This window comes from Trachypithecus francoisi, unplaced genomic scaffold, assembly GCF_009764315.1.
Source record: "Trachypithecus francoisi isolate TF-2019V2 unplaced genomic scaffold, Tfra_2.0 Lachesis_group11, whole genome shotgun sequence".
Classification (NCBI taxonomy): Eukaryota; Metazoa; Chordata; class Mammalia; order Primates; family Cercopithecidae; genus Trachypithecus; species Trachypithecus francoisi.
Window position 1 is genome coordinate 103,927,574 of NW_022681456.1, and position 144,179 is coordinate 104,071,752.

General features: G+C 39.2%; 1 protein-coding gene across 2 annotated transcripts; it reads right to left on the reverse strand.

Annotated features, from left to right (window-relative positions):
• Positions 1-6,492: 6,492 nt before the first annotated feature.
• On the reverse strand, positions 6,493-85,185 carry STK38L (serine/threonine kinase 38 like). Of its 2 annotated transcripts, XM_033222597.1 has the most exons (15): positions 85,003-85,098; positions 48,296-48,413; positions 34,011-34,155; positions 29,670-29,721; positions 23,243-23,365; positions 22,667-22,750; positions 19,270-19,393; positions 17,614-17,768; positions 17,148-17,250; positions 16,907-16,968; positions 14,806-14,923; positions 14,241-14,364; positions 12,848-12,943; positions 10,204-10,295; positions 6,493-10,115 (listed from the first exon to the last, which is right to left on the reverse strand). In XM_033222597.1, the coding sequence occupies exons 2-15, from the start codon at positions 48,300-48,302 to the stop codon at positions 9,988-9,990; spliced, it is 1,413 nt and encodes a 470-aa protein (XP_033078488.1). In that variant the 5' UTR covers positions 48,303-48,413; positions 85,003-85,098; the 3' UTR covers positions 6,493-9,987. The 2 variants fall into 2 exon arrangements, with proteins under 2 accessions (XP_033078488.1, XP_033078489.1); XM_033222598.1 differs by lacking the exon at positions 48,296-48,413 and having other exon boundaries at positions 85,003-85,185.
• Between the last annotated feature and the right edge of the window lie 58,994 nt (positions 85,186-144,179).

Consider the following 144,179-nt stretch of genomic DNA (forward strand, 5'->3'; position numbering starts at 1 on the left):
TGGGCAAGGGGTTTGGAAGTGTGTTCGCAAGGAAGTGGGCATGACAGGAGAAAACTGTTGCAGGCTTAAGCAAGGGACTAGGACTTTATGCAGCTAGAGGTAAGGGAGACGTGCTGAAAACTGTGCTGTCCTCAACACACACCAAGACACGTCCCTAATCAAAACCATTCTTGAAACGTCTCATTCCTAGCTTTGACTTGGAACTCCACCCCAAATTCTACCAACACCAACTTCTCCTGGCAGCTCAGAAACAGTAATTCCATACAGGGCTCCTCGAATGTGATCAAACCTTGGCTTTCCAGACAAGTGTACGCTATTTTGAGGTGGTTTACCAAGGGGTAAGAGGTAGAATCAATTAGACCGGGTCTTTAAGATCTTGGTTAAAATGTAAATACCGTTCTGTACATGGCCTTGCTCACAATGCATTTTACCCCTTATTGGCTTAGTGAGCCTCACAACCTCTTTCTTAATTCCTGTCTTAGTAGGGAAACAGAAGTTCAGAGATGATGAGTATTTTGGCCAGGATCACTCAGCTAGTAGACAGTAGAAGCAAGACCATGAAAGTTAGGTCTCCTTCTTAGGAGTTCGTATTGTGGTGTCCAGTAAGCTTGCCTGTGAATCATTGCAGTCCCCGTTTCTTAGAAACGATGATTCACTTCCACCAAAGCCTGAAAGCAAGAGAAGGGGAATCCAGAATCTAAAATACAAAAGCAGGAAGGGTAATGCACAAGCAAAGCCGACCCACAGGATTCCATGGGGCACAACCCCTTTCATTGTTTAATCGGTATTCCCCTTACTGCTCAGGTGTAAAGTCTGCTTGCTCTCTTTTATGCTCTGGAGCTTTACTTTCTAAGACATGATTTTTTGTTTTTTAAAGAGTAGCTATATAACCCATGGGATAAAGCAGAGAGACACACAGTGTCTTGCCAGATGGATAGGAAGATAATCTCTCATTTCCAATGAGTGGTTTTCTCATATTTTCAACTTGGAAAAAAAAATGTGAGAAAGGTGATTGGATGATTGGTATAATAGAATGCAAGAGAATTTGTATAGTAGAATGCACACAGTTCCTTCTGGTCAGCGTGGTTCACCTGCCAAAAGCCCTGGAGCTGCCTTGCTCTCCAGAAATCATTGCTTCCCTTTCACTTAATTTGTTCATTAATTTTCTTTCAGTGCTAAGTACTTAGGCAAGAACAAATATTTTAAAGGTGGAACAAATATTCCTTTGTCCATCTGGAATTAGGAACAACTGCCTCACAAGCTGTAAACTCCTTTTAACCTCCTGCTGGGATTGTAACAATATAACTTAGTCTAGAGAGGGGTCCCTAAAGCCACTTAGATATTTTATTTGGTCCAACCACAACAACAAAAACCAAAACAAAGCAAAACAGCAACAAGAAACCACACCTGCTTCAGAGTGTAGTTAAATTGAAGATACTATATCCAATGATGCGTAACGATAAATAACACAGAAGCCAGGAAGGGGAGAGAAGAGGGGGTGGAAAACAATACAGGGGAAAAAAGGCTATACATATATTTATTACCATTGAACTGTACACTTAAAATGGTAAAGATGGTAAATTAAAAAAAAAAAATTACATAGGCCAGGCGTGGTGGCTCACACCTGTAATTCCAGCACTTTGGAAGGCCACGGTGGGTGGATCATGAGGTCAGGATATGGAGACCATCCTGGCTAACACGGTGAAACCCCATCTCTACTAAATATGCAAAAAATTAGCCGAGTGTGGTGGCACACGCCTGTAGTCCCAGCTACTTGGGAGGCTGAAGCAGGAGAATCTCTTGAACCCAGGAGGCAGAGGTTGCAGTGAGCCGAGATCGCGCCACTGCACTCCAGCCTGGGTGACAGAGCAAGACTCCATCTCAATAACTAACTAAATAAATAAATAAAATTAAATAAATAGCAACTACCCATTATTGATTTCCTAAGTGACCGGGGAAAATAAATTATTAGTGTTTAAAACTACCTTTTCTTCCTACCCTGCCCCCAGCATCATGTGGAGGGCGAATTCAGGGGAAGGTGCTTGGATTTGCTGGGCAGACTGATGAGTGCAGTTTGGAGAAACGAGGAGGCCAACACTCTCCCATGTTTAGAGAGAGAAGGGGGTCTATGGTGGGCTTCTGGTATAAGCAAGATCAGCTTGAGTGTGGCCTAAAGAAAAGAAAAGTAGAGAGGTAATTGGAGGACAGTGCACTCCTGAGAGGTAGGGCGGTAAAGGAGGTGGTGGCAGCTGCCATGAGGAGAGGAAATTTGCATCTTTTTTAATTTTTTTTTTTTTTTTTTTTGTTACACTGAGTCTCATTCTATGACTTAGGCTGGAGTGCAGTGGTGTGATCTTGGCTCACTGCAACCTCTGCCTTCCTGGGTTCAAGCGATTCTCATGCCTCGAACTCCCGAGTAACTGGGATCACAGGCATGTGCCACTACACACAGCTAATTTTTTGTATTTTTAGTGGAGACGGGGTTTCACCATGTTGGTCAGGCTGGTCTCGAACTCCTGACCTCATGTGATCCGCCTGTCTTAGCCTCCCTAAGTGCTGGGATTACAGGCATCAGTCACTGTATCCGGCCAGGAAATTTGAGATATCTTAAACGGGTATTTAGGGAACTTCATTGTGTAATGCAAACCCTCTTACATTATTTCCTTGGAAAATAACAACTTCAGCCAAAGATGCATTCCTTTTCTCATTGCTTTTGGAGTCATATTTAGGTTTTTATTAAAAGTGAAAACATTTTGAGATTGGCCTTAGGTGGAATGCAGGGCCACCCACAAAAAGTCATTTAATTCACTTGTTCACAAGTATTTATTGAGCACCTACTGTGTGCCAGGCACTGTTGTAAGCACTGACTTCTGTATTTTACCTACTGTGCATCAGTTACTTTATATATATTTTCTCACAAAAACCAATGAGCAGGTATTAGTTTCTTTTTCTGTTAGCTCAATGTTTCCCAAAATTCACCGTGCATGAGAATGTGCACAATTTTAGACCTACCCCCAGAGACTGATTTAGTAGGTTTGGGGTGAATCACACTAAGTCCTTATTTCAAATGTGCCCCGTAGCTGATTTTGAAAGTTGCTGTGAGTACTCTAGGAAATACTGCTTTAACTTGTCAAAAATGAATTTTCTTAAGCCTGGGTTGTTGTAGTATGGTATGTACAGTGGGGAAGTGGCAGGGAGAGAAGCAGTATTTCTTAGAGGACAGGAATAGCAATATACTAAAATTCTGAGCAAACTTCAAGGAAGGACAAAACTTAGGACAAGAATGAGGGAATAGTTGTGCACATATCTCTTTTTATGTGGAGTTACTTACACTTCTTTTTCCCTTAGGTATTATGTGTTTGTGTGTGTGTATAAGCATCAATGACTCAACTAATGTTTACTTTTATAGGTTTTAAACACTCTTAAAGCAGGTATGGTATCCCAAGTCTTCCTCAGCCCTCTTGGTATTGTATAGAATTGTACAATAGGGTTCTCCAAGTTCTGTTCCTGATTTTTTTACCCAAGAAGACAAAAAGACTGGGCGCAGTGGCTCACGCCTGTAATCCCAGCACTTTGGGAGGCTGAGCGAGCACATCACTGAGGTCAGGAGTTGGAGACCAGCCTGGCCAACATGGTGGAATCCTGTCTCTACTAAAGATACAAAAGTGACCTGGGCACGGTGGCAGGCACCTGTAATCCCAGCTACTTGGGACGCTGAGGCAGGAGAATTGCTTGAACCTGGGAAGTGGAGGTAGCAGTGAGCCGAGACCATGCCACTGTACTCCAGCCTAGGTGACAGAGTGAGACCCCCATCTCAAAAAAAAAAAAAAAAAAAAGTAAAAAAGATGTTAGGCTGAGTATTGACAGTTTACCTTTCCTTTTTTTTTTTTTTTTTTGAGACAGAGTCTCGCTCTGTCGCCCAGGCTGGAGTGCAGTGGCGCGATCTCGGCTCACTGCAAGCTCCGCCTCCCGGGTTTACACCATTCTCCTGCCTCAGGCTTCCGAGTAGCTGGGACTACAGGCGCCCGCCATCTCGCCCGGCTAGTTTTTTGTATTTTTTAGTAGAGACGGGGTTTCACCGTGTAGACCAGGATGGTCTCGATCTCCTGACCTCGTGATCCACCCGTCTCGGCCTCCCAAAGTGCTGGGATTACAGGCTTGAGCCACCGCACCCGGCCGACAGTTTACCTTTCCTACCGTGATTTTCTCCCTTTAGAAGACACTTAAAAGTCTTCCTGTGTTTAGGAGTTTGATCATGAATGTTTTAATGAGGAGGTAAAGTAATTCAGGTAACTTGATGGTAGTTAGCAATCTCACCTGAGAAATGTTTAATTTTCATTAGCCAGAGATCATCTTCCCAATTTTGACAAAGCTAATTGAGCTAACTAATTAGACCACGCCACCCTTGGCTGGATCTTGGGAGGAAATAGGTTGATGAGGGTGCCTATTTCTGATACGAGCTCTAGAGGAGATGGACCCATAGATTATCTACTCTGATGAATAGTATCTGGGAGGAATGGAAAAAGCACTAAAATGACCAAGGCCTGTTTGTATGATGTCCATCCTGCTGTGTGATGTCCAGAGACCCAGTCCTGTTCTCTGAAAAATGTTAATGGACCAACCTTCAGTTCCGATGTAGGCAATAGCAGAGCCAACACCACAATCCAGGTGCAATGGCTTCAGGTAAGAATCATTGCAATAAACCTGTGTGGCATCGTCTTGATTACCTTGTAGTTTGTCTAAAGCACCATAATTTGGTTCTGGTATCATGTGGCCATGTTCTTTAGGTTAGCCTCATCCCAGTAGAAGGGACGTGATGCTTGACTAGTTTTAAATCAATTGGCCATCAGGTACTGGTTTAGGACTATATGGATGGCACAGTCATGGACAATAAAAGGTAAGGGTTACTTTGCTTAGAATGCTTCTGGAAAAGATTTTCCTTGCTCTTAAAAAGTGGAGATGCAAGGCTGGACATGGTGGCTCACACCTATAATCCCAGCACTTTGGGAGGCCGAGGGAGGTGGATCACCTGAAGTCAGGAGTTTGAGACCAGCCTGGCCAACATGGTGAAACCCTGTCTCTACTAAAAAATAAAAATACATAAAAAATAAATAAAAACACTAAAATTAGCTGGGCGTGATGGCACACACCTGTAGTCCCAGCTACTTGGGAGGCTGAGGCAGGAGAATCACTTGAACCCAGGAGGCGAAGGTTGCAGTGAGCCGAGATCACGCCATTGCACTCCAGCCTGGGCAACAGAGTGAGACTCTGTTTAAAAAAAAAAAAGTGGAAATGCGGAAGTATTTCTCTTTTTAAGGCCTTACATGTTTTATGAGGATTTGATGCTTAGAGTCTCTGTAGTCATCTAGCTTCTCTGAGAAAACAAGAGCAAGGACAAAGCCAACACCCTTGTCATGACAAAGTAGAGAAATGGAAAACAGGGTCTTGCTATGGTTGCCCAGGCCGGCCTCAAGGGATCCTCCTGCCTGAACCTCCTGAGTAGCTGGGACTACAGGTGCATGCCACTGCTCTTGGATTCCTTGATGTTTCTGAGATGCTAAAATTGACTAGAAGCTATCTTGTGTCTTAGTGTTACATAAGATACTCACTTTCTTTATCACTGAAGCCATTTTTACTTGTGTTTTCTGTCACTTGTGGTCAAAAGTATGCAAAGTAATAACTCTGGCCCTATCATTCCATGTATACTCCTGAGATCCCAGAAGCATATGAGTTAATTTGTCAACGAAGCTCACTCTATGATTTGGAGGAGTAGGGAACACTGAAGTTGGGTTCAAGGGCAATTTATTACTTGTGTTTTAGGCAAGTCACAATCACTCAGCCTCATGTTCATCATCTATAAAGTGATGGTAATTATGTAATTACAGAGTTGTAAAAACAAGTGAAGGCATTTTGTGTACAAATATAAGTTCTTTTTATCACTAGATGTTTTTGAAAGAAGAATGTAGAGTCTCCAAGTTTACTGTAATGCACAAATTTTAACATTTGGTGTTTTCACTGTTGTGTCTTACAGTGGCATTATTGAAATGATGTATGTCAGGGAACAGCTGGAGAACAATGAGGCTGAATGGGATTGCCAGTGGCTCCCTCGAGGCTCAGTGGAAAAAGTCATGATGATTGTCAGTGTCTTCCACAGAACAGGAGGTAGTGGGACCTGGGCCACATATTCCTATGCTATTTTGAGGCATTTTCAACTTAGTGCTTGCTAATTGGTTTTGAAACGAGTTGGGTAGTTGTATACAAGCTATACATCCAATAAGTACCTAAAAGTATAGCACAGTTTGTGTAGCCTATATGTTTTTAGCTACAGATTTGAATGGAGATTTTAAATATAAACTTCAAATATTTTGTTCTTGATGTGATTTTCAAGTGTAAAGGTCAGTAATTTACATTAACTAAATAGTCTTTCTTGAGTTTTGGGTAACACCTATCTCAAAACTAAAAAATAAAACCAAAAAACCTCACCAACAGAAATTTTGTAAACATAGTTTTTATTCTTATCTTACCTTCAATGAAAAAGTCCTCATGCCACCAAAACATTTTTGAAACTCAGTAACTGAACACCAAACTCAGTAGCCTGATGATTACTTTTCTAGACAACTGCTGAATTATATTGCTTTAAAAAAATAGCTAAGATATATTTTTATTACTTTATTCCTTTTTAAAGCAGCAATATCCCCACATTTTTTTCATAAAAATCTAAAATATCTCTAGTAGTCCCAAGTGTCTTATATTTATGTTTGTTCTAAGCATTTGTTTCATTCAGATTTTTCAGAAATAAGTGCACTTCTAAAGAGAAAATAAATTTAAATAAAGACAGCGGGAAAATAATCATGGTTGTAGCAAAACAGTTATTTTGAATGTTCTGAGTTTTAACAATTCAAAGGAGAATGTGTTTGGTAGCCAGGGACCTCTACGGACTAAATTCTCAATTCATTTATTTGTAGATCAGCAAAAGACAGATAGCTGCTGCTCCTGTCAGGAAGGACTGACTGATTGATTGTCTAAGGTTTTATACAATAAAACACCAAAAATAAATGTACTTAAAAATATTTTAAATTTAGAGATTTACACAAAAATATGCAGGTGTTTAAAAAAACAGAAAAAGTATAGAAATAAATGAAACCCTATCTTAGGCCTTACCAACCAAAGAACATTTTTAATACTCCACACTTATTTTCCATTCACTAACTAGCTTATTAAATCAGCTATATACTGTATTCAGAAGTGGCTGGTTTATAAGCAATTCCTTATTTTCAGACAGCACAATGCTTCAATACATTTAAAGATTTAAAGCTGTGTTAGTAATAAATGCATAAAAGAAAAATAACATAACTTGCTTTAATACAAAGGTTTTTAATTAAAAAAGTCAGTCTACATTAAATCAGGAAATCGGTAAATCTGAATTATACAAGCTTTCTATATACTTAGAAAAACCAAAAACACACAGTTTATAATAAAACTCTTTTAATTCAAAATAGAGTCTAATTTAAAGAAAATGTCATTATGCCCAGTTGATTAGATAGGGTTTTGTCATTTAAATTAAATTATTCACCTGAAGTATGGGAAATGTATAATAGAGAAAATTCAATCTCCAGGGTACTTTGCAAATTATCTAGTTAATTTGCATCATGAACTCTTAGCTTCCAAAGGGCAGACACAGTCTTTAATTGCTTTTAGATAGGCACTTAAGAAATGCTTTTGATGAGGAGAAAACCCCAAAGATTGTGAATCACTCTATTAACTCCAGGGAAGAATGAGACTCTCAACAAAGTAGCTTTCCAGAACTACCCTTCCAGTGCCAAGACAGTAAAACTATTTGCAAGCTCTTTTTCGTAATAAGAATGAGGGAACTCAAAACAAAAAATGCTCTATTAATATGCAATTAAAAGTAAACTTAGGTAAATCAGTTTCTTTTTATCACTGTCAATTTGAATTAATGGTATTTTTCAGTACCATTTCAAGAATAGTTACCATACTAGAACTAGACAATGTTGCAATTATTTCATATCTTACCTATTCATTATCACACTAGCAAAACAGTCCTTTTTTTAAAAAGGGGAGTGATGTGGGGTGAGAAAACCTCATAAACCTCAGCAAAAGTTAATATTATTTAATTAAAGGCAGTTATAATTAGGAAAATTAGAGTTAGTCAAATTGAGAAATCCACAGAGTTTTTAATAGCTCTCTCCCTTACATACTCAAAAAATCAAGACTAGAAAAAATGGAAGTGAACTGTTAGATAAACACATAAGTACTCAACAAATATTTAAAAAGAAACAAACCAAAAATGGGAGAGTTGGGGGAACCAGGATGGTCTTTTGAAAACACTGTGGAGCTACCTAGCAGCAACATTTATAAAAGCTTTTGGAGATTTGCATAATGCTCCTATGCAATCCTTCCCCAACAGGAAGACATTCCTACACATAATTCATCACGTTCGATTTTGATCACAGATCATGTATAATGGTTATCACGGTTGTATCTTTAAAAAATTTCATCCATTAACAGTTAAGACAAACATTAGGCCGTTCTTTGCTAGCATATTATTCCTCAGCTACTACTAATGAAACCAAAACCTCAGAGAGTTGTTTGAATTAGAATTAAAATATTAAGCTAGAAAAGATTATTTAATTCTTAGGGAGATACCCAAAGAATTTGATGCTGATATTATCTCTCCTCTCAACACAACCCCCTGGCCTGCGTTTATTTCCTTAATTCCATCTCTATTCACCACAGTGATGTAGCTCAACATGAACAATATTGCCCTTTAATAAGCTGACCTCTATCAAAAATCTGTCAGGTCTGAATACAGCATGCCCACAGGAAAGGAAAATTCTACTCAGTTGTGAACATCCATTCTGTTCAAGATCTTTGGTACATTTGGAGCATAAGAAAATAATGGCACAATAATACAAGTACTATCAAAGGAAAAATTTTCATCAAAAGAAATAAAAGTTAACCAGCCATGATATGTAACAACTTTCTAGAAAACCAAAGTAAATAGCTTTTTGTTCTCTACAAGTCCATTTACATGATAGAAGTTTGACATTTAAAAAAATAGTTTAATAAAAATACACTAATTCTACAAGCAGCTTTCATGGTCATTTCTTAATTTCAACTCACCATAATCAAATTAAAATAATGCCATGTCCTCTTGTTAAAAAAAGAAGTCCTCTTGTCACAAGAAAATCAACTTTACATGTTATATAATACAGTACATCTCCCTATGAGTATACAGACTACGTATATAAAGGTCATCAGTATTTCTGAATGCAACGTAAATATATTAGTGGAGTGCTTGAGTGAAGGTGTTAAACTTTCTCTTCCTTATTATAAACTTGTCACTCCTTACTGTGGAGTTTGTGTAATAACTTGATGATAAATTATATTTTTTAAAGAACCAGTGAATTTCTTTTTAAATCTCTTAAAACCATCACAGAAATTGTCTTCATATATATTCTACAGATGTCCAAACCAATAGGGCAATGTTCTAACACCAACTATGGAAGATGGCTTTTACTGATTATCTAGACCCATAAGATTTGCAGTAAAACATCAATACTGCAGTGTTACCTACAGGTTAGCCTATGTTGCTTTAAATGATATGTGTTTCTCCTGAATTAATTAGAGGTGTTACAGTTCAAAGCCACAGCACACACAGGCAGAATGGACCTTAAGACGCATGTAGGCAGTGCAGTTAGAAAGGGATGTCCGTTCCTTTTATTCCAGTACCTTCGTATAATAAAGTTAACAAAAATAATAAAATATTAAAAAAAAAAGAGCCAGCTGGCACTGCCAACCAATTCCTATAGTAGTCTCAGAAATCCTAATCCTGTAGAATTTCCTCTTGTAGTCAGTAAGCACCACCGTCTTCAGGAGTATTTCAGTGTATTGTTATCTACGCCAAGCAAGCCTGGTGATGCAGCTACCTGAGTTCTCTTGGTTATGGGTGAATGTTATCTTCATTCATAATTTCCCAGCTTTCATGTAGGTGGGAATAGAGCCACGTTGAGTCAACCCTTCAAACCTTTTATAGGTATAATTGAGAAAAACCCAGTCTTTGGATTTGTAGTCCGGTTCTGTGGTATTTGGCACTAGAAAGAGAAAAAGGAATTTCATTAGTGAAATGCCATCATCTTCACAGACTTTTAATAGTGGTAGTTACATTATAGATTGCCTTACCTGGTTGTAAAATATCAGATTCAGGGAAGTCATCAAAATTTGAAGTATCATCAATGCTTTTGATTTCTATAGGGATTGCTGCTGGCCTTTCCCTATAAAAAGGTATTGAGTAGGCATGAATTCTCAAATTCCAACAAATCTACTTGTAAATTCTGCATACTATTTTATAGATATTAGAAAAGCCAAGGAAATTTATTGTGGATTTGAGAATAAAGGGAGTTCAAAATAGTTGAGTATAATTTTTTATTAAAATGTTTTCATTTACTTAGAATTTTAAATTTTTTAAAATTTTTGTGGTTATGTTGTAGGTATATATATTTATAGGGTCCATGAGATGTTTTAATACTGGCATGAAATGGGTAATAAGCACATCATGCAGAATGGGGGGTCCATCCCCTCAAGCATTTATCCTTTGAGTCACAAACAATCGATTACATTCTAAGTTATTTTAAAATGTACAATTATTATTGACTATAGTCACCCTCTTGTGCTATCAAGTAGTAGGTCTTATTCATTCTGTTTTATTTTTGTACCCAGTAAGCATCCCCACCTACTTGTCATTTTTGTATCTCTGTACCAAGGCTTTCTCATACTATTTTTTTTAAGAGGAAAAATGAGCTAATGAAAAGTAAAAGAAGAGGTTTTATTTAAAAGATTGTATAATTGTATAAAGTATGTGAGATATTATGAGGACAGGATCCTTCTTAATTGATTTAGGAATAGAATTCTACTAGTAGACAATCTATAAAAAGTCATTTGGGAAAATAAGGGGCACATAGGTGAAGGAACTATATATTTGTGATGAAATCTTTATGCAAAAATTTCTGTCATATAAATTTTAAGAGAATCAAAGATACTCAGTTAAAAAGAAACCAGTCAAGAAAATGCCTTCTTATCATGCTAAAAAGTTTAACTACAGAAATGGTCAAAAGAAGCTATCAGTTTTTATTGCTTCTGTTTTTTCAACAAATATTTATTGGATTTATTAGGTGCTAAGTTTACCAAGTTATGTAAAACCATATATATTTTTTACCAGAATTATTCCAACTCATTTATACTTGGTATACTACTTTAATAAACCTAGTTTAGAGGAAAGAACCCTGGAGGCCTGAGAGCTAACCTTCCTTGCTATTAACTAGCAGTATGACCTTAGGCAGCCAAGTCCCTGCTCCATGACTGTTCCCTCCTTATAAAACCAAAAGAACTGGCAGTCTCTAAGCATCCTTCCCACTGTAAAACGGGGGGTATCATAGTTCTATTCAATTAAGTTATATGTGTATAGTATTATACAGCATAGTGGTTTCAGAAGCCTCCACACTGCGGCACTCTTAACTTCTCTGTGCCTTAGTTTCCTCACTTGTAAAACAGGGATAATAACAGTTCCTATTTTATAGAGCTTATATGAGGATAAGATGAGAAATGCAAATAAAGTACTTAAAACAGTGCTGGACACAATAAATGATTTTTTAAAATTAGCTATTATTACAATAGGCAGAGTGGGCTGGGCGCCTGTAATCCCAGCACTTTGGGAGGCCAAGGCAGGTGGATCGCTTGAGCTCAGGAGTTCAAGACCAGCCTGAGCAATTGGGCAACACAGTGAAACCCCATCTCTACAAAAAAAAAAAAAAAAAAGCAACAAACTTAGCTGGGTGTGGTGGCATGTGCCTATAGTTCCAGCTACTTGGGGGGCTGAGGTGGGGGGATCATTTGAGGCTGCGAGGTCAAGGCTGCGGTAAGCCATGATCATGCCACAGCACTCCAGCCTGGATGACAGAGTGAGAGACCCTGTCTCAAAAAAAACAAGTTAATAGTAATAGGCAGAATGCCTGGCACACAGCAGGTTCTCCAGTGAAGAGCTGTACCAAGGAAGTGACACAAAAGCTATCTTGGAAGATGCAAAGGAGCCAGCTAGGCAGGGTAGGGGTAGAGGCAGCGGGGAGAGGGCATTTCAGTCAGGATGAATAGCAAATGACAAAACTTGGAGGTGGGAAGAGGAGTAGGAAAGGCCATCCAAGATGGAACTTCTGCAGATGAGGCAAGTCTATATCCTGCAGTCCTAAGAAAGCAGTGAAGGCTTCTTAACTGTATTCCAAGTGCAAAAGGATGCAGCAAAGTGGCATGGCCAGATGTATGCTTCTAAACTGCTGCTGTGTGGAGAACAGATCAAACCTACTGACGGTAGTTTGGCCATAAACTGAAAAAAAGCCAATGCTCACAATTAACAACTATAAGCAAATTCTTAAAAGTTACTTGTATAATGCCCAACCAATGTTTAAAGAGGGTACCTTATTATAATTAATTAAGGAGACACTATGTGGTATATTACAGCAAGGACAAAAATGAGGGGTCACTGTGTGAAATGTAAATACATCTTTCATGTGTTAACAGCTTTCACTGTGAGTATGAACGTAAGAATTTAAAAAGGTGCCCAATGTTCTTCCCTGAAAGTGGATGTTAGCCTAAAATGAGTCATTTGGCTGTAGCCACAATAGTCCCACTCACTTACATAATCCAGAAAACATTGCATCAATGACATTATATGTTACTTTTGTATTTAATCTAGCAGAATCAGAGGTAAATTAATTGTCAACTCTAGGAATTTGTTTTTACTCAGACGTTTCCCATTCAAAGCCTAGGAACATACCTTATGTGCTCCCAGTCGACACCTTCAAAAAAGGGATGACCTTTTATTTCTTCTACTCCACTATTTCCAATTCTGTTTTCAGAATCAATACAAAATCTACAACATGGAAGCAGAGAAATTATCATACAAAAGTTACATCTAAAGTATTCTAGCTGCATTACTTCAAATATTTCTTTTTTAAAGCAATATGTTTTTCTTTTATTGATGTTAACTATGTTTATTGTAGGAAATGTGGAAGAAAATAAAAATCATCTGTAAGCGCATTATTTAGAGATAACTACTGTAAATATTCTAATCTTCTAATCTTTTACAATATTTAAAATACTGTGTTGTTACCATGGTTACTATGTTAGGTCAACTTTTTTTCACTTGATATACTGAGAAAATTTGCCAAAGTCATTAAATATTTTTCAAGAATTTTTTTGTGTGTGTGAGACAGAGTCTCACTCTGTCGCCCAGGCTCCAATGCAGTGGCGCGATCTTGGCTCATTCCAAGTTCCGCCTCCCAGGTTCACGCCATTCTCCCGCCTCAGACTCCCGAGTAGCTGGGACTACAGGCGCCCGCCACTACGCCCGGCTAATTTTTTGTATTTTTAGTAGAGATGGGATTTCACTGTGTTAGCCAGGATGGTCTCAATCTCTTGACCTCATGATCTGCCCACCTCCGCCTCCCAAAGTGCTGGGATTACAGGTGTGAGCCACCGTACCTGGCCAATAAATTTGTTTTCTAAAACTTACAAATAGAAATATTATAGCCAGTCTACTATTGAGCCAGTCCACTACTGTTGAACGTTTAAATAGTTTTCAATTTTCACTATTAAATATCATGATAAACATATTGTACTTAAATCTTTATATATATCTGATTATCTGCATAAGCGAAATCCCTCAAACTTCTGAGTCAAAGGTCATATATAGTTTAGGGATTTAAAAAAAACAATATGCTGCCAACTGCTATTCCCACAAGTTTTTCCAATTTATATTCCTTCCAGCCATTCACAGCAGTACCAAACACTTCATATTAGTTGAGGAACACATGGAATTTTTTGCTTAGAAGATTTCACATATATACTTTTCATGACAGGAATCTGCTATTAACATTTTCCCTCTTCTCTTTAATGGAATCAGGTCATTGCATTCTAACAGAAGTGACCTTTTGCTTTTATATATATCAGTAACTGAAGCAATACAAGACCTCCTCCCTCTTTTTAATTCCTAATTTCTTTTCCACATACTTCAAGAGTTTACATTTTTAAAAACACCTTTATTGATCTCTTTGACTGTATACATCAGTGTATACATCCCCTCTTCCCCCACAAAAGTGAAATGAGTCTTTTAGGTTCTTAGGAAATTTTAAGACACTATGAACTCCTCTAGGAATTTAACCACTAACCTGAGAATTAAGTCCTTGGCTTTCTCAGATATAGGGACCTCTGGAGGAAATACCAGAGTTTCTTTCCAGTTCATCACTTTTCTGTATGTTTCTTGAGGTGTTTCAGAGCAGAAAGGTGGATATCCTAGGTATCAAATAAATAAAAAACGTTTCATCAGCTTTGTGATCAGTGAGGTTATACCCACCAAACATGTGCTACAAGAAACCAAACAACCCTGAGTGCCCTATTTAATAGTCAAAAATGCCACCATTCCTCAATTTACAATAACATTGCTAATAAAGTCAATAAAATAAAGGATTTAAAGCACTGCCTCCCCTTTTACCTGAAAAGCTATGAAGATAACCACTTTTATACGTGGGAGTCTGGGTTAAATACCCACCTTCCTGAAACAGGATCCCTGGAGAGCTCACTGGTACTGATCAGTATGTATTTAACATTGGGGGAACGTCAGAATTAAGTTTAAAAGACCTCAAATATTTTAGTCAATGATATCTGTAATATATTCAAACAGTGGCACTCAAGGAAATATATGTATTTTGTACATAAATGAATGATAAAACATACCTATTAGCATTTCATACATAATCACTCCCAAAGACCACCAGTCACACAATTTGTTGTAACCAGTCTGCATGAATACTTCTGGAGCAATGTAATCTGGTGTCCCAACTGTGGAATATGCCTACAAAGGAGCAGCTTGTCAAACCAGCATTCTTAACATTTAAAAACTATCTATCTGAGGATGGCTTAGTACTAGAAAAAGCAATATACAGAGGAGTTAAATTTTCACTTATGTTTATTTTGCATGTTTATCATGTGCAAGGCTTAGTGGTAGGTAGTGAGTCAGATAATATGTTATAGCCTATTATTTTTCAGTCTATTGACTTTCCTGAGGGAATGCTGAATTAGTTTTCCTTTCCCCACTTGGTTGAACAAATATTTATAGAGTGTCCATATGTGCCAGGCATTTTAAAAGAATATATTATTTCTGCCCCCACAAGAAGCTCAATTAAGTTTTTTTTAATATAGCCTTCAGTCTATTTCAAAAAGAATGAAAAAGTTGAACCTAGAAGACCTGGCTTCCCTACTCACTACTAATGTGTTCTTGGGCAAATTATTTAATTTCTCTGAGGCTCAGCTTCTGCTTACATAAAACTGGAATAATAATACCTGCCTTAATAGAGTTGATATGAAGATGAAATGATAAACGGATGTGTTTTGTACACTACCAACTATAAAAATAAGCATGAGGTATTTTCATTATAAATGTAGTTCCAGGGTACTGCTTATCTATTAGGAAGCTATGCAGTTTTTAATTCTTAATTCATATAAAATCTTACAAAAATGATTTCTACAAGGCAGTAATTGTCAACTAGGGGTAGTACTCTTGGGGCCATGGCAAAATGTATGACTGCAGCAATTTTGTCATCTCAGTGACATGACTGGCATTTAGAGGGCAAGGGATCCAAGTGCTAAAGAAATTTCCTGCCCCAAACACTGAGTCCTTTCTACTTCTCCCTTGGGAAACACTTGATCTAAGGCTTGGCAGCTACTGGCCATAAGAATAATAAAACACACACCTGAGTAATCACCTATGAATATTTTGTAAATGGGGGTGGGGTACAGAATTCCCCCACCATAATTTTAAGCAGTATTCAGTTTTCCCCTTTAAAAATAGGGAATATTGCAATTATTCTCAATCGCAAAATCTAATCTAAAACTGACACATTTTAAAAGTAAAACAAAGTGTCTCTCCTTAATGTGTAAACGCAATACATTTAAAAATACTGAAATGTTTTTACAAGCATAGGAAGTTTGCAGTTACTTAGGTTAATGAGATAATAAACTCAATAATGCAAAGGTCATTTTATTTGGTTTTAGAGGGTATTATTAGCCTGTTATTTTTCAGTCTATTGACTTTCCTAAGGGAATTGTGAGTTTTCCTTTCATCACCTGGTTGAACAAATATTTATAGAGTATCTGTATGTGCCAGGCATTTTATAAGAAATGAGGAAAACAAAATCCAAAGGCACATTCTTAACCTGTAGACGGTTCATGGACCATGTTAACAGGATAAAGGGAAAGAGGAGGAAGGGGAAGCAATTCTTCTCTTTGCTCAGTTTCCTCAGAGAGGAAATAGTATAGGGTGAAAAATCATGTAATTCTATATTAAAGGGGTAATTAAATTTATCTATGGCAAAGCCAGCTTTTTCAAATTTTATGTTTCATTGTAACACTGTTTATATCCCAAACTTCCTGTTTACTTTATCTATAAAGAAGTTCTTAGAAACTCACAACCACCTTACTTGCTGATTGATATTTGTTGTATCAGGATTTATAACACAGGTATGAAAAATGGAAATCACAAGGCATTCATTACAATTGCATTCACCTCTGAGTTTTATTTAAAGTGCTAATTACTAGTAAACAGCTTACTCGTAGGTATGCTCAGTAAAGTAAAGTTATAAAGTAAAAACCAACACTTTGCTTTACAGGCAAGGAAACTTAACAGAGAAACTAAGAAAACTCTGTGATTCCAAAACAAGCGTTATCATTGTTACGAAGTGAATACTAATTATTATAAAGATACAAATAATCAAGTTAAAACCAGTTAAGATTTTAGAACCAAGGCACAAAATTCTTTCTTAAAAACTGGTTGACTCACCAGTTGTCTCCTGTTCTTCTTCCAAGTTTCTGCTTTCCTCTTTGAGTTCATGTTCTGAAATGCTAATTTCAACAATATGGAATTGTAATCATGAGAGAAAAATGCTCTCCACAAAAACAAAATCACACATATACATCTAAAACACAGTGGATTAAGGAGTGGGGAAAGGGAAAGAACCTTTAGTTCTCTACAGTATCTTAACCAGGGAAAAAACAAATCAAACAAACAAAACCAAACTTACAGAAGTCACTTGGTGGGTTGTGTGTGAGATTTCTATAAAATTCAGTCCTGTGAGCTTTCTTTAATCCCGTACACAAACCAAAATCCGATAATTTTACATGACCCTAAAAAAAATCCAGTGAAATTAGATTATATTAACTTTGAAAACAAAAAGCCTTGTTATAAACTCCTCTGTTAAATCCCAATTGTTATAAAACTCCTTAGCTTGGGATTTATACAAGCAAAATGTAAAGTTGTAAGTATCTGATGATGATATTTTTAAAAGTAGAAAATGGAGGGAGATAAAAAGAGAACCATATTCCCTGTTGTCATTTCATTTTCCAGTCCTCTCCTAGTACCTTATCATATAAAATCATGTTGTTTAGCAATATTCTAAATTGCAGTTGCTGATACCCACTCACAGAATCAGCTCTACTGCTCTAAAAAAATAATCAACAGCCTAGTAATTCACCAGTTTATTCACATGCCTTGGCATCCAATAAAAGGTTGTCTGGCTTAATATCCCGATGGATGAAACCCAACTGGTGGATCGCATCTATTGCCAGAACAGTCTCTGAAATGTAGAACTGTGTCTCCTCTTCTGTCAAGGTGTCTTTCTTCATTAGCAATGTCATCATGTCACCTAAATAAAGGAAAGTCAAATATATTATTATTGAAAATGTCTCGAAGGTGGAATACCTTGTAAAAGCTTTCCTGATTTTTTTTTTTGAGACACAGTCTTACTCTGTTGCCCAGGTTGGAGTGCAGTGGTATGATCATGGCTCACTGCAACCTCCACCTCCTGGGTTCAAACAGTTTTTGTGCCTCAGCCACCCAAGTAGCTGGGATTACAGGTGTGTGCCACCACACCCAGCTAATTTTTGTATTTTTAGTAGAGATGGGGTTTTGCCATGTTGGCCAGGTTGGTCTCAAACTCGTGGTTTCAAGCTATCTGCCTGCCTCAGCATCCCAAAATACTGGGATTACAGGCATGAGCCACCATGCCCAGCTAGCTTTCCTGAGTTTGCATTTATGATCTACCCAGTATATTTCTAACCCTGTCTTGGGCCAAATAAAAGTGCCATTGCATAAGCAGAAGTTTCATGACTTTTAATGGTTTTAAGGCAGAGACTATGTGAAATCAAATCACAAAAGAGCTGATAATGAAATCATATATACCACTCAATTTCTAGAATTAACTGCTGAGGAAAATGTCAAACTGCAAAAAAATCAGAATAAGTGCGCCTGGAAACCAAATATATTCTTTTGGAGTTTAGTGGGACATTATCCCACTAAAAAAAGGCACCTGCAGACATTCTTTTATTTTCAAAGAATTTTAAAACTTTTAACAGTTTTAACTGTTGCAAACACTGGTGCACCGACAACACAGAATTGATAACTGATTACATTTTTTTCATATATTTTTTGAGGCTTAAAAAAAAAGTAGGGGCGTGGGGGCAGTGGCTCACACCTGTATTCCCAACACTTTGGGAGGCTGAGGTGGATCACTTGAGGTCAGGAGTTCGAGACCAGCCTGCTCAATATGGTGAAACCTCGTCTCGACTAAATACAAAAAAATTAGCTGGGCATGGTGGCAGGTGCCTGTAATCCCAGCTACTCAGGAGGCTGACGCAGGAGAATCGCTTGAACCAGGGAGGCAGAGGTTGCAGAGAGCCAAAATCATACCAATGCACTCCAGCCTAGGCAACAGAGCGAGACTTCATCTCAAAAAATAAAAATTAAAAACAAACAAAACAAACAAAAAAAACAAGTATTCTTTGCCCTCCATTGCCATTCTTTTCCCCTTGCCCTCTTCCCTGAGCAATGATTAAAACTCTTTTCTTTATAAATTACACAGTCTCAGGTATTTTTTTTTTGTAACAACACAAAATAAACTAACATAACTTCACTAACAATCAGTGAACCCAGAACGGTAATATTTAAAATGTGCTAACTTTATCATTCCTTTAAAACAATCTGTTTGTGGTAAAAATGAGCATCAATATGGTAGTAAATATTTTTAAACTATGACACTGTAAAGCCTCAGAGCAAGGAATATAAAAGTAAACCTCACCAATAAAATTATTATTGCATATAAAGATGTGCTTGTATCAGTCTGTCATTGATACAATGTTTGCTTTTACCTCCAGGGAGAAATTCCATGATTAGATAAAGATTCCTCTTATCCTGAAAACTGTAAAACATCTTCACCACCCAGGCACCATCTGCTTCTACCAAAATATCTCTTTCTGCTCGGATATGGGCCACCTAGATGAATATATTTTTGAAAAAAAAATCATAAACACATCACACATTTGTCAAACTCATCTCTTACACTTACCCATCCATAATAGTTAATGAAGAAACGATGGAATTTCAGAAGATTTGATTCATATATGAAAGATCATATTCTCATCAAATATGGAGAACCTCAAGAAATAGTTTATTTTAGCTTATATCTTTAGGTCTAAAAAGGTGAGGTCAACAGGTATATTATGTGAGGCTAAGGCCTCTGAGGTAGAGCAAGAATCAGTCTAACAACTTTTTAACCAGAATCTCTACCCAGCCTAGGATCCTGGCTTTGTCATATAAAAGTCATAGTGTGACTTTTAAAGTTAAAAGTAGTAAGCCGGGCTGGGCGCAGCGGCTCACACCTGTAATCCCAGCACTTTGGGAGGCCAAGGCGGGCGGATCACGAGGTCAGGAGATCGAGACCATCCTGGCTAAAACAGTGAAACCTCGTCTCTACTAAAAATACAAAAAATCAGCCGGGCGTGGTGGACATGCACCTGTAGTCCCAGCTACTCGGGAGGCTGAGGCAGGAGAATCACTTGAACCTGGAAGGCGGAGGATGCAGTGAGCTGAGATCGCGTCACTGCACTCCAGCCTGGTGATAGAATGAGACTCCATCTCAAAAAAAAAAAAAAAAGGAGTAAGCAATGCCCTGTAAATTGGTATAGCAAAGCCAAGGTTGGCTAAAAATAGCAAACTATTTTTAATTGTTAAACAAAGGTCCCAGCTTGATCATTATTTGGTGTTTTTTAAGAAATAGTGACAATTATAGTGACTTTATATTATATTTAGTATTATAATATAAAACCTCTATCATATCTATAAATGTTAGCCACAGCAAATTCGTGTAACTTTTGGGGATTTTGCCACTGATTTCTCGGACACATAATTACTAGAGATACTATTATGTGAAAATGTTATAGACTGGAAAATTTTATAAACTGGGTAATTTATGGGGTTGGTAGAACTGGTCAGTTTGCAGAAGCTTTTGCATTAATATATTTACACACTTTTTCCAAAAGTTAATAAGAAGATCTGATTTATGCTTTTGCTATTTTCACTGTGAAACATTATAATCTCTGGTCCAAAGCACACGAGAACATACATTTGTAAACCGTTTTATGATAATAAAATATGATCTGCTTAAAGTGTCATATTTGGAATTACTCCTAGTGCAGTAAATATTCTGAGATCAAAGCATAAGAGTTGAGGAGTAAGAACTTGTTTTCTGGCATGAAAATACTTTATAATTTCTAAGGATCTGTTTCATTAAGTGAAAAGTGGTAGCAAGAGTGCCTAACTATTACCTTTCATGAAGCAATTTAGGAAAAGCCCTAAACTTTGGTGTTGCATCTGGTATGTAAGGAAAACAGCTACAACATAAACATGACTTGATTATTTTTAAATGGTTTAAAGCCAAATTACAGGATCTCTTTCCGAAACAGGATCCAAAGGTTGGAAAGTATGACCTGTGGTAATCTGGTACAACAATAGTGGGGAGATCAGTTGCTACTTAATTTTGCGGGGGTGGTTTGCATTAAAATAAATGTGATCAAAGTTAAAATACTGCTGTATTAGAATTGAGTAGAAAAAAGCTTTCTAAGACAAAATACAGTGGTAACATGCAAATTAATTTATACAGGGGTAAAAACCCCAAAATGCAAAAGCAACTAAATGTTGGGCTACAGTGAGATTTCCGCCCCCCACCTCCCCGCAGGAAAGAGCAGTGGTCCAGAGGCTCCTTAACTTCCCACAAAATATTCTAGACCAAGGGCTGTCCAGTACAGATGTAATGCAAGTCATATATGTAATTTTTAAATTTTCTAGAAGCCACATACAGAGTGAAATTATTTTTAATAATATAGTTTATGTAACCTAATATATCCAAATATTATCACTTCAGTATGTAATCAATATAAAAATCATTGAAATATTTTATGGGTTTTTTTTTTTTTGTACCAAGTCTTATTTGCTGGATATCTGAATTTGTGCCCAGCAGCCACATGTAGCTGGTATCTACACTACAGCTGGAACTAACTGCTTCCTTCTGTCCTTCCTATTATATCCTAGTAAGACTAATCCCATTATGGCTAAGTTAGATTCTTGTTGACCTCCTTGTCTCTGAGCCTATGCATCTTTACCTGCATCCTTATTCCCATCATTATCTACAGTTCTCTAATCCAACTCAACATCTCAACCTTCCTTGCCTTCCAAACCTCTTCCCTCTGGAGAATCATAGCCTGTCATCAACAAAATCCCCTATAACCCTGTCTCCAGATAGTTCCTATTACCTTCTTACCCTAACTGAAACTAGGGTGAAAAATCACCCAACTATGCCAATGGGTTTCACTTTAAATTCAGGACTGCAAATCTCAATGAGCCTTCAATTGCATTTCTTTAGCAGGTCTGCTCTCCCACACCTGAAAATGACCATTTCACAATTTTCCTCCTTAAATCTTCAAAAAGCTATCCCTCCTTTACTCAAAGACACCCCCTGTAACTGCATTAAGGCACAGGAAACATGGAGAGAGCCAAGAATATTTATAAAGTTACAGATTTTAGAGATATGTAAAATCAGCAAATTTCCAGGAGACTAGTTTTGATTATCTGATATATGATAGGGATTCTGGGAGCCAAGAACTGTCCTTGATTTTCACTGTAGTCAGAAAAGAAGGTATTTCAGGAGGTACGGACTGAATGTTCGTGCATCTACAAAATTCATAGAGTAAAGCTTTAATCTCCATCGAGCCTGTATTTGGAGATGGACCCTTAGGGAATTAATTAAGGTTAAATGAGGTCATAAGGGTAGAATTAGTGTCCTTAAAAGAAGAGACACCAGAGAGTTCTCACAGGAGTGTGTGTCCCCGCACACACCATGGAAAGGCCATGTGAAAACTTAGTGAAAGGTGGCCATCTGCAAGCCAGGAAGAGAGGCCTCACCAGAAACCAAAACCTGCCCGAACTTTCATTTTTGACTTGTAGCCTCCAAAACTGTGAGAAAATAAGTTTCTGTTGTTTAAGCTAATCAGCCTGTTGTGTTCTGTTATGGAAGTCTAAGCAGACTAATACATAGATTATAAACTTGGAAGAAACCTTAAAAGAATTGAGAAACACTAAAACAGGCTACCAAAAAGTTAATAGCTTTTGTAGTAAGATGTGTAAATTGCTTCTTAAAAATTCTAATATAAACACTCTTAACACCTCGTCAGTGGATGCTCCTTTATATTACATGTGTTAAAGAACTCATACCTGCTCTTTTTCAAGCATATCAGCCTTTCTCAATATCTTCATTGCATAGATATGGCCTGTATCTTTCTTCTGGACCAACCGCACCTAAAATATAAAAACATGTATTATAAATGTTAAATAGTCACTACTATTTGTTCAGGAATGAAAAGCAGCTTCCCTTAAAGAAAGCAGGAATTTGCCAGTGTTGGCATTTCAAGATATATATATATTTTTTGAGACGGAGTTTCACTCATGTCGCCCAGGATGGAGTGCAATGGTGGGATCTCAGCTCACTGCAACTTCCGCCTCCTGGGTTCAAGTGATTCTCCTGCCTCAGCCTCCCAAGTAGCTGGGATGATGACAGGCACCCACCACCACACCTAGGTAATTTTTGTATTTTCAGTAGAGACGGGGTTTCACTGACCAGGCTGGTCTCGAACTCCTGACCTCAGGTGATCCACCCACCTCAGCCTCCCAAAGTGTTGGGATTACAAGCGTGAGCCACTGCACCCAGCCAGGAATTATATTTTAACACACATTTTAAATTATCTTAAGATACATATTTGCAGCAGTAGTGACTTTTAAAAACAAGCACACCTCTCCAAAAGCTCCTCTTCCTATAACTTTCAGAGACTCAAAGTCATCCAAGCCAAGTCTGGTCCTTTTGAGCCGTAAGAACTCTGTTTCTTTTCGAGCGTGTTGTGATCGACGTAACTTTTTCTATTAAAAAAAAGACAATTTAAAAGGATGATTTTATAATCAGGTTGTTTTGAAGGAGCTTCTAGTATTAAAAGATGATGCACATAAAAATAAATGATAGCACTAACATGTAATATACTATTAAGCTAAAACATTTTAAGGAAACTTAAAAAAATTTTTAACAATCGATAAATCTTTACTCTTGAAGTGGATGCCATTAAATATGTAATCTAGTCCATCATATTTGTCTATATATATGTATAACTTATTCTTTCATCTATATGGTAACTTAATTCCATAAATAAAAATTAAATGTTAGGAAATGTTAATAGTATTCGGATACTGATTTTTATTCTGTCAGGAAATCTGCTTTGCTTCAATCCCTTAACTTCCAAGGTTGCTCTTTCACAACTACTGAGACTTGTGACAATAAAGTAACAACATAATGGTAGTGTTTCCAAAAAGATTTACTTGTGATAGAATTTACTCTTGGGCAAATTTTAATAAACTGCTTGAGAATTGGCATACAACTTCCTGAAAATATAAAACTGCAAAAACAATTACAAGAAGAAGTCATTAAAATATCCAAGTCAGTAATTTTATAACTGATTCTACAAAGACCACAAAAAATAACTTCCATTAATAAGCAACACTGTGAAATACCTGAAGGTTACATTTCGAACAGGCATTTATTTTATTATTCTAAACTTCATGTTTCCCCCCTCACCAATCAAAATTCTGTTTTTTGACACAGTTAGCTCCTAGTAGAGGAAACACTAAGTGGAAAAGAGACAGTATCCGTGAAAAAATTTAACTCCTGTTCATCTTCAACTGAATCCTGTCAAGCTGTTAGTGGTTCAGTTCGGAGGCACAGACAAGTCAAAATGACAATAACAGCTTAGAAACACTGCTTCTAAATGCAGCTCATGGTATAGCCTCTCCCTACTCCTGTGTATATCTGTTTTTAAAAGGGTTAGGTGAACTATTAATTAGAAATATGTATGTAAACATGTATTATCAATGCAATGGAATTCTGATACTTCTAACAAAGTTCATCTAAGAAGATAAAATCAAGAAATGTCTTCAAACAGCTAAATGAAGTTATACACTAAGGCACACCAATGGGTAAATTATGACAGTAATGAAGATAAAAATCAAGCACATAAATTAACAGGCTTTGCCTAATGTCTTTTTTTAATGTCTTTAATGTCTTTTTCCACATCTGATATTGAGTATAAAATACAATGGTACTATGGAAAAAGTAAGCAAGCAACAATGAAATATAATTTTTTTCATTAAGAAGTGAGGCAATAAGCCTGGCACGGTGGCTCACGCCTGTAATCCCAAGACTTTGGGAGGCCAAGGTGGGTGGATCACCAGGTCAGGAGATCGAGACCATCCTGGCCAACATGGTGAAACCTCGTCTCTACTAAAAATACAAAAATCAGCTGGGCGTGGTGGCGTGCAACTGTATTCAGGAGGCTGAGACAGGAGAATCGCTTGAACCCGGAAGGCGGAAGTTGCGGTGAGCCAAGATCCCGCTGTTGCACTCCAGCCTGGGTGACAAGAGCGAAACTCCATGTCAAAAATATATGTGTGTGGGTGTGTGTGTGTGTGGGTGTGTATGTGTGTATATATATATCCTGAAATAACAACAGTGGCAAATCCCTGCTTTCTTTAAGGGAAGCTACTTAAATATCATTTTCACGGAGCTAAAATTACATTGATAAAATTAAGAAAACAAATGTGGCCTAAAACAATAGTGAAGACCATTTTTTGCTGCTTTTTACATAAATGCAATAACAAATACCTTTCTTTGCACATAGGTATTCAAAAATACCTTTTGAATAATAAAATAAATTACTAGTAAAAGATAGCTCCAAAAAGTATCTGATTTAAAATTTTAAGACTAATTTTTAAAAGGCCACTTGGCGGCGCTATAGTGTCATGTCCTTTAAAGAAGTGCTGAGGAGGGTTTTTTAATTACATAAATGAATAAGTATAAGAATTTTAGTATCATGTCCTTTAAAGAAGTGCTGAGGAGGGTTTTTAAATTACATAAATGAATAAGCATAAGAATTTTGAAAGATATTTTGAATCTCTCCCTTTATAGATTATAAAACAGTACAGTTGGATATATATAGTTGCAGAAATCCTGCCTAATCTGAATGGAAAAGATGACCTCACTATACAGTTTCATAAATTGTCTACTAGTTTGTATAATGCAGCACTCAAACAATTTATGTGGTTTTGGCCACAGCCATTTAATAGCAAAAAGAGAGAGTCACAAGTGTATGGAACACATAATTCTATAAAAATGAGCATCACCTATAACATTGTTAAACATTATTTTTAAAAAATCGATTCCATGATTTTTGTCTTAGAATCAGTGTTGCAGTCCAGAGGTAGCTGAAGCAAATTCATGTTAAAAAAAAAAAAATCGGTGAAAAAGCCTGTTGATATATTTACTCACAATCTGTATAGATTAAGTAGCCTTGAAAGACAAAAAGAATCCTTGTGGTAATCACTCCTTTCCTCTTCAAAGAAGACAACAAAAATCTGTGCACAGCTTAACATTTCATGACTCTCTTTTATAGCTTGAATTTGCCTATTTAGTTTTTTGTTAAATAACAATCCATGTTGGATGGGATTTTCTTAAATGAGATGAAACTAGAAAGTAATTTTCTTCCTTTCTCCCTTCCTTTTTATATAGGTGCTCCTCAAACTCAATCTGTAGGGTGGCCAGTATTTGTATAAGACAGACATGCATACAAAGTTTTCAGATGTAAAAGCGTTCAGCTAGCAACTTCATCTATTTTATTTTTATGAAACAATTTTATTTTTTTATCAAGCCCACCCCATATAAAGATGCTGTAACATACTTTATATTAAGGTTGAGAGAGCTTGTCTATTTTATAGAATTTGATATAATCCAGGCTCTAGCATGGGGCCTAATAATAAGCACTTGTGGAATTAAAAACATTTTTACAGAAAAATATTAGAAGTTTTATAAAAGGGAATTATGGGCCACTGACTTTTTATGGAAAAATCATCTCCTATTTGCTACAAGTTATCCAGAAAAATTAGAGAAAATAGCTGTATAAATGTAGTTACCACTTGCTGATGCAGACCAGAAGTTGCAAACAGGAAGCGACAAACTATATTCAGCCTACAGATATATTTGATTTGGACTGCAAGTTGTTTTTCAAAAACAGGTGATTGGTTATTCCGCAAAAAAATCCAGATTAACAGCTTCTCTGGAAAAACAGGGCCTTGGCCACAGGGGCCAATGGTAGCAATCCCCTTTAGATGAGCCTTGGTTCCCTAATTTGTCAGTCCCCACCACTGATGCCAATCCACAGGAGACATGTCCAAGTGGGCTGGGACTCTTATTACAGCAATGTGAAAAGTGGCATGTCTTTGCCAACAGATAAACTGTGAGAATCAATATTTAAGAAAATAATAAATATTTTTTAAAAAGGAAAAATATTAATATATTTCTTTGTGGAAGCAAAAAAATCATATAAGTTGAATATGGAAACAAAGTATATCTGGATCAAAAGAATATATAACCCTAGATGCCACTATGAAACTAACCTGGCCAGCTTGTCTCACTTCTGTCGCCTGCTTAATGCTTGGGCATCTGTTTTAGCGGTCTCTTCCCTACACTTCAAATTAAGATCTGATATTTAAGATTTCTGTATCAATATAATGATGTATAATATATAAATGCAATTATATGGTTATTAATTATAAGAAATTTATAATTCTAATTTTAAAATGAGGAAAGATATGCTCAGTCTTATTTTTTCTCTATAGATTGGAATACAGATTTAAGTCACTACCTTTCTCACTAAAATTTAAAGGACATAAATGAGCTTTTAAAATATTAATGTTATGTAAATAATAATAGATAATTTTAAATGTAAAAACATTTGAGTTTTCTAGATTGAGTCAACTGATTAGCAAAGTTACCACCTTTAGTATAAATCATAAAACACTGTATTTGATTTAAACATTGCAACTATAAGGAACAGGTACAGTCCTAGGAAAGGTACAGGGAAGATTAGATACTGATTTGATTTCAATTAATCATTTGATGATGGTCTACTCTTTAAATACAGAAACTTTTTTTTCTGTTTTTTTTTTTGAGACAGTCTCTCACTCTGTCAACCAGGCTGGAGTGCAATGGCATGATCTCAGCTCACCGCAGCCTCCACCTTCTAAGCTCAAGTGATCCTCCCATCTGAGCCTCCTGAGTAGCTGGGACTACATACATAGGACACCATGCTTAATTTAAAAAAAAATTTTTTTTTTTTTTGAGACGAAGTCTTCCTCTGTCGCCCAGGCTGGAGTGCAGTGGCGCGATCTCGGCTCACTGCAAGCTCCGCCTCCCGGGTTCACGCCATTCTCCTGCCTCAGCCTCCCGAGTAGCCGGGACTACAGGCGCCCGCCACCTCGCCCGGCTAGTTTTTTTTGTATTTTTTTAGTAGAGATGGGGTTTCACCGTGTCAGCCAGGATGGTCTCGATCACCTGACCTCATGATCCACCTGTCTCGGCCTCCCAAAGTGCTGGGATTACAGGCTTGAGCCAACGCGCCCGGCCAATTTTTAAAATTTTTTGTAGAGAACAGGTCTTACTATATTTCCCAGGCTGATCTTGAACTCCTGGGCTCAAGTGATCCTCCTATCGTGGCCTCCCAAAGTGCTGGGATTACAGGTGTATGCCACTGCACTCAGCATGTTAAACTAATCAATCTAGGTTGTGACTCCCTATTGCCTAGTACTAAAGCATACCTTTCTTAGTAAACTATTCTAAACCTAGCTTTCCATGGTGTGCTATCAACTTCGGAAAAGGAAAAGGAATAAAAGGAAATTAAAATAAATAAATTAATTAATTAATTAATTAAATAAAATAAATAAATTAAAAAATAAAAGGAAATTACTTCGCTATTTCCTTTTGTTGCACCCTTTATAGCTCAAATGTAAACTCATTATTCTGTATACGTATTATTTTGTACACACCTCTTACCTCTAATGTAAATTCTACCCATTCTTTACAATTCAAATCAATTGTTACTTCTTCTATGAAACCTTTTCTGATCCTCTGAATTAGAGGAAAAATCTTCTCTGTATTTCCAAAGTTCACCACATTCTATCATGCGTACGTATTTTTACACACACACACTCACTCTCCCTCTCCTAATGTAAAACTCCTTGAGGGCAAAAGCCATTATTCGTTTATTCACCAAATATTTGTTTTAGCTCTCCCAGACAGCTGTGGAGATGTAATGCTCAACAAGACGTTACAGTGTCTACTCTTTGGGAAGACTGTATTTTAAGGCTCCCATGGGGATAGGAACAGTAGAATACAGAAGGTACCTTGAGAGGTTAAGGAAGATTTCCCAGTGGAAGTGATGCCTGAAGTGAGGCCTAAAGCTGCTGCTTTGCCCAGGCTGGAGTGAAATGATGTATCATAGCTCATGGCAACCTCAAACTCCCAGGCTCAGGTGCTCCTCCCACCTCTACCCTACCAAGTAGCTAGGACTACAGGCATGCACCACCATGCCCAGCTACTAAAGATTCTTAAGAATAATGGGAGTTGGGTAGGAGTAAGGAAGAGTTCCAAGCAGCAGAAAGAGCATGTGAAAAGGTCCATAGGCAAGACAAGGGACATCAAAGAAATTCATACTTGTCAGCATGGGGGGTGGGTGACAAGAAGTGAGGCTAGAGAGAGAGAAGCAGAGGCCAACTAGTGAAGGGTCGTGTATACCAATGTTAAAGAGCTTGCCCATATCCCGAGATAAGGGAGCCAGTGAAGGGTTATTAAGCAAAACAGTGATGTGATCAAATCTATTTTTAGACCGATTACTCTAGCTGCAGTACACAGAAAAACTGGGGGTGGGAAATGGGGAGACTAGTTGGGGACAGTTATTTTTCAGGTTAAAATATATAGTAGTTTAAACTAGGGTAATAGCACTGAACTAGAGAAATAGATAGCTTTAAAAGAATATTTAGAAAAAATTTTTAGAAGAATTGGCAATTGGTTAATTTCTCCTGTAGCTTGCCTTTCTTGTTCCACACACCTAAAATACAGTAGGCAATGTTCTCTGAATATGTGTTCTTGGAACTAAAAAGAAAAAAAAAAAGAAAACCTGCCTCTTTCTAAAGATATCAATAAAAGATATCCATGACAGCAACAAAGTAAGAAGCCCATATTCAAATGATAAAATGCACATTATTTAAGTTATAAAATAGCTGATGTCAAATGAATGAAAAGTCACTGGGGGTGCTTTTGTACAGTAACTATAGGTAATGACATTACCTCTTCATCTGCTAATCCTTCTTCTTCCATGGCCACTTCTAGTTTCTTCTGCCTTTTCAAAGGAAAAAAAATAATTTAAATTTTAAACACATTCCTAACTATTCCCACTTAAGAAATATACATTTATTTATTCAAGTTAACCACTTCAGCTTGCTAGGCTTAAAAAAAAAAAAAAAAAAAAAAAAAAAGTCTTTCAAGTTGGATCAAGATAATCACTAAGAATAGTTTTCTTTCTCAAAAAACAAACCCAGATTTTGCTTTCTCATATGGCCAAATGAATACTTTACTTCTAAAGCTTACTTCACTCTCCTGCCTAAATGAAATGTTGGCAATGACTGATATTCTAATATGGAAAACTCTGCTATTTAATGTTCAATCCACGAATATCATTAATATTTCTCAATGCTTATATTAGAAATACAAAAAGATGACTATAATGACTAAAAGTATAAATTTTTAAGGTAGATATCCCTGGTTCTAACACTTACTAGCTAAATGAGCTTGGCTAAGTCTCTCACTTAAACTCTAAGCTCAGTTTTCCTTAATTTATCAAGGAAAAATGTTCAATGCAATTCCATTTATTTTATTGTATTAAAATTATTTGAAAATTGGGAAGTCATACATGTGTATTTGTAAAAACCCACTAGCGGCCCAGGCACGGTGGCTCACACCTGTAATCCCAGCACTTTGGGAGGACAAGGTGGTGGATCACGAGGTCAGGAGATAGAGACCATCCTGGCTAACACTGTGAAACCCTGTGTCTACTAAAACTACAAAAAAAATTAGCCGGGCGTGGTGGTGGGTGCCTGTAGTCCCAGCTACTTGGGAGGCTGAGACAGAAGAATTGCTTGAACCCGGGAGGCAGAGGTTGCAGTGAGCCAAGATCGTGCCACTAAACTCCTGCACACTGCTCTGGTTGACAGAGCAAGACTCTGTCTCAGAATAAATAACTAAATAACTAACTAAATAAATAAATAAATAAATATTTTTTTTAAAAAAACCCACTAGCTACCAAAACATTTGCTTTTCTAGGTACAGCCAGGTTCAGTTACTCATTTTTTTTTTAAACAGCACCCTTGCAGTTAGTTAAGCTAAGCATTTGAGGTAGGGGCAGTATGGATGAAGTAACTAAAACTACAGAAATGGTTGTGGAACACATTTTGCAACTCATTTCCAAGTGAATATTAGTATTTTATTTCTATTGTATTGTTTTTCCCTAAATATAAACCTAGTAGAACTCCTCCTAATTAGTTTTGGAGTGTGTCAGAATAACAGTAACTTTTCAGGATTTAACTGAATGGGTGTAAGGGTTAAGGAGTGAAACCCTCTCACAACTTTTTTGATATTTGTTACTCATGGCTACATGTCCAAAGGTAAGTTTTTTCCTAAACCATCATTAAGATCACTTATTTTTCCTTCTTACAGAAGATCTGTAACATTTAAAGCCTGTTGATACATCAGCACCCCACTGGAGAGGATGAGGCCCAAGAGCATATCCTCCATCACGTTTCCTCAGTGCTTGTCATAGGCACCTACCTTGGTGCTTATTACACTGATTTGTATCTTTTGTTTATGCATTATTTCCCCTAGGCCCCGACCCTTAGATGAGAATAATCTCCTAACATCAGCGTCCGTGCTGCCATCACCTACCCCTAGGCACTTCAGTGCTGCTTGTTGAATGATTTTCAGTTTTCTCCTCTGTAGAAAGAATCCGGAGAGTAAGAGGACCATTATTCTGGGAGGAGCTATCAACATATAAGCAACTTTATTCTTCTGCTGAATTTCCACTGTCCCTTTCCTCAGTTATTGCCAAGACTAACACTTCATGAAATCATTCCTCATTCTGGAAGAGATACAGTAACTTTTATCCATTTCTACCATATCTAAACAGGAAGATCCATGATTTCTGTTGTACCTTTTTTAAAAAGTTTTCCACCTAAAATGCTCTTACGCTTTGCTCTGATTAGAAATTTACTGGGCTTATGCATTTCTCCAATTAGTTAAGCCTTAAAAATACAACACATATTTTCTCAAAGTATAAGCTTTTAGAAAATATGAGCTGATTGTTTGACTTCCACTGGCACCAAGCTGAGACAACTTTTTTTTTTAATAACGCAGATAATTTTATTGTTACTTTCCTTTATTTGGAAATAGCGAACTGAATTACTTTAACACTACAGCAAGTAAAGACAATGAACCTTTGAAATTCTGAGGAATTTTTTTAAGTGCCTGCTTTTTCTTCCTTGGTTCTCTTCTACTTTATTCACTCTCCCAGGATGATATGATCACTTCCAGAGACTTTAATTACCTTATCATTCATTTAATTATTGATATATTTACATTTATTTCTAACTTATCTTGCACTTTTTATTTTGGTATTTCATTTTTTCCATTTTTGGTATTTCAGTTTTTCTTTCTCTCTTGCATTCTTTGGAACTGACTTTTTTTTTCTCAGTCCAATTTTTTCCTTCTGCTAGTCTGGAAATTACAAACTCTATTTTTATCATTTTATGGTTACTCTAGAAATTACAACATAATTTGTCAAACTCTGAATAATCTCTATGCCCTTTCTACTAACATCATTCTAATTACTTCTTTCCTGAATTATATTTTGCTGTTGGAAAATATTATAATTCTATTTTTTAATGTGTAAGATATTATTGCTATTATTTCTGTTGCTTTATAGAGTTTTTGTTGAGATTTATCCACCTACTTACCATTTAGATCTTCTATTTGTGATCCCTTTCCTTCTGCCTAAATGGAACCTTTTAGAATTTCTGCTGATGCTCTTTTTTTTATTTGTTTGCCTCTGCTTCATCCTCGTTCCTCTCCTCCCTTTCAAAACTTTTAGAGATATGTCAGCTTTTCTCATGATTCTCTGTGTTTCTCAACTCTCTTTCGCATATTCCTATTTTAGGAATTATGTTTCCTGAATTATTTTCCAGTTCACTAATTCTCCCCGTACCTGTATCTAATCTGCAGTTAAATCCGTCCAAAATTAAATTAGACTCTTCCTCTCTATTTCATTTAAACTGTACCACTCTCAGTTTGCCCAGGCATGAAATTTCAGAGGCAACATTGACTTATTTCCCTCACATTGCATATCTGGCTAGTAGCCACATTTTGTCAATTTTTCTTGTCAATTCTCTGTTGTCACGATTCTAATTCAAGCCTTCTTTCCATTTACCTGGACTATATCACTAGCCTTTCCTGTTTCTAATTCCCACCCTGACCCCAAACTATTCTCTGTATCACAACTAAAGTTCCCTTCCAGAGAAACACTTGTTTTCATTTGATTCTTCTGCTCAAAAACATCCAAGGTTCTCCACTACCATGAAGAGAGCTACATTAACAAAGAATCCAAGGCTCCCAGGATGTTGAAATCTAGCACATCCTGTGCTTGAGCCAAATTGGTCACTGCCTGACCTGGTGATTTCTTCTGTCTCTAATATCCTTCCCTCCTGCTCTTTTGCCTCTGTCTCCTTCCTTTTATGCATGTATAAATAGTTTTCTTCCTTTAGAGCCCTGTTTAAATGCCACCACTATTTACAAAGCTTTCCCAGTTGCCTAGACAAAAGCACATTCTCCCTTCCTTGTACTTATCTTAATATTCTTCACTCTTTCATGTAATATTTATGTGTGTTATCTCCTTTACTCTAAGTTTTCTAAAGGCAAAATAACATGTCATTCTTTTTTTATTCTTCTATTCCCACCGATATGCACACAACACTGTAAAAGGTTTTGGAGTAAAGTCAGTCATTCATAAAGCATCCTTTTTGAGTCTCACTCTGTTGCCCAGGCTGGAGTGCAGTGGTACGATCTTTGCTCACTGCAACGTTGGCTCACTGCAATCTTCAAGCAATTCTCCTGCCTCAGCCTCCTGAGTAGCTGGAATTACAGGCACCTGCCACCACACCCAGCTAATTTTTTGTATTTTCAGTAGGGTTTCACCATGTTGGCCAGGCTGGTCTTGAACTCCTAACCTCAGCCTCGGCCTCCCAAAGTGCTGGGATTATAGGCATGAGCCACACCACACCCAGCCAGGCACCCCTTTAAAAGAAAATGTAAAAACATATCATAATTTCCTGTTTGGAAAAGGTTTGTTGAAAATGTAATTGACATGTGATATGGGTATATAGATACACAAGACTTGGGGCACCTCAGGAAACTACTCTGTGAAAATAAAGCACGTGTTTATGTGCACTGTCAGTACAGGAAACTTAAAAACAGCATGCAGGGATCCATAATATTCATATTATTCACGGAAAACAAGTTTCTATTCCACTCACAGCACAACAGCTTATTTAACTAAAAAAAAGTTTTGATTAGCCCTTACTATACCTGGTTTCTCTCTCTTCATGCTGTAAAATGAGGTTGCTATAAAAATTCTCCAAGGTGAGCTTGGCTACAGTCACTCTTTCCCGGGTATGGTTGCTCATAGGAAAGGTTGTTGTAGTCCCTGCCGTCATTGCCATAGTAACAGAAACTGAAACAACATAGAAAAACAAATTATTCAGTGGGAAAAAAAGCTATCTTTTATAATAAACTCTGGAACTATTTAATTTCAACTACGAAAAATTCTACCTTAACAGTTAACACAGCCAAGTATTTCACATGATAAATAATACAAAACTAGGGAAGAAAGAAAAGCACTATTTCCAAAGCAAGAGAAATTCATATTGTGGTGGCAAAACCAGGAGTTAATGACAGCAAAGAAGAACTGGTGGCATTCATATATAATATAGACACATTTATATACAAAGGTCACATTCAACAAGCATTCAAAACAAGAAAAGTTCCATCTATTTTGTCATTTCATTACTAAATAAAATCTGTAAGATAGTGCTAATAGTTATGTCCCTGATAAATGTCAGTCTCCTAAGAGTTACTGCAGTTTAGTTAAATAGTAAGCAGTAGCTTCTGCCTTATGAATTCTATGAAACATGAAGTGTTGTATCAAATATGCATATAAACACCAGCCTAAAGCAATTTTTACATATATTGTAGAGGGAAACTACTTTTAGAAACAGCCCCTTAGGATGGGGCTCATAGCTGCCCCATTTCATTCTGAATTCTGGGTCATTCCAAAAAGTGCTATAACAAGGTATAGCATACTTCTCCAGATTGTGCAGCCCATTGCATTTTCAAATGAAACTCAAATGCCTATAGGAACCAAGACGGAAACAGAAATGTATGAAGCCAGGTAACAATAGGGAAGCTCTGTGGCCTTAACTGGATGATGGATGTCTGCTTCAAGGCATTCCAGTGCCAACTTTTAGAGATCACTGGGCCAACAATCGAAGTACTGGTTCAAAGAAGATAATCTGGACTATTAGATAAGGAGTGTGGCAAAATGGCCACTTGACAGGGGGAAGACTGAACTCTGGTGACTGCGGCAGGTGGGCACTGGCCCTAAGAGACTTGCCTACCATGGCCATATCTGGATAAAAAGACTAGAGCAGTTCATACATTAAAGAAGCTTTGCTTATCTAGATGAAGATCATAACAGATCAGTCCAAAGAAGACACAGCTTGCCAAGAGTGACCATTCCAAAGCATTCTTAATTGAAAAGTATTCCCCAAACCTGCCACCTATGCCCCAACATCCATCTTGCTTTAATTACATGAAGATACAGAGCCCTGGATGTGGACCTGAAGTGGACTAGATTCCAGGGGTGATGGAATGAACCAAAAGATGTCAAGCAAGTCAAGTATAGGTTGAAAGCAAACAAGTATCTATGGCAAACCCCCCAGTTCTACTCTTGTCCTGTTAGGGGTTTATACCTCAATGTGCTGCTTGAGCCTGAGAATCATTATGTCTAAAACTGCATCGATTATTTTGGCATTATAAATTTGTTCCTCTGCTGACTACTTTAAACAAGAAGCTGATCGTCTCACTTGTTTAGAATCAGTCATGGCTCCTCATTGCCTTACTGCAAGTCAAATTAGCTAAACATAATAAATAAGAACAACTCACATTCACTGAGTGTGGTTCTATTTCAGGAACTTTATGATATTTTCTTCACTGATTTCCCCTTTTTTTTTTCTCCTGAGGATTTAAGATAGAGGCACTTGCCATGCATTTCATCCTCGTAACAGCCCTGCAAAGTAGGGAACTGAAGTTTGGAGCAGTCACACAGCTAGTGTGATGTGGAGTCAGGACTCTAACTTGCTATCCTTATCTGTTGCTTTTAATCTTTTCAATCCTTATCTGATGCTCTTCCTCACCACTCATTCTTTTCCCAAAATACCCAGCTCCTTCATGCCTCCAAGCTCTTGCATGGCCTATCCCTAAAGCACTTATATCCACTACTGATATCCACCACTGTCTCTGCAGGAATCTGCTGATCCCTTATGGCCCAGTTGAGCTGAAGTCTTACTGTGGTGACTTCTCTAACATGCTCTACCGGAAGAGACATCACATCTCTCATTTTTTTGGTGCATATTCTCTAACATTTGTAGTCAGGTACTGGTGCTTATCACTCCTAAGAAAAATTCAACCCTAAAAGTTATTCCACCAAACCAGGAACACCTCCAAGTAAGAACTCTTTCTGATTCATTTTTCAAAACACCACAACGCCACTACATCTGACTCAGAGTAGCCATGAATGAATGAATGAGACAACCTATTGACTGCGGGGAGGGAGGGGCGCAGTAGGAGTAGTTGAAAGAATTAGCTAATAGTAAAGTACTCTACAAAGATTGGCTAATAAGCAACTGTGGAAAAAGAAATTACAGAAGGTAGAAGTCAGAAATTAAAAGATCTAATCCTAGCCTTGTTGCTAAATGATCATAGGGTCTTATTCAAATCACAACACCCTTAACTCAAGTCACTTATCCCAAAACAGGGTTTAAAATATTTGCTCTGCTTGGTTCACAGGCCTAGTCTATGGCCATCTGAGATAATACACAGGAAAGCCACAATGGCTTATACAAATGTAAGATACTATTCTAGGCACCTAGTTTAATCTTTGTATTGTGCTAAATGCTTTAATAATAATGAGCATTATTTTTAAAACAATAAATAGTGAAAAATAAACTCAAGAATTATCACAGCCAAGTGATTTTTAAGGATTAAGCTGCTCTTACTGGATTGCTAAGACAATGCTGCCAAATCATTTTTGGAAATTTCAGAATCATTGGGTTCATGTTCTATGTTTCAGGATCAAATGCAGAAAGGTCAAAGAATGGCAGGCACAGTGGCTCATGCCTCTAATCCCAGCACTTTGTGAGGCCAAAATCACTTGAGGCCAAGAGTTTGAGACTAGCCTGGGATCTCCTCCTCTCTACATTTTTTTTTTTTAATTAGCTGCGTGTGGTGGTGCACACCTGTAGTCTCAGCTACTCTGGAGGATGAGGCAGGAAGACTGCTTGAACCCTTGTTCAAGGTTACAATGAGCTGTGATTGCACCACTGCACTGCAGCCTAGGTGATGGAGCAAGACCCTGTTTCTAACTGAAAAAAAAAAAGAAAAAAGAAAAAAGAAAAAGAAAGGTCAAAGAAGGAAAAGTGAAACAGGGATGGTGCACAGAAAACATCTCTGAAATCAAATCACATTTGTTAATTGGGGCTTGAGGTGGGAGAGAGATGGACTGGAAATTGAGGAATTTAAGAAAATTTAAGAAACCCAGACTACACAAAGTTAGTTTCTTACTATAAGATTTCCCAGCACCTTTTTTTTTTGACAATTTTACTCTGTCGCCCAGGCTGGAATGCAGTGGTGCGACCTCCACTCACTGCAACCTCCACCTCCCGGGTTCAAGCGATTCTCCCACCTCAGCCTCCCGAGTAGCTGAGATTACAGATGCACGCTAACGTTTGTATATTTAGTAGATATGGGGTTTCACCAAGTTGGCCAGGCTGGTCTCAAACTCCTGACCTCAAGTGATCTGCCTGTCTTGGCCTCCCAAAGTGCTGGGATTACAGGCACGAGCCACCTTGCCTGGCCTTCCCAGCTTCTTGAATATGCTAACATGCATCCTGAATCCTCAAAAGGAGGACAGGTATACAATCTATAGTAGTATTCCAGTGAACGTTCCCTAGGCATATAAAATTTAAGTTCATGGATACTTTTCTTCAACTGCCTGTTACTTTTTCAACAAATATTTGCGGCGGCGGGGGTGGGGGGGAACCTTAAAAGTTCCATTAAAGAGCAACACCCTACGATTGTAGAATGATTTCTGATTTGCCTTGTATTCGTTCTAGCAAAAAGATATTAATGAACAGAGAAAATGTCCAGAAGATCTGTAACTAATAAAAATTTATAAAGTGGTTTGCCACTTTACAAGTTTGCCTTTACGAAAGGTCAAGACCCAACTCTAGTTGTCCAAGGCCTTATATAGTCCTTTCAAAAAATGAATGGTGAAAACCATAAAAAACCTTTTATAATGCCTCTTGAAAAAAGCACAAAGAAATAACACATCACTCACAGAATTATGCTGTTCACAGTTACGCTTGCAGAAGTTGGAGAGAAAGATGTATGTTGAACTTGGGGTGTGGCCTTGGAGGGAGCTGACTGCCAAGGGGCCTTGTCGAGCAGGCTGCCCTGCTCAGTCTGCCAAGTGGCAAGGTCTGGCCCTCAGCTGCCAGTGTCTCAAGGCAATCAAATTCTGGAAGCCACTTTATCCTAACAAAGTTCACAAAAGACAAATATACAAGACAGAATGGCAGTTTATTGATTTACACAGTAAGAAATTGAGTCACAAGAAATTAGATTCAGAAGATTGCTTGGTGAGCACGGCATCAAAACAAAGAGAACTGTTATTCAATTTAAACGTTTAATAGCATCAGGATAAGGTAGAATCTAAAACACACAAGGCTGATGGCTATCTTGCCTAGGGTGCCTATGCCCACTGTAAAGTGGCTGTAGGAGATGGTCTGCTACTGACCAGACCTTCCCAGAATGAAGCCAAATTGGGGGGCCAGAGGTGGACAAAACTTTTGAGGAACATTATTGAGCAAAACTTTTGAGGAACATTATTGAGCAAAACTTTTGAGGAAATTTTTGTGAAACATAAAGAAGTGTTAGGGAATTCAAAATAATTCCAAACAACAGAAATTATCTGCATTTAACAGTATAAAAATAGGGCCAGGCATGGTGGCACATGTCTGTAGCCCCAGCTACTTGGGAGGCTGAGACCGGAGGGTCATCTGAGCCCAGGAGTTCAAGGCTGTGGTGCACTATGGTGAAGCCTATGCATAGCCACTGGACTCCAGCCTGGGTAACAGAGCGAGACCCAGGCTAAAAAACAAAACACCCAACAGTATAGAAATACATATGAAGTCATTTTAGATAAATATTTATGAACCTGAGGACTTCAAAAAAGAAGGTAAACAGAAGATGTGGTTTCTTCCATCACAAAAAGGTGTAATGAGTTTTACTCTAAAATCAGAAGTGGATGTCAAGTAATGAAATATTACTTTTAGACACTATATAATTTATCATGATTACGATGTTCTTCCCATTGTAGTTATACATATGTGTATGCCTTGTTTAAAAACCAAATAAGGGCAAAATCTCCATCTATTTATCTTTGTATTGAAAGCATCATAGTACCTGGCAAAGTGCTGAGCACACAGTAGGCAGTCTGTAAGTGATTGTAACTCAACTCTAATGTTCTAGATTTTAAATTATATGTGTGTTTCATATATAATAATTTCATTTGGGTTAAGAAATACAGAATCACTTGGTATTCTATTAGCCTTCAGAAATAAACGTTACTTAAGAAATACATTTGCAGAAAAAACAAAAATTCCACCCTTACTCATGATTATACAGTATCTTTGCAAAGATTAGTTTTAAAAACAAGAAAAATTTATTTCCTTCTTACCAGACACAGACTTCTAAAAATTTAAATTATCCAAAACTAAGACGTGATCAAATTATTACAAAGAATGGTCTAGATGACTGGCACTTATTGTATTGCAAATGTATTCCTTTAATGGATTTAACACTGTTCTTTTTGTTTTATTAAAGCCCTTTCTTTGGCCAGAAAAAGAACAGGATACAATTTGCAAGTCTAGAATTCCTGGACTGATAAAAACAACACAAGGTGCCCTTGAATTTCCTGTTCACGTGTGTTTTCTCCAGACTGTTCTATTCATTAAGGGAGACACTACCAATAGTTAAGTCCAACATTCTTTAGTTTATCAAGCCTGGGGGAAAGGAGATAACAAATCTGGCACTCAGGCCATTTATAAATAGATGTGGTATCTCCAACCATTTACCATCAAACTTCTAAAGGAAGAAAATAGAACTGCTTTACCTGGCTGTAAAACAAATTATTTAACTGGTGATTTCACCTTAGTTTTCACATACTGTATTTCAGAGGGAGTATCCTTAATGCTACTATAGTACCCTGTAGTATAAAAATTCTCCTAAATTCAATTCACTCGTTGCAATCATAATGCCCTAGGCTACAGTTAAGTCCTCAGATTGGACACTGTATAAACTGAGTCCCTAATGAAAGGGCAGCCACAGCTTCTTTCCTCTCTGAGGCACAGTCTAAAAAGCAAGAAATTCATAGTCAGGTGAAGGTTCAAATCCAAGCATTAACTTTTACTAATTGTATTATTTTCAACCAACATTTATTGCAGATATATACTATGATGCCTATATGAAGTGCTGAGAACAAGAAGACTGATAAAACACAATTCCGGCCCTTAGGGAGTTCAGGATCTTATGGAGACAAAAAGTAGGGAGAAATCAGCGCTTCAAGAGGAAGGGTAATCAAAGGTTTAATAGAGGAGGTGATGCCTGAACTGAACCTTGGAGGGGAAGGGGCTATAGCAGGAGTTCACCAGTCAGATGTACTCAGAGGAGGAAGAGCTGTAAGGCATGAAATACACGGACACACTTAAACATACAGATAGACTGAGTATATTTGGTTGAATGGCAGAAGATGAAGGTAGAAATAAAGACCTTTTCTGTCATGTGAAAAACTTATCCTGAGCATAAATGGGAATCACTCAAGGCTTTTAATTTAGTGAAAACCTTACAGCCATTATAGAACATTTATTGAGTGTTTACCCAAGTACCAATAATTCTTCTAAGACTATTACATTCTTAGAAGCATTTAATTCTCCCAACCAGCCCTCAAATCCTATCTGATTTGCACTTCAGATAGATTATGCTGGTACAGGGAGGATGGCCAAAAGGCTGGAAGTCCAGATCAGACTAGAGGAAGTAAATCTGCTCAGGAGGCCTTAATAATGAATAGTCAGGGATTACAACCTGGTAGCCTGCAGACTTACTTTGTTAGGCTTTTGCTACAATCTAGAAAGTAGAAGGTTAGAAGGTTTCACATGAAAATCCAGGTTCCTGGTTTCTCCTGAAAAGTCTGATCTGTCCACAATGAGCTCTCATTCCTGCCTGCAAAGAGACAGCTGGAGCAGAGCTGCAGCCGGCCCCTTACAATACCATATCCTACCCGTCCACCAACTCTCCATTCCCGCATGCCCAGACTCATTCACTTTTTATTACCCACATTTTATTACCCACCTGCTTCCTTGACAGCACATTTGAGATTACAGAATAGTAAGGGTCTAATTAAGGTAGTAGCAGACATGATGAAGAGAAGCCTCAGTCAGCTGGAAAGACTAAAATCTCTAATTATCTCTAAGTTTCAGATTTGGATGACTGGGTAAATGATGTAAGGACAGAAAGGACATCAGTAAGGACAGAAAGGATAAGAAAAGCTAGTTTAAGGCTAGTTTAAGAAAGTTAGTTTAAGGCTGATCCTGTCTGAGTTATTTAACCTGAGTAAGGATCCATGTTTCTAAAATGGAGATCATAAATGCCAACCTTATAGGGTTGATATGACACTTTGATGGTGGCAGAGCACAGGATGAAAGGCCAGATTGCCTGGATCTGAATTTTGGTCCAGCCATTCAGTAGCTCTGTGACTTTAGGCAAATTAAACTTTAAATTTTCTGTGTGTCAGTTTCCTGTTAAATAAATATAATAATAGCCAACTTGTGTGCATGCTTATTACGGTAATATAAGACTTAAGAGAATTCTAAAAGTACTTGTAAAAGGACTGAGATACGTCATGTGTTTGATAAACCAATAAAAAAGGGGAAAATATTTTTAAAGTATCTCCTGGCACATATTAATGCTCAAAAATTATTATTTTCTTCCCTTCCCTGCTCAATCTTCCTGCTTATCCCTCCTGCCTTGGGCTGCTGCCATTGCAAGTTAGTTTGTAAATTTAATCTCTAATTGATATTCCCTCTCTCCTCTGATCTTAGCCTACTTCTTTGACAAATTAGATTGCTTTTAATGGAGAGGGGAGAGAAATGTATCAAAAAGAAATATTTAAAGTAAAAAAAGAACTCTTGTTAGAAGCCTTACTAGAAGTTAGTAGTGACTTAGGGTAGAACTAGAGGTAGAAGTGTTCCAGGGAAGAGCTAACCCTTTCTCTCACAAAAGAGTGATTCTCATGAGGCAACACACACCAATTGATTAATAATCTCTTTACTGTGTCTGCTGTTAATAGCTTTTGTTTTTATTTAACGTGGCCCTTTCCATGTGGCGTATGCCCTGATCATTAGACTGGAGGAACGCATTTCATAAACAGACACACTTGTCTTTGCTCCTTCTGTGAATCAGAAGGTTGGTGATGATGGCACAGTGGTGCTGAACTCAACATTAGCATTTTTATTTTCAAAATTGTTTTAGAAATATACAGTTTTCCTATGCACAAAAATATGGTTCAGTGGTTGAGTACCTGAAAGCTTATTTGGCTATAGTATTGTTGTTCATGGCAGAATACCTGAGTTTATTGGTCCAAATAATTACTAAAAATTCCTCTGAACTTTTTTTTTTTTTAACTTGCAATGAGAAGGGGAAGTGTTTATAAACCAAATGTAAACAATTAAACTACGACATAAATTTACCAAAGCAGCAATTTTATTTAAAATTCTATTTACCGATCTTAATGTTTAACCGTATCACCCTTTCTCAAAAACAGTAAGAAGCAGTCTATTCTTATAATATTTACAAAATGTAATTGTTCTATTGCTATATGCCTATCTAGTACTAGTGCATTAGATTTTGTCTGCAAAAAAAATGTTCAGCTGAATCAAGTCATAGTTAACTTTAAAAAATTACCTCAGCAGAAATGCCATATAACTTCAAATATTTATAATCTAGCACGACAATGGGAAAAAAAAAATCAATGCCAACTTTTAGATAGTCGGGGCATCCCTAAAAGAATTTTAAATCAGTTTCTATTACTGGCACACACATGAACACATACAGAAAAATACTTATCTTGATTGACATAAAAGAGAAAAAAAAAGCCACAATTTGCAAGAAGGGGGAGTAAATGGCAGGGGGGAGGGAGATGACGGGTAATGAAGGTGAGGGGAGACCAGAGTGAGTATGTCAACATTATTTGTAAAGGAGGAAATATTCAGAGGTAAAACAAAATGAAAACAACTGGGAAAAAACAAAATTATAAATATATATATATATAAAATGATATATCTTTATGTTATTCATATTTCATTATAAAAAATATAGAGAGAAATTTATAGAATTTATAAAGATGAGAATTAAGTAGCCTAGGGAAACTTTTGGAGAGCATGAGAGCATGCTGGGGGGAAAGACAGATATTACAGTGATCTAGAGAATCTGGGGCCAGCAGATTTAAACTATGGCTCTGAATTGTGGGTTTGGATGAGTGAGATGATAGCTAGTACATCCAGAAGGATCTATCCTTCCCTTTGCCTTGGCAGCTGAGCCATGCTTCCATCTATCAATACATCCAGTAACCCAGTATCATGAGTTCTCTTCTATATTTTTCACTTTTGTTACAAAGAATATGGGTCAGTAAAAAGTAAGACGAATGATTTTTTAAATGGGGGAATTTAAAGTTTAAAATAAATGTATGCTTTAAAATGTTAATTTTAAAGACATAAATTTAGAAATGGAAAAATAATCCTGTTCACAAAAGTAGCAAGGAGGAGGAGATGGAGTACAACATTCATAAAATATGTAAGAATAATCTTGGCTGCGCGCAGTGGCCCATGTCTGTAATCCTACCACTTTGGGAGGCTGAGGCAGGTGGTTCACTTGAGGTCAGGAGTTCAAGACCAGCCTGGTCAACATGGCGAAACCCCATCTCTACTAAAAATACAGAAAAATTAGCTGGGCATGGTGGTGCACACCTGTAGTCCCAAGCTACTCGGGAGGCTGAGGCACAAGAATCACTTGAACCTAGGAGGCAGAGGTTGCAGTGAGCCAAGATCGCGCCACTGCGCTCCTGCCTAGATGACAGAGTGAGACTCTGTCTCAAACAAAACCAAACCAAACTTTGATTTGAAAAAGTCTTGGCTTCTAATGAGGCAACATAATTGTAGATTATGGGAAGAGGAGAAGAGGAGAAGACATTCAATTAATAGTATTGGAACAACTGTGTATCCATTTGGGGAAAAAAATCAAGTCAGGCATTCATTTCATTCCAGAATGCAAAATAAATTGCAAATGGTTCAAAAGGACAAACATAAAAATTAAAGGAAGGAAAGAATGAAGGAAGGAGGGGAAAAAATAAAAGTTTAAAAGAATTAAACTCAAAAAAATTAGAGGAAAACATAGATGAATAACTACTAGACCTTCAGAAGGAATGAGCTTTCTTAAAAGGAAATCATCACAATGACAACTTGTGCTACATTTCATTCTACAAAAATTTATAATATACATATGTATATACTGTGTATCAAACAAGATTTAAAAAATAATTTGGAGAAAAACACTGTAAAATAACAATGTCAGTTATAAGTATATCTAAAAGCACCCAGATGCAGTGGCTCATGCCCCTAATCCCAGCACTTTGAGAGGCTGAGACAAGTGGATCTCTTGAGGTCAGGAGTTCGAGACCAGCCTGGGCAACATGGCAAAACACTGTCTCTACTAAAAATACAAAAAAAATTAGCCAGGTGTGATGGCATGCGTCTGTAGTCCCAGCTACTCTGGAGGCTGAGGCAGGAGAATCGCTTGAGCCTGGGAGGCGGAGGTTGCAATGAGCATAGATATAGCACGCACCACTGCACTCCAGCCTGGGAGACAGAGTGACAGTCCATCTCAAAAACAAACAAACAAACAAACAAAAAACAAAGTCTATCTAAAAGCATATATTTAAAATACATATATATTTATCAAGTAAGTTCATATATAGCTTTTTTAATATTAAAGTTGTAAGGAGACAATAAAGACCCTAATAAATGGATAAATAACACTGTTTGACAATAAATAGGAATAGTTTAAAACACATGAAAAATGTTCAATTTTACCAGTAAAGCAAAGACAAAGAAACTTTAAAATTATGCAATATGTTCCCTCTATGAAAGCAGTTACAATATAAGGGGAAAACACCCCCTTAGTGAGCTCTAGTCTGTTATGAGGTGCCTTTCTGTCCACCCTATGCATTTGTGTTAGCTGGCAGAGATGTGACCCTTTCTAACAGGGAATATGGTAATTTATGCCAAGAACCATAGAGATATTTTTTATTTTTTGACATAATTCCAACTTTAGGAGTCTATCCTATGGAAATAACCAAAATTCCTGCAATGATTTTTTTTAAATCAAAGCATTATTTAAAATAGCAAACAACTTAAACCAAATGTTTAAAATTAAATGAAATGATTGACGGAACGAAGATAGTATAAAATACCATAGCACTGAAGAAAATTTTCCCTGTAAATTTTAACATGAAAAATAATGTTAAGTAAATAAGCAAGATACAAAGTTGTATTTTCAAGTACAATATGAACTCAACTATACAAACACGGGAGAGGAAGTTAAATTGTAACGAACAAACAGTGTGAAATTATGGATGATTTAAATTTTATCTTTTATCACATTTTGAATTTTCCAAATTTTCAATAATAGGAAAACAACCATTTTATAATCAGAAAGAAAACATTTAAGAGTGATCCTGGGAGAGTGCTGGACGTTTAGGGGCAGGGGTAAACGGGAATCAAGCTGCACTTTTCAGCACTCAGAGGTGGTTTTTCAGGTACCTCAGTATTCGATTTTTGTTTCCTATAAACCAAATTCTTAGTTCTGGTTTAGTGGAGGATTACAAAGAACGGCAAAAAAAAGCTGGATGTCATGGAACAAAACTAAAGACAAATGAGAAGAATAATAAAGAGAATTTTGAAGAAGTTTTCCAGTCATATCTTACACTTGGACTTTTAGAGCAACCATTTTTTGGTGGCTTATACCTACCTGGGCATATTTACGCGGGCTCAAACTATCACTCTCTTCTCAAATAGCTTTTCCAGTGGTGACTAGAAAGGCCCATATCAAAACCAAAAAGCAGGACTGCACAACTCCTAGCTAAATTATCTTCAAGTCTTATTTAAGGTAAAGGAAATACTCCTTCAAACTCATACAAACAAGAGAGAGACAAAATGAATGTTCTAGCTTTAAGGAAGATGCCCACTCCCTTTTACTCTTTCCTTGCCTGTTTTAAGGGAGACAATGCCTGATTCAAAACATCAGTATGCCCAAAATGCATATTTGGAGCTAAAAAGTGAAGGTTTGGTGTGACCAGAGAACAACTGATGAATGGACAAGGCAGGAAAAGGAGGAGTGGTGAGAGAAGGGGACACCCTGGCAAAGGGAAGGGAGAAGCAAGCTTGGGAAGCAGCCTGAACACATAAACCTACACAACGCTTGGGCAGCTCTGAACACTTGCTTTTCATTTTCTTAAAAGTAAACTCTGAATAGGAATGAGAGAGAGTGAGGCAGACAGACCAACCAGACACTTGCACACACAATAAACTTGAAAAATAGACTGAGTTTAAGTGAGTATGTAAAATATAAACTTCAAATATAAATTCAAATTTTAATTTTCCCATTCATTCAAAACATTCAAAGCTTCTGCATCACTGAACAGCTTCAGGAGAGAGTTGCAAGCATTTCTCAGTTGTACCAATTCCTTTTTTATTTCTTAATTTTAATTTTTAAATTGCTGTGTTATTTTGTTTGCTGTTCCTTTTCAAATGAAAACCACCCCCTGAAAGAAATCAGACCAATGTTTTAACAACGTAAGAGCCAGAAGCAGCAGTCCTTTGGGGGTACAAAAATTAGATAAGACTAAAATTAAAATATGGTATCACGAAGCTTACAATTTTAAGACCTAAGTAGCTATGAGCTATGTTTGGTTATTTTGAGTCATTTAAACTCTCCCAAGAGACTTTTTTGACCATCACAACTGACCAAAAAAAACTGTTCCCAACTAAAAGCAGACATACCATGTGACTCATCAGACTCAGATATTGTGTTAAACACACAGACCATTTGACTTCCGCAACCATGAGAAAACAGAGAAGGCATCCATCTCATTAAGATATCAGAATACAAAAAACTTTGAGGCAGGAAGGAAATTTTTATGTGGTAATGACCTTTATCATTAATACCTGAACAGCTTACTACCTAAGCAATGAACAGGACCACACCATTTTATTGACTTGTGATCTTTAGAACACAATTCTGGATTATTGGGAAAACAAATCAGGAGAGGGAAAAAATACCTAAAATGGAATAAAAAGTAAAGTGTATAGTTGGTTGTCATCCAGGATATCCTGTAATTCAAGTCAGCACACTGGCAAACACTCCCATAAATCAGTTTATAAGTTCAATTCTATTTAGCAACTTTCTAGACTTTACTACAGGTCTAAGATTGCAAATTTAGTTCATCAAGAGGCAACGCTGGTAAAATCACAAAACTTGAATTCAATTTCAATTACAGAAGGTGGTCACCATTAAGTGATGTACAGACCATCTTATCTGTCATTAAGTGAGAGAGACTATATTATCTAATCCATCTCCCTCATTTTACAGAACTGAAGCCCAAAGACATTTAGCTATTTGGTGGAAAAGCTTGGATTAGACCATGTCACTTAACCTTCAGGTAAAGCTCCCATTCTAGCTGAGAGTTCACAGTGCAGTGACCACTCCAGGACACTGTACTGCCCCTGCAGCAAAGTTGGATATCAGAATATTAATAGCCAGGGCTGAGTCCTGGATTATGTAGCATCTAATAGCCCTAACATTGATGTCCATATCTAACCCTAAGTCACTGCTTCCTATCTTACAATTACTGATCTGTGGATCAAACAACTGGCTTCTGCCTGCCTTCTTTGGATGACCAAAGAATGACAATTTTATCCCAAACTTGCTGGAAACCAAAATATTATGACTAAAGGTTTCTTGAAAGCTATTAAGATTTCAATTACAGAAGCTGATCACCATTCAGTGACGTAGATTTAGCCTGGGACTGTACCTCTAAATATGTATTTGACTCTACTTCTAAATATATATTTAGCTGTACGCCCCAAAGTTAGGGTCTCAAAATCTTATACAGTGTATGAGGTCATGGGAACTCCCTGTTCAGGACCCTTAGCATGAGGGCAACCTAAGTGTACATGTATTCAGATCTCTGGAATATGCCACAGGTAGTAAAGAACAGAGGGGAAAAAAGATTTCTAAAATATAAAAATGCACTATTTTCTTTCCAAACTGGATATCTTCTGCCCCATATATAAAAATAAAATGTTTCATGTAAAAATATCCGTAAGTATACAAATTGCAAAGTGAAAGTGACCTCACAATCCTACCTCCCATAATATCCAGTTTTAACTGTTGAGTGAGAGACTGGAGTTACACTCCCTGGATTTAAATTCTGGCTCTGCCACTTACGAACTGTGAGAACTCTCAGGGTGTCAGTGTTCTTATCTACAAAATAGAGATAATGACAGCATATGAAAATTAATAACTAATGTTTATTGAGTGTTTTATAAAGCATAGGCATTGTTCCAAGCACTTAAAATATATTAACTAATTTTAATCAAGTAACTGATTGATATGTGTTAAAGTCCTTAGAATAGTTCCTAAGACTCAGACAACTGTTGCTATGTCCTTCCAAAACTTTAATGCATAAACACACACATACAGTTTTAACATAAATGGGCTATTAATACAAATAAGTTTTAACCCAGCTTTAAAACAAATAAGCCATTGTGTAAACTGCTTTTTTGAAAGGTGTCTATGATCTTATAGACACCTTTCAATATTAATACAAATGGATCTACTTCATCCTTTTTAAGGAGCACATGGTAATAACAGTTGCTAACATATAATGAGTTATTTTGTGCTAGACACTGTGCTTTATGTGTATCATTTCACTTAATCCTCATGATATCCTTAAAAAGCATGTGCCACTCTTCCGATTTATAGAAGAGAAAAGTGAGACTTAGCTGGATTAAGTTACTTACCCAAAATCATACAGCTAGACATGGTGAAGCCAGCTTTTGAACCCTGGTTTCTCTTAAACGAAGCAATCAGGCATACTGTACCTTCTGTTAAGCGCCATAGTTTTAAACTAATGCCCACTAACAGATGTTTAGATGGTTTCCATTTTTAGGGGGTATTTTTAGTTATGCTGTAATAAACATCAAGGATCACAGACTATGCACTCTTTCTCTTATTTCCTTATTATATACTTCCAGATGTGCAATTGTTGAGTCAAAGAACATTCACATTTCAAATTCTGATATACATGGCCAGCCTGCTTTCCAGAGAGACAGTACCAATTGACCATTAATAGTTATATGAGAGCACCAACACTAGGCAATGTCCATCTTTTTAAACTTTGTCAGTTTGATAGGTTAAAAAAAAAAAAAAAAACCTTAGTTTTGCTTATACATTCCTTTGATTACAATTACTTAAGCCTATTTTTATATATTTTAAGTAACTATTGCTTTTGTAAGCTGCATGATTTAAGACTGTTGCCCACTTTTCTATTGAAAAATTCATTATTTAAGAGATTCCAATTATAATTGAACAATGTAACTATCACAGGCCATTTTAAATAGCTGACATCATACCATAATGCCAATATTTAAATAATTTCAACTTATACAACAGAAGAAAAAGAGTGTGCTTTAGCTCTTGCAGGAACTGTATTTATTACACGAGAAGTAGACATTTTCCTATAAATCAATAGGATCAAATCAAAACTACCATCACCCGACTCAAAAGTTGAGAATGTAAGTACAAACAGTTTTCCAAACTAAGATTTTCTGTTATTCAGATGTGACATTAAGACTTCATTGTTTATTTATTTGGACCAGCATATATCATTTCTTTTTAAAAATTAATGTCAGTTTACTCTGGTGTTCTGTTTTTGGTTTTGAGACAGAGTCTCCCTCTGTCACCCAGGCTGGAGTGCAATGGCGTGATCTTGGCTCACTGCAGCCTCTGCCTCCCAGGTTCAAGCAATTCTCTGGTATCAGCTTCCCAAGTAGCTGGGATCACAGGCACCCATCACCATACCCGGCTAATTTTTTGTATTTTTAGTGGAGATGGGGTTCCACCATGTTGGCCAGGCTTGTCTCAAACTCCTGACCTCAGGTGATCCACCGGTCTTAGCCTCTCAAAGTGCTGGGATTACTGGCCTGAGACACCGTGCCTCGCCTCAATTTACTCTTTGACAGAAAACTTCCCAGCTTAGATCATGATTATCTGGAAATCAACTAAGCATTATCCTTATCTCCGTCCTTATCACCACTGTCGTCGTCATGGATACCATTTATAAAACACCTTCTCTGTGCCAGGCAGTACTGTGTACATTATCTTACGTAATCTTCACAACAACTCTATGAGGTAGGTACTATTTCTCCATTTTAGAAACGGGAAACCGGGGCTCACAGAGGTTATTTACCAGAGGCCTCTCAACTCAAAAACGTCAGAGCAGGGATGTGAACCCTGCTCATGCTAGAGCTGTTCTAATGATCATGCCTACTTTTTACAACCAGAGTCAGTTAAATGAAGCTAAAGCCAAAAATAAATCTGTAGCTTCCTAAAGGCAACTCAAGAGAATTACTGGTCTTCTCTTACATGATCACCTTATTTATTCTTAGTAAATCTTAAATGGTTTTATAATTCCTTGTTTTAAAGAAACCTAAAAGGATCAACTCGTCTAACCTTCTAACAAAGACAAGGCTGTGTTTCCGTGCCAGATTCAAACTGCCCTTCTTGCCCAAACAGCTCTGTACGCTTTTTAAAGAGTTTTATAATCTGTTGGAAATCTATGCAATTATTTCAGACTATTTAAAATATGTGTTGTCTATATTATGCCATCTTCATTTACTTATCTAAATAGGAAAAAAGTATCAGAATGCTTTCTACATGAACAGCAAGACTAACCAACGTTGAATGGCAGCCAGAATCCTGGCAAAGATGCCATCACAGGAGTCAGGGTTGAAGTCTAGGTTTAAGGTGCATCTAGATGGGTTCCCAGGACGCCTGAAGTAGCCTTAAGAGGCCCGAAAGAAAAAGCTCCTCTGGCACAGTCTCCTAATGGTGACAAAGGACTCCCTCTCAGCTGCTTGGCAGCCTTACAATCAGAGCGTTCTTACATCTAACCTAATTATTTCCCACTGAAATTCAAACCTAATTCATTTATTTTTTATTCTATAAAAATGAAAAACATCACTAGCAAGTAACTTGCTCAACATCTCACAGAAAATAAAGAAAAGGTAGCTGGAATCAGTACTGATTTTGATTCTCCTTCACTGAATAGTCAAAAGTTCTTATTTTGCTAAGGGAAGAACTGCTTATCTCCCTCAAGAAAACTGTGAAATTGATTTGAAAACAACATTGCCTTTCTGAAATGTTCATGACTACTATATATCTTAGAATTTAGAAACAGAAACCCTTCATAGTACTTTTAAAGGTCTTCTTGTAAAATAATAACCATAGGTAACTTTTATCAACACTTCTGTGTTAGGTACAGTACTAAAAGTTTAACATGCATGATGTTCTTTGATCTTTACAGTTCTACAAAGTAGGTGCTTCCCACACTGACAAATAAGGAAGTAGGATTAGTTAAGTCATCATTCCAAAGACCTACAGCCAGTAAATGGAACCTGTCACCCTAAGCTCAGAACCCTCAGCTATATGGTCTCTCATCAGACTTTTATTTTTCAAATGTATAAGCTTCCCTTTTTAGAGTATGTTGTTCTAGAAAACATCAAGTTCTTTATAATGACTTGTATTTTTCTCATCTCTTTCATTATAAACCTTGCATAAAAACAACAACCTCAAGGTTTCACAAAGCTAAAGAGAGTCACACTTAAGAATGTAGCAAATTTTTTTTTTTTTTTTCTGAGACGGAGTCTCGCTCTGTCGCCCAGGCTGGAGTAGACAGGGTCTTGCCCTGTCGCCCAGGCTGGAGTGCAGTGGCACGTTCTTGGCTCGCTGCAACCTCCGCCTCCCGGGTTCAAGCGATTCTCCCTACTTCAGCCTCCCGAGCAGCTGGGATTACAGGTGCCCGTCCCCATGCCCAGTTAATTTTTGTATTTTTTCATAGAGACAGGGTTTTGCCATGTTGGCCAGAGGGGTCTTGAATGCCTGACCTCAGGTGATCTGCCTGCCTCAGCCTCCTAAAGCGCTGGGATTCCAGGCATGAGCCACCGAGCCCAGCCAGCAAACATTTTTTTAAAACTAAGGGAAAAAAATATGCGTACTAAGACTTAGAAGTAGAGAGTTTTTGTGCCAGAAATAGTCCATTTTAAGACTCTGCTCCTTTAATCTATTTAGACATTTATTATCACAGCTAAACCAACTATTTTATTTTCACAGCTGTATAATAAAAAGATGATCCTTGACTTTCAATGGGGCTACATCATTGCTAAGTCAAAAGTGCATTTAATAGCAGTAGCAGAGCAGACATTCCCCAACTTACAATTTTTCAACTTTATGATGGTCCGAAAATGGGGCACATTCAGTAGTAATCATAAGGACCTCCTTGATGGGCTTATATCCCAATAAACCCAAACAAAAGTTGAAAAATCCTAAGTCAGGGACTGTCTGTATTTTGACATCTATTTGGGCAGGCCCCTCCTCTTATGATTTAAACTATCCAGCCTCAGCTGATTTCAGTTTCAGGGCTGACTTTAGCTACTTTGCCAAGGTATTTCTGCCAGCCAGGGGACAAGTATCCAAACTGAGAGTTAAGGTTTTTAAAGTCCTTTTAAAAAATTGCATCCAAACTTACAGTGTCTATTATTGATTATAGAAAACAAAATGAGATATTCAACAAACCTAGTAGATCGTGTTTGCAAGACACTTAGGCTTTCAGGGTGACCAAATAAAGACAAACCTTGAAGAAGCCAACTAAGCTAATAGTTTCATCGGCTTTAGGTAAGGCTTTAGGTACTAGCACCTATCAATGTACCAGGCAATATGATAGTAGGAAGAGACCCAAATAGTAGGAGACATGATATGAGCATGCTAAGATCCTATAAAATTGTCGAAGAAAAAGTTAAGACTAACCCATATAAACAATTAGCCTGGGTGGGCCTTTCTGATATAAACAGGGCTTTAGAACAGGGGAAGATCAGTGTGGGCTGCAGTGCCCACTAAAAACTAATAGATCAAATAGCTCAGCTCTAGCTTAACTAAATGCCTGGTGGTAATCAAAATTTAGTGACAGCTATTCAGAAGTCCACATGAAAAGAAACAGTGATTATGTCAAGTTGGTTTATAAATCAAGGCTGGGCTACACTTACAACCTTCCAATAAAAGGGCAAAGATCCTATAAGAAAGCATCTCTTAATTGCAGCAACTACTCTAGATCATATGCCTAAACTGTGGCCAGCACTAGATTAACCCAATGGGAAAGCCCCGTGCTTTGTGGCCTATAGGTTATTCAAAACCAGAATCTGATCCTACTCTCCTTATACGTGACCTGAAAAGTCCCTCCTCCACTGGACTTGCATCCATAAAAACTCCACCCAGTTTCCTGACATCACGGAAATTTACTAGTCCACTTGGAAGACCTAGTATGTAAGCTCATCTATTTGTGGAAAGAGGCAATTCTTTCCAAAATTACTGAGTCAGAAATTTTTACCGGCTCTAGACTTTTTTTTTTAAGGGGGGAAAGTTTTCTTTTTTTTTAATTTTACTTGAATAAACAGGATGAGCACTGTATCTCCTTCCAAGGAGCAAAAAATATGGCTCAAATAGCTGGAAAAATTGGTCAGGAGGAACTGGAGTGGAAGTTTGCTTTAAATTTTTTAAGTTATATGCAAACTCCATGGTTATTTAATTTTTAAAGAATTATGAGATAAGACATCTCCATGATTTCTTTACTCATCTGTCATTCGAGAAAACATTACTTAGAGAGGGTAGACAGCTCTTCCTTCCTCAATTATGTCCTTTGAAATGAACAGAAAACTTCCCTGTGAGTTGGTTTTAAGGCGGTTTCACTAAAATCAGGGAGTTAAAGACTATTTAACCCTCTGAGGTTCCTTCCAGTCCTCCTACTACTGTGTGTGTGTGTGTGTGTGTGTGTGTGTGTGTGTGTGTTGAGATGGAGGTCTTGCTCTATTGCCCAGGCTGGTCTCAAAGCCCTGGGCTCAAGAGATGCTACCACCTCAGCTTCCCAAAGTGCTTTATACTTCTGAAAGGTAATTACTGGTACTTTAAGTTAAACACAGGAATAAAGCAGGGTGTGAAGTTTTCACACACGTGCCTCAGGACTCTATTTCTAATGAGATGATACACTGTAAATCATGAAACACTAATTCACTTCATACCTTATAGCTTTGTATTAAGTGAAATTGGGATAATTTGGTGGGTTGCACATATTTAGAAGTGACGTAAATACTTCAAGAGTTGTGAAGATCAAATGAGAGAGGTAAAATGCTTTATAAAAGGCAAGATGCTATTCAACATAAGGTTATACATGCTTTAAAACAATAAATCTAAATCCAGGATAATGGTTATTTCTGGGAGAGAGGAAAGGGAAGGATTACCAAGGCATCTTAACTCTACCTGCATTGCACTGTTACTTCAAGAAAGTCTGAGGCAACAGGGAGACTTGGTAAAGATACACAGTAGACACATGAATGTTCCTTGTATTTTTCTCCATAACTTCGTGTATGTTTGCAATAATTCATAATATAAACTTCAGTTACTAGTTTATCCTGTAATTTTTATAAAATAGAAATGACAAAGATTCCAAGGAATTTTAAAGGTTTTTTATGGATGATTTTTAAAAACTATTTAACCTTATACATAAATAGAGTATCTTGCTTTTTACTAACTAGTATCTACTCTCATTCATATAATCACCATTGCTTTTCTTCCTTGCACCTCCACCTTGCACAATTTAAACAACAAAGCACAACTCTCTCCAGGGCATGTGAACAAAAGGAATTTCTAGGAGATGGGCTCTGTGGAAGTCGTGGTCCTGGGAACAGCTTCACAGAGAAGGAGAAAGCACAGGGACAGGCTGCCAGATGTCTGCAGTTGTGTCTTCAATGGGCCTCATTCTTTTGTTTCAATCATCATGACTTCCCAGAATATCAGAGAAACTCATATTTAGAAGTTTAAAAACCTATCCTGTACATACTAAAATATTTCCAGATGAAATCACACAATATCAAGGATTTACTGCAAAATAAAACGAAGGGGAGTAGGTGTGGGAATAGATGAATCAAGACTGGTCATGGTTTGAGAACTGTTTAAGCTGGTGATGTGCACACATGGGGGTACAACTGACTCTTTCATTTACTTTTGTGTATACTTAAATTTTTCCATAATGAAGTTTTTTAAAAAAAAAATCTCAAAGCTAAAATAAATGATTTAAATATCAATCTATTAAGTCTTGCACACATTTCAATTTGTTAGGCCTATCCATGGCAAGGGGATCAGGGAGCCAGGCCAGGTTAGTCCTGAGGCACTGTTAGTCAGCTGTGTGCTCTTGTCTAAGTTACTCAGTCTCTTTGATTTTGAGTTTATGGATAAGATATCTATGTTCCCTTTTAGCCATATCATGATTATCGGATTTATAAAACTGGCTTACAGATATTATATCATATAGTAAGAACTGCAAATGTTACAAGGGTACACTGTGACCACATGGGAGTATCTTTCATCCCTCATTTATGTATTTATTTGAGAAACATTTAGGGGATGCATACTATGCACCAGGCAGTGTGACATGTGGGTATAATTCAAAGTTAAGTGACACAGAATCTCTGCCTTCAAGATGCACTCTAATCAGGCCGGGCGTGGGCTCACGCCTGTAATCCCAACAGTTTGGAAGCCCAAGGTGAGTGGATCACCTGAGGTCAGGGGTTCAAGACCAGCCTGGCCAACATGATGAAACCCCATCTCTATTAAAAATACAAAAAAATTAGCCAGGCGTGGTGGCAGGTGCCCGTAATCCCAGCTACTTGGGAGGCTGAGGCAAGAGAATCACTTGAACCTGGGAAGCAGAGGTTGCAGTGAGCTGAGACCACACATTGCACTCCAGCCTGGGCAACAAGAATGAAACTCCGTCTCAAAAAAAAAAAAAAAAAAATGCAGTCTAATCATGGAAGACAGACACAAACAAATGAATAACAACACAAACTAAGTAGGATGATGGGGTGATGGAGCTGAAAGTACCAAAAGGCCTTAGCAGTGTGAGAGAACAAGGAATTTGTAAATAATTTTGTATGAAGGGGTGAGAGAGAAAGCGGCAGAAGATGAGGGAGGACAGGAAAGCAGGAACCAGATTGAGAAGGACCATGAACGTGATGCCATAGAATTTGAATGGTACCTTGAAAAGTGGTAAGGAAGTCATTTAAAGGATTTTAAGTCTGAGAATGATGTGGTCCAATTTACATTTTAGATTAATTGTTGGGGCAGGAAGGTGGATTTGGTGGTTGCTGGCAACGTTTAAGGAATGAAGGAAGAGTGGAGGAATGGAAGGGAGGTTTACTGTAATTATGAGATAACTAAAATGGCCTACCAGGATATGACTGAACTGGGGCAGGGCTATCAGAGATTACTGAGATACTGTTAGAATGCCTTCTTGGGTTTGGAAGTAGAGAAAAGAAAACATAGTGAGTTATATAAGTAATCATTAATGTACAATAAAAGTTACAAGTTCCTTCCTCAAAGTATAAAAGAGACGAGTTTGGAAATGCAAGTTGTAGGTACTCTACTATTTCTCCCTCTGTCTTTCAAAATAACATACGAACTGCAGCATTGAACAATAGTATGTATTCATCATGAATGGCTTATGTGCTTCAAGCACAGCATCTATAGGTACTGAATAAACGTGGGTTATATGTGAACGTGATAAATTATTAAACACATGAAATAGACTGGACCTGTTTTCTCTGGTCACTGCCCCACAGTACAGATGGTAACTCCCGGCTGGCCAGATTAGTAGTGACTTGATAAAATGCACAAACAAAAAGAATTCTTTTTCAGGTGATTTTTACACCATTCTGTAACCTTTCTCCCCAGATTTGAAAACTGTATCAGCAATGATCCTCACCATCATTTCTTAAAATAATGGAAAGGACAGTTAAGCTCTGGTTACTTAAGATTTAGACACTCCCGACATGTAGACTCCAACAGGACACCTTTTTTTCTTACAAATTACATAGTGTCTTTATCTGAGCTCCAAAAAGGGCCTTTCTTTCTTTTTTTTTTTTTTCTTTTTGACAGAGTCTTGCTCTGTTGCCAGGCTGGAGTGCAGTGGCACGTTCTCGGCTCACTGCAATCTCTGCCTCCTGGGTTCAACCGATTCTCCTGCCTCAGCCTCCCGAGTAGCTGGGATTACACGTGTGCACCACCACACCCAGCTAATTTTTGTATTTTTAGTAGAGACGGGGTTTCCCCATGTTGGCCAGGATGGTCTCGATTTCTTGACCTCGTGATCCGCCCACCTCAGCCTCCCAAAGTGCTGGAATTACAGGTGTGAGTCACTGCGCCTGGCCCAAAAAGGGCATTTCGAAGAGAAGTATCAGAAGCGATCAGTCAGTCCTCAGTGCCACAAACCATACCTACTTATGTTTCAATTTTTACAAAACAACAGCAATATTGTTTCCTCAAAACACATTATCTTTATTTGAACAAAGATAAAAAGGCACAGAAAGGTAGATTATCTAGACAGTGTCCTGCTGTTAATGACTATTATTCTGAAATTAGAAAATTCTGCCTATCTTTTAACCATTACCTCCTTATACTTCCCAGATTTTCTCAGCAGTGAGGCTATAGTACCAAACATCAAAACCTAGAAATCTGATCATTCTATTCCATACCCAGAACTTTATTCAATGCTAACACTCTATGTTATTGACAATAATAAAAATAAGCAATTCATAACAATTAACTATACATTAATTATGTGGTAGGTAATACGCTTAATACTTTATATACATTATCTCATTTGGTTTTGATCCTCACATTAGCCCTAACAAGTGGTACGTAACATTACTGCCATTTTGCAATAGAAAAAAATGGGCTCAGAGATGTGTATGTCATAAATGTTATAAAACCAAAACAAGTCTGTCACACTCACTAGCCCAGGACTCTTCACACTATGCATACTACTCTCCCAAGTCATGTGTAGGTGGGCTGGTATTAAAGATTAAAAAGCTGAGGCTCAGGAAGTTGGCAAGCCTTGTCTAGGGTCACACATTTAGAAATGGAGCCACCATTTGGCTCCCAGTCCAGGACCCCTCCCACTCTGCCTCCAATACTGGACCTTCTCAATAAAAGAAATCATAGCCATTTACAGGGATCAACAAAGTAGAAAAACTCCACCCTTGTTTAAAAGAAAAAAGATAAACACACAAAATAAGGAAGAAAAAATATCAAACACAAACTGGCTTTGTCAACGTAGCATAAAAGGTCATTCCATTTTTGTTTTTCCAGTATTTCTTTGTATGTTTCTTTTACAGTCCACATTTAACTGCCAAAGTTTTCAGTACTTATCAGAGACCTCGTAAAAGGTTAAAGAGCATTTTTCTGTTCCCAACCCACATAGAAAACAATGCCCACAATCAATCATCATGGAATATATTGCCAAGTAGCAGGCAGGTGCAACTTTTCTCTGCTGTACTGTGTGTTGGGGGAGGAGAGGTTTTGAAAGAAACATTAAAAACAAACCACATTTGGGGGGATAATTTCTTCTAAGTGACTTACATCTTGTAAGACATTTGGCTGTTGACAAGATGATCCCACCCTTGAATACACGGAAGTTGCACCCAGTCTCACAAAGCAGATTCAGTCGCCCCAGGCAGAAGTCTGGACTTCCCTCCAAGACAAATATGGAATTCAATCTGTGTGATGCCTTGAATGCAGCTAATTAATTTGCAATCCTTTATTATGACCAAATAAAGGAGGGAAAAGAGCTACTTTCCCAGTCCTTCCTTGCAGGGAAGTCAAAAGGAAAAAAAGCATAATATTTAAATCCCATGGCAAAGTTCTTAAACTTTTCCACTAATATACACACCCTAGCTAATTCATCAGCATAATACCCGACAGCGAATCACCTCAGTACTATCTTTCCTATACATGCTCGTTCCAATGCTGTGCTCATTCTACTCAAAACTGAATGGATAAGAAGCTATGTCTCACTCTTTTTGCTTAGCCATTTAACCCTATAATTTTTAGAGTACATGAATTGACATTAATTCATTTTATTATTTATATTTGCTTACAGCTAAGTAAACAAACCACAGCTGAGTGAAAACTCTATCTAAAAATAGCCAAGAGCCGAAGCAGTAACAGCAACCTAATGAAAACTGCTTTATGAACCAATGAGAGCGTTTAAAATCTAAAATAAAGATTCAGAGGAGGAAAATACTTTTAGCCTCACTCCTGTAATCCCAGCACTTTGGAAGGCCAAGGCAGGTGGATTACTTGATGTCAGAAGTTCGAGACCAGTCTAGCCAACATGGTGAAACCCCGTCTCTACTAAAAATACAAAAATTAGCCAGGCGTGATGGTGTGCACCTGTAGTCCCAGGTACTCGGGAGGCTGAGGCAGGAGGATCTCTTGAACTCAGGAGGCAGAGGATGCAGTAAGCCGAGATCGTGCCACTGCACTCCAGCCTGGGTGACAGAGCAAGCCTCCATTTCAAAATAAAAAATACAAAAATAAAGCTAATGAGTAGACACACTTCAAATATGGTTAGCTATCTCCCAAATAGCTGTAGTCTTTCAGAATGGCTCTGTCTCAACTGGACAGTAACTATACAAGCTCAAAAACCAACTGGGAGTCCTCTGTGGAATATTTAAAACCATTCTCTATTAACTACCCTCCAAACATTTGCATATGGCACATGGGAAACTGAATTACAAGTTATGAATTTTCTGAAATCTTTCAGAGGCCAGCATCCACTCATGAGGAGCCAAAACTATTCATAATGAAAGCCTGATCCACTATACACTTCCATTAGGCAACTCCAGCTCCAAGTTCTGCTCCTTCCTTAAAAGTACTGGATTCCACCAACCACAATGAAAATGTATTTTCCCATTCTCTCATCATCACATTTAAAAAACAAAGTTTTAGGTGAATTCTTCTTTTAAAAACTAAAAATGAATTAGTGTTTCTTCAGATACCAAGTTGATGATATCTATGAATCTACTTCTAAAACTCTGCCACTAGACTGACTGACTTTGAATCCCTAATTCCATTCCTGCTGGCTGTGTGATCTTAGACAAGTTACTACATCTGCCTGTGCCTTGGTTTTCTCACAGATCAAAAGGACTGTTGTGAGTTAATACATGTCATGCACTTAGGGCAGTAACTGATTCACGATATAATTTGAAGAAATTATAATTATCATTATCACTGCTATCGTCACTGTTACCTTTACAATTACACTGTTAACGTGTCCCTTTTGTCATCCTCCAGTATTCGGAAAAATCTACCAAAAGATAACTAGGATCTCTCCACTAAAGGAAGTAATTCTTAGACAGTTTGGTTAGCAAGTTACATATTACAAATAACATCATAAAGATTCAACTAAAATCATAGTTTAAGATTCAAGCCAGGCATGGTGGTTCACACCTGTAATCCCAGCAATTTGGGAGGTGGAGGTGGGAGGATCCCTTGAGCCCAGGAGTTCAAGACCAGCCTGGACAACAAAGTGAGACCTTGTCTCTATAAAAAAAATTTAAAAGGGCTGGGCACGGTGGCTCATGTCTATAATCCCAGCACTTTGGGAGCCCAAGGCAGGTGGATTACTTGAGGTCTGGAGTTCAAGAACAGCTTGACCAACATGGTGATACCCCATCTCTACTAAAAATACAAACATTAGCTGGGCATGGTGGCGTACTCCTGTAATCCCTGCTACTCGGGAGGCTGAGGCAAGATAATTACTTAAACCCAGGAGGCAGAGGTTGCAGTGAGCTGAGATCATGCCACTGCACTCCAGCCTGGACAACACAGTGAGACTCAAAATAAGTAAGTAAATAAAAAAGAATCAATCAGGTGGGTGTGGCGACACACTGGTAGACCCAGCTGCTCGGCAGGCTGAGGGGGGAGGATTGCCTGGGCCTGGGAGGTAGAGGTTACAGTGGGCCACGATCACACGACTGCCCTCCAGCCTGGATGATGGAGACACTGTCTCCAAAATAAAAAATAAAAAAGAGATTCATTTGGATCCCTTATAGGCAATTGTTGCAGATTTCAGGTAGTTCCTAAAGTCTTAAGATTAAACTTTTGAAATCACAATGCCAAAAACGTTTTGATTTCGAAATAATCATGGTACATTTGGAGAGATAAATACATCTACAACTAGGCGACAACACCGAAAATAAAATTGCAGCAGTTTGAACAGGGGATTAAATGGGTTAATTTTTTTCCTGGGGTTCAAAAAAAGAAACAGCAGCAAAAAAATGGCACTTAAAAGTTGGCCTGGTGCAGCTGCTCACACCTGTAATCCCAACACTTTGGGAGGCCAAGGTGGGCGGATAACCTGAGGTCAGGAGTTCGAGACCAGCCTGGCCAACATGGCGAAACATCGTCTCTACTAAAAATACAAAAACTAGCCAGGCGTGGTGGCAGGTGCCTGTAATCCCAGCTACTTGGGAGGCTGAGGCAGGAGAATCGCTTGAACCCAGAAGGCAGAGGTTGCAGTGAGCCAAGATCACGCCATTGCACTGCAGCCTGGGTGACAAATCAAATCTCCATCTCAAAAAAAAAACAACGATTGAAAGTTATGGGTTATGACACAGAACATATACAACATGAATATGTCATGGTTATGAACATGTAGACTATTCAAGATGGCATATTTTTGAAATAATATACCAGGTTAAAAAATTAGCATCACAGAATGAAAAATAAGCCACAAACTAGCAGAAGATAATTGTAACACATAAAAACAAAGGATTAAATACAATGGTAATACAATGATAGCTATTCTTACAAAGTTGTTTCTATGTTTCAGGTACTATTCTAAACAATACACACGCATCTTGAATGCATGAAGAATTCCTATGTAAGAAAAACACAAACAACAAAATTTAAAATGAACAAAAAACCCAAATAGGAATTTCACAGAAAAGAAAACATAAATGGCTCATAAACATAATAAAAGATACTCAACTACAATTCTAATCAGGAAACGAACATTAAAACCCCAAAGAAATACCACTTCATACTCTAGCAAAAACCTAAAAGGCTGTGAATATCTAATTTCATTAAGGAAGAACAATGGGAAGACTATTCACTGCTGGTGAGGGTATAGATTGGTATAACTGCTTTGGGGGACAGTTTGATGCCACTCAATAAAGCTGAACACACACATGCCCAATGACCAAGCAATTCCACTCCAGGTACACACTGTAAAAATAAAGCTGCACATGTAGAATAGGAGACACTGCCTAACAATGTTCAGTGGAACATGAAGCTGAGTTGGGAAGACAGCTTGAGGCCAGGAGTTTGAAGCTGCACCAGTAGCTGGGACTATAATCATGTACCACCGTGCCTGGCTAATTTTTTGTTGTTGTGGTTGCTGTTAGAGATGAGGTCTTCCTTATTGAAAAAGCTGGTCTCCAACTCCTGGCTTCAAGTGATCTTCCCACTTCTGCCTCCCAAAATGCTGGGATTACAGGCGTGAGCCACCATGCCCAGTCAAGTTCTGCTTCTTAACCTGTCGTAGACACGTTAATGTTTCATTTTCCTTTATTGTATAGATATACTTCATATTCTCATCTGTGACACAAGTCAAAATTTTTTTAAAAGTTAACATTTATTCCCTTTAGATGAATGATCGGCAAATTTACATAATGAATTAATTACTGAAACAATGTATAGATTTCAGACTAGGAAAGTAACTATTTATAAAAGAAAAGCTTAAAACCTACAACAGAAACAAAATCCTGAAACTGTAAAATTGAGTCAAACTAAAATTGAAAAAACAAAGCAATGATATAAAGTATCATTTGTCCAAATGTGTTCTACAAAATGCTTTTTTCTTAAATACGTCTGAGGAAAAACAGGTTCCAGGAGTAAAGTATGCTTGAAAAACACTGGGTTAAACAACTGAACCTATGAAGGAAGTAAGAGAACTTCTCAAGCTCTTGACTCTGGAATCATTTTTACATGGCAATTAACACCATGCTTCTTCTTAGATTTGTAGTTCAGATAAACACAATCTGGGAAACATTTTGTAACACAGAGGCCACACAGATTGAATATTGCCCCCAGGAATGAAATGAAAACAGAAATGGATACTCCAGTAAGAGGTACCCAGATATCCTAATCTTCAGTAGCTGACCTAAACCCTGGATAACTAGGATCAAACCCCATAACCAAATGAAACTTTTTAGGAACTAAGTGGATATTCACTCTGTGTTGTATGAACATGTGGGCAATGTGTTTCCTACACAGCTTTTCCACAATTTCCCTTAGGGGCAAAAAAAAAAAAAAAGAAAAAAAAGTGCAACAAAAAAAGATCTAGGTGTAATATAAAGAATTTCTACCACTGTTAGGGTAATGGTGGACTGACTGGCAGAGGGTCTTAGATGTGACTTAAGTAAGTTCAATAGAAGCTTCCAGCACAGAAATTCATGTTTCAAATGGGATCGCTCAGTCAAAAAGTTTTTGCATTAGACTTCCCCTAGTCAAATTAGAAATTATCTAACTTTCTATTACAGTTTTCCCCAGGCACAAGGAATCTGTGAACTGGACCTAAAAAATTCTTCATCTTGTGCTTTTGTCACCATAGGAAAAGATGCACATTTATTTTAATAACTTATCTATACCACTATCATAAACCTTTGCACACACCTATTCCTTTTGGAAGCTAACTTCTGAGTGGCAACAAATATATTCTTAAGAAAAAAGTCTGACACAATGCCTTTGCATCTTAAAATATGTTAAAATACTATTTGAAAAGAGTCAAACATCTGTCTTTTCAGGGCATCACAGGGAGTCACACTGGAAAACATGGCACTGCCAGGATTTCTACCTGGTGAAGGGTGGCAGACTTTTCTCTTCAGAGGGCTCTCGACGGGGTAGCATTCATTATCTTGCCAATTTACCACAACCTAGGCCCAATCCTCAGTCGTATAGGTTCAGAAATTTATTTTTATCAGCATCAACAGGGTAGCTGCATTGCTTAGAAGCAAAAAAAATTAACCATGCTTCAATAGAAATCAGGATATAGACGCATTAATACAGAATGACAAATGATAGAAATAGGAATGCCTGTTTACGGTCATACATATGATAGAAATAGGAATGCCTGTTTATGGTCATACACGGCCAATACTTTCATTACATCCAAACTCATACGTGCAGCCAAATAAGAGGCCCCTGGATACACAAAGAATCAGAATAAAAAAAAGAGGATCGAACATTTAATAGTCTTCTTTCATTCAATCAATAATTTTTTTTTAATTAAGCAACTGCTATGTCCAGGTAACCTTCCAGGTTCTGAGGATACAGAGGTCTCTGCTTACAGAAGTCATATCTAAGTAGCAGGGAAGAGTATGTGTTTCGCAGAAGTTTATTATAATATATTAATAAGAGCAAAAACTTTTGGGAGCAATCTAAATGTTCAATAATAGAACTCCAATTAAATAATGATAAATCCAAATAATGAAAAATACTGCAGCCCTTTAAGAATAGCACTTGCAAGCCATAATTCATGACATGGGAAAAAAAGCAAGCTATATATAGTGCATGATCCTATACACACACATACATACACACATATTTCCTATCCCTTTATATGCATAAAAAAAACAAGTAGAAGGAAAGTCGTATCTTTAGATAAATCTTGTTTACTAAAGTACTATTAATGATTATTTTTTTTTTCTTTATACCTTTTTGCATTTTTCAGTTTCCTAAAATAGCCTTACATGCCTTTTATCACCAGGAGAAAAATTACTTCTAAAGTAATTTCAGTCAACATGCATACCAAAATCCATGGATGCTCAAGTTACTGATATAAAATAGTGTAGTATTTGCATATAACGTACACACATACTCCTATATACTTTAAATCACCTCTAGATTACTTATAATACTTAATATGATGTAAATGCTATGTAAATAGTTGGTATACCATGTTGTTTTTTATTTGTATCATTTTTTATTGTTGTATTGTTTTTTCTGACAATTTTGTTCCACAGTTGTTTGAATCAGTGGATGCAGAACCCATGAATATGGAGGGCCAATTGCATTTCATTATGCCCAAAGGCAAATGCATCATTTTTTCCCCACAGCTAATTTTCTAGCAACCCCATGGCTGTCCATGGCATGAACCTCTCTTCCAGTCAGAAAGTTTGGGAAGCAGGCTTAATTAATCTCTCCCTTTCCCATTTCAGGTTCATTAAAAAACTCTTGTCAAAATCTCTTTCATCCCACCTTATTCTTTATTCTCACTTCCATCAGCATATCAGTCCAGGCCCTAGTAACATTAATGTTACCAATGGCACTGTTAGTAACATTACTTACCAGCATTCAAGTGGGTCTTCCTGGTGCCATTCTCTCCCAACCTGAAATCACTGCTCTTTATACAGAACTTGTATGATGTCATTCATTGGCTCAAAAACTTTTAAAGTCTTCCTTTTTCTACCACCCCAATCTAAATTTCTATGCCTGGTTTTTATTAAAACCCATAATTTGACCCCACCCTAGCTATTTAACTTTATTTTCCACTATTTGCCAGTCTCCTCCCTCATCATCGAGAAGACATAACATAATCAACCTCACCACTAACCCTTGGAATATCTAAACTTAAAAATGGTCCTTCCTTTCCCCTTTATTTGTATTTAAAGAACCTGACAAATTATTCCTCCTCTGCTAAACTTTTCACAATTTCTTCAACCTCATTTATGTTTCATGTTTTCAGAACCTGTCTTGCATTTATTAGGAATCTCACAATTAGGCACTCTCATCTAGATAGATTTACAGTCATGTAAATTCTCATCTTCTATTAAATTCCATACTCCTTGAAGGCAGGAGCCACGCCTTATTCTGTCCCCCAAAGTACTCAGAATGATGCAGAGCACACAGAAAGTACTGAAATCTTGTTGACTGATCCAGTGAGAAACGACCAACTTGAGTTTCAACCTCTCTTTAACATGTACATAGCAATTTGGGCAAGTCAGGCTCCATCCTAAAGGACATAAAAGGAGACTCTTTAAGCACATTACTATGAAGGCCCTTTAGGGATAACACTGGAGTGATGAGGTGCTCCATACCAGGGATAATGGAGACAGAGTTCTTGGGATTCATCACTGGAGTTCTCAAAGCATCTTCCAAGGGGATAATAAGGAAGGACTCAAACACCCTCGAATCTCCATGAGAACAGGCATGAGGTCTTCTGAAAGAGTTCTTTAACTGGAGTGAATGTCAAAGGGAAGTATAATAAAACACCTGAGCAGAGTCCTGCTTGTTCATAAAATGACACTACCTAAATCACCAAATCTCACTGAGCCTTGGTTTAACCCAAGAGGTTCCATGCCACTATAAGAGGTGGTAACTGCCAACTGATAGGAAATATTTTCATATGCATAGTCGTAGTGCCTCATATTTATGAACTTAGGAGTCTTCAAAAAGCTTTCTATATACATGATCCTTTACTTTCTAACTTTTCTAAATACAAGGTGAGAGAGACACAAAGTGTTCTAGCAAAACAGAGTCTTGGCCAGGCACAGTGACTCACACCTGTAATCCCAGAACTCTGGGAGGCCGAGGTGGGTAGGTCACCTGAGGTCAGGAGCTCGAGACCAGCCTGGCCAACATGGCGAAACCCCATCTCTACTAAAAATACAAAAATTAGCCAGGTGTGGTGGTGCATGCCTGTAATCCCAGCTACTCGGGAGGCTGAGATGGGAGAATCGCTTGAACCTGGGAGGCAGAGGTTGCAGTGAGCTGGGATCCTACCATTGCGTTCCAGCCTGGGCAACAGAGTAAGACACTATCTTGAAAAAAAAACAAAAACAAACAAACAAAAAAAAGAAACAAACAAACAAAAAATACCTCAAAGTCTACATATAACAAATATTTTGTTTTATTCTTAATGTACTTTAAATACATTTACCCATATTATTCCTTCTTTTTTTATTTATTTATTTTGTAAATTAGAGACAGAGTCCCAGTCTATCACCCAGGCTGGAGTGCAGTGGTGCCAACATAGCTCACTGAAGCCTTAAACGCCTGGCCTCGAGTGATCCTCCCACCTCAGCCTCCTGAGTCACTAGGATTACAGGCGTGAGCCACTGCACCTGGCTGTTTACCCATATTATTCTAAAATTAAGAAACATTTCAGAAATCAACTACTCAATGGTTTTATGAGTTTTCTGCCATGGAAAATGTAATGTTTGAGGATTTTTAACCTTAATACCTAGCAAAATTTCTATAGTGCTTTCTCAAGAGGTATTTTGACTTAAACATTTTGTACTGAATCAGTGAAAATATATGGAATTTACCAAATGTAAATTATAAAAACCAATTTTCAATAACATTTCTATTTTTAAAAGTTGAAATTTTACTTTAAATTTGAAGACATAATTTGTATTCAGTTTCAGTGTGTAATGACTGGCTTCTCAATAATAGCATTATTATTGTCTGGGCTCTAATCCTTTAAGAGAAGGGACTATTGTGAGATTCCTGTGGTTTCTTCCAGCAAATGAATAGTGTCAAAAATGGTACAAATGGTACACAAATGTCTGGTTCATACTATAGTATACAATCATCTGTAACAGACTTTTTGCTGGTGAGGAAGTATACCTTGCAAAAAACTAAGAAAAGAGTGTTTACCCAGAGATGTGCTGCTGCTGCTGCTGCTAATAAAAACTTTACTGACTGCTTCTACGTACCACAGAACTGTATACTACATATACTGTATTAGTTAATAATATGTAAGGCATTTAAGACAACATCTGACAAACAGTAAACCCTACATAAAAGTTTATCATCATCATCTTCATATCACTCAATTCTGAAAGCAAAGATTAATGACGTAAGAAGCAGGCATTACTGCTCCCCACTCCCCATTTTACAGATACGAAAACAAATTTAGAGAAGAACTTAAGAAATTTGTTCAGGTCACACAGTTAAAATGGTGGATGGATCTAGAGCTGTTTCTAATCACTATGTAATTTTGATTAACTGATCAAGTAAACCTTAAGCTGATCATGGAAGAAGAGATAGAAAAAGTTCAGATATTACTGTAATGATGAAAGAAGCTGGCTGGGCATGCTCTGAAAAAGAAAACTGAAAATAATGGGAATGCTTGTGTCAATTATTTGCTGCAGAAAAACAAATGGTGTTAGCAACAATGTGGTCTCAGGTCTGTGGAAACCCAAGCCCAGAATACGGGTATTAAACGAAGAAAGAAAACTGACAATTTACAAGTAAGTTAATATGATACCATGAAGCATCACTGAGATTTGACGAAATAGGACTCTGCACTAGAATAGGGCAAAAGCAAGGAAAGTAGAAGCATAAAGAATTGCTGATGTTCTAGAGACTGAGGCTGACACAAATAGGCTGTGATGGGGACTTCAACTTTTGGGATATCCGCTAGAATTCTCCCACAGCTAAAATCAACGTCTCTGATAAATGCCTTGCTAACCCTTCCACCTCTCAAATATGAAAAGAAATATTCTGGACATGAATGTGACCACTGGGAAGAAATTCGATGATAAATGGAATACTGGGAAATGGGAGTTCAATTTACCATGGAATTTTCAAGTTTGTTACAATAGCTGGGAATGGAAACATGGGACACAATTAGGCAACAAAAATTACAAAATGTTCAGAGAAGAGAAAAGTAAATCCTGCCTGAGACTCAAAAAAGAAAGATGAGTCATCTGCTTTAGGAAGCTCTCAAGAACAGAAGTCTAGTTAAACTGGCCTTGATTAATTAATTCAACAAATATTTACTGAGCATCCACTATGTGTCAGATACTGTTCCTGGCACCTTACAAAAATACAAGTGACACAAAATACTAGCCCTTACAGATCTTATATTCCAGTGGGGTAAGGGGATGGATAGAAAGTGTAGGGGCTGGGAGAGGCATTAAAATTTTAAATGAGGTCATCAGAAGAAGTTTCATTGAGAAGGAGGTTTGAATGAGATGAAAAAGAATGATTTAGAAATCTGGAGGAAGGAGGGTACCACACAGCGTGTACAGTAAGTGCAAAGGCCCTGAAGCAGAGGTATGGTGTAAGAAATAGCAAGGAGTTCAGTATGGCACAGACAGAGTGAGGGTGAGTGGTAAGCAAGAGTTCAGAGAGGTGACAGGGGCAAGAACATGTAAAACCCTGCAAAGACAGTAAGGACTCTGGATTGCTCCTGAAGGATCCCCGTAAGAATTCGCACTTATTAGGCTCCCTTTCACTAAATGCTCTCTTATATAAATTACCTATATTTGACTAGGTGTTAAGAGAAAAATACAAAAGAAGGTACACATGATGATTGTCCTGAAGACAGTGTCATTTTAAGTTCTGTTGGAAGTAAATTATAAATTGAAAATGAATTTAAAAGAATAACAAGGGAAATGTTCTATATCTACACATGATCTGATAAAATACCAGACTGAAACTTGTGAGCTTTAGAATAACTCTTAAAGTTATATCACAAGAAGAATCTAGAAAAGAAAGATAAAAAAAAGAGACAAAAAAAGAGAATGAGTCAGAAAAACATGGTGGTGATGGTGGTGGGGGACTTGTATAACCAAACAAGTGATGCAGAGACTGACATAAAACCAGTATTGCTCCTATCCTTTCTTCTAGTCACAACCAAAAGATTAAAAATTGGTATAAGAAACAGAGTTCTGGCTATAAACTGCAAAGGATATTAATGACAGAAAATGGGAAGATTCTGAAAAGACTGGTTGCACAAAGAGCTCTTCAATGAACTCAGATTTTCAAAGACACAGAAAAAGAAAGGAGGGACACATAACATGGATGCCTAGAAAAGAAACACAGGATGGTATCAGGAAGTAAAATGTCCACAATGAGCTGAACTTAAGAAAATCATTAAGGGCTACAAAAGGGACTTTTGAATTTATATCTGGAAGAGAAAGTTTACAAAAGGCCTGGTATACACAAAAGGCTGAATATGTTGGTTACAGTAAATGGTGTAGTTAATACATGACAGGACAGAAAAAAAGGGAAAGAAACTCTTCACTTCTGTTTTGCTTTTTAAAAATTCTACCCCCTCACAGTTTACAAAGACCTTTTACATATTTCCACCTGGAGAGGTAGGTATGACACCTATTTTATAAAGAGAACTTTCAGTCCAGTGTCCATCACTCAAGCCCTACCTCTCTTCTTAGTCTAGGAGAACGACAGCAAAAACTGGCGTGTTGGGATGAAAGAACTGATGCCCATGACACGTGAAGTGGCCATAAAAGACCTGCCCCCAACACACTGCAAATCTGACTTGACCAGTTGTGTACTGTGAGCCTGCATGAGAATTTTGCTGAATGCTACAATAACTCTTTAACAAGTAAGGAAGACCAAAGAGGTTAAGACAGGAGACAAAGTACTCCATCTTTCAGAGTGAGGACAAAACACAAACATAACAAAAGAATATGAACATGGCAAAAGATTAACTCTGTGTTTATCATTCAGCCCGAAGAAAATCCTAGAACAGATTATAAAACAGTTTCTGAATAGACAAAGATGGGCGATCACCGAGAATCAGGGTAGGTTCAGGAAGAACAAGTCTTGCCAAGTAACTTTATTTCTTTTGTTGGCAAAGCTATAAGACAAATCTATGTGATTATCTGAAAGGCATTTAACAAGCTCCACTCTCCAATTCTTTCTGAGACGAAAAGAGAGATGGGCTGAGTAACGTGTATACAAAACCAACTAAACAACAAAACTCAGAATGCTCATAAATAAGTTCTGCAGTATTCACTGGGCTTGGGCAATAGTGTTACCAATGATCTGGACAAAACTTTTCCCAACATCCTTTTCAAAATGTAGGGATGACCAGAACCTGGAGAGAATAATGAAACAAAAGAGAACAGAGTCAGATCTAAAACAATTTTAACAGAATATTAACTTTAACAAATAAAATTTAAAAGAGAAAATGTAAAGAATTATATTTGGGTTAAAAAAAATCAAATGCTAAATATAAATTGTGAAAACTGTTGTATACATAAAAAAGCAACTAGGCCGGGCGCGGGGCTCACACCTGTAATCCCAACACTTTGGGAGGCTGAGGTGGGCAGATAGATCACCTGAGGTCAGGAGTTCAAGACCAGCCCAGCCAACATGGTGAAACCCCACCTCTACTAAAAATACAAAACTTAGCTGGGCATGGAAGCAGGTGCCTGTAATCCCAGCTACTTGGGAGGCTGAGACAGGAGAATCACTTGAACCTGGGAGGTGGAAGTTAGTTGCAGTGAGCCGAGATCATGCCACTGCACTCTAGCCTGGGTGACAAAGTGAGACTCCGTCTCAAAATACACACACAAAAAGGCAACTAGCCCAGCACCTTGGAAGGCAGAGGCAGGAGAACTGCTTAAGCCCAGGAGTTCAAGACCAGCCTGTGCAATATAGTGAAATCCCGTCTCTATTAAAATATTTTTAAAATTACATTAAAAAAAAAAAGAACTAAAGAATTTTGTCAAATAAAAGTATGACATAGGCTGGGCATGGTGGCTCATGCCTGTAATCCCAACACTTTGGGAGGCAGAGGTGGGTGGATCACTTGAGGTCAGGAGTTTGAGATCAGTCTGGCTAACATGGTGAAACCCCGTCTCTACCAAAAATGTAAAAATTAGCTGGGTGTGATGACGCACACCTGTAATCCCAGCAACGCAGGAGGCTGAAGCAGGAGAACCAGGTGAACCCAGGAGGCAGAGGTTGCAGTGAGCTGAAATTGTGCCACTGCACTCCAGCCTGGGCAACAGAGAAGACTCCACTTCAAAGAAAAAAAAAGCTTGACATAAATTAAAGTGTGAAATGGCTGCCTCTAAAATTTATCCAGTCTTAATCTTAGGCTGAGTTGGCACACACATATAAATAAAGTCATGCACAAGGAAGCTGAATGCCATACTCTACACTGCACTAGTTGGCTCATATCTGGAGAAGTTATTCAATCCTTAGTGATGCCCTATAGTCGTCATACGAAGGGCAAAATAAATGTCCTCATAATTTGAAAATTAAGTCATCCTCTGGGAGTAATACCAGCCTGAATCAAATAGAGAGATGGAATTTAGCCATAACCATCAGTAATTCTAAGAAAATATGTGACTGAAAAGGCTGGGGATACCCAAGTCTGGTCAAAAGAAAGTAGGGTGTAGTTTCTGGGAGGCAGGATTGGAATGTGAATTAAGAAAGCTGAAACCTTGTCAACTATGTTGACATAAGGGGGTTATATTAATCTGGGGTAGTGGGGAGAGCAGGAGTTTAACAAGGAAGACTTTCCCTATGTGCCCCCAACACTGTCTGAGGTGAAAGCACACTGACCATATCCCTAGAGCGGCGCTGGACAGCTGCATCCTCATAAAGACTCTCCATCGGGTTATCCTGGCTTAGTGACACTCCCCATTAAGATTACCCATTTCATTAGAAGGGCTGGCTTCCCCTGTAGATTCTCCTATAGTGATGAGAGTGTGCTCACCCAACTATAAGCTTCCATTCCATTCACAGTTATACTAATACATTCACTAACTGGCATTCTTGGTTTTAGGTCAGTCTCTCCATCGCTTGCTAAATATAAGTAAATTCCCATAATTCTGATGACTTCTGGAAAATGTTCAGAAAAATGTTCACAGCTAAGGACCTAAATAAGTGAGGTCTATACCTTAAATATGACAATCCATATCCAGCTTCTACCCATCCAAGAAGCCCTACGTTTCTTTATGACAACTGTATTTGATGTAAAATGGAACCACATACTTTAAGAGAGAAAACTAAATAAAACACATGGATGGGAGTGACCAGGAAGGCAAAAGGTCTGAAATCCATATTTGAACAAATTCAATGAAGATACTTAGCCTGAAAGAGAGAAGATGTAAGACAGCCATCTTCAAACATTACTCTTGCAGTGACATAAAATTATCTCTAGAGGCCGGGTGCGGTGGTGGCTCAAGCCTGTAATCCCAGCACTTTGGGAGGCCGAGATGGGCGGATCACAAGGTCAGGAGATCGAGACCATCATGGCTAACACGGTGAAACCCCGTCTCTACTAAAAAAAAAAAAAAACAAAAAACTAGCTGGGCATGGTGGCAGGCGCCTGTAGTCCCAGCTACTCAGGAGGCTGAGGCAGGAGAATGGCATAAACCCAGGAGGCGGAGCTTGCAGTAAGCTAAGATCCAGCCACTGCACTCCAGCCTGGGCGACAGAGCAAGACTCTGCCTCAAAACAAAACAAAACAAAACAAAAAAACAAAAAAAACAAAAAAAAAAACAAAAAAAACTATCTCTAATTCTGTGATGAGAACCAGTTGAAAATTACATAAGGAAACACTTTCCAGTTAGCACTGTCCTATGCCTGGCACATAGCAAATGCTCAATAAGTTTTGACACATAGTCAATGCCCAACATTATTACCTCTTACTGTAGTTTGGATATTTAAAAAACATGAAAGAAGTACATACTAGACACTGTCAGAAAACCTAGGAGAGGCACCTAACCCTGCTGGAGGTAAGAGGTCAAGGTAGGCCTCCCTGAAAGAGATGCCTAAGCAGAATACCAAAGAAAGCACAGGAATTACCCAAAATATATAGGAAAGGGCATTCCACAAAGTCGTGTGTGAGACCAAAGGTACGAGAAAGCTAGTGGTTCAGTGTGGTTCGAGAGATGAGTAGGGGAGTGATGGAAGGTAAGGCTGGAAAACTAAAAAGGAATTCATGTGTCACACTAAGGAGCCTGGAAGAAGCCATGGGGAGTCACCAGAAATTTTAAGGATGAAAGTTACATAATCAGATTCAAGTTTAGGACAGTCCTTGAGGCAGCCACATGGAAGATGGACCAAAAGAAGGCAAGATTGGTAGCAGGGAAAGATGGCTAGTTCAATCATTGGGCACCTGAATGAATATTCTGGCACTGGAGGAGGAGCAAAGGCAGAATTCAAGACGTAGTTAAGGAAGACCTAAAAAATGACTAGATACCAGTCATAAACAAGAAGAACGAGTCAAGGGTGATTTCTGGGTTTACAGCTTAAGAACCAAATAGAGAACAACGCCATGCACTGAGAAAGCTAAGGAGCACAGGAATGGTTCTGGGAAGGGAGAAGATAAAGTCAGCTCTGGGCTAGCAGAATCCAAGTTATCCATGGAACACACCAAAGGTGGCGATATCTGTAAGACAGATGGACAGTGGGGTCTCAAGCTCAGGAGGGGGACCTGAGCAAGATATACCAGTTTGGAAGTCATCATTGCAGAGCAGTTATTGAAGATATCAGAGCATATGAGATCACCCACACTCACAGTGCAGGGAGTGAGAAGAGGACTGGGGACAAAAGAGCACATTAACCATTTAAGGGAATGAAAGTTAGCTATCTCTGTTAAGTTCCCTGTCTTTAGGCAAGGAACTTAAATATTTAGGCAAAGACTAAACATCCACTTGTTGGAGATGATGTACAGGGAATTCACAACGGAGTTGGACTAGATGACCTCTAACACATCTTTCAACTCTGAAAATCAATCAAAAACTTCAATTCAATACAGTATTTCTTACAATCAGAAATAACTTTTCACCACTATTACAGAAAAGCTAAAATCATAAGTATTTTTGTTTTTGGCTTTGTCAGTCCAATATTTTGTGTAAGTTCTAAAAAACAAATTTTTTGCTGTTTGATAATGTTTTCTGAAAGGGAGAGAGTACTTGGTTTACTTGAACAGGAAAGCACAGGCTCTAATTTCTTAACCCTATTTTTCCTTCTGTGGGTCCAGTTACACTCCTGGTTAGTATGAAAATGCAGTTTTACTACAGTATAAATTCAAACACGTTCTCAGCTATTCATCCCTTTACTGTCTGCCACCTTGTGCCTGAATTGGGCTATACAATGGGGCTAATCTATGGATTTAGATCTTAAAGCTTTAACTACATTTCAGAAATGTGCCTATGATTTTCACTGATTATTTAAAGTATGCTGATTTCTGTCTCCTTTTCTGCTCAATTCTAAAAATAGAGAGACACAGGTCCATACACAATTTTAAAAATTAAATCCAGAAATGTTTGATTAAAACAAACTGCCATTTTTGGCATAAAAATACAACCAGAGTATTTTCAGACAGTACTGCTGGGAGTTCAACTTAATCCTTAAATACGGCACTGGTCCCACTAAGTGGTACCTGGAACAGGTGTGAGAGATACTTGACCTCTTTTAGCCATATGTACTTTTTCTCCTGCCCGCTCTTTATGCCTCTCCCACCACCCCGCAAGCCTGCTTTTTCTCCTCCTGTTCCTTTCACTTTCCTCCTGAGAGTGCCCATAATCTTTTAGTACTACCAGTAATGGCACTAAAGCCAACACAGCTGCCCACCCCTTGCCTAGAAATACAATGGATATAATTTGAATTAGAGACTACCATTAACTTTTTGGTTGTCCTTAGAAAACGACTTTATATTCTGTTTCAGTGGCCCAATTCACAGGACAGAAAAAAAAATAACCACTGTAGAAAGTAAATCTATGTAAAAAAGAAACCTGTAGTGCTTTTTAGCTCTAGCAAACCAATGTAGATTACATACAAAGTTTATAATCACGATTTGCAGGTACAGGTCTCTGAATGACCAAACAAGGATAGAGGAAGACCAGAGATGATGTTTGACACCATCTGAAGTTTAGGGTCATGTTAGTTATTAAACTGTGTTATTTTTTAAAAATAATAAGGCTTAGAGTAGAGAAGAGGAAAAGAATCAAGGCTAGAACTAAAATAAAAGGACTTCAGTATTAGGTATTACAGTCTTGGGAAATTTTTTAAAGTTCCATAAAACCCTACGGGAAAGGTGAATAATCATGTCCCCACCACAATCCCCTCCCTCAAGTCAAGTGCTCTCGAAGCTGTGCTTTGATGCAGCATTCTGTTTGTACAACAACCTTGGTGGTTCTAGGCCTCAACAAAGAAAAGGATTTCAGTGGATTTACTTTTCCCTTTCTCTCTCTAGCTGATGGTATCTTTACTTTTTCTGTTTAATTTCACAAAATGGAAGCAAGGGACGATTTATCAGCAGCACTGCACTCCAGGTTGCGAGGGGGAAGCACAGAAGAGGTGCTTCCAATAGGCTACCAGAGGCAACAGAAACACTTTCTTACAAAAGCTCAGAGTGCTAACGCTGGATAAACATAAATACACAGCAAATAAAAAGTTCATTGATCCTGTCCAGCATCATGGCAACAATGCCGGTTCCTGTGGCTCCCTAATATGCTTCCGTGTCTTGTATCACTATGTGATAATACCTGCCTAAGGCTTCTTGGCCTGAAAAACTCCTCCTCATCCTTCAAGTCTACGCTCAAACACTCACACATCCTTGGAAAGCTTCTCTCATTATCCCAAGTAGGTGCCCCTCTCCCTTAGGTGTGCCTCTCACTGCTCTTTCATGACAGCTGCTATGCCTGACTGCAGCTATTTCTACCCCTGTGAATGTAGCTCTCCAGTCACCTGCCCGGCTTCTGAGGGAGCACTGTGTCTTTCCCTTTCCGTATCTCCTGGCACACGGTGTGTACTTTATGTACAATTCACAGTGAAAGAACTCCCTAGGTTCTTTCACTAGAAAGGAGAGACACATCCATGTAAGTCTCTCCTTCCCAATCTCACCTAGTTTAGAACTTCATTATTATCACCTAGATTATTTAAATTTGTCTCTTCACTGGTCTTCCCATTTCTGGTCCCTCTTTCCTTGAATTCACTCCATATACACTACTGCCACTTACAACTCTAAGTAAACGTACCAAGTTGAGCAGGTGATGAAGTAGAGAATGAAAAGCTGGAAAACATCAGTTCTCTAAGTTCAATGGGTTCAAATCCAATGGGGCAGAAAGAGAAGTAGATAATTAACAGAACTTACCAGGTGCTGTACAGATACACCCAATTTACGCTAATCCCTCTGCCCGGCATGTCCTTCACTCTGAAAGGGTCAATTCATATTTCACTTCATATAGGAAGCTTTCCTAATCTCTCTAGCCGGAAGCAATCTCTCTTTCCTTTGCTCCCACAGTACCCTGTACCTCCGTTATCACTTTCTGTTTGAATTACAGTTATTTGTACCCATACGTTATACGTCTTACTGGATTGAACTTTTCTAAATGGAGGGCCAGACATCTATTTGTCTCTAGTTTGCCACGGTACCTAACACAGTGCCCTGCAAATAGCTGATAAATAATGCATTATGATGATTAACCTCACTAAAATATTATGAGTCTGTAATTCCTCTAGGATTTGCCAGTATTAAGAATATCAATGGGTCATATACATGCAATCCAGTCCTAAAATTTTCCACTCTAGCCACAAAAATAGAAAAAGTCTATTCTGTTTGGCCAGATAAGAGTTGACATATGGAGAATATCCTCAACCAGATCCGAAAACGTCCAAATGAAATGGATCGCTGTTGTAAAAAACACAATAAAGGGCAACTCCCTAGTACTACAATAAACTGAGCAACCAGCCTCAGCTGCCAAATACAGAAGAGCCGTAAGGGGCAAATGGTGTGGGGTTTCCCCAATGGGAGCAGGTCAGTGGGTAGAGGCTTAACTAAGTAAAAATGAACACTGCTAGTAAAATTTAATAAAACAAGACACTAGCACAAGATAGCATGTCAAAAATGGATCATTAAATAAGCTGTCTGAGCTTTCAAATATTATCACTTTCCAGAAGTGAACAGTACTTGCAGCTTATCCATTCTTTTAAGGATCATATTCAATTTTCTACAAAAGTGCTACTGTAAGATACCTCAGCAAGCCCTTGCTAGGATTCCCAATTCCTTAATTTCACTGTTTATGTCTGTCCTCCCTTCACCCTATTCCTTTATCATAATTGTTTTAGTTAGAATGTAAGCAGTTGAGTACACAATGAGATAGACAATAACTTAAGAATTAAGGACTTTAACATTTCTTGATTTAAAATGCAGAACTAAAATTCCAGCTTCTCAATTCTCACAAAACAAAACAAAGCTCAAGGCTTAAAACTTTAGAAAATGCCATGCTATAATGATATTTACCCACTCCTAATTGGCTTAAATGAAGTCAGAACATTTGATTATATCATTTATTTCAGCACCGTAATCACTGAGGGCAAAAACCTTGTCTCATCAACTAATTTTGTAGCCCTTGGTGAACAATTTGCCTGTAGTAGCTTTTACTCTACAAGGAAGACCAGTGTGTTAAACAAAGTGTTTATATTAGAGTTGAAAGTTTAAATTCAGGCTCTGTCTCTTATTTTGAGATCTCAGACAAGTCACTTAAACTGAGTTCCTCTCTCTACCTGAAAATAAGTGTAACAGTCATACCCTCACTGCCTATACCACGTGACTGGTATGAGGCTTAAGTAAGGAAATGTGTAAAAATGCTTCATAAAACTATAAAGTGTAATATAAATAAAAGGGCTCCTGGTATTATTCTTAAAATAAGGGCTAAGAGCAAATCCCTCTCTATAAGAAATCAGAATACAATTATTTCTGCATCTTTTCCCAAGAGAATTTATGTCTGACATACAAAACTGCAAATAACTCCTAAGGGGAAATTACCAAAAAAGTAGGGGAGAAAAGAGAAGAAAGAAAACGTGGGGTGGGACTAGAAGAGGGAGGTAAATTAAAGAGAAAAGGAGAAGTTTTTGTAGTAAAATAATGCAATATAAGAGAAAGCAAACCTGATTTGAAGAATCAACTTCTAACTCTACCACTTACAATCTACCTGTGTGACCCTGGGCAAGTCACTTCACCTCTCTGAGCTCCAGTGTCCTCATTTGTAGGTAGAGATAATAACTCACAGGATTGCTGTAAGGATTCAATGAGATAATATATACAAAGTACTTAAGCACTATGTCTGGTGCATAGTAAGTGGTAAGTGGTTACTGGCATTGACAAAATTATTAGACTTGTTCCCCAATGGGTGACATTCAGAAGAAAAAGGAATCAAGAACATTTAAGAGGGGAAGATGATATTCGGAGAGCTAAATCTATATATTACCACTGGGAGACAAAGTTTAAGAAATATAAATTACACAAAGTTTTCTTCATATTAAATGTACAGATTACTTACTGTGACTTTAGAATTGGTGAGGAATCAAGAGAAATGTAGTCAAAATCTCCAGATCATAAAAGCAGAACAGCAATAACTGTATTCATAAAAGCAGAATAGTAATGGAAGAACCAGGCCCCTGAAAAGCGCTTATTAACGTGGACAGAGGCTTCTCTGTCCCAAACTCAATTTTTTAAACTTTCATAACAGAACGAAAGCTACACTCTACAGCAAAGGCACAGCAACCCCAAATGCCAAAAATACATGGTATTAGCTATCATGCTCGCATGTTAGTTTCTGCCATCTTGTTCTTTATTCTGGGTGTCTTGTATTTGTGGTTGATTTGTGATGTTAAACATTATTAACTCCAACCTATTCAGGAACTGCAAAAGCAGTAAAAGTGTCCCAGGAATCAGGAAAAAGAGGAATAAAATCTCCTGAATCAGCTGTAGAGATAGTAAATAACTCAAAGAGGTAAGAAAACAATGGATGTTATCTGTGCATACAGGATCAGAAACATATATTATAACGTAGAAATTCTGTACCTGTGGAATCAATGAGAATCAGCAAAAGGCAAGGAAAACAGGAAGCCTTCTGTATAAATGGCCAGAGAATCAACAATTTGAGTTACCAACTGATTCGGTGTTAATTTAGGGGAAGGCAAGGAGCTTGTTAAGAATTTAAAAGGTAAGCATAGGCCAGGCGCAGTGACACACACCTGTAATCCCAGCACTCTGGGAGGCCAAGGAGGGTGGATGATCTGAGGTCTGGAGTTCGAGACCAGCCTGACCAACATGGTGAATCCTCATCTCTACTAAAAACACAAAACTTAGCTGGGCATGGTGGCGCATGCCTGTAATCCCAGCTACTTGGGAGGCTGAGGCAGAAGAATCACTTGAACCCAGGAGGTAGAGGCTGCAGTGAGCCGAAATTGTGCACTGCACTCCAGCCTTGGCAACAAGAGTGAAACTCTGTCTCAAAAATAAATAAATAAATAAATAAATGCTAAGCATAAGTGTTATCATTACAAACCACAGACAACTGCCAAGGCTCCAAGCCTGTTTGAACTTGTACAATACGACAGTGAATGATCAGGTCACCACATGACCTATAACTGTTAAGGTCTTCCCTAAGACCTGTGCAGAGCTCATCTAAGAGGCAGGCTACCTGCCTCTGTGGATTTTCAATACAGACTATTCCTGGTGGGAGAAGATGACCCCAAAATTTGTATTAGCAAGGAGGTAACAGTATGACTGGTTTCCTTTTGATAGAACAACTCACACACCTTTTTACTAAGACAACCTTCCAAAACCACCTGTACTTAGAAAAACTTGTGAACTTTTTATAACAAAGCGAAGTCGACATCTAAGTATCTCCATGAAGTGATGGGCTAAAGATCTGCCAATCAGGGCATGGTAAATGGAAATAATATACCATCACTACTAATTTAAGGCCTGTTTTAGAAAAACTTTTACAATTTGTTTTGCCATCTTTGTCTTATTTCAATTACACAAATACACATGCTTTAAATCTTGGCTTTAGTTCTGCTACTTTTCCCATTAGGTTTTAAGCTCATCAACCATCAACTGTCCTAGTACAGGTGTCTTCTAGAACCTACCCCATTGAGTCAAGTAGAGAATACTTATATTCGTTCACAGAGACTGTAACTCTGGAGCTGTACTTAAACTATGAGTACGGTCAACTGCGGGCACTGACAAAGAAGCTGAAGAGTCTGGATCCTGCTGGACAGTTAGGAAAAGGTAGGCAATACCTCTTCCACTGCTCACCTACTGTATTCCCTGCCTAGATACACTTTTTTTCTAACCTTTAAATCCAATTGAATTTATGATTCCAATTCTTAAACAACAAATATGGACTATTCCCGAAACTTCATAAATAAAATCAGGTGGACATTTACAGTACTGAGTAGGCCTACACAAGACACTGCTCACTTCTATAGCACCTTTTATTTCACAATCCCAAAGAACTGTCAAAGTTGCCCCAACAGAAAGTATCAGTGATGGAACTTCTCTCATTTTATACATGTACAATACTCTATTCATCCTGTTTCTGCCATTATAAGCATAGTTATTCATGCAAATAAACTAAAAGAGCTGAGACTAACATTCAATCATTAACTAAATTTCAACTTCATAACCCCAAAACTATCCAGTGTTGGCTCACACCTGTAATCCCAACATTTGGGAGGCCGAGGCAGCAGGATCACTTGAGCCAAGGAGTTTGAGACCAGCCTGGGCAACATAATGAAACCCTGTCTCTACAAATAATTTAAAACTCAGTTGGGAATGCTTGTGCACACCTGTAGTCTGAGCTACTCAGGAGGCTGAGGTGGGAGGATCGCTTGAGCCTGGGAGGCAGAGATTGCAATGAGCCATGATCACACTACTGCACTCCAGCCTAAAAGACCAAGACTCTGTCTAAAAAAAAAAAAAAAAAAAAATTACAGAACAAAGCCAAGCACAGTGGCTCAGGCCTATAGTGCCTGTTACTTAGGGGGCAAGAAGAGCATTTGAACCCAGAAGTTCAAGTCCAGCCTGGGCAAGATAGTGAGGCTCTGTCTTTAAAAAAATAATAATTACAGGACAAAGTATACAATGACTCAAACGTTCCATTAAGCAAAAGAGTTAATATGGAATAACTTCTCACTTCTAAGTCCTTATGAATACTTACAGGTAATAAGTCAAAATTATTAAAAAGTCCCACTCAATAGTTATATTTAATTTGCACCACGAATAACTTCCAAAAATGGATTAAAATAACATGTCAAAAATAACTCATTTACTTGGGTGTTCATTATTTTGGAACTGTTTCTAGAAAACTGACCGCAAAATTTAGATGTCAGAAGAATGTACTTCCCAAGTCAAGTCTTTGAAACTACAGACCTAAGGAAGACCATCATGAATGAGAGAGAAAATATGGATTGCAGTTAAGCACGCCATAGGGTACAAGACGGAATGCCTGGGTCAGAATCCTGGTCCTACCACTCAGTAGCTATCTAACCTTAGTACCACAGTTACTTCACCTGCAAAACGGGAAAAATAAAAATACCTACACCATACAGTTATTGTGAGGATTAAAGCCAGGAAAGTGGAAGCAGCATTATATATTTACTTATCATCATTATCATATGACTAGATCACTTAAATCATCCACAGAAACGCCTTTTCCTATTTCAGTCTTCCTTAATTGGTCTAGTAGCATTTAATCCCTCCCTCCTTGGCTTCCTCATAAAACACATTTTCTACGGTATTTATTTGGGTAGGTACATTTCTCTCCCACTGGATCGATCACATCTCCTTGAAGACAGCAACCACAGCTCGTCCGAGAGTACAGAGCAGCAAACACTGTTCACTGCTGCCTTTGATTTCTTTCCCTCTAAAGATTCTGAACAATACCCTGTCAATTAGCAAACCTTTACCTGGAGACAGAAGGCTTATGCAACCAGTGCACTTAAGTACTGGTCATACCTTGCTAAATACTTTCTTAAGACTTAAAAATTTTGGGGGGAATAAGAGGAGGATATGCTTCATGTTTTTAAACTACTAACCAAAGATATATTTTTAATTTTTAAAAAAAGTTATGTCTCAAAAGCTTGCTTTCATTATTTCATTCAAAAAGACCATGGTGCTTTTAATATAAAAATACAGTAGCATAATTTCTGCATATGTCAAGTCTAACCTAATCATAACTTGCCCATATGCTGATTTTAATGTAATCCTAAGGATGCTAGATGACAATATGCTTGTTTGATTCACCCTACACTATTTACATAAAATAAAAGCATTTTAACAATACATTGAGATGCAAGTCTTTCTGGCTCTGATTTGTGCTCTCTTTCTCTCTTAACAAAAAGTGTCACACACACCAAAAAAAGCCTCCAACTTATCCTGGATCACTGGGGAGGCACTTTCGAAAGGGCATTATTCAATTTCACTAACACAATGATGCTCTCCTTATATTTAAGAGAACAGAACTTTTCTGAATGCAAAGAGCTGAACTGAGTCCATTGCTTTGTTATCATTTTTTAGAAAGTCCAATTTTTCCTTTGTTCTTATAGTGTCCTACCTTTAGAAATCAAGTTTGCAGCATAAAAACTGACAAGGACATCTATTTGTTGGCACAAATCATCTTAGTCTCTATTCTTTGATTTATTTTAAAACAAACTCAAGAGCAAATGGCTAGAGAAGAACTGCTCCTATTTAATGTGGGTTTTCTAAGTCTAATTTTTTCATTCCCAGTGGCAGAAAAGAGTACAAAAACTACACCCAACTTTGCTTCTCATTCTAAACACATCCCAGCCAAATGGGAAACATTATCAGCCATCTTAACAGGGAGAAAATAAAGCTAAGTGAGGTCAAACCAAAGCATTTTTTAATTCATTGTACCTCTTTTGAGATCAGGATTTTTCAGATGTAAGTAGTTCGATGAACTTATGCAATAAAATTATGTAATATCATAATTTAATATAATATTTTAGACTAACTTCTCTCTCCTCAAATAGTCACAAGGGTGGCTAATTCACATACAATACCTCTCAGCCACTGGGGACAGAGTATAATAAACTTAATTGTTTTACAGATCCTGAGGCACAGAGAGAAAGGCCAAATTCAAAGAGGTTTACAGTACCTTATATACACAGATGACTGAGACAAAGAACTTTCAAGAATCTGTACTGAGGAAGCAAAAAGGGGCTTAAGTACAATAGACCCTGCCTTAAAGTAGAGAGACCGGTCAAATGCAAGCCCCAGCGCCAAAAAAGATCTCACTCATCAATCCCCATCTTACAATCAAGAGGTAGCACTTAAATCACTTAAAGCTGTTTTTTCAGATTTGAGCGGTAAAATAAGCTAACAGGCCATTTCCGATTAGGTGGCCTCTCTCAAAACTTACCACAAGTTATGTGAAACAGGCAAGAGCGTTGGTTCTGCATTTTATCAAGTGAGAAACAACAGCATCCTACTTTTGGACAAGCCACTACTTCCAGAGCTACTAGCCCTCCCCCCACCTTCCATTTCTTTTTATATCATTCCTCCAAACTTAGAACCCGAAAAGCTATTCCACAAAACAAAAGCAGCACCAGTAAAAGGAAAGGCCACTGGTTTTGAAAATAAAGTTTGTTCTTTTGCTGTCAACCTGGCAACTTTTTAAAGGTGAAACGTGCCCTATTCAATTGGTTATAATCTTTTCTATTCCCACATCAAATAACCACTCGTTTGACCTCGATACTAACGGTGAAAAAAGGAGTGGGAGAAAATGATTTTCAAAGGAAGGGCTACGGGTGCAATGGTAAAGATAGATTCTAAGACTGGTTTTGAGCACTCCGTGGCTTCTGGGAGCTGGGAGGCTTTCCTGAGTCTGTCTTGAGAAATGTTTGGCAATCTGACGCATCAGTTTTTAGGAACGGTACACAAACAGCCCCCACAATTGAAGAGCCATGCCTCGGATCCTGGCTCTGGGTGACATAGGCTGGAGGGCACGGGACGGGAGCGCTGGGGCTACCCGGAGAGGATCCGCGACATTTGTTATTGTTTATGAAGCCCAGGCGGAGACCTGGAGTGGGGTGCTCTGGGGCTGGGGTGTGGAAGGAGAAAGGAGCAGAGAGAAGGACAAAGATTCCTTCCCGGGCGCGAGGCTCCCTCTCCGGACACACGGGGCCAGTATCACCCCGGGGAATAAGAGGGCCAAGGCCGTCGCCGCAGGTTCCCCGGAGGCATTTCCAGTCCCGGAATTAGCCCCGCTTTCCCTGGACACCCAAAGACACCTAAGATCTCCTCCTGCTCGCAGAGTTGGGGATGGCGCGGCGAGCCCGGACCCCCAGCCGAGCGCCGCATCCGCGAACTCACCTGCCTCCGGTCGCGCCCGCGGCCGGCTCAGCCTCCGCACGGACCGCAGCCGGCCGGGCGCCCGTCCGCTCCCTTCTCCCCGCTCCGCCCTCGCCCCGCCCCCGGGAGGTGGGACCCGCGGCCTCGCCGGAATCTCGGGGCGGCCTCCCTGAACTCTCGCGAGCCCTCCCTCCTTGGCTTCTCGGTGGCTGGGTCCGTCCGACTCGCCCTGACGTCATACGCACCACAACCGGAAGTAGTCTTCTGTCGTCAACGCCGCTCTCCCCGGCCCCACCCATCTCTGCTTGTTGAAGTCCGGACTAGTTCTGAGGGAGTTGACTGTGGCTACTTCTTTCACCAGCCTCACCTCACTGCCGTTTTTACTCAAAACCTGTTCAGGCCTCTCTTGAGGGTGGCCTAGTGTGTTGCGACATTAGTCACATTCTAAATGTCATCCGAATTTTTCAAACAATGTAATGCAAAGAATGTTAGAAATGGAAAGAGAGAATTCCACATTTTTCAGATGGGGAAACAGTGGTCAACAAAGATGAATCAGCTAAGTTGCTCAGTCGGTAGCTGTGGGGACTCGAAGCCACCCAGATTCCTTGATGCTTCCATTTCACCATGAGGGGACTCCAGAGACTGGAGAGGAACTAGGATTTGGAAATGCCACAAAAAATACATTAAAAACCTGTTTGGGTTTTCTTGGAAAATCTAAAATAACTGACAGTACTGGCCTGCTTTATCATTAGGATTTGAGAATTGTGCAGAAGAGCACTCCCCTATAGGATGACCCAAAAGGGACAACTTTGGGAAGGTTGATGCAATTTGCGTCTAGGGACAAAACTGGCCTTTGGGAAAGCCAAATAAGAGAATGACTCCCAATTATTGTTGACAAGTTTATCCTCAATATGAGTATTGGAGGTTTTATAAAATAACCTTAGCTTTTAGCTTATTGAGACAATATATGAAGCTGGTACTGTGCTTGCAAAAATTATCACTTAGAAATGCCACCTGTCATCTTTAGGTTTCCCAAGAGCAGGTGACACGAGCAAAACACTTAGGAAAGAGGCATTACATCGTTTCTCTTTCTTACACAGTGCTTTTCCATGCATTGCTCAGTAGTGGGAAAAGCTCTAGTTTGGTAATTAGTGTATTTTGGGGGAGATTAGCTCCACTTATATGGTCATTTTGAAACTCAAATGACATCTGTCATATACAAGCATAGGAGGTTTAATTGTGATCAGACAAGCTTGACAGAGACCTATACACCCTTCTCCCTGTACTGCACGCATACATATACCATTGAAATGCTACCGTAGGATTGAGAACAGTGTATGATTTGTTCCATAGCAAATTTATGTCTTCAAATGCACCCTGCTAGAGTAATATGAACTAGTATAGAGTAGCAGTCTAGGTTAATATGAGATAGGCTAAGACTTTGACCTCTAGTTCCTAAATTTTCCTAAATTGAGACCATTGTAAACAAATTTCCCTGGGAGGTTGTTGAAAGTACCTCAACTGAAACAAATCAGAGCTATGAACCAGAAGTTTGGTGGTCTATGGACCCCTTTTCAAAACAGTGTTCTTTTTTTTTTTTTGAGACGCAGTCTCGCTCTGTCGCCCAGGCTGTAGTGCAGTGGCTTGATCTCAGCTCACTGCAAGCTCCGCCTCCCGGATTTACGCCATTCTCCTGCCTCAGCCTCCCGAGTAGCTAGGACTACAGGCGCCCGCCACCTCACTCCGCTAGTTTTTTGTATTTTTTAGTAGAGACGGGGTTTCACCGTGTTAGCCAGGATGGTCTCGATCTCCTGACCTCGTGATCCGCCCGTCTCGGCCTCCCAAAGTGCTGGGATTACAGGCTTGAGCCACCACGCCTGGCCTCAAAACAGTGTTCTTAAATGCATAAACTACCTAGGGTTACAAAGGAAATTGATAACGTTAACATACAGTTACCAAAAATACTAAAAAGTGAGTTTGTGTTATAATTATGTAGTAAGTGGTAGCATCTAAGATGGCTGTCAATGATCCTGCGCTTCTGGTATTCCTGCCTTCTATAATTCCCTTCTCTAGTAACTTAGTTCTTAAAAAGGAAATACAGCAAAAGCGATTGGGATATCATTTCCATGATTAGGTAACAAAAAGATTCTGGGCTCCATCTTGCTTGTCCTTGCTCTCTCACTTGCTCGCTTTCATGGAAGACAGCTGCTGTGTTGTGACCTGCCTTACAGAGAGGCCCACGTGGCAAGGAACTGAGAGATACCCAGTCAACAGCCACCAAGGAATTCAGGCCCCCAGTCCAACAACCTGTGATGAACCGAATACTGCCAATAATCACGTGAGTAAGCTTGGCAGTAGATTCTTTCCCAGTTGAGCCTTGAGATGACTGTAGCCCCACCTGACACCTAGACTGCAGCCTTGTAAAACCAGATACTGAGCCAGCAGGCCCAGTATCTAGCCAAGCCCAGATTTCTGGCCCACAGAAACTGTGAGACAATAAACATTAGTTGTTTTAAGCCACTAACGTTTGGGGTGCTATGTTACACTGCCATAGATAACTAAAGTGGTTATATATTTGCCTCTTTATTAATGCATTAAATAATAAGATCAAGACCTACAGTAATTTTGTAGTAATATAAACAATATGTCGAGATATCTATAACAACTTTAATGGGGCAGAAAATACGTGTGATTCCTATTGAGGAAAAGTCACAGGTATTGATAATATTCCTGTGGTTTGCTGCGTACATTTATGATGGAACAAATGCTAATTTTCAGTTTGAATTTAGTGAAAAAATTATATAACTATATAATATATAATATATATAATTATATAGTTTTATATATATAATATATATTTTTTTTTCTTTGAGGTTCACAGACCCAGGTTAAGAACCATTGACCTAAGTAATAGATCATTTGTAGGAACTTCCAAAACTCTTATCACCAACTATCTGATACAGAATCAAAGTTCAGGTAATAAACATACACTATGGCCACTGCTAACATTATTAGCCTACAGCTGAATATGACTTTGTATCCCCTTCCTCCACTTAGTCCCTCTTCTTTGAGTTTATGCTAAATGTAGGCAGACAGGCTAAAATTGTAGGCCAGAAAGGATGAGAAAAATCATGATGAAAACCTTTTCAGCACTCAATTTATCTAATATTTGTTTTTACCATTTGAAATTGTTAGCTCCTTGATCAGAAGAACTCTTTGGTATTACTTTTACTCTCTTAGGCCTACCACATAGTAAATAAAAATGAATGCCAAATGGCAGTAGTACATAATAATAGAAGGACAGCTATTGATAAAACCCTTCCACCAAATGAATAAAGCAACTTTTCCATTTATGCAATTTTGCAACTGTGGGATATACCCAAAGCAGTATTTAGAGGGCTAATTTATTGTTTTAAATGCACTTCACAGAAAACACAAAAATGAAAACAAATGAACAAAGCTTTCAACTCAGGAAACCTGAAAGAGAAAACAATAAATTCAAAGGAAGAAGGAGGATGTAAAACTTAGAGCAGAAGCCCCTCCATGACCCTTATGTCCACCAAGGAATCTAAATCAAATATATAGTCATTCCCATATATCCCTCTGTTTTTCAAATGTATGTAAATTTTGTTATGATTAATAATTTAAAATATAATTTTAAAGATAAAGGCAGAAATTAACTATTAATTTAGAAATTAATTTTTTTGAAAACAAAAAAATGACTGAAATTGACAATAACCAAAAACTGATTCTTTGGAAAAGTAAAGGAAATAGGAAAAAGCTTGACAAGATTAATCCAGGGAAGACAAACACACAAACAGTAACAATGTAATGGAGATGCGACTACAGATACGGAGACTTTAAAGAGCATAAAACTTTATGATATGCAGTGTTATGCCAATAAATTTAAAAAGGAGAGAGAATAGGTGCTTTTTAGTTCTCCTGGAAGTCTCTCCTGATGAAAACCTAGTAAAGTTTTTACCATGGAAAAAAATTGAAAGTTTCCAAGATTTTTTAAAAAGCTGAATGGATTCCCTATTTAATAAATGGTGCTGGGAAAATTGGCTAGCCATAAGTAGAAAGCTGAAACTGGATCCTTTCCTTACTCCTTTTACGAAAATTAATTCAAGATGGATTAGAGATTTAAATGTTAGACCTAATACCATAAAAACCCTAGAAGAAAACCTAGGTAATACCATTCAGGACATAGGCATGGGCAAGGACTTCATGTCTAAAACACCAAAAGCAACGGCAACAAAAGCCAAAATTGACAAATGGGATCTAATTAAACTAAAGAGCTTCTGCACAGCAAAAGAAACTACCATCAGAGTGAACAGGCAACCTACAGAATGGGAGAAAATTTTTGCAATCTACTCATCTGACAAAGGGCTAATATCCAGAACCTACAAAGAACTCAAACAATTTACAAGAAAAAAACAAACAACCCCATCAAAAAGTGGGGAAAGGATATGAACAGACATTTCTCAAAAGAAGACGTTCATACAGCCAACAGACACATGAAAAAATGCTCATCATCACTCGCCATCAGAGAAATGCAAATCAAAACCACAATGAGATACCATCTCACACCAGTTAGAATGGCAATCATTAAAAAGTCAGGAAACAACAGGTGCTGGAGAGGATGTGGAGTAATAGGAACACTTTTACACTGTTGGTGGGATTGTAAACTAGTTCAACCATTATGGAAAACAGTATAGCGATTCCTCAAGGATCTAGAACTAGAAGTACCATATGACCCAGCCATCCCATTACTGGGTATATACCCAAAGGTTTACAAATCATGCTGCTATAAAGACACATGCACATGTATGTTTATTGCGGCACTATTCACAATAGCAAAGACTTGGAATCAACCCAAATGTCCATCAGTGACAGACTGGATTAAGAAAATGTGGCACATATACACCATGGAATACTATGCAGCCATAAAAAAGGATGAGTTTGAGTCCTTTGTAGGGACATGGATGCAGCTGGAAACCATCATTCTCAGCAAACTATCGCAAGAACAGAAAACCAAATACTGCATGTTCTCACTCATAGGTGGGAACTGAACAATGAGATCACTTGGACTCGGGAACGGGAACATCACACACCAGGGCCTATCACGGGGATGGGGGAGGGGGGAGGGATTGCATTGGGAGTTATACTTGATGTAAATGACGAGTTGATGGGTGCTGATGAGTTGATGGGTGCTGACGAGTTGATGGGTGCAGCACACCAACATGGCACAAGTATACATATGTAACAAACCTGCACATTATGCACATGTACCCTAGAACTTAAAGTATTTAAAAAAAAAAAAAAAAGCTGAATGATGCCTTTCCAGTTTGAGATTAAAAGTGCTTGACTCCTGGCTCCTCTTCTCATATCCATGACTTTCAAAAGGACTCTAACCGAGACTAGACAACTAAGTGCAGTTGAGTTTGTTTGAAAATGAAGACTCGGGCCGGGCGCGGTGGCTCAAGCCTGTAATCCCAGCACTTTGGGAGGCCGAGGCGGGCGGATCACGAGGTCAGGAGATCGAGATCATCCTGGCGAACACTGTGAAACCCCGTCTCTACTAAAAAAAAATACAAAAACTAGCCGGGTGAGGTGGCGGCGTCTGTAGTCCCAGCTACTCGGGAGGCTGAGGCAGGAGAATGGCGTGAACCCGGAGGCGGAGCTTGCAGTGAGCTGAGATCCGGCCACTGCACTCCAGCGTGGGCGACAGAGCAAGACTCCGTCTCAAAAAAAAAAAAAAAAAAGAAAATGAAGACTCTATTTTACAAGCTGCATGGGACTTTCACTGGGCCATTTAATCATGGACATGACAATCCATTCAGAGCTATCACCAGACTGTCTTCTGCAAATTACTTTATAAACCTGCAAACAGTGATTTCTAATTGATCCCTGATTTCTTTTTTAACTGACTTGACTAGACTGAAAAAAGGCTGAATCACATTAGAGATTTTTTAGTATTAATTTTTCTTGATATTATGGATTGACATTCCTCAGTTCGCATTTGACATTACATCACAATCACATAGAGGGTCACTCTTGAAAAAGTATGTTTCTGAAGATTTGATATTCGTGGTTTTTAAAATTCTAAACCATTACTTGCAACAGTTTCCACTGTGTTAAAACAGTTGAACTTCCTCTTCAGTTATCTCCTCCCACTAGAGAATGTGAACTTCAGGGCAAGCTACTAGAAGTGACTCAAAGGCAATGCACACTTTACATTTCCGAGCCTGTTACCAAACTACCATCCAGATTTTACGCCAATTTCCAATTTCCTGCTACCAGCAGGCAGTACAAGAAAATTCCCATTTCCCCACATGCTTGCTCACATTGGGTTTTGTTTATATTTTTAATCTAGCCAGTGAAAGAAAGACTAAGACCTTGACAGGAAAGCCACTTCACAGGCATGCAATCTACGTTCCTCTTCTTCCTTTCAGCTCTGGCGTTAAGGTTGGGGATAAGGCTATGTAAGGAAGTAAGTTACAAAACCTCTGGCTTGTTTAAATGTAGCGAATTCTAGTAGAGTCTGGGGCAGGCAAGATCATTCTTGGTGTCAGCTGGTGCTGTGTTGATAATTTTGGCTGAATGATTTTATAAAGCTACAGAGAGGGATTGTCGGAGAGAAGTTACTGGGTGTGCTTCTCATTCATTCTGCTATACTCTCCAACCTCCCCAGGAATCAGGTGATTGCTTTCAGCGAGTTAGCTTCATGCATTTCTATGCTGATTTGATTTCCTGGAGAAAATAACCCAAATAGGGCTTTCAAGGAATTTTTTTTTTCTCTGATTAGACAACACAGGGCCTTGTGGAGAAGGTTAAGAAATTGTAGTCGTTGTTGTTGTTATTGAGACAAGATCTAACCATGTTACCCAGGCTGGAGTGCTGTGGCTATTCACAGGTGTGATTATGGCATACTGCAGGCTCAAACTCCTGGGCTTAAGTGATCCTCCTGCCTCAGCATCCTAAGTAACTGAGACTCCAGGTGTGTGCTACCATGCCCAGCTAAGATTTATCTTCATATAGTAGCAATAGGAAGCTGTTGCAGAGCTTTGGGCAGAGGCGTTTTATTTACAAGTATTAAGTTGTATATTGCAAGCTGTCTGGGGCAAGAGTACCTTGGCAAGCAGAAATGAATATTTGGTCTACTTGTGGTATGCCCTACCAGGGCTGAATGCTACAAAGGTTATCAGATAAATTGGATAAATTAAAATTAGGTAAATCAATCATTGTATTCATCAAGTAAATTTCTGATTTGACGTCCCATGTAGATTTTCTTATGAGGTGAGAGTATGTCAATTAGCCAATAGAAATTTTTGATTTGCTTGGCAATTACATTTCTCATTATAAATTCCCACTCTCAAATTGCCACATGTTCTCCTCTCAGACTACCCTTACTCTGTATTGGTTTCTCTGAGTTTGGTCAACTCTGACAAAGTTAAATTTCTGGACATGAAAAGCTAAGTATCAAGCTCTGACTATCCTAAGCAATCCAGACACAATCTCTTGTTAACATCTTTGTGTTGTTACTCTCGGACTACAACAGTTCCTAGGGTAGAATTATGATGAAATAAAATTCTTATAACAAGATTAATATGCATACTTCCTGGGAAATTTCAATATATTAAAAATATTTATAAATAGACCTGTTTTACAACTTGAAATGCTTATCAAAAGCCCCACTCACGTATGTAAAATGGTCATTTACATAAAATGGTTCGCTCTTAGGTCAGCTTTCCTGGGAAATCTGAAATACTCAGATTCATGTGCAGGAGATGTATTGGAAAGTGGTCTCTGGATCAACTCAGGTGAGAGAGAGAAGACAGCAAGATCAGGCAAAGAGAAGCTGAAATATAATGCTGTTGCAATAGAGGCTTCAGCCTCTCCCACAAGGGGCTCTGGAGTAGGGATGGCTCTTCAGAGTTGTCCCTGTTGAGGCACAGGACCAGGTCTTTGTACCCCAACTTCAATCAGTCATTGGATGTGGGAGATAAAGCCCACCTGGCAGAGGGCAGTAACTGGAGAAGGACTCGGTTGGTGACTCTGGGAAGCCAGCAGTTCCGGCTGCTGTAGTAATGACAGCTGCAATGCTAGAAGGTGGATTTGGGTAGTGCACCACAGCATCTGCTACCAGCCCACTGAAAGCTGCTTCCTCTATCTTCAGTTTGTTATATTGCAGATGCCAATAAAACAGTCATAAAAGCTGCTCCAGGCTGGGTGTGGTGACTCATGCTTGTAATCTCAACACTTTGAGAGGCTGAAGTGGGAGGATCACTTGAGCCCAGGAGTTCAAGACCAGCCTGGGCAACATAGGGAGACCACAGCTCTACAAAAACAAGTAAAAATTATAGTGGTGCCATGCACCTGTAGTCCCAACTACTTGGGAGGCTGAGGTGGAAGGACTGCTTGAGCCCAGGAGGTCCAGGCTGCAGTGAGCTGTGATGGCACCACTGCACTTCAGCCTAGGTGACAGGGGACCCAAAAAACAAAAAATAAAAATGAAACTACTCCTTAAGAATGTCCCATTCTGCCTCCTGGTGTGCTGTACTAAGGTCACATCACTTCTATATTACCCTGCTTACCCTCAATCTAATCATGAAGAAACAAAGTAGATATTTGACAAATTAATTGACCTGTACTATTCAAAATGCAAACGTCATGAAAAGCAAAGATCAACCAAAACACTGTTCCCAATTTTAAAAGATTAAAGCCATAGTACAACTAAATGCAATGTGTAATTCCCAATTAGACCCTTGACCAGATTTTTTTTTTAACTATTATTTGACAGAAAAGACATTGTTGAGACAACTGGCGAAATATGATTAAGATCTGTAAGTTAGATAATGTTAACATAAATTTTCTGGTTTTGATCATCGTTCTGTGGTATAAGAGAATCTCCTTGCTCTTAAGAAATACAGCAGCATTTAAGTATAAAAAGGTAAGATGTCCTGCTTAAGCAGTATTATTTAATTTTATCTCAAATATTCCCAGTTTTGCCCCATGAAAAAACTTCGGTGTCTGTCAGTGGAGAGGAACATGACATTTTCAGTAACTAGGACTAATTGTGCCGCACAGAAAAAAATGTGTTTACCTAGAATGCCTACAAGGAGAATAGATGTTGTTTTCTAAAAGGGCCCTTTCTTATAGCTTTTTACAAGATCCAGGTGGCTTCACTTTTTTCAGACTTATACAACTACCTCCTTCCTGCCTATGCGTTTTGTTATTTAGGTCCAAAGGCTGGTTTCACTTACATTCTCTCTGATTTTTTTTTTAAAAGAACAATTTGTTGTGAACTAGTTCCTTATGATGGAAATATTGTTAGTGAACTTCCATGGGGATTACAGTATCTAAATTATCTATGTTCAATCAGCAAGAGGCTTTGAATCCTGCTGCATCCTTCGGTGTGAAATAATATTGTTATAAACCTTTACAATCACTTGACATTTTCATCAAACGATCTCAAAGCTATTTATAGTGTTAATTTAGCAATTCAGCACACCTGTGAACACACTGAATATTCTCATTTTAAAGACTCATTCAACTAAAGAAAAATTAAAAGGATAGTTCATAGATGTATGCAAATAATGTATATGTCTTATATGGGATATAAAATACATTAGAAAACAATTTGAGCATTAGGATTAGGCCTAAGCCCATTATTTACTTATTTATATATTTCCAGTATACATAGGGTGAACAAATCCTCCCAGTTTGCCTGTGACTTTGTTAGTTGCAGCACAGAAAATCCTGTGTCCTGGAAATTCCCTCAAGTCCAGGCAAACCAGAATAGTTGGTTACCCTAAATATACCTTCTGCTTTTATTTTAAGTTACATTAACAAATATTAACTATATACTGTAAGAGCCAGGCATGGTGGCTCACATCTGTAATCCCAGCACTTTGGGAGGCTGAGGCAGGAGGATTGTTTGAGGTCAGGTGTTAAGACCAGCCCAGGCAACATAGTGAGACCCTGTCTCTCTCTACATAAATTTTCTTAAAAATTAGCCGGGCATGGTACCATGCACCTATAGTCCCAGCTACTCAGGAGGCTGATATGGAGGATCACTTGAGCCCAGGAATTCAAGGTTATAGAGATCTATGTTCGTGCCACTGTGCTCCAGCCTGGATGACAGAGTGAGACCCTGTCTCTAAAACAACTAAAGTTATAGACTGGTCAGCTCACTTGTAAGCTTAAACTCACACTCTCTTCTACAAGAGTGAGACTTATGAAATTTACATGGGCTTTTTCATTTTCCACCTAAATTTTTAATTTTTTTAAAGAAATGAATATATAAATAGTGATACAAAATAAAATTATATGTTGTTCCTAACTTCTTGTGAGCCCAGTCTTAAAATTCATAACACTAAGAAATAAGTTATTAAATTTCAGGGCTTGAAACTTCATAATGGAAAGGTTCATCAGGAAAAACATAAAATGTCAAAAAACACATCAACAGAATTCTCAGAGATGTTGTGAGGAATAATAGACTCTGGGGACAAATACCATATATATATATATAAAATATCACATATGCAGAGTGATTGTGGCCTGAGAGGGAGTAGACCAGATGGCCAGAACTCTTTAGAGTTCTATTTTCATGGGCTAGAAAGTGAAATGAAAATCCATGATTCTTTGAAGGTCTGCAAATGGAACCATCACTTTTTTCCTACTCGCCTCTTCCACATGTTTGGTAGAATGTCAGGTAGCCAGGCCCTTATCTGCGATCCATGTCCCCCTTGCGGTGGTAAGGTGGTCAGATGAAATACAAGATGTTCAGTTCCATTTGAATTTCATATACACAATGAATTGTTTTTTAGTGTTAAGGGTGTCCCTAAATGTTGCATGGAACATACAGTACCATTGATATATAATGGTTTCTTTTTTGTCTGAAATTCAAATTGAACTGGTTGACCATTTTCCCCCCCTAAAACTGGCAACCCTACTTCTTGGTCAGAAAGTGGAGGATTTTTTTTGTTTTTTAATAGAAAGAGAACAAGAGCAGCAAGCGTATGTGTTAGACTTCCATAGTGCTTCCCCTTTCATTCAGGAATCTGGGGGCCAACCAGTGTATTGGCTGGATCCAGAAGTAAAGTCTGCCAGTAAAGTCTGGAAATCCCATCCATATTCACAATTAAATTTTCTCTTGTCCCATTCTTAAATATGAATAGATAATGGGCCTTTTGATGAAAGTCTACAACATTAAAGAGATAATTCAAGATAAATAAATAAATAAGGTGATCCTGGAGAAAACAACTAATGCATGGAATAGGTTAGAACTTTTTAAAGATATATATATATATATCTTTATATATATATGTTTTATATATATCTATATATAAAGTATATATAGTGTTTTATATATCTATATATGTATATAAAGTATATATAGTGTTATATATATCTTTATATATATATTATATAGATATCAATTTCACAGAAATTGAGATGACACTGTGTTATGGGTGGAATCATGTCCCCCCCAAATTCATAAGCTGAAGTTCCAACTCCCAGTACTTCAGAATGTGACACTACTTGGAGGCAGGGTCTTTAAAGAGGTAATTATAGGTATGTGCCCAAAAGAAAGGAAATCAGTATATCGAAGAGATATCTGCACTCCCATGATTGTTGCAGCACTGTTCACAATAGCCAAGATTTGGAGGCAGGCTAAGTGTCCATCAGCAGATGAATGGACAAAGAAAATGTGATGCACATACACAATGGAGTACTATTCAGCCATAAAAAAGAATGAGATCCTGTCATTTGCAACAACATGGATAGAACTGGAGATCATTACATTAAGTGAAATAATCCAGGCACAGAAAGACAAACAGCACATATTCTCACCTATTTGGGGAAGCTAAAAAATTAAAACAACTGAACTCATGGAGATAGAGAGCAGAGGGTTACCAGAGGCTAAGAAAGGTAGTTGGGGCAGGGGGATGGTGAGGGGAAAATGGTGATTGTTAATGGGTACAAAAAATAGAATGAATAAGAACTAGTATTTGATAGCAAAACAGGGTGATTATAGTCAATAATAATTTAACTGTACATTTGAAAATAGCAAGAGAATATAACTGAATTGTTTGAAACACAAAGGATAAATGCTTGAGGTGATGGATATTCATTTATCTGATGTGATGCCTGTATCAAAATATCTCACGTAACCCATCAATATATACACCTACTATGTACCCACAATTTGTTTTAATTTGGCAGGGAATAAAAAAAGAGACAATTAAGTAAAAATGGGCCCTTATCCAATTTTACTACTGTCTTTATAAGAAGAGATTAGAACATAGTCATGTACAGAGAAAAGATGATGTAAAGACACAAGGAGAAGACGGCTATCTATGAACTAAGGAGAGAGGCCTTGGAAGACACCAGCCTTTCTGACACCTTGATCTCAGATTTCTAGCCTCTGGAATTGTGAGAAAATAAGTTTCTGTTGTGCCCACCCAGTCTGTGGAACTTTGTTATGGAAGCCCTAGCAGATTAACATACACTGTATTCCTAAAATAGGAATATATGCTTTGGAAAAGGAAAAATCAGAAAACAAATCTTATTCTTGGAATTTAAAAATACAATTGACAAAAAATATGTAAAATCTTGGAAAGTAATGTAAGGAAATCTTGCAAAAGTGAAAGACAGGTGAGAAAGTTAAGAAATAAGGGGTCATTCACATTAAGAGGAGAGGTATTTACTCAACTCATAGGTATTTGAGGATACAAACCCATGGCAGGGCTCAGCTCTAAAACTGTCTTATCTAAGATTCCTTCTATGAAACAGAGTTCCATCAAAGTCAATTTAAAAAGAGCTTATGTGGAAAATAATAATTATTGCTGTACTTTGTACAAATAATCAGGCCAAGTATAATAAAGCAAATCAGTCTTACCATGATTTGTCTTTAGTAAAAATGGGAAACTGGAGAGAGAAATACTATGTTTCAAGAACTATAGACACTTGTTATTAAATTCTAGTCTCATCAGTTGTTTTTAAGTTTGTTTCTGCAATTTAGGCTAATGCTGCTTATTCCTGTGAACCAACAAGTGATCTCTGACTGCTGCACGGAAGAAACAAGAAAGATGGGTAATGTAAAAATCTGGATCAATATTCTAATTTTGGACACATTGGAATCAGCTAGCGACCCCATATCAGCTTGGTTCCAACAGTTGCCCAGTTCATGGAGAGCCTTCTAACTTAGTTTACTTGGGATAATTTTACTTATTTTGGTTTACTCTTGTGGAATATATTGCTGTTGTACTCTTTGTGTGGAAATGCAGAATAAGCTTACTCAACATTTTCTTACACTGAAATACTTATTAATCTTCCAGATATTATCTTTTGTCAGAACTCAAGAGTCATGAATGACCCTCACCATACTGACGTTTTCTGACCAAGTTTCTCTCTACCTTGAATACGAGAGACCCTAATAGTTATACAGGAATATCATCACACCTATTCAGCCTGAAGAAGTTACAGAAGATTAATCTTCGTTCCTCTGCAACCCTTAGGATTAAGGGTTCTCTTAGAAAAAGGAGTGGGGAGCTGGGCAGGGTGGCTCATGCCTGTAATCCCAGCACTTTGGGAGGCTGAGGTGGGTGGATCACCTGAGGTCAGGAGTTTGAGACCAGCCTGGCCTACATGGCAAAACCCTATCTCTACTAAAAATACAAAAATTAGCCAGGTGTAGTGGCAGGTGCCTGTAATCCCAGCTACTTGGGAGGCTGAGGCAGGAGAATTGCTTGAACCATGGAGCAGAGGTTGCAACGAGCTGAGGTTGCACCACTGGCCACCAACCTGGGCCACAGAGTGAGACTCCGTCTCAAAAAAAAAAAAAAAAGAAAAAGAAAAAAGAAAAGAAAAGAAAAGGGAGAGGGGGAAATTTCAGAGGTGTTTAAAGCAGAGCAACTCTGTCTTGAATAGGGGCTGGGTAAAATGAGGCTGAGACCTACTGGGCTGCATTCCCAGATGGTTAAGGCATTCTAAATCACAGGATGAGACAGGAGATCAGCACAAGATACAGGTCATAAAGACCTTGCTGATAAAACAAGTTGCACTAAAGAAGCCAGCCAAAACCCACCAAAACCAATATGGCCACCTCTTGTCATCCTCACTGTTAAACTCCCACCAGTGCCATGACAGTTTACAAGTGCCATGGAAACATTAGGAAATTACCCTATATGGTCTAAAAAGGGGAAGCATGAATAATCCACCCCTGTTTAGCATATCATCAAGAAATAACCATAAAAATGGGCAACCAGCAGCCCTTGGGGCTACTCTATGGAGTAGCCATTCTTTTATTCCTTTACTTTCCTAATAAACTTGCATGAGAGAAGGAAGGAAGGAAGGAAGGAGGAAGGAAGGAAGGAAGGAAGGAAGGGACGGGGGGAGGGAGGGAGGGACTTGCATTCACTTTAAGAGAAAGAAGAAAGAAAGAAGAGAGAGAGAGAGAGGGAGGGAGGGAGGGAGAGAGAGGGAGAGAGGGAGAGGGAGAGGGAAGGAGAGGAGAGGAGAGGAGAAGAGAGAAGAGAAGAGAGGAGAGGAGAAGAGGGAAAGAAAATTTCAGAAAGTCCAAAGTGGCTACAGAGCATTTCAGAAAAAAAGAATAGCAAAATAATAGAAAAGCTAAATGAAAGAACAAACTCTCTTCAAGTTGAAAAAGCCCTTTGATCGCAGAGCAGGATGAGTGAAGGAAGAAAAGGAGAGAGAGAAGGAAAGAAAGGGAGGGAGGAAAGAAAGAAAAATCCTAGGTATATTACTGAGAATGCATAAAGCTAAAACCCTAAAAGCTTCTAGAAAGGAAGTTCAAACACACACACACACACACACACACACACACACACACACCCATCACCATCACCATCAAAGGAATGAACGTCAGAGTAGCTGCCAGAATTCAAAGAGAAATGAGTTTCAACCCAGAAGCCTATGGCCAGGCAAACTATCAATTAGGTTGAGGCAGAATACAGATGTTGTCAAATATGTAAGGATTTGGAAATTTTATACCCAATGCATCCTTCCTTAGAAAGTCATTTGAATATATTCTGTAGCAAAATGGAGAAACGGAAGTCCATGGTTCCTATCGAGGAAAGCAATGAAGGGAAGTGCCAGGATGGCATTCTATTTAGCAAGTTTAAGAGAGAAACTCCTTCATTTATTCAGCAAGTATTTATTGTGCACTTGCTACATGCTAGGCAGTCTTCTGGGTGCTGGAGCTACAACAGCAAGTAAGAGAGAAGAGAGACACCATCATGCTTGCCTTCCAATGAGGGACATAGAAAAGATGTAAACAAATACATGTGTGAGCTAATCGTAGGTATTGATAAATGCCATGATGGAAAAAAAACAGGGAAAGAAGCGTACTGGTGCAGGTGGAGTGGACAAGCAAAGTCTCTCTGAGGGATGACACTTGGGCTGAGGCCTGAGTGAAATGAGGAACTAACTGGGACATAGGAAACTCTAGGAGAAATGTATTCCAGGAAGAGGAAACAGCAAGTGGGAGGCCCAGCTGTAGAAATGAGCTTTGTGTGTTTGAAGAGTGAGAAGAAAGTAACTGTTGCAGGAATGTTGGGAGTGAAATAAGTGTGGTAGGAGATGATCTCTGAGGAATAAGCAGGGCCCTTCTCTACTGTGTTGGCTGGGACAAGACGTCATTGGAGATTTTTGAGCAAGAGCATAAAGTGAGCAGGATAATGGAAGAATATGGGAAAAGGGGCCCTTAATGAGCTAGAAGTATGATTGAAATGATGGACAGTGTTAAGGATCAGGGCAAACAACAGAAGGAAAAAAATGCAAGGCCATTCAAAACTCGAGGGAAAAAAGGTTGTACAAGAAAATCGATATAATCTTAGCACATTACATGGCTCTCCATTGAAAACAATAATATAAGCAATTTTCACTGACTTTTAACTTTTAGGATCAATCTTTCATAAAAGCAAAATATATTTCATTATGTTTGCATAAAAGGTAAGAAGAAGGATGAGGCATTAACAAAATAGAGAGTTGAGAGATCTTATCCATAAGGTTAATGGATAAGAAATAGAGGTTTAATTATTTAAAATTTCAAAAGTAAGCAACCGAAGAACTAAAAATGTCTAGTTAAATGTATTGGCAAGAGAGGAGAAAGGTGAGTATAGTTTTGGAAGGGAACTAAATTCTCAATGATCATAGCAGGAAGTCAGCAGATAATGTCTGAAGTTGATCAGTCAATCAAAAATGTCAGTATAAGCATATTATTTACAGAAGTGCAGGTAACCATCAGAATTACAAGTTCTGACCTCTGGAGAGAGGGCCAGAGAAGAAAAGTGAGGGGCACAGGATTCTTAATTATTATTTAAGTCCTTGAGTCTTTAATTTTTTAATAGCACATATATTAGCTTGAATTTAAAAACATTTTAGGCCAGGAACAATGGCTCACGCCTGTAATCTCAACACTTAGGGAGACCAACGTGGGTGGATAACTTGAGGCTGGGAGTTCGAGACCAGCCTGGCCAACATGGTGAAACTCCGCCTCTACTAAAAATACAAAAAAATTAGCCTGGCGTAGTGGCACACACTTGTAATCCCAGCTACTCGAGAGACTGAGGCACTAGAATCACTTGAACCCAGGAGGTGGAGGTTGCAGTGAACTGAGATTGCACCATTGCACTCCGGCCTGGGCAACAGAGCTAGACTCTGTCTCAAAAAAAAAAAAAAATTTAATTTTATGTGTATCAGTCAATCAATCAATCTATCTAGACTCACCAAATCTACTATTTGTCTACATGAAGTCAAGATTTTATTTTACGATCCAGCAATAGGTCCAAGTGAAATAAAATGATCTACTTTTTTTTTTTTTTTTTGAGACAGAGTTTTACTCTTGTTGTCCAGGCTGGAGTGCAATGGCACAATCTTGGCTCACTGCAACCTCTGCCTCCTGGGTTCAAGTGATTCTACTGCCTCAGCCTCCTGAGTAGCTAGGATTACAGGCACCTGCCACCACACCCAGCTAATTTTGTATTTTCAGTAGAGACGGAGTTTCTCCATGTTGGTTAGGCTGGTCTCAAACTCCCGACCTCAGGTGATCCACCCGCCTTGGCCTCCCAAAGTGCTGGGATTACAGGCATGAGCCACCAGGCTGGCCAAAATGATCTACTTCTAAAAGATCCACCCTGAAGTGTCTATAGATGAATGTAGGAGGATGGGAGTAAAGAAGCATTAAACAGAGCTAGCGGAATAGCACAGTAGTTAGGAGCATGGCCTCTGGAAGCAGACTGTGAATTTGAATCCCAGCTTTGCCTTTCACTAACTGTGTGACCTTGGGAAAGATACTTAACTTCTCTGTTCTTCAGTTTCCTGTAAAATGGGGTGATAAAAGTACCTACCTCATACAGCTTTAAGGAGTAAATAGGTTAATCTTTGTAATGTATGGGTAAAACAGTGTCAGCAGGGTGCAGTGGCTCATAATTGTAATCCTAGCAATTTGGGAAGCCTAGACAAGAGGATTGCTTGAGCCCAGGAGTTCAAGACCAGCCTAGGCAACATGGCAAAACCTTAACTATATAAAAAATTTAAAACTTAGCTGGGGCCGGGCGCGGTGGCTCAAGCCTGTAATCCCAGCACTTTGGGAGGCCGAGACGGGCGGATCACGAGGTCAGGAGATCGAGACCATCCTGGCTAACATGGTGAAACCCCGTCTCTACTAAAAAAAATACAAAAAAAACTAGCCGGGCGACGTGGCGGGCGCCTGTAGTCCCAGCTGCTTGGGAGGCTGAGGCAGGAGAATGGCGTAAACCGGAGGCGGAGCTTGCAGTGAGCTGAGACCCGGCCACTGCACTCCAGCCTGGGCGGCAGAGCAAGACTCCGTCTCAAAAAAAAAAAAAACTTAGCTGGGCATGGTGGCATGCAGCTATAGTCCCAGATACTCAGGAGGCTGAGGTAAGAGAATAGCTTGGGCCCAGGAGGTGGAGGTTGCAGTCCAGCCTGGGTGACAGAGTGAGACCTTGTCTCAAACAACAAAACAAAAAAACGGTGTCTGCACATGGTTGGCATTAAATTTATATTTCTTTAAATTACAAAGCGTGGTATGATTTGAAGGCAATAGAAGAGTGTTCCATCCAAATTTCTCTCTCCTACAGGTATGAAATTCCATTATTACAGATTTTGTTGAAGGATTTACAATATTTTAGAATTCTCTGTGAATAAAGAGTTCTCTTGAGAGGAATTACATCTTAAATTCTCATTTGCTCCAAACTTGTTTGAATTAATCAAACCCTTTCCAACCTTGATCCTTATCTGAAAATAGGGCATCCTTGTTAGGTAGCTGAGATAGGGGAAGGGGCGGGTTTGCCAAAAGAGTAGAAAGTATCAGAAAACAAGGTGAGAAGATAGTTCCACAGGGAACTAACTAGGAGGACTCTAGGCAAACAACCTCATGGTTTGGCCAAGGACCAGACTTTAACAAATAGTCTTGGCTCCTGTTTCCCTATGGCCTGTCCTATTCCTGTCTGTCTCACACTGACACGTTTGAACCAGGATAGACCAGGGAATGCATTCCGGGTTTGGCACAGGTTCAAGTTATTTATTACCAGACTGAAAAGAAAAAAAAAAGCCATGTTGTTTCTGGATCTGTCGTGGGGTCAAACACCAAGGACTATGTTTTTCACATTTATTTTTGTTCAAGACTCACTGGCCACTGCAATAGACTAGAATCCCAAAGCGTCGTCCCTGAACCAGTTCAGCCTTGAGGGCTTGGGAGGGGCTGTTTGTTCAGGCAGGAAACAGCTCACAGAAACTCAACCCGCCTTTGGGAGTGGTTGCCTTGGGAGACCTTTCAATCCCCTCGGAATGGGGCCTCTGGCTGGCTGACCTCCTCTACTCTTTCCACAAGAACAGTGTCTGCATTTGAGTGGAAAGAACATGTGTACAAGTGAGGACTTGCCACACTTCAAGATGAGAATTTCTGATCCACAGACAGTCTGCTTTACGAGTTGATGAAATCTGAAGTGTGGCCTTTTATAGGAAGCTTTTTCAATATTTTAGGTTTCACTTTGAGAGAAACATGATATAGGAGGAAACTGGGCTGGATCAGTCACCGTCTGTATTTGCATTTAACATATAGAAATCATAAAATTTTAAGACTGGAGAAGACTTGACCAGATGTTAATCTGGTCCTTCTCCCTTATTCCTATACACGAGGAAGATCTGAAGGAATTAATTCATGAATAACCTCAGTCACCATCTATTGAGTAACTGAGATTAAACTCAAGTGTACTGACATCCAGGAAGTAATTTAGTTCATCTTACTCCATTTGAAACCTAAAAGGCATTTGGGAGAAACTATATAAGACTTGGAGAAAGTATACAGCTCAGGCCTGTAATCCCAGCACTTTGGGAGGTCGAGGTGGGTGGATCACCAGAGGTCAGGAGTTCAGACCAGCCTGGCCAATATGGTGAAACCCCATCTCTACTAAAATATACAAAAAATTAGCTGGGAGTAGTGGCAGGCACCTGTAATACTGGCTACTTGGGGGGCTGAGGCAGGAGAATCACTTGAACCTGGGAGGTAGAGGTTGCAATGAGCCCAGATCATGCCATTGCACTCCAGCCTGGGTAACAAGAGCAAAACTCTGTCTCAAAAAAAAAAAAAGAAAGAAAGAAAGAAAATATGATATTTTCTTTGTATGATTATTACCTATAAAAATACAAAAATAATTTCAAATGCTATAAATTTTTTTTAAGTTTCTAAATGGTTTAATATCTGTTTGTTTTTTTTTTTTTTTTGAGACGGAGTCTCGCACTGTCGCCCAGGCTGGAGTGCAGTGGCCGGATCTCAGCTCACTGCAAGCTCCGCCTCCCGGGTTCCCGCCATTCTCCTGCCTCAGCTGGGACTACAGGCGCCCGCCACCTCGCCCGGCTCGTTTTTTGTATTTTTTAGTAGAGACGGGGTTTCACAGTGTTAGCCAGGATGGTCTCGATCTCCTGACCTCGTGATCCGCGCGTCTCGGCCTCCCAAAGTGCTGGGATTACAGGCTTGAGCCACCGCGCCCGGCTGGTTTAACATCTGTTAAAGCCATCTTTGTCTCATAAACACCTGTAACCTATGACATGTTCACTGAGAAACCTTCCAGAAGCAACTTGCGCTGGGAGTTGGTCTAGCCCTCTGAAGTGGAGTGTAACTGATAAGGAAAAAAGAAGCTCTAGATGTCTCTCTTGAACCCCCATTCCCACCAAAAAGGCCAGGCTTATATGTCTGGGAGTTGCCAAGGGCAAAAGACTTGGAGGCTTAAGACTGGCAATGGCCAGACCAAGGCAGTCTAGCCCAGCATGTCCATTCTACTGTGGGTCCAAGGCAAGGATTCTAGATCCACAGTACCTGGGAGCTGGGGACAGAACAAAAGGAGAGGGGACAGGAAAGTTTGGGAGCAAACAGGTAGGAACCAGACACATAGAACTGTTCTCACCTAGGAGTAAGCCCATCACTCTGACTATCTCAGCATGGATAGTCTATGGTCTAGGGTGTAAAGTGTATCCATCGTAAAATATGCAAATACTAATATAAGATCAGACTTTGACAAAATAAACACATGGGGACTACAAAGTGACTGAATGCTTAAAAGGGTGGAAGTAGGAATGGAGTGGGGAATGGAAGATGCCAGAGAAGAAAGCAAACTCTTCTTAATGGGGCAGTATTGATGAAAATGAGCCTTTGCTACTCAATGCTTTTATCTGCCTTTCACTGACTCATCACTTATACCTTTTTTTTTTTTTTAGCTAATACATTTGTAATAGGCTTCATTTTTTAGAGCAGTTTTAGGTTCACAGCAAAATTGAATGGAAAGTACAGAGAGTTCCCAGATATCCCCTACTTCCCCACACACAGCCTCCCCCACTACCAACATCTAGCACCAGAATGACATCTTTGTTATAATCGATGAGCCTACATTGACACATCATTATCACTAAAAGTCCATAGTTTACACTAAGCTTCACTCTTGGTGCTGTTCATTCAATGGGTTTTGAAAAATGTATGATGACATGTGTCCACTATTATAATATTATACAAAACAGTTTCACTGCCCTGAAAATATTATGTGTTCTACCTAGTCATCCCTACCTCCCTGCTAACCCCTGGCAAACACTGATTGTTTTACTGTCTCCATAAGTTTTGTATTTTTCCAGAATGTCCTATAATTGGAACCATACAGTATGTAGCCTTTCAAACTGGCTTTTTTTTTCACTCAGTGACATGGATTTAAGGTTCCTCCATGTATTTTAATGGCTTAATAGCTCATTTCTTTTAGCACTGAATAATATTCTATTGTTTGGATGTCCCACAGTTTATGTATCCATTCATCCACTGAAGGACATCGTTGTTGTTTCCAAGTCTTGGCATTTATGAATAAAGGTGCTGTAAATAGCCATGTACAGGCTTTTGTGTGGACATAACTTTTCAACTTATTTAGGTAAATTCCAAGGAAGGTAACTGCTGGATCATACGGTAAGAGTATGTTTGATTTTATAAAAAAACTGCCACACTGTCTTGCAAAGTGGTGCAGCCACTTTGCATTTAGTAGTTTGCATTTTTCTAATGGCATATGATATTATATTGAGCATCTTTTCATATACTTATCATCTCTGTATGTTCTTTGGTGAGGTCTCTGTTAAGGTTTTTGCCCTTTTTAAAATCAGGTTGTTCATTTTTTAATTGTTGAGTTTTAAGAGTTCTTTGTATATTTTAGAGAACAGTCCTTTATCAGATATGTCATTTGTAAATATTTTCTTCTATCTGTGGCTTATCTTCTCATTCTCTTGCAGAGCGGAATTTTTGAATTTTAATGAAGTCTAGCTTACCAACTTCTTATTTCATGGATCATGACTTTAGTATTGTATTTTAAAAGTCATTGCCATACCCAAGGTCATCTAGATTTTTTTCCAGGGTTATTATCTAGGAGACTTTAATAGTTTTACATTTTACATATAGGTCTATGATCCATTCTGCATTAATTTTTGTGAAAGGTGTAAAATCTCTGTCTAGATTCAATTTTTGTTTTCCATTTGGATGTTCCATTGTTCCAGCACCATTTGTTGAAAAGTTTATCTTTTTCTCTATTTCATTGCCTTGCTTACTTTGTCAAAGATCAGTTTATTATATTTATGTAAGTTATTTCTGGCTTCTCTATTCTGTTCCATTGATCTATTTGTCTATTTTTTCACCACTATCACACTGTCTTTGTTACGGTATAGTGTTGGTTATCTGATTTTGTTCTTCTTCTTCAATATTGTGTTGGCTATTTTGGGTCTTTTTCTCTTCCTATAAACTTTGAAATCAGTTTGTTCATGTTCACAAAATATATTTTTGGGCTTTTGATTGAGAATGCATTAAATCTATAGATCAAGTTGGGAAGAACTGACATCTTGACCAGGTAAGTCTTCCTGTCCATGAACATGGAATATCTTTCCACTCATTTAGATCTTTTTAAAATTCTCTTGTCAGAGGTTTATACTCTTCATTATATAGAACTTCTGCATGTATTGTTAGATTTCTACCAATTTCATTTTGGGGAAGGCTGATGTAAATGGTATTCTGGTTTTTATTTCAAATTTCATTTGTTCATTGCTGGTATATAAGAAAGCAACTGACTTTTTTTTTTTTTCTTTTTTTGAGACAGGGTCTTACTCTATCACCCAGGCTGAAGCACAGTGGCCTGGTCATGGCTCACTGCAGCCTTGACCTTCCAGGCTCAAGTGATCCTCCCACCTCAACCTCCCAAGCAGCTGAGACTACAGGCACATGCTACAATGCTTGGCTAATTTTTCTATTTTTTGTAGAGACATGGTTTCACCATGTTGCCCAGGCTGGTCTCAAACTCCTGGGCTAAAGCAGTTTACCACCTCAGCCTCCTAAATTGCTGGGATTATAGGCATGAGCCACTGCACTTGGCTGCAATTGACTTTTGGATGTTAACCATATCCTGCATTAGTTCCAGGAATTGTACTTGTTGATTCTTTCAGATTTTCTAAATATACAAATTTTAAAGTTTTGTTACACCAATTTTTTCTTTCAGTTATTGTCACTGAAGCAGCAGAGGTAGGGGAAAGGGGTTTGTGGACAGAGACCATTTTTCCTCTGATTTCCCCAGGATGAACTGAGCAGAGCTGGAATTCAGATCACAAGATACCTGGAAGGGTGGCCAGTGGAAAGGAGAGATAGTGGTGAATAAGATAATTACCCATTTTCCAGATTTTTTTGCCTGATTCTCAGCTATTGTTTCCCACCTCCCTTTCCGCGATGTTTTCCTTGCCCAAACAACTGTGGATGGTTGGAGATCTTCTCTCATTCTCAGGGCTCTGGAAAATGCCTCCAAAATTTCCAACTCTGAACTGTCTGGTCCTCAAGTTTGTTCTTTTGCAATCCTGGCTACCCAACTGGTCTCCAAAGTCTCTTCAGTTAAGCAGTCTGGGGCTGGAGGGTGGGGAGATCTTTGCTGATTTATCCTACCCTTCACTTCCAACCACCCAGCAGGCCTGGGCCAAGTCAAGCAGCCCCTATAAGCAGTATCCTACGAATGTGTATTCAACATTGATTTGGTCAGGATATGGAGACATGTATTATTTTTTATCAATAAAAAGTCTAAGTAGAAATAGATTTTTAAAATAATCCACTTCTACAAGTTGAAGAACAGGAAATGTTCTAAAAAAAAGTTTAATGATCGGTTCCCATTTTTCTGAAGCTCATCTCTCTTCAGTTTTGTTTATTCGTAATTTTAAGAATAAGAAATCATTTTGAGAGGTATATGAAAGGGTGAGTTAAACCACTCATTCTCAGGAAACAGTACTAGGCCAACTACTGTTGACTCAGAAGTTTCAACTGACCAAGAGTGCACAGGTGCATCTCAAAACTATCCATCTTAGATGTGCTGCTGCTAATAAAGTGTTGTTTTCATTTCCTTTTGAGAACTGCCAAAAGACAAAATTACAACAAATTTAGTTAAGTTATCTAATTGGCTTTTATTTGTGATGAATGGATCAGGGTACTATTTCCCATAAAATTTTAGAAAAGGTGGCTGGGGACCATGGCTCATGCCTGTAATCCCAACACTTTGGGAGGCCAAGGCAGGAGGATCATTTGATCCCAGGAGTTTGAGAACAGCCTGGGTAACATAGAGAGACCCCCATCTCTACCCAAAATCAATAAATAAAATAAAAAATTTAGAAAAGGTGATCTGATGAGCTAAGCAGAAGAAGTGGGCTTTATAGGCAGAAAAGGGGTTAAAAAAAATAAAAGCTGAAATAAGGAACAAAAAGTGAATCGGTCATTTCAAAGTTACTTTCCTATCATGTTAAAGCAGGGGGGACTCCTTTATCACGTCAGCTAAAACTGTCCTTGTTAGGGGATTTGGCTACACTGTCTTTTCCTCTTTCTCTCCCACCCCTCCTTAGTTTCTTGGAAGGCAGACGACTTAGTTTCTGTTTGGTGACATGAAACTTTAGCATGAGTGACTCCATTTTGGTTGATCTGTAGAGGCCCAGTCCAAATCAATAACCTCCCACAAATTTTAGTTAAAAGAATACTGCTGCCAGGCATGGTGGCTCACGCCTCTAATGCCAACAATTTGGGAGGCCAAGGCGGGTGAATCACTTGAGGTCAGGAGTTTGAGACCAGCCTGGCCAACATGCTGAAACTCCATCTCTACTAAAAATACAAAAATTAGCCAGGCGTGGTGGTGTGTGTCTGGTGTGTGTCTGTAGTCCCAGCTACTCAGGAGGCTGAGGCACGAGAATCGCTTCAACCTGGGAGGCAGAGGTTGCAGAGGTTGCAGAGATTTCATCACTGCATTCCAGCCTGGGCGACAGAGCGAGACTCTGTCTCCATTACAAAAAAAAGAGAGAGAGAGAAAAAAGAATAGTGTCTACCTCAGTGATACTGGAACCAATTTTCATCTCCACAGCTACACAAGGAGTTGATAGAAAAACTGGAGTAATGAATACTGTTTTCCAATTAATCTCACTGATGTGTGGAGTTGATTTGGTTTTGCCTGTGTTATTTAGCATCCTTTTAAAATCACCCCTCCCCAACCCATCTCTTCGTACAGCTGCCCACAGGCCTGGCTCAGAAATCTGTCTCAGAAACTGAGTCCCACCTAGTCTAGTCACAGTTTCTTTATGAACTACTCTGCCTTGGCTCACTGACTTGAAGTTGACAACTTACTCTTGAATAATTTAACTCCTTTCTTGGAACTGACTCCTTCATCAGACTTCTCTTAACTTTCACTTCTGCATGTGGGAAGAAAGTAAAGGTATTAGAGACCCACTATGTAACTGGCTGCAGGGTACATGGACCTTATTTTCCCCAGCCCTGACAGCAAGGGCTCGTACTCAGCCTGATGTCTGGGCATAATATAAACCTAGCTTGATCTCTATTCATCCCAATCTCCACCTTTACTTACTTGAGTGTGATGATTTGTTTAAGATGTTTTGCTTTAGTCAAGAGGGTATGGAAATACGAAAAAAAGAGATAGATTGACTCATACTGTAGTTCTACACTGACACATTGCAGCAATATTAACATTAATTTAAAATTCCACATTCCACAAGTGTATTTGGCAATGTAGTTCTGGGAGGTAATTTGGAAATACATATCAAAACCTTAAGAATAGTTATATTAGTTGAGAGCCTTGATTGCCAAAGACAGAAAGCCAGTTCAGATTAGTTTAAATAAACAGGGGAATTTATTAGGTCAAATAATTGGACAAGTCTAGGGAAGCACCTTGCTTCGGTCATGGCTGAGACCAGGAACTGAAATGATGGCATCAGGCGGGGCACAGTGGCTGACACCTGTAATCCCAGCACTTTGGAAGCCTAAGGCAGGAGGATTGCTTGAGGCCAGGAGTTCCAGACGAGATGGGGCAACATTGTGAAACCCTATCTCTATAAAAATAAAAATAAATTAGCCAGGCGTGGTCGTGCACACCTTAGTCACAGCCACTGGGGAGGCTGAAGCAGAAGAATGACTTGAACCCGAGTTTGAGGCTGCAGTGAACCATGAACACATCACTGCACTCCAGCCTGGGTGACAGAGTGAGACCTTGTCTCCAAAAAAAAAAAAAAAAAAGATGTCAGTAGGAATCCCACTTTATCACTTCATTATTCAGCTCTGCTTTCTTCCATGTTGGCATCAAGAGGGACCTCATCAGTCCCAACCTTAAATGGTTTTTGGTGCCATTTAAGAATTTCAGAAGGAAAGAGGTGTTTTCATCCAAGAGTTATTATCAGACCTAGAAAAAGTCCCTCTTATTGGCCCTACTTAGATCATATGCTCACTCCTGGACCCGTCACTGTGCCTGGAGTGGTAGGAGACAGTGCACTCTGATCAGTCCCAGCCGTGTGATGAAACATTTTACCAGTTGTGGGAGAGGCAGATACTAAAAGGCAATGAGAGAGTGAGGTAGGAGGTCAGTTCTATCATGTGAAAATGAGAAATTCTGGGCAGGCAGAAACAAGTGATACCAAAATACAATGTTCATCCTCGTCTATGAATATTTACCCTTAAGAAATAATCAGAAATGTTTGAGAGTTATGCAGTTATTCCTCACAGAATTATGTATAATAATAAAAATTGGCTGAACATGGTGGTTCATACCTGTAATCCCAGCATTTTAGGAGGCTGAGATGGGTGGATCACTTGGGCCCAGGACTTCAAGACCAGCCAGGCAACATAGGGAGACCCCTGCACTAAAAAAAAAAAAAAAAAATTAAAATTAGTCAAGCTTGGTGGCACATGCCTGTAGTCCCAGCTACTCAGGAGGCTAACGTGGGAGCATCACTTGAGCCAGGGAGGTTGAGGCTGCAGTGAGCCATGATCACGCCACTGCACTCCAGCCTGGGTGACAGTGAGACCTTATCTCAAATAATACAATCTAGAAATAATTGAAATGTTTAATAATGAGGGATTTCTTGAATAAATTGGTACCTGGATTCAACAGAACACTATGTGGCCTTTGACAAGTATTGTAGAGGAAAACTCAGCGACATGAAAAAATGTTCAAGGTCTCTTGTTAGGCATAACAACAGTATGCAGATCATGATCCCAATTGATCTTAGGATTATACACACACACACACATATACATATATCTTTTTACATACATTTTATACATATTATATACATTTTATCTATTTAAAACATAATGTAAATGTTATGAAAGAGTGAAATAATATACTTTACAATGTTGATTACTTCTAGTTGTTGAAATTAGGGATAATTTTCATCATTCTGGTAATTTTCTCTATTTTCTACAGTAAATATGTCTTCTTAAAAATTAAAAACATTATTGAAAAGCCTTTAATTCCTCCCTGCCGATTTAAAACTGATCATACTATTTCTGTCTGTAAGAAAAGTTGCTGAAATGGAAGGTCTAATTACTGGTAAATAGCAATCATCGGTTAGACGTTAAGCAGAGTATTTAGAATAATAAATTATTCACCAGTATTGTAAGATTAGCTGAAACCCAAGTGTATTCTCTATTATGTCTTATTTCCATATTTCAAGGCTTTATTTGTATGCACACCGCCGACTTTTTCAGATTTAATCAACCAGCCAGCTCCGTGAAGAAAGTGCAGGCCCAGATATCAGCACAGGAAGCGATTCAGGGTATCTTTTCTAAACTTCATAATTACTCTTGACTGTATCTGTAGAAAGCTGAATGCATTTCCGTGCTGCTAGAGACAGGGAATTTTTCTCAATAGCATTAGTAACATTCAGATTAGAGGGAACTACTTCAGCAAAATAGAGAACAATAAATATCCTAAATGACCAAACCTGTAGCTCCTAAATTGCTTGCTCCGCTCATTTCAGTTTTCCTTGGAGAATTCTGATTTTGAATGAGACTTTGCACCATCCAAAGAGCCTCTGCATTATTCAATGTCAGGAGAGAGGATTGAATAACTGGTCTCTCCCCAGTTTACTAACCAAGTATCAATGAGCCAAGTCTTCATACACCCAAAGGGAAAAACCTTAATTATGCCAGTGACTACAGAGATGTACAAAATTTAGGAGGAAGGACAAAGAGCGACACTCTCGTTCACTTATTTCCACCACTGTCCCTCACTGACTTGTGAGCTAGCCCCATTTCTTTTCAGATTACCCAACAAAAGAGGCAACTTGATGCCACAGGAAGATGGAAAACCCAGGTGCTGTTCTCTAATGCAGATGACTTCTGTTTCTTGACATCCTTCCACCATGGGGCACAACTACCAATAGAAGCTTGTTCAACAAACAGTCCTCTTTCTCTGGCAAAGTCCTCTTTGTCTCCTGAGTAGGAAGCTTAACAAAGGGTGTCAGATACAACAGTGGCCCACTTAATACCCTTTCTTCTTCCTTACTAACAACTCCAAGTTTCTGTGGGACGGCAATGTGCCTAACTTAAAAACTCTATTTCCCAGGGTGGCATTTATAGAGATCTCCTTGCTTGGAGAAAGGACTTGGTACCCACTGTGAGGAGCATGGTTAGCTGACGGCCTCCAGTTATTAACTCCTAGCAGCTTTCAAGCTGAGGTCATGCTTTTCTCGGGGCAGCCCCCAGTCAACAACTAAGCAAGATGGTGGTATGAAGGCCTGCCCATTTGTACCTGACACAGGACTCCCCCAGCAGGCAGCCTTTGCTTTGGAGCTGCACGATGGGCTGGTAGAGTCTTTGTCAGGTCTGTATCAGGGAACCATGGCTCCCCTGCCCTATCCTGCTTCCTTCTTTCACAGGTGTTACTCCCCGTTAAACCTTTTGCACACCCAATTCCATCTCAAGCATCTGCTTCCTGGAAAACACAACTGGTGACACTCAACTTCTCCTGTGACTTTGGCAGGCAGATGACACCATTCTGGCCAGTGAAATGTAAGTGGAAGTTATTGGATGGGATGCTAGGAAAGTTCTTTCATCGAAAGCTTTCTCAGCTGACATATGCTGTTTTGCTCTTTGCGTTTTCCCTTCTTTTTTTACCTGGAATACAGATGCATTTTGAGGGATAGAGCAGCCATCTTGTGACAATGAGGTAACAAGCGCAAGTTCTAAGACCATGTGCTATGATAGCAGAGTAGGAACATGGAGGGAACCTGAGTTCTGGGAGGCACTGTAAAGGGATCATACCAGCCTTGACTGCTTACCTCTGGATTTCTTATTTGTGCAAGACATAACTCCCTTACTTGTTTAAGCTTTGATATGTCAAGTATCACAGGGCATTTTCTTATGTCCTCTTCCTAATTCACAGGACATAAGAAAATGTTCATGATATGTTGTTAAGCAAATATAGCAGGTTATAGAGCAATGTACAGAGCAGGTTACCAACTATTTATTAACATGTATGTGTGTGTGTGTGTGTGTGTATATAAAAGCACACAATACATACATACGCCTTTTATATATGTATATTTTTAACCCATATTATATACATTTTATGTATATAAAGATAAAAGATGTGCTTAAGAAGAAAATGAGGATGGTAATACCCACCTATGCAGCCGAATGGGATAAATCAACCTCCTGCCACAAAGGGATTGGGAGTGACATCCAGTTTACCTGTTTATTCCTTCTCCTGTAAGGTTTGACTCATGAGAAATAAAACAATCAGTATGTGAAAAAAAATTCATACAAAACAAAAAGTGAATATTTATGAATTGTATAATACACACTGATTTGTCTAGAAAACTGCAAAGCCCTATACTATATATAATTCAAGCTAAGAGGTTATTTTTCTATTAGAGTAGGAGAATTCCAAATTTTTACTTTGTTGTCATCTGAGAGTTCCCAGTGAGAAGGTGAGACACTCAACCTTTAAATTACTGAACAAGGGAAGCCAGGCAGCTACCCATGCACAGGGTAGGAGAAAGGGACTTGAACCAGAAATAAGAAAATTTAAATTGTAGACAGTCCACTATTTGTAAATTTTATTCCTAATGAATTAAAAGACAGGCAGCTCCCCATGCATGGGGCAGTAGAAAGGTTTTGAACGAGAAATAAGAAAATTTGAATTGTAGACAATGTACTAAAAAACTTTATTTGTAAAGCAGGTGATATGACTTGTCTTACTTTCTTCACAGGATGTTGTAAATTCAAATAAGATAATTACTGCAAAATGCTACACAAATGTAAATTTTTTTTTTTTTTTGGAGATACAGTCTTGCTCTGTTGCCCAGGCTGGAGTGCAGTGGTGCCATCTCGGCTCATTGCAACCTCCACCACCCAGGTTCAAGCCATTCTCCAGCCTCAGCCTCCCAAGAAGCTGGGACTACAGGTGCACACCGCTGCGTCCAGTTAATTTTTGTATTTTTAGTAGATATGGGGTTTCACTGTGTTGGCCAGGCTGGTCTCGAAATCCTGACCTCAGGTGATCTGCCCACCTAGGCCTCCCAAAGTTCTGGGATTACAGGCATGAGCCACCATGCCCGGCCCACAAATGTAAATTAATAGCAACACAAAAACCAGGCTTCTGCACGCCAGGCACTGTGCTCCATACTTTATAGATTTTTAACTCATTCAGTCCTCTCAAATAGCCAATGAGATGATGCAATGTGATTATGGGGCCCAGAACACTGGGCCCCCAAATACCGTGAGGTCAGTTCTCCCTGATGTATGCATTTTAGAGGTTGTCATACTTACATTTAACAAACATGGTTCATTAGTATTTTTGTACATTAATAATAGCAAGTATGTTTAATTATGATCTAGTTAAACACTGAGCCACTTCTATTTCTTGTGATTCTAATTATTATTATCATTGTTATTATTGAGACAGGGTCTCACTCTGTCACACAAGCTGGAGTGCAGTGGCCTGATCATAGCTCACTGTAACCTCAAACTCCTGGGCTGAAGTGATCCTCCCACCTTGGCCTCCTGAGTAGCTAGGATTACAGGTATGCACCACTACACCTAGCTAATTTTTTATTTTTTGTAATGAGAGAGGGTCTCACTATTTTGCTCAGTTGATTTCAAACTCCTGGCGTGAGGCAATCTTCCTGCCTCAGCCTCCCAAAACACTGGGATTAGAGGTAGTATAAACCATTGTGTCTGGCCCTGCTTCTAATTATTTTTGAGATAAGAATAAAGAAAGAAAAGAAAAGGAGACTGTTGGTTGAAGAGAGAAGGCCAGACATGGTGGTTCATGCCTATAATTCCAACACTTTGGGAGGATGAGATGGAAGGATACTTGAGGCCAGGAGTTCAGCCTGGGCAATGTAGTAAGACCCCCATCTCTACAAGAAAAAAAAAAAAAAAAAAAAGAGGAACCTTCTTTCACTTTTCTTCATGTATTTGTTTTAGCCCAAAGAAGGGGAAGCCTCTGCTGTACTTCTGCCCTCTCTAAATTTATCCCTTCTTTTTTTCCTTCTCATAGGAGTGACTGAGATGATAGTTGGGGGCATTCATTGCACCAGTTTCACTAGTGGGCTAGACCAATATTGAAGGCTAAAGATCAGCGCTTGTGACTATTTTGTCCTCTTGTTCACTTCTGAGCCCAGGTCCACAGATTCTATTTCACTTCCTGGAAGAGTGGCAAGCACACGTGGATGGAGCTTGAAAACCACATTTTAGAAGGAGGCTTGTGGTCTTTGCCTTTTGTCTGCTGCTTGGGTAAGTAGAACCAGGGTCTACTCTGAAGGTTCTACCTGTGTCTTCATAGAAGCATGCCTGAAGATGCAGGTACCAAGGTCTTCTCTGCCAGAAGGTTTTCCTGGCCTTTGCAGCTCTCAGCAGACAGGGTATCTCCACTCTGCAGCTAGGCCTCCTGTTCTACCTCCTCTGCCCTGCTCTGGCTGAGCCCAGGGCTTTTATGGACCTCGGAGGCAAGGAAGTGCATGCCAATTGGTCCACGGGCAGCCAAGGGCAGGCCCAGAAGAGGCACCACAAGTCCCCATTCCCGTCCTTGGGACTGGCAGCTCAGCTCCCAGCCTTCAGGCCTTCCCTGACCTGAAGGAGGGGCCTTACTGGGGACCTGCCCCTTCCACCCAGGAATCTCTCTGCCTCCTGCTGCCATTCATGGCCCCCAGGCTCACCGGACTTTACTCTGAGATCCAAGCAGGCCATCCACAGCAGGGAGAAGCCAGGCAGCAGGGGCAGGCACCTCTGAGCCTGCAAGAGCAAGGGGTCCTTCCCAGCACCCTCAGAGTGCAGGGATGCCTGAGTCTGCAGCCTCGGTTTGGGCAGCTGCAGCGGAGGCCTAGGGAGCTCCCGCCCCATCTTGGAAGGGGCGTGGCTCTCTCGGGCTTCAGGGACCATGCAGCCCCAGCGGCGCCTCCCTGCTGCAGCTGGGGTGACGGCAACAGCAAGCTGTATGGAGCAGTGGCAGCCATCAGTGGCACCCTAATCCCCTAACAGAAATCCAAACTGTAATTTGTGAAACTTCATCTCTTCTGCTAGAATGGAACTGCATATCTTCTCTGTCTCTGGGTATGATATAGGATTTGACCAATAGTAGTAGTGACTTAAAAAATGCTTATTGGATAAATTAATAAAGTATTTTTTAAGTAAAGTTTGAAAGAAACTTTGTAAAGGAGCATAGATTTCCAGAAAGATGAGAAGGTAAACTTAGCTTAGACTGGGCAAGAAGGGATATAGACTTTCATAAAACCAAGCCAAAGTACTCTGACTAAAAACAATACTGAACTTTAGAACTAACAGAAGGATACAAACTGAAGGGCCAGAGTCAGAACAGAAGAGCAAAAGTCCTCAGGCAGTAGCAGACATGAAAATTAGCTGTCGGCAGGTGAGCTGCTCTACTATTCACCTCTGTATGGGTAGGAATTTGAAATATTCACTATCTGCCTCCTGGCAGTTAAAGCATCTTCAGAAGTACAGTCAAGATATCTGTCAATATCATGTGTTTTACATGTCAGATGGAAGCAAACTAGCATGTTACAGCTTAAACTTGTTAAAACATATGTGAAAAGTGTAGGCAGATTCTACTTTTTAAAAATATTGTTTTGTGAGTTAATGGAATTTTTATCAAAATAATAAATGTACTTAAAAACAAATATGAAAAAATAGTAGTTCTTGCTGCACCATTCACCAGTCCCCAAAAGCATATCGTAATAGTCAACTCTTCATTTTTTATCTATTTCTTTTAGCATGTTTCTCAGTAATATGCTTATATTGCTCTTTTTGATTTACTAGTTTTAAAAATGTATTGACTTCCTTTGATGGAGAATGAAACTCATCCCCAATTTCATTTTTCAACAGATCTCACAATTTGGGGGCAAATCAATAGTATTATTATAAATATGTAATTATTGTTTACTATTGAGATAAATGACTTATGATTATGATTTTGGGTTTCTTCTGTTTGCTTTACATCTCTTTATTTTTCCCGGAGCTAACCACTGCCTTATTTTTTCATTTGTTTGATTTTCTTTTTTTTTTTTGGGACAGGGTCTCAGCCTGTCACCCAGACTGGAGTGCAGTGGTGCAATCATGGCTCATTGCAGCCCTGATCTCCTGGGTTCAATCAATCCTCCTGCCTCAACCTCCCAAGAAGCTGGGAGTACAGGTGCACAGCACCACACCTGGCTAATTTTTGCATTTTTGGTACAGACGAGGTCTCACTGTGTTGCCCAGGCTGGTCTGGAACTCCTGGGCCCAAGCAATCTTCCTTCCCTGGCCTCCCAAAGTGCTGGGATTACAGGTATGAGTCACCGTGCCCGGCCCAGCTTTTCACTTTAGAAAAAGAAAAAAAAGCCCATTAGCTATATCTCCTCTTCAAAATCTCGATTTTTTTTGCCTTAAAAACCACTTTCTCCCTCCAGCACTAAGCCTTCCTAACAACTATCCTCACCTTCTGGGATTTCTTTCCTGTTCTCTCCCAAACTCTCTCTTATGCCAAACACTTTAGCTCTGCCCCAGTCTAGCGTTCTTAACTTGGTGCAACACCATTTGTTTCTACTTACACCAGTAAGGCAAAGGCCCCTAGATTGATTCTCTAGTTAATTAGGATCCATTGTTCTTAGAAGTCAGTGAAGGATTATTAATGATATATTTTCCTCTTTCAAGATCAAATTCAAAATAATGAATTATTATCTACACTAAAATAAAAATTGAACTAATTTCAGTTTTTCCCTTTATAAGGAGATGCACATAAAAATCTAGGTTTACATAGCACCGAATTTCCAGTTTTTTTTCAGATATGTTAGATTCATGCATGGGTAGCTGTCCAAGCAATCCAACAAAGAGTGGGTTAGTTGAAAGTGGAACAAGTGAAATCAAGACCGTCATGGAGTCTTCCAGAGAAAGGAAAGGCATGTGAAATGGAGCACAGCTGGGGGTGGGATTGGGGTAGAAGGCAATATAGCATACAGTGGTTTGATTTTCTGGGCTGCAAAGAACTGTTGGACTTTCAGGTAGAGAATTAGGTGGAGACTAGATTACAGAGGGTCTTGGGGCCAAACTGAGGCACTGTGAGTTTTTTTTTTTTTTTAATCAATAAGCAATGGCAACAAATTCCTGTGGAATGTCAAAAACTTATCTTGGTAAGTACAAATGGAAAGAAGTGTGAAAAAGAAGGAAGAAAAAAGGAAGAAGAGAGAATCAAAGAAAAAAAGAAATAAAAGAATCCTAAGAATTGGAAGAAATCTTGGCATGTCCTTTTTTTCCATTATTTTGAGATAGAGTCTCGCTCTGTCACCCAGGCTGGAGTGCGGTGGTGTGATCTCAGCTCACTGCAAGCTCTGCCTCCTGGGTTCACGCCATTCTCCTGCCTCAGCCTCCCAAGTAGCTGGGACTACAGGCATCTGCCACCATGCCCTGATAATTTTTTGTGTTTTTTTTTTAATAGAGACTGGGTTTCATCATATTAGCCAGGATGGTCTCGATCTCCTGACCTCATGATCCGCCCGCCTCTGCCTCCCAAAGTGCTGGGATTACAGGCATGAGCCACTGCGCCTGACCTTTTTTTCTTTTTTAAGTTAAAAAATGGGGGTCTCTCTATGTTGCCCAGGCTGGTCTCAAACTCCTGTGCTCAAGTCATCCTCCCACCTTAGCCTCCCAAAGTGCTGGATTACAGGGGTGAGCTGCCATGCCTGGCGGGCATTTATTTATTTAGCCCCACCTCCTGCCCAGTGCTGGAATCTTTTCTTCAAATCCAGTAATCAGAGTTCTATATCCCAGAGCCTGCCTAGAATTTTAATTTTAACTTTTTATTTTGAGAAAATTGTAAATTAACCTGCATTGTGAGAAATTCTGTATATCCTTCATCCAATTTTCCATGATGATGACAGCTTACCTAACTATAGTACAAAATCAAGCCAGAAAATTAATCCTGATATCGTCCATCAACTTTATTCAGATTTCATCAGTTTTATAGGTACTTGTATGTGTGTGTGTGTGTGTCTGTGTGTGTGTGTGTGTGCACGCATGTGTATTTTGTTCTTTGCAGTTTTATCACAGGTATAAATTTGTATGACCTCCACCACAGTCAAGACACAGAACGGTTCCGTCACAGGGATCCCTCATGCTTCCCTATTACAGCCACAGATACCTCCCTCCCTATGCCACCTGCCCTAACCCCTAGCAATTACTAATCTGTTCTCCATCTCTATAATTTTCTAATTTTAGTAATGTTATTCCATTAGGTCATTCTTGCATTGCTGTAAAGGAATACCTGAGACTGAGCAATTTGTAAAGAAAAGAAGTTGAATTGGCTCACAGTTCTGTAGGCTGTACAAGCGTGGTGCTGGCATCTGCTCAGCTTCTGAGGAGGCCTTAGGAAGCTTTTACTCATGGTGGAAGATGAAGCAGGAGCAGGTACATCACACAGCCAGGCAGGAGCAAGAGAGAGAGTGGGAGGGTAAGTGCCATACACTTTTTGAAAAACCAGATCTCATGGGAACTCACTCACTCTCACGAGGACAACACCAAGCCATGAGGGAATCTGTCCCCATGATCCAAGTGCCTCCCACCGGGCCCCACCACCAACACTGGAGATTACATTTCAACATGAGATTTGGGGGAACAAGTATCCAGACTGTATCAGTTATATAGATGGAATCATGCAGTATGTAATCTTTTGAGATTTGGCTTGTTTCACTCAATATAATTCCCTGATAACCCATCCAAGTTGTTTCAAGTATTAATGTTTTATTCCTCTTCGTGGCTTAGTAGTATTCCATGGCACATGTGTACTACCGTTTATTGTGAATAAAACTGCTATGCATGGAAGGGAAGGATAGGAAGAGATTTGTTAAAGGATACAAAATTACAGCTAGACAGGAGGAATAAGTTCTAATAGAGCTGTAAGATGACTACAAGTAACAATAATATATTATATAGTTTCAAATAGCTAGAAGGAGGATGTTACATGTTCCCAACACAAAGAAATGATAAATGTTTGGGATGATGGCTACACTAATTACCATGATCCGAGATCATCATACGTTATCGGCATTGAAACGTCACTATGTACCTCATGAATATATATGATTATTTGTCAAATAGTATAAAATAAAATAAAAATTTTATGCGCATGCTTGTAGAGGGTTTTGTGTGAACATACATTTTCATTTCTCAGGGTAAATGCTCAGAAATGCAGTGGGCCATATGGTAGTGGCGTGCTTCATTTTTTTGGGAACTGCCAAACAGCTTCCCAAAGTGGTTGTACCATTCTACAATCTCACCAGCAACATATGAGTGACCCGGTTTCAATACATAGACATTTTAGTTTGTTTTATTCAGCTATGGAAGGGGTTTTATTTTTATTTTATCTCTATAGCTTCTGGGGTGCAAGTGGTTTGTGGTTACATGGATGAATTGTATAGTGGTGAAGCCTGAGATTTTAGTGCACCTGTCATCCGAGTAGTGTACATTGTACCCAATACATAGTTTTTTATCCCACACTCTCTCCTACCCTCCCACTTCTGAGCTTCCGTAGTCCATTATACCACCCTGTATGCCTTTGTGTATGCATAGCTTAGTTCTCACTGCTACATGAGAACATACGGTATTTGGTTTTCTATTACTGAGTTACTTCACTTGGAATAATGGCCTACAGCACCATCCAAGTTGCTGAAATAGCAATATTTTGTTCTTTGTTATAGCTGAGCAGTATTCCATGGTGTACATATACCACATTTTCTTTATCCATTCATTGGTCAATGGGCCCTTAGGATGGTTCTGTATCTTTGCAATTGGAAATTGTGCTGCAATAAACATACAAGGGCAGGTATCTTTTTGATACAATGACTTCTTTTTGAGGGGGTAGATACCCAGTGTTGGGAATGCTGGATATACTGGTAGATCTCCTTTTACTTCTTTAAGAAATCTCCATATTGTTTCCCATAGAGGTCGTCCTGATTTATATTCCCATAAGCAGTGTATAAGCATTCCCTTTTCATCACATCCTGGCCAACAGCGATTGTTTTTTAAGTTTTTAATAATGGCCATCCTTGCTGAGGTAAGGTTATGCTATCTCATTGTGGTTTTAATTTGAACTTCCCTGATGATTAGTGATGTTGGGCATTTTTTCATGTATTTGTTGGCCATTTGCCTATCTTCTTCTGAGAACTGTCTGTTCATGTCATTTGCGTACTTTTTGATGGGATTATTTGTTTTTTTCTTACTATTTTGAGTTCCTTGGAGATTCTGGGTATTAGTTTTTGTCAGATGCATAGTGTGCAAATATTTTCTCCTATTCTGTGGGTTGTCTGTTTACTCTGATGACTATTAATACATAGACTTTTTAAACAAACAGAAAGATTTAAAAAAAAAATAAAACAATCTGGGTGCAGTGGCTCATGTCCATAAGCCCAGCACTTCGGGAGGCCAACGCAGGACAATTACTTGAGGCCAGGAGTTTGAGACCAGCCTGGTCAAGGTAGCCAAACCTCATCTCTACAAAAATAAAAATTAAAAAGTTAGTCAGGCATGGTGGTGCATGTCCATAGTCCTAGCCTCTGGGAGCTAGCTAGGACTACAGACGTGTACCATTATGGAGGATGGGCTTGAGCCCAGGAGGTCAAGGTTACAGTAAGCTATGATTTCACCACTGTACTCCAGCCTGGGTGACAGAGCAAGACCCTGTCTCAATAATAATAATAATAATAATAATAAGTGATGAAACAAAAAACTTAATGCAGATTTAGGCTTGCTTGTTGTCAACATCACTGCCTTCCTCCTATGTAATGGAAAAAAGGAACCAAGAATTCTATTTCTTAGAATCCCCTTCCCCATATAGTTCCAGAGTAGCATCTGCAAATGAGAGGCACCCAAATGAACTGCAAAAAGTAGGCAATAAGGTGAAGTCATCACTCTCTGGAGGCCACTCTAGGCGGATATGTGGGCTGACTGTAGACCTGAAGTTCCCAGCAGTTTCTGGATGAACTAACCTGTGGGAATCCCCTATTTTAGACAGTCAGCTGCATGCAGGCTGTGATGACTTGTGGGAGCTTCCCACAGGTTTCTTGATTTTATTATTATTCATTTTTAATTACCTTGCTGTGTTATGTATTATCTCAAAATGATTGATTCTGACAATGGTTGTGACCTTTTGCTAATGGCACGTGAACATGGAGTGTTTGGGTCAGGATCGAGTTCAAATACATAAGATAAAAATCCCAACTAGCTAGCTTACACAAGTCAGAAATTTGTTTTTTCTCATTTGTCTTCTCATGTTAGATAAATCAAGGCTGTTGGGTTGTTCTGCGACATCATCAGTGTTGACCCGTCTCCTTCCTGTCTATAATCCTGTCCATAGTGCTGGATTCTACCCTCGAGCTTGTCTCATGATCACTGGACAAATGCTGCTTGTTAGCATTCCAGGCAGAAGGAAGGAGGAAGAGAAGAGGATACATGCGTGGGTACTTGCCTAGATGCTCCACCCAATGACCTCTTCTGACATATCTTTGACCACCACCACGATCTGCAAGGGAGGTTGGTAAATATAATTCTCAGGGATGCTGGATAAAATATGCCATGGAGCATGCTTATGCTAAAAGTATTTATTGTTTATCTGAAATACAAATGTAACTGAGAGTCCTGCATTTTTATTGCTAAGTATAGTATGTACAACCCTAATACTTTTATCTGACCAAATCCATTGCCATACTTGGCAACATGGGGGTTCTAATTGGAAGCTGAGCAGGCAACTGATGGTCTCTGCTATGTTGAGTCTTCAGTCTATTGCTTGATCTCCCACTTTTTAACCCACGCCTCCTCTCTCTATTCCTAGAGTAATTAGCCAGTTTTAGTTTTTACTAGGGTTCCCCATCGACTGCCATATCACCTGATATCTAATATTCAAATGCTTTTCTTTTTTTTTTTTCGCAGCACAGTAAACTCCACTGTGTGTGTGAAATTTCCCTTGAGAGGTGAATTGAGAGGGGGGCATTTAGTTCAAACTGAATGTTAATGACAACTGAATTGTAATATAATTTTTCACACTAACATTATAGCCTGAATCTTCAGTTCCTCTTCCTTATGTAAAATGTCTCCTATCTTACTACTTTTGTAGCACTTAGCTTTTTGTTTTAACAATTAATTTTAAGGTCATCAGTATAAGAATAAAAATGGTGATGTAATTATATTAAAAGGAGAGCAGAGGGGAAATTGGGAAAGGTGTGGAGAAGCAAACTGTGCTATCATTCATTGCAGCAGGAAGTCAAAATACCATGTTTCACATTGATAAGTCATAAATAGTTGAATATGCATATTATTTTTAAAGGTTCCTTTGGATTTTGGTGGAGTGGAGCGGGAAACTATTGCCTCTCAATATAAATCATTTTGTATTATTCAGTTTTTTTCAAACCCTGTGATTGAATTATTTCACTGAAAATTCAAATGTAAAGGAGAGGCTGGGCACGGTGGCTCACGCCTGTAATGCCAGCACTTTGGAGGTTGAGGTGGGTGGATCACGAGGACAGGAGTTCAAGACCAGCCTGGACAACATGGTGAAACCCTGTCTCTACTAAAAATACAAAAATTAGCCGGGCGTGGTGGCGGCCACCTGTAATCCTAGCTACTCGGGAGGCTGAGGCAGAGAATTGCTTGAACCTGGGAGGTGGAGGTTGCAGTGAGTCGAGATCACGCCACTGCACTCCAGCCTGCGTGACACAGCAAGACTCCATCTCAAAAATAAAATAAAATAAAATGTAATGGAGAAACCCTGACATTACATGGGAACTTATCTTCTTGGAATGAATAAGACAGCACAGTACAAAGCAGCTATAATTAATCAGTAATAAGCAGCAACATAGTGGGTCCTAGTAGACAGTGAACGACACAAAGATTGTATTTGGTCTTCAGAACCTTCTCACCTGCAGGGATCAGAAAGCCATTTGCCGTGCTGTAGATTGTCAATGAAACTGAAAGTGCTACATTTTTTCATGGATTTTTTAAAATTTGAAAGGTAGGAAGTATTAAGGTCCAAAAACAAAACTGTGGGTAGAAGTCTGGGTCTCAGTGGTTAGAGAAGCTCTGGGGCAGCAGGCTTGCTAGTGCTCCTGAAGTCCTGCTAAGGACACAGCTAGGTGAATTTTACTTGGTGGTAAGGCTGTCACACTAGTAATCATTTACTTGCTCTAGAACGTTGAGTGATATCATTATTATAAGAAATTAAGATAATTTATCCAACTTGACTTGACTTTAAAATTTAACATAGCCTAAAACAGTTTTGAAAAATAGATAAATCTCTAATTCATAGCCCTATTTTAAATTAAGGCATCATAATATGATTGTAGGTTTAATGGAGACTGTTTTGAAATAGATCACTTTGTGATAATCATAAGGTACACAGTCTCCTCTACTTTCAAAAGAATTGCTCCAACTTACAACTCTGCACTACAGTATAGGCAGGATGTAATGTGATTTTTAAAGTTCTTCATATGGGATGACTAGAAGAAATGTTTCATTCCTTTTTAATTTTATATATTTTAAAATTGGAATAATCTTACATTGTTTTTGTTCATTCTAAAATAAGACACATTCATTGCAAAAATTAAAACATACAAAATTCCATAAAATATCCTGGAGCAGAATGTATTTTTTTTATTATTATTATACTTTAAGTTCTAGGGTACATGTGCACAACGTTTATATCATGTATAACTCCCCAATGCAATCCCTCCCTCCTCCCCCCTCCCCACGATAGGCCCCAGTGTGTGATGTTCCTCTTCCCGAGTCCAAGTGATCTCATTGTTCAGTTCCCACCTATGAGTGAGAACATGCGGTGTTTGGTTTTCTCTTCTTGTGATAGTTTGCTAAGAATGATGGTTTCCAGCAGCATCCATGTCCCTACAAAGGACACAAATTCATCCTTTTTTATGGCTGCATAGTATTCCATGGTGTATATGTGCCACATTTTCTTAATCCAGTCTGTCACAGATGGACATTTGGGTTGATTCCAAGTCTTTGCTATTGTGAATAGTGCCGCAATAAACATACGTGTGCATGTGTCTTTGTAGTAGAGTAATTTATAATCCTTTGGGTATAAACCCAGTAGTGGGATGGCTGGGTCATATGGTACATCTAGTTCTAGATCCTTGAGGAATCGCCATACTGTTTTCCATAATGGTTGAACTAGTTTACAATCCCACCAACAGTGTAAAAGTGTTCCTATTTCTCCACATCCTCTCCAACACCTGTTGTTTCCTGACTTTTTAATGATTGCCATTCTAACTGGTGTGAGATGGTATCTCATTGTGGTTTTGATTTGCATTTCTCTGATGGCGAGTGATGATGAGCATTTTTTCATGTGTCTGTTGGCTGTATGGATGTCTTCTTTTGAGAAATGTCTGTTCATATCCTTTCCCCACTTTTTGATGGGGTTGTTTGTTTTTTTCTTGTATATTTGTTTGAGTTCTTTGTAGATTCTGGATATTAGCCCTTTGTCAGATGAGTAGGTTGCAAAAATTTTCTCCCATTCTGTAGGTTGCCTGTTCACTCTGATGGTAGTTTCTTTTGCTGTGCAGAAGCTCTTTAGTTTAATTAGATCCCATTTGTCAATTTTTGCTTTTGCTGCCGTTGCTTTTGGTGTTTTAGACATGAAGTCCTTGCCCATGCCTATGTCCTGAATGGTACTTCCTAGATTTTCTTCTAGGGTTTTTATGGTATTAGGTCTAATATTTAAGTCTCTAATCCATCTTGAATTAATTTTTGTATAAGGGGTAAGGAAGGATCCAGTTTCAGCTTTCTACTTATGGCTAGCCAATTTTCCCAGCACCATTTATTAAATAGGGAATCCTTTCCCCATTTCTTGTTTCTCTCAGGTTTGTCAAAGATCAGATGGCTGTAGATGTGTGGTATTATTTCTGAGGACTCTGTTCTGTTCCATTGGTCTATATCTCTGTTGTGGTACCAGTACCATGCTGTTTTGGTTACTGTAGCCTTGTAGTATAGTTTGAAGTCAGGTAGCGTGACGCCTCCAGCTTTGTCCTTTTGACTTAGGATTGTCTTGGCAATGCGGGCTCTTTTTTGGTTCCATATGAACTTTAACGCCGTTTTTTCCAATTCTGTGAAGAAACTCATTGGTAGCTTGATGGGGATGGCAATGAATCTATAAATAACCTTGGGCAGTATGGCCATTTTCACGATATTGATTCTTCCTATCCATGAGCATGGTATGTTCTTCCATTTGTTTGTGTCCTCTTTGATTTCACTGAGCAGTGGTTTGTAGTTCTCCTTGAAGAGGTCCTTTACATCCCTTGTAAGCTGGATTCCTAGGTATTTTATTCTCTTTGAAGCAATTGTGAATGGAAGTTCATTCCTGATTTGGCTCTCTGCTTGTCTGTTACTGGTGTATAAGAATGCTTGTGATTTTTGCACATTAATTTTGTATCCTGAGACTTTGCTGAAGTTGCTTATCAGCTTAAGGAGATTTTGGGCTGAGACGATGGGGTTTTCTAAATATACAATCATGTCATCTGCAAACAGGGACAATTTGACTTCTTCTTTTCCTAACTGGATACCCTTGATTTCTTTCTCTTGCCTGATTGCCCTAGCCAGAACTTCCAACACTATGTTGAATAGGAGTGGTGAGAGAGGGCATCCCTGTCTTGTGCCAGTTTTCAAAGGGAATTTTTCCAGTTTTTGCCCATTCAGTATGATAATAGCTGTGGGTTTGTCATAAATAGCTCTTACTATTTTGAGGTACATTCCATCAATACCGAATTTATTGAGCGTTTTTAGCATAAAGGGCTGTTGAATTTTGTCAAAAGCCTTTTCTGCATCTATTGAGATAATCATGTGGTTCTTGTCTTTGGTTCTGTTTATATGCTGGATTACGTTTATTGATTTGCGAATGTTGAACCAGCCTTGCATCCCAGGGATGAAGCCCACTTGATCATGGTGGATAAGCTTTTTGATGTGCTGCTGAATCCGGTGTGCCAGTATTTTATTGAGAATTTTTGCATCGATGTTCATCAGGGATATTGGTCTAAAATTCTCTTTTTTTGTTGTGTCTCTGCCAGGCTTTGGTATCAGGATGATGTTGGCCTCATAAAATGAGTTAGGGAGGATTCCCTCTTTTTCTATTGATTGGAATAGTTTCAGAAGGAATGGTACCAGCTCCTCCTTGTACCTCTGGTAGAATTCAGCTGTGAATCCATCTGGTCCTGGACTTTTTTTGGTGGGTAGGCTATTAATTGTTGCCTCAATTTCAGAGCCTGCTATTGGTCTATTCAGGGATTCAACTTCTTCCTGGTTTAGTCTTGGGAGAGTGTAAGTGTCCAGGAAATTATCCATTTCTTCTAGATTTTCTAGTTGATTTGCGTAGAGGCATTTATAGTATTCTCTGATGGTTGTTTGTATTTCTGTGGGGTCGGTGGTGATATCCCCTTTATCATTTTTTATTGCGTCTATTTGATTCCTCTCTCTTTTCTTCTTTATTAGTCTAGCTAGCGGTCTGTCAATTTTGTTGATCTTTTCAAAAAACCAACTCCTGGATTCATTGATTTTTTGGAGGGTTTTTTGTGTCTCTATCTCCTTCAGTTCTGCTCTGATCTTAGTTATTTCTTGCCTTCTGCTAGCTTTTGAATGTGTTTGCTCTTGCCTCTCTAGTTCTTTTAATTGTGATGTTAGAGTGTCAATTCTAGATCTTTCCTGCTTTCTTTTGTGGGCATTTAGTGCTATAAATTTCCCTCTACACACTGCTTTAAATGTGTCCCAGAGATTCTGGTATGTTGTATCTTTGTTCTCATTGGTTTCAAAGAACATCTTTATTTCTGCTTTCATTTTGTCATGTACCCAGTAGTCATTGAGGAGCAGGTTGTTCAGTTTCCATGTAGTTGAGTGGTTTTGATTGAGTTTCTTAGTCCTGAGTTCTAGTTTGATTGCACTGTGGTCTGAGAGACAGTTTGTTATAATTTCTGTTCTTGTACATTTGCTGAGGAGTGCTTTACTTCCAATTATGTGGTCAATTTTGGAATAAGTGCGATGTGGTGCTGAGAAGAATGTATATTCTGTTGATTTGGGGTGGAGAGTTCTATAGATGTCTATTAGGTCTGCTTGGTGCAGAGATGAGTTCAATTCCTGGATATCCTTGTTAACTTTCTGTCTTGTTGATCTGTCTAATGTTGACAGTGGAGTGTTGAAGTCTCCCATTATTATTGTATGGGAGTCTAAGTCTCTTTGTAGGTCTCTAAGGACTTGCTTTATGAATCTGGGTGCTCCTGTATTGGGTGCATATATATTTAGGAGAGTTAGCTGTTCCTGTTGAATTGATCCCTTTACCATTATGTAATGGCCTTCTTTGTCTCTTTTGATCTTTGATGGTTTAAAGTCTGTTTCATCAGAGACTAGGATTGCAACCCCTGCTTTTTTTTGTTCTCCATTTGCTTGGTAGATCTTCCTCCATCCCTTTATTTTGAGCCTATGTATGTCTCTGCATGTGAGATGGGTCTTCTGAATACAGCAGACTGATGGGTCTTGACTCTTTATCCAGTTTGCCAGTCTGTGTCTTTTAATTGGAGCATTTAGTCCATTTACATTTAAGGTTAATATTGTTATGTGTGAACTTGATCCTGTCATTATGATATTAACTGGTTATTTTGCTCGTTAGTTGATGCAGTTTCTTCCTATCCTGGATGGTCTTTACATTTTGGCATGCTTTTGCAATGGCTGGTACCGGTTGTTCCTTTCCATGTTTAGGGCTTCCTTCAGGGTCTCTTGTAAGGCAGGCCTGGTGGTGACAAAATCTCTAAGCATTTGCTTATCTGTAAAGGATTTTATTTCTCTTTCACTGATGAAACTTAGTTTGGCTGGATATGAAATTCTGGGTTGAAAATTCTTTTCTTTAAGAACGTTGAATATTGGCCCCCACTCTCTTCTGGCTTGTAGAGTTTCTGCCGAGAGATCTGCTGTTAGTCTGATGGGCTTCCTTTGTGGGTAACCCGACCTTTCTCTCTGGCTGCCCTTAAGATTTTTTCCTTCATTTCAACTTTGGTGAATCTGGCAATTATGTGTCTTGGAGTTGCTCTTCTGGAGGAGTATCTTTGTGGCGTTCTCTGTATTTCCTGAATTTGAATGTTGGCCTGCCCTACTAGGTTGGGGAAGTTCTCCTGGATGATATCCTGAAGAGTGTTTTCCAACTTGGTTCCATTCTCCCTGTCACTTTCAGGCACCCCAATCAGACGTAGATTTGGTCTTTTAACATAATCCCATACTTCTTGCAGGCTTTGTTCATTTCTTTTTCTTCTTTTTTCTTTTGGTTTCTCTTCTCGCTTCATTTCATTCATTTGATCCTCAATTGCTGATACTCTTTCTTCCAGTTGATCGAGTCGGTTACTGAAGCTTGTGCATTTGTCACGTATTTCTCGTGTCATGGTTTTCATCTCTGTCATTTCGTTTATGATCTTCTCTGCATTAATTAGTCTAGCTGTCAATTCTTCCACTCTTTTTTCAAGATTTTTAGTTTCTTTGCGCTGGGTACGTAATTCCTCCTTTAGCTCTGAGAGGTTTGATGGACTGAAGCCTTCTTCTCTCATCTCGTCAAAGTCATTCTCTGATCAGCTTTGATCCGTTGCTGGCGATGGGCTGCGCTCCTTTGCAGGGGGAGATGCGCTCTTATTTTCTGAATTTCCAGCTTTTCTGCCCTGCTTCTTCCCCATCTTTGTGGAGGGGCGGAGCAAGATGGCCGAATAGGAACAGCTCCAGTCTCCAACTCCCAGCGCGAGCGACACAGAAGACCGGTGATTTCTGCATTTTCAACTGAGGTACTGGGGTCATCTCTCTAGGGAGTGCCGGACAATCGGTGCTGGTCAGCTGCTGCAGCCTGACCAGCGTGAGCTGAAGCAGGGCGAGGCATCGCCTCACCTGGAAGCGCAAGGGGGAAGGAAATCCCTTTTCCTAGCCAGGGGAACTGAGACACACAACACCTGGAAAATCGGGTAACTCCCACCCCAATACTGCGCTTTAAGGAAACAGGCACACCAGGAGAATATATCCCACACCTGGCCGGGAGGGTCCCACGCCCACGGAACCTCCCTCACTGCTAACACAGTAGTCTGCAGCGATCGATCGGCAAGGCAGCAGCGAGGCTGGGGGAGGGGCGCCCGCCATTGCTGAGGCTTAAGTAGGCAAACAAAGCCGCTGGGAAGCTCGAACTGGGTGGAGCTCACAGCAGCTCAAGGAAGCCTGCCTGTCTCTGTAGACTCTACCTCTGCGGACACCGCACAGCTGCAGTGCAATAGGGGAAGCAGCGGGGGCCGGTGCAGACGCGAACGACTCTGTCTGACAGCTTTGGGGAGAGCCGTGGATCTCCTAACGCGGAGGTTGAGATCTGAGAACGGACAGACTGCCTGCTCAGGTGGGTCCCTGACCCCTGAGTAGCCTAGCTGGGAGACATCCCCCACTAGGGGCAGTCTGAGACCCCACACCTCACAGGGTGGAGTCACCCCTGAGAGGAAACTTCCAAAGGAAGAATCAGACAGGTACACTCGCTGTTCAGCAATATTCTATCTTCGGCAACCTCTGCTGCTGATACCCAGGCAAACAGGGTCTGGAGTGGACCTCAAGCAATCTCCAACAGACCAACAGACAGTCCTTCTGACTGTCAGACAGAAAACTATCAAACAGGAAGGACACCTATACCAAAACCCCATCAGTACGTCACCATCATCAAAGACCAGAGACAGAATGTATTTTTTTTTCCAAAGAAGGTTGCACCCATCCCACATACTCTTCTTTTATTTATTTATTCATTTATTTATGAGATGGAGTCTCCCTCTGTCACCAGGCTGGAATGCAGTGGCGTGATCTTGGCTCACTGCAACCTCCGACTCCCTGGTTCAAGTGAGTCTCCTGCCTTAGCCTCCTGAGTAGCTGGGATTACAGGCACGCGCCACCATGCCCAGCTAATTTTTGTATGTTTAGTAGAGACAGGGTTTCACCATGTTGGTCACTATGGTCTCGATCTTCTGACCTCGTGATCCGCCTGCCTCAGCCTCCTAAAGTGCTGGGATTACAGGTGTGAGCCATGGCACCTGGCCCACACTCTTCTTATAATAAGATGTTGACACTCCTCCATTGAGAGGGAGGGTCTGGGTTCCCACCTTTTGGATCTGGACAGACTTCTGAAATTGCCTTTGACCAATAGATTGTGGCAAAAGCGACTTCTAAGGCTAGATCATAAAAGGCAATATGGCTTCTGCCTGGCTCTGTCTCTCTGCACTTGTGTCTTTGGAGCCCTGAGTTGCCATGTAAGAAGTCTACTAACTTGAAACCTCCATGCTGAAGAGATCTCATATTAAGAAACACCACAGAGGATCCTAGGCGCAGTGGCTCACACCTGTAATCTCAGCACTTTGGGAGGCTGAGGCAGGAGGATCACTTGAGGCCAGGAATTCAAGACCAGCCTGGCCAACATGGTAAAACCTCATCTCTACTGAAAATACAAAAATTAGCTGGGTGTGGTGGTACATGTCTGTAGTCCCAGCTACTCAGGAAGCTGGGACTTGCCTGTAAATGCCTCCCAGGAGTAGAATCCCAGCTACTCAGGAGGCAGGAGAATCACTTGAACCCCGGAGGTGGAGGTTGCAGTGAGCTGAGATCATGGCACTGCACTCTAGCCTGGTGACACAGTGAGACTCTGACTCGGAAGAGAAGAGAGGAGAAGAGAGGAGAGGAGAAGAGGGGAGGGGAGGGGAGGGGAGGGGAGAGGAGAGGAGAGGAGAGGAAACATCAAGAAACACCACAGAAGGATAAAGTGAGAGTCCCAGGAATAGTCCCAACTATTCAAGCCTTCCCAGCTCAGGCACCAGAAGTGTGAATGAAACTGCCTTCGAGATGACCCCACTCCCAGCCACAGTCTTGCTATAATCTCATGGGAACCCCTGATGCAGCACTCCCCAGTTAAGCAGTTCCCAAATTCCTGATTCACATAAATGGGGGAGTTAAAAATGAATAGTGCTACCACATTTTAAGAAGAGTTGTTATGCAGCATTCCATTAACAGGACAACCCCTTCTTTCCTCACCCAAGATATAACTACAGTTACTAGTTGGAAATCTACCTGTAAAGACTTCTTAATGCATATATAAACTTTTTAAAAAATAAGATTATACTATGTATATTGCTATATAATCTTCTTCTCTCATTTAATAATGTATCATGGACATCTTTGCATATCAGCACATAGATCAACCTCATTCTTTAACAGCCACATAATACTCCACCATATGGATGTACCACAATTTATTTTCCAATCCCCTATTGGAATGTATATGTATGTAAATAGAGTCTTTTTAAAATAAATATTTATATAAAAATACATACTGCAGTGGATCACTTGAGGTCAGGAGTTTGAAACCCAGTTGAACATGGTGAAACCCAGTCTCTACTAAAAACACAAAAATTAGCCACACATGGGTAGTCCAGCTACTTGGGAGGCTGAGACAGGAGAATCACTTGAACCAGGGAGGGGGAGGTTGCAGTGAGCTGAGATCCTGCCACTACACTTCAGCCTGGGTGACAGAGCGAGACTCTGTCTAAAAATATATATATATATATATTCTGCATTTTGTATAAATTTATAATCATACTATCATACTATTTTGTAAACTACTTTAATATTCAATTTATTTTACTTCCATGCTATTAGATGTTCTCTAAAATATTACTTTTATTGCTGGAAGGCTAACTATCATCTGAATGTATCATTATTAATTTAAATGAGTCTATTGTTGGACATTTATGTTGTTTTCTATAAAAAATGCTGCAGTTATCATTATATTGGATACATTTGTCCAATCATTCTTTAGAATACACTTCTAAAAATAAAAATGCTGAACCAAAAGGTATTTTGTACAAACTACTAATTGCATCTGTGTTCCAATTAATGCTCCTATCAAAAGAAAACCAGCATGTGTATTCCCTATCCATTTCTGAACTCTGATCATTTAAAAAATGTTTAATCTTTGCTGATATCACTGATTAAAATTATTTTATGTTTTATTGTCATTTACATTGATTTGACTATTTTATAAGATACAGCCAATCTGAGTTTTGGTGCAGACTGCCCTTGAGGAGGTCATTGGAATAGGAACTCTCAACACCACAGGGAGTCCTGCCTAGGGAATCCTAAGCCCTCCTGCCTCCTGGGCCATCATGTGAACTATAGCCTTGCCCAGAGATGACTAGGTTTCTCACACTGCACCCGTTAGCTTTACTAAGTGTAAAGATACTTATGTGGGGCAAAGGTACTTGTGAGATATAAGTGACATTGGGAGAACCTCAATGCAGGGCCTTTTTACTCTGGTTATTCTAGGCTACAAAAGGCAATTTGGTCCATTTGGAATAAAAGTGCAAAGTGAGGGAGTCCAGTCTCATGATTTGAATTGGTCTCGCTAGACTGTATTTCAGTATGATCTCAACTGATAAATGCCAGGGATCTTCTGCAGGCTTACAGGATGGGGACGTTCTTACGGTACTGGTTAAGGAGCTCAAAGGCTCAGGGAGAGGCAAAGGTTGGGCCCATAGCTAAGTAACGAACTTTCCTTCTAACTGTCCCTGTGCCCTGCTAGTGCTGTGCCCAATGTCATGTTCATTTCCATACACAATTCCTCCTTTCTAAAATGCCTCTTCCTTTCTCCAGGTGAGCAGATCCTATGCCTTCTGGCTTTTTTTTTTTTTCCTTCTGAGACAGTCTCCTCTGTCATCCAGGCTAGAGTGCAGTGCTACGATCTTGGCTCACTGCAACCTCTGCCTCCTGGGTTCAAGTGATTCTCATGCCTTAGCCACCGAATAGCTGGGACTACAGGCGCATACCACCATGCCAAGCTACTTTTTGTATTTTTAGTAGAGACAGAGTTTCTCCATGTTTTGCTAGTCTTGAACTCCTGGCTTCATGTGATCCACCCACCTCGGACTTCCAAAGGCTAGGATTGCTGGCATGAGCCACTGCACCTGGCCCCTTCTGGCTTTTCTAGGTCAGAGGTATCTGTTCCTCACTTAAGTCACTTATCCCTTTTTGCCTCATATTCTGGTTATTTTCTTATTGATTTCCTGTACTGCACTGGACTTTAGACTGTGTCTTTTTCACCTTTAACTCTCTCCACAATGCACAATATGATGCTAGCAGTATCTTTTTTATCAAATATTCCTAGCCTCTCTCCTTTATTTTAAGTCAGAGGTCAGCAAACTATGGTCCTCAAACCAAATGCAGCTCTCTACCTGCTTTTATAAATAAAGTTTTATTGGAACACAGCTATGCTTATCATTTATGTATTGCCTGTGGCTGCTTTTGATCTAAAACAGCATTGTGGAGTAGTTGGGACAGATCTTACAGCCCACAAAGCTGAAAATATTCACTATCTGGCCCTTTGCAGAAAAGGCTTGACAACCCTTGTTCATTTTCAGAAAGAAATTTGTCCTTTGGACTGTATCCATTAAATCACTCACTGCCTTATAAAATCTGTAAGCATGAGAATTATGAAGTATTTTGAGAAATATTCATCATAAAATAGAATATCATTTGGGGAAGTGTCAGGTATCAGTTTAAAGGTACTGTAGTAAGCTCATATACAACCAAGGAAGTGTCTAGACCCTTGTCAGAAACAGTTGTCATTGAAAAACAGTACCTGGAATTGCAGATTTGTAGATAATTTCTCAGAGCTTGGTTAATGTGAATCTGCCACATGGAGAGCCAGTTATGTTCCACCCCAGCTGGGATTAGTCTCTCCTTCCTTAATGCTTCCAGAATCCTTCATTCTGTCTGGCACAGTATTCATTTCAATTGGTCTTATATTAATTTTTTTACAAGTGTGCCTCAAGATAGGATTATAAACACCCCATGGTAAGGAAGTATTTTGTTCAATTCTGTTGCTTCCATAGAGGTTTTGCAAGGTAGATATCGATGAATGTTCACTTAATAAATGTCATTAATGCAAGCATGAAAAATAGGTTTTTGTTGTTGTTGTTGTTTTGTTTTGTTTTGTTTTGAGACGGAGTCTCGCTCTGTCGCCCGGCCTGGAGTGCAGTGGCCGGATCTCAGCTCACTGCAAGCTCTGCCTCCCGGGTTTACACCATTCTCCTGCCTCAGCCTCCCAAGTAGCTGGGACTACAGGCGCCCACCACCTTGCCTGGCTAGTTTTTTGTATTTTTTAGTAGAGACGGGGTTTCACCATGTTAGCCAGGATGGTCTCGATCTCCTGACCTCGCGATCCGCCCGTCTCGGCCTCCCAAAGTGCTGGGATTACAGGCTTGAGCCACCGCGCCCGGCCGAAAAATAGGTTTATAATGACATTGTGAAAACATGGGCAAAACCTCAGCAGAGATTCTTCAAACTGAGCTTCATGCATGTACATTTTCAATGCTGTTTATTCTGCTTATGTCCTTGCTTAACTTGCTCATATATGTGTATACAAAGGAAGTCATCTCAAAAATGCCTACTATACAATAGCACTTTGTTGTTTAAAAACAAAACAAAATAAAACAATTCTCAAGAAAAAGAAAACGCCTTGTTTCTAGAAAAAGAAAATGCCTTGTCTGAGGTCAAGTGGTTTTCTCAGGAAATTAACATTATTGTGAACCAGAAAATCCTACTGGACCCATTTCCTTAACTATTCCCCTTATTGTAAAACTTCGGCAGGTAGTAAACCCTATTTAGCAATCCAAGTGACAGATGACACAACAGACCTCTGGGTTTTACCTATGTAAAATAATCTTTATAGTCAGGCCCGGTGGAGTCTAACTAGGAAAGCAAGTCACCCCTAGGGTACTTTATTTGCCTTTGTAGAAAGCAGAGCTCTTGGTTGCAAAGTGATAGAAATGCAGCTTGAATTAGCCTAATGAAAAGGGGTAGGGTGTGGGGGTTGCTGCTTCAGAAAATCCAAGAAGGAGGTGAGTAACCAAATGATGGGGAAAATTGGAATGCAGCTGGGCCTCAAGGAACTATGGGAACCAAGAACTGGGTGGCTGCCAGGACTCTCTTCCCCATTTGAAATCTCTGCCTCCTTCTATGTGCTACTCCCATTCTTGTTCATTATAGATCAACTTTCTCTACCAGAAAGGAAACCTAACCATACACAACTTCCTTTTTCCCCCTTTTTTATCTTACAGCTTTACTCTTTGAGAGGGACAGTCCCTCTTCATATTAATTAGAAAAATCCCAGAGAAAAACTTTGAGCCCCAATTGAGTCAAACCCAACAGGAGATGTGGTCATATAAGAAAATGACAGCCTCTAACATAGATGTGGGTATAAAGAGGAGGGAGAAATGGAGGAGAAGTGACAGTTCCTAAGAGAAGGGGGCTGGAAGGGTATTGAGTTGACAATTCCGTAGATGTTCTCTGCCTTCTTTTTCAGGTTGTGGGCTATCCTGCTTACAAACAAATTCTTGAGCTTCTGGAAAGACAAGAAAGAGCGCTAATGAAGAGCCTCTTTGTGACAGGTGCTTCTCAGCCAAAGGGAAGAAGAGGTAAATGTTCACATTTGTTTGAAGTACAGGCAATGAGTGGCCAATGGCTTCCCATCAGAAAGGAAGGGAAACTCACAAGTACCTAAAATGTTTAACACCTAAAATGGATCTTCCCAGTAAATACTGTGAGAAGGCTGGTCTATTTTCCTAATGCAAAAGGCTAAAACTCTGGGCTGCCTTATGGTTTCTCCAGGTCTTGCCCTAGGACTGCTTGCTGCCAGCCCGTACAGGACCTTTGTGTAAATTAAAAAGTCATGCCCTCCTTGAGGCAAATCCGGTACCCACTCACTACCCTAGTAAGATGGCAGGACTCCTGTGTTGAGCACTGAATTTCAGCCTCCATCTGCCCCTCAGACAGGCACCTCTGTGCAGGGCTCAAACTGCACAAACATGTGTGGCAGCCCTAGGCCTACCAAGAAGAGGGTAAGGTAAGCTGCCCCTTCTCCACAATCAAGGACTTACAACATCAGTAAACATGAGACTTGGGTGGTAGGTTGGGCTTGGTGATTGAAGACAGTAGCAGGAATAGCAAATGGCTGAATTCGAAGGACTTTAGGGATGGGTAACCCACCTCTGGGTACTGGAGCAATAGAGGCTCTGGGGATGGAGAGACCAGCAGTAAACTCTACTGGCTGAGAACCAGCAGAAGCAGCACTAGTGTCACTGAGGTTCTTGGAATGATACGAGGAGCAATAATGATGGTTAAGTCTCCCCAATTAAAAACATTGTTTTTGCTGAAGAATTTATGTAGCAGAATGCCTTAATACAGATTAACTTTTTTTGTTTTATTTCTTTTAACCTTTGAAACACTAAATATAACTCTCTTTTGAAGGGTATGATTGTATAAGGATATAAGGAAGCTGTCCCTAGAAAAAGTAATGTGCAGATTTAGAAGGTTGTATTCAAACTTGTAGACTAGCCACTCTTAGAAGAGAAGTCACAGCCCCACTGTGTGAAAAGAGGGAAGAATTGGTGTATTTAGGGTGAGTGCCCAAAAGAAAGGCAATGGCTCCTGAAAGCAGTAACAGAGGGAGGGAAATAATCTAGAGCAGGGTCTGGGAGGGCACCAGAATCTGGGTGTCCCCTCTGATTCCAGCTGGAGATCAATGTTCACCCAGGCAGATCCTGAAGCTGTGATCAGGGGACAAATCTGCTGCAAGTGGCGATCATAGCAGCACCTAAAGTGATGGCCAGAATGGAGAAGCCCTCATCCCAGCACTGCGGTCCAGGGAGTAAATGCCTAGGCAGTCTGCCACTTTGCTGTTAAATACCCATTTATTTTTGTGCTTCGAAGGAGCCGCCCATGAATGTTCCAGTCACTGTGTGAGTCAGTCTTGTTCCCCAAGTGCTGCTGCAATGCTACAGCCATCCCACCCTCCCCCTCTGCTTCCCGGACTCCATCTGAGACACTGCTCAATTCCCCTGGCTGCTGTTGAGCTAGAGGCTGGGCTGGGGCTCACACTCTGACACTAGGTAGAGGCCCAGGATTGCAGACGGTGAAAGGATGGGGGACACCTAGACACTTGAGTATGTGACAAAAAGTGGCATTCAAATCCCTGAAGAAAAGGCGGGATCTTTCAAAAATATCGGGAAGATTGACTTGTAATTAGCAAGAAAATATTAAATCCTTACCTCATTGCACCAAATAAATTAGACAGGCCAAAGATTTACATGTGAACACTTTTAAACACAAAAGTAAAATAATATAAGGGAAAAATAATGATAAATAATGTTGAGTACAATTGAAAACTTCAATTGTACAAAATTATATACAATTGTGTGGCAAAAAAATTATATAAAAAGTTGAAAGACAAATGACAAACTCAGGAAAATATTAACAATACTGTCCAAAGGCAAAGGGTTAATATCTACACGATAATAAAAGAGCTTATATAAATCAAGAAAAATTAAAAATCTAATAGAAAATAATGGTCAGAAGTCACAGATAACTTAACAATGCAAATGGTCAACAAACAGGGAAAAATGTTCAATTCACAAATATTCAGAAGGCAAATTAAACAATAACGAAATGATTTTCCCCTATCAGACTGGCAAAGATCTCTGAAAATTGATCAAACTCACGCATTGACATGGTTAGGAAAAACACACACTGTGCTTTTTCTGCGGGTATATAAAATAGCACAACTTCTGGAAAGGGCTATCTGACAAGAAGTATCAAACATAAGATGTGCAGACTCTTCACTGCAACAATTCTATTTATCAGACTTTACTCCAAAGAGATAATACAAATTTGAAAAGATGTATTCATACTTTGTTTATGCTTTTGAAAAATAGGAAACAACTTTAATGTTCCTCAGTAGGGGTTGGCTACGTAAGCTGCGGCCTAAGCATCCATGGAACACTATGCAGCCCTTAAAAAGAGTGATGCAAATCTATTAGGTTGATGCAAAAGTAACTGCGGATTTCAAAAACCGAATATATCGACACACAGAGATGGCTTCAATTATTGATTCCTTGAGGCTCATTTATTCAATTATGTCAACTGTTATCCTCCCTCATCAGCAGAATTTCTGATCATTCTATTATTATTATTATTATTATTATTATTAGAGACAGGGTCTCTGTCACCGACTGGTGTGATCTCAGCTCACTGCAGCCTCGACCTCCTGGGCTCAAGTAATCCCCCCACCTCAGCCCCCTAAGTAGCTAGGACCACAGGCTCATGCTGCTACACCTAGCTTAATTTTATTTGCTTATTTTTTTGTAAAGACAAGGTCTCACTATGTTGTCTAGGCTGTTCTCAAACTCCTGGCCTCAAGCGATCCTCCTGCCTTGAATCCAAAGTGCTGGAATTACAGGCATGAGCTGCTGAGCCTGGCCTTATTAATTATAGACTTTGGCACCTGACATACAGTCTTTCAAACCACTATCATCCAAGGTAACTTAAATATCTGTGTGGACCTATCATCCCATTACTAGTCTCAGGAAATTTTGAATGCCTCATTTTCAATAAAATACAGTAGATTGATACTCTACAGTCACATGCTCTCAAGGCCACAGTACACACAAACTACCTCATCTCTAAAATTACTAAATCAGGTATCCCTCTCTCTAATCACAGTCTCTTATCCTCTCAACTGGCATGCCTAACTGTCATAATACATTTGTTCCCTTTTTACTTCAGGTCCTCTAATCCACACCCCCAATCTTAGACTTAATGATCTATCATTTCAAACTTTCTCCTGCCAATATCTTGAGTACCTTTGCCTCATTATTCTCATTGCATCTGCAACAAAAGCTCCTATCCTTTGTTTTTGTTTTCATACCTAGGCTGCCAAGCACTGCTAGATGATCACATCTTGATAGATAAGTATGATGATACTTATCTGGGCCCTTTTCAACTATGCCCTTTTCTTGGGTGCAGTTCCCACAAAGGCAGAGCCTGAGACAAGTATCTGAATGTAAGTGGTTTATTTGGAGATAAACCCAGGTAAAAGAATGAACAGGAGAGAGAGAAGAGAGACAGAGAGGGAGCAAGAAATGGGACAGAGCGGGGGAAACCAACACAGGGTGTGTTGATGAGCAGGTTACTACAGTGGGCTCAGTTCCACTGGAGACCTCCAAGAGCCCACCTGTGACTTGGTCCCCATATTTCTCTCTGTCATTGGTTGAGAATGGCTCTCAGTGGCATGAACTCCCTTTCATTCCAGGCTGCCTTGTGAACAAGTCACACAAGCTCCCAGCTAGAGAACACCCGCCCCACCCCCGCCCAGAAAAAGTTGTAAGTGCCTGCAGTAAAAACCTGTCAGTATGTTTGTACCTGAACCATGAGTGCCAAGGGGATTCAGCAGGGCACCAACAGCACATGTTGCAGCTGTCATGTTCCAGTCTCCTTGACGTGTTACCTTAGTCACCCTCAACCCTCCTCCCTACCGCCAGCTCAGAATTGCTCTTATCACTGCATATCTCTGATGCTCTTGTCCCCTCATTCTCAGCAGATGACCTTGTCACCCAGTGCACAAAGGAACATTGAAGATCTCAGAATGCAACTTGCCAAGTTCCTGCCAACAATTCTAACATCCTGCCCACATCCAAACCCATCACTTCTCCCTCCGCACCTCTTCAATAGAGGATGCATCTCTCCCTCATCTAAGGCCAAACTTCTCTGCCTGCTCTTGTTCCTGTGCCTTCCATCTGCTTGGCCATTCTCCTCAGTTGATTGCCTCATCTCCCTCGTGAATCTTCAACGACTGTCTCTCTCACCTCCTCTCTCCCATCTTAAAACAAACGACTCTCAGTGGAATCCACATCCCATTCCATCTATTGTGCTGTCTCTCTTCTCTTCACACCAGAGTTTATTGAAAGAGTAAGTTATACATGTGGCCTCCAGTCTCCTCTTATTCATTTCCAATCAGTCACAGGTGATCTCCCTGTGGCAGAAGTCAGAGGACACTAGTCCTTATCCCTCTTGCCATCTCAGCAGCATTTGACTCTGGACATTCATTTGTCCCCTGGACTCCCATTGGAGCGATTCTTTTGGTTTTTCTCCATTCTCTTTGGCTCCTCCCATCTCAGTCTCTTTATTCACCTCTTTGACGATGATGTTTTCAGCTCTCCAACCTTGTTCACCAGCGGCCTTACCCACTTCCACACCATTAGTTATCATGCCAAGGCTGACGATTCTCAGATCTACAGAAACAGTCCAGATTTCCCCTCTGACTTGACCTAAATATGCACTTGCTTAACGCTCACACTCTGTTCTGTCACTTTAACCAAGACATTAAACTTCCCTTAACCTATGTTCTTGGGCAAAACATGGAAATGAGAACAACTACTTCTTTATTTTGAAATAATTCTAGAGTCACAGAAAGTTGCAGAGATGGTACAGAGAGGTCCCCTGTACCCTCACGCAGTTTCCGCCAATGGTTACATTTTATATAACTATAGTACAATATCAAACCCAGGAAACTGCCATTAAAACAATGTATATAGTTCTATGAGTACAATATCAAACCCAGGAAGTTGACATTAAAACAATGTATGTAGTTCTCTGACATGTTATCAGGTGTAGATTCATGAAACCACCACTGTAATCAGGACACAGAAGTATTCTGTCTCTACAAAGATCTTTCTCATTTGCTTCTTTTTTTAAAATGTTTTTTTTTTTTTTTAATCCTCATCAGATCCTTGAGAGAAGGGACATACATATTATTTTGCCATATGTTCTCAGTGTCTAACATGTGCTCTTAGAAGGCATTGCTTAATGTTTAGGAAAACAAGAGTGGAGTAAAAGAAGGCAGATTCCACCTGTGGAGGTCAAAGACATCAGCCTGGGAACCAGAACAGCCATGAAACCTCTTAGCTCCACACCAGGAGCCAGGAGCCTGAGGACAGAGGCTTCCTTCCTAGACTGACATCCTGTTGAATGAGATGTTGGCAGACACAGGCTAGAAGTCGGAGTGGTGAGGCTTACCTCACACTCATTCCAACCATCACAGCCCCTGTCTGCAGCAGAGAGGAAGGGGAAGGACTTTCTCAGTCTAGGACCTTTTTTGGAAATCTCTCACATCACACCACATGGCCAGTTCCCCACTCCACCTATCTGATGTCTGCCCTGCTCTGCCTGACATCACTGGCACATTCCTGTGCTTGCTGGCAGTACCCAGGAGATCATCCCAACCTCGGCTTTTTTGCTACTCAGCCAGCGTGTGGGACAACATTTGTCTCAAGGCTCAAGAAAAGTGTTCACTCCTAGGGCATGATTTAAAAATTCTGCTTAATAGTAATTGCCCTTAGTAGGTCATATTTGTTTGCTCAGTAATTATCATAGTCAATAAGTGAACTCTGAAACTAAGAAGAGAGGCAAAACATAGAACAAAACAGCTAAAAAACTGCAAGACAGCTACACATATGTTCGGGTTATAAGCCCCATATAGAATGTGTGTGTGTCTGCATCACCAAATTAGTTACTGTTGGAATGAAAAATAAAGGAGTATTTATCCAGCAGTGAGCTATGTTATTATATTATAATAGGCTTTAATTAGAGAGAAAGTCAAATTTGTGTTCCCTTAATAGCCTGGTTAAAGTCTCTGAAATTAGAAAACTTCGCTTAGAATCTTTGTGTCAGCAATGAGCAATTTGTGTTGTCTATTCTGCAAGTCTCTAAGGGCAATTATTTGATTTACAAGCCTGAAACTCATTTATCAGCTGTAGTTTATAAACTTGGTGCAGCAATTGGTGAGCTGAAGCCATGTTTACAGCAGGGTGGTTTGGAAACAGTCCACATGGGGATTCATTTCATTTCCTTTTCTTTTTTTTTCCTGTTTTTAGACAGGGTCTCACTCTGTCACCCAGGCTAAAGTGCAGTGGTG

Coding starts and splice junctions, on each gene's coding strand:
- STK38L (XM_033222597.1), bottom strand. Junction 16,969..17,147: donor CAACCCACCAAGTGACTTCT/GTAAGTTTGGTT, acceptor TGTTGAAATTAG/CATTTCAGAACATGAACTCA. Junction 14,924..16,906: donor AGAAGAACAGGAGACAACTG/GTGAGTCAACCA, acceptor GCTCCTTTGTAG/GCATATTCCACAGTTGGGAC.